Source organism: Phoca vitulina, unplaced genomic scaffold (genome assembly GCF_004348235.1).
Source record: "Phoca vitulina isolate PV1807 unplaced genomic scaffold, GSC_HSeal_1.0 scaffold18, whole genome shotgun sequence".
Lineage (NCBI taxonomy): Eukaryota > Metazoa > Chordata > Mammalia > Carnivora > Phocidae > Phoca > Phoca vitulina.
The window spans coordinates 8,002,371-8,146,549 of record NW_022589721.1 but is presented as its reverse complement, the minus strand read 5'-3'; the positions used below and the strand labels follow the sequence as shown (position 1 = coordinate 8,146,549).

At 34.1% G+C, this 144,179-nt stretch overlaps 1 pseudogene; it reads right to left on the bottom strand.

The window, feature by feature from the left end:
• Positions 1–59,051: 59,051 nt before the first annotated feature.
• LOC116639581 lies at positions 59,052–107,262 on the bottom strand (annotated as a pseudogene).
• Positions 107,263–144,179: the final 36,917 nt, after the last annotated feature.

The following is a 144,179-nucleotide window of genomic DNA, read 5'->3' as shown; positions in this document are numbered from 1 at the left end:
ATCTCTTGTATATGTTAGTTTTGTTTTCCAGCAATATTGTATGGCTCTGATAAGGCAAACCACTTTAATTATTCATTCATTCATTCATTCATTTTTCACTTTTACTGCCTCAGTTCTCTTTAACATTTAGCCTGTATTTGCACATAAAATAAATTCTTAATGAACTGATTTATACTGACTTGGTTAAATGCATAGGATACTGAAAGATACACTACTAAATCCTTAAATTTACAATATTTTAATGCTTGTGAGGTTTGCAAATCGAATTTCAAAAGTTATGTTTATCTAATTGTAGTACATGTGTACAGTTGTATATATTTTAAATTTATTGTATTGTGCTTGGGAGCTCTCAGGTATATATGTTTTATTTTACTTTATTTTTTCATTAAATTTAGTTTAATCTAATTTTACTTAGATTTAAGTTTCTATTTTAATTCCAATTAGTTAACATACAGTATTATATTAGTTTCAGGTGTATAATACAGTGATTCAATAATTCCATATATCACCTGGTGCTCATCATGACAAGTGCACTCCTTAATTCCCATCATTGAGTATATATATTTTAAATTCATTGTGTTATGTTTGGGAGCATTATCTACAGAAGAGCTGTGGATATTTACTTTTACTATAGTCTTTCTATTTAAAATCTCTTATCTATGCTTAAAATTTTTAATCTTCTTTGTAACTGTTATTCCCTTATTTTTATTTATTTTAGTACATTTGAGATTTTATGCTACTCAGTACAAAGAAGCACTAGCAAAACTTCATATTTTGAAATATGAAAAATATTTTAGGTTAATTGAATTTGTTTTTATACACTAAATGTGGTTTACTGAATCATTTTATCAAGTTACCAAGAAGCACACTATTATAAAAACCTGAAGAAAATTAAACATGATTGAATATAAAGTTTCTCTAAAAAATAATTTTAAGTTGTAAAACATTCATAAAAACATAGAAATTAGTATCAGACTTAATTTCAATTATTTTAAAATTATTTTGCCTATAGGAGTGTTCTAATTTGGGGCTCCTGGGTGGTTCAGAGGTTAAGCGTCTGCCTTCGGCTCAGGTCATGATCCCAGGGTCCTGGGATCCAGCCCCACATCAGGCTCTCTGCTCAGCGGGAAGCCTGCTTCTCCCTCTCCCACTCCCCCTGCTTATGTTCCTTCTCTCGCTGTGTCTCTCTCTGTCAAATAAATAAATAAAATCTTAAAAAAAAAAAAAGGAGTGTTCTAATTTGATTTTGGAGGTTCAGTTGGTTAAAATGTTCAGGGAGCTAAACTGTCTTTAGTTACATGTAGCATGTACTTTTCTTGCAGTTCATAATTGAGAAACTATATTCAACTATGTTAATCTTTTTTGGAAAGTACCATGATCACAATTTATAAATGTTAAATTAATAAGAAATATGTATGGCCTACTTTTCAAGCTTCTTTATATCTTTGATATTTTGACATAGATACCAAACACTTTGCAGTGCAGTACCCCATAGCAGAGTTCTGCCCAACAGCTTCCATTAATCTCTGGAAGACTTGGGATGTTTAAACAGATATCACAATAGCACGGTAGATTTTAGAATTTGGGTATTAATAGAATCCCATTTTGTGTTTTTTCTTTTTTTCTCAGTAACTAAGAGAAACAAAACAAGCTGAAGAAGAGCCAATTTTTTCTAGGTCAGAAGCCTGGGACTTCTTGTGTCGGGAATCATTCATTTTAGTAATGCAATGTCAGCATAATGCTGATGTTCAAAACGGAACTGTCACAGATGGTACACTTGAAAATAGAACCTGTGTTGAATATCAATCAGGTTTTATCTTATTGTGGAAAAAAATATAAGAGTAGATCTACTTGAGGCCAAGACTTGAATTCACACTGATAAAACATGGAGAAGGAGTGGTTCAGAGGGCATTTTAAAATGTCTTTCTTATTTATAACACTAATCTGTAGTAATAATATGCATATGCAATGCATTCTATTAATGTAAAAAATGAAAGGTAAGAAAAATATTTTTAAAATGTTTATGATTAATGAATAAAATAAACAATGAAACTTTATAAAGTTTTGTATTTAACCACAGGAAAAGAAGCAAAATGAATAAAAACAATTATATATTTTATATTCCTTTTTTGATGGTTATACCACTTCCTAGTATTTTTTTTTTTTATTCACTTAGGTCATAGAAATAGCCAAGGAAAATATCCCAAAATCCAATTAGATGCCCAAATTATAGAAACAGAGAGATAATTCTCCTTTAATCCATGGCTTATGAAGATCATAGTTCTAAACTCAGTACACCTCGTTTCCAAATCAAGTGTATTTTTTTTCCATTTTTTTTAAAAACCTATGGCAGTGTTGTTCATATTGACCTAATAGCATGTGCCTTTTAAGAAAAAGAATGAGATGTATGTGAAATACTTTTAAACATAGAGTTGAAGGAATTATATTCAAATTCCCAATGTAAACTTTATCATGATTTTGAACAAATAATTTACACTTTCTGATCTTTTATTTTTCTGTAGAATAAGAAACTACTATCTTTTAACTCAAATGATTATTTTGCAGTACAGATAAAATATGATATATAAAATTCCATTGATTAATACAATAAACCACCAAATGATTATTTGTATGATTATTATTATTATTCCTATTAGATGTTTTTCCTTCTTAACAATTCACTCAAGCTGTATATAACTACTGTATTTTGGGATACAAATTCAAGGAATGTTTATTGCCTATTGTAGCTAGTTACAGGCAGAAAAGGAAGGGGCACAAAAGAAAAAGACTTGTATTAATGAAACTGCAGGGCTTGACTCAAGAGAAAGAGCCTGGGTGGTGTGTCACAATATGTAAAAGGGGAATATCACAATCAATCATAAATTATGTCACAGTCAACTCAGAAATCATAAATTTTGATATGCTTTTTTCTATTTTACAATTAATTTGGAAATTGGAATGGATTTGGCAATATAATGAAATAAGGAATCTTATCCATCTTGCTCACTGCCATGTGCCTAGTTATAGCACAGTACTTGGTATACAAGAGGTATTCAATAAAAATATTGCCTAAATGAATAAGGGAATCAATAAGTAAGTGGCCACAAATATAAATAAATCAATAAGCCCAAATAAGAACAATTGGAAACCATTCTCAGCTCCTCTTTCTTTCTTTTCTTAAATCCATTCAGAATGCCCTGACTATTCTGCTTTATGTATCATGAATTCATTCATTCATTCCTTTCCTTTGCATTGCTATGGTCTTGCTTCAGACATAATTATTCTTTGTATAAAACTACAATGGTTTCCTAATTGATTTTATTTTTTTGCTCCCTTTTTTATTCATCCCCTCAAATGCATTCACACAGTTAATATAATATTCTTTATATAATGTTAATCATTTAGGTTATTCCTATGCCTAAAATCTCCCAATAACTCCTATAAGGAATCCCAAGCCTCTGTAAATTTCATTGAATCATTCAAACATTTTCACAAGCTTTTCCCTCAATCTCAGTGGCACCATTTTTCCATCATATTCTAAACAAATTGCTTGCAGACACATAAATGTGCCAAGCTTTTCCATCCCCTACTATCCTATTAATTCCTCTTCCCCCAATATTGTCTTCTTCTTTCCATCATACATTTTCCTTTTCCAGACTACCCTTAATCCATTCTTAAAAAAGCAGGTCAGATGCTATCCATGGATAACATTTAGATCACCCCAAAAGATTCCCTTAATTCTTTGTAAACTTAATATTTTTAAAATGACAAATGTGAGGGACGCCTGGGTGGCTCAGTCAGTTAAGCGTCTGCCTTCAGCTCAGGTCATGATCCCAGGGTCCTGTTTCTCCCTCTGCCTGCTCTGCCTACTGCTCTCCCTGCTTGTGCTCTCTCTCACTCTCTCTCTGACAAATAAATGAATAAAATCTTTAAAAAAAAATAACAAAAAAATAAAATGACAAATGTGAGTCAAATCCTGACGTACACATTTTAAACTAAAAAATACAAAATACTTGGGGCACCTGGGTGGCTCAGATGGTTGGGCATCTGCCTTCGGCTCAGGTCATGATCCCAGGGTCCTGGGATCGAGCTCTACATCGAGCTACTTGTCTGGCGGGGAGCCTGCTTCTCCCTCTCCGTCTGCCTGCTGCTCTCCCTGCTTGTGCTCTCTCTCTCTCTCTCTGCCAAATAAATAAAATCTTTTAAAAAATTTTCTTTTAAATATACAAAATACTGCCCTAGTAATTGAGCACCATTTAAACCAGATTTGAAATATCAAAGAAAGTCGTACACAATTTCTAAAATAAATTAGTCCCAATTTTTCATATACAGTCTTCAGAATGTAAATGAATAATGAAATATTTCTAATAAGTTCCAAATCTCTGTTGATAACACTTATGTCACTCTTCATAATAGATGACAGAATATTGAGATGATCTGTTACAAACACAGTTTTCAGTGATTCGAAAGTGAGAAACAAGGTCACTGTGCTAAACCCATGCTTAGTCATTGATTTTGCTATTTTAGCAGAAAAATACCTTTAGTTTCTAGTTTCTTTTCTGTCTCTTCAAGCTACCCTGATTACAGAATGACAAATTTTATTTTTGAAAATATGTGAAGAATCTATGAGTAATGGAGAATTTCAAATAATGTGAGCAAATTTTGCAGTCACCATTTTATTTATATCCATGTGATTGTTTAAAGATTTAATGATTTAACTATATAGTTTTCATCCTTATAAAGAAAACCAAAAATTCCACAATTAAGAAGGACCCCCAGGGGCGCCTGGGTGGCTCAGTCGTTAAGCGTCTGCCTTCGGCTCAGGTCACGATCCCAGAGTCCTGGGATTGAGTCCCACATCGGGCTCCCTGCTCCGCGGGAAGCCTGCTTCTCCCTCTGCCGCTCCCTGCCACTCTGCCTGCTTGTGATTCCTCTCTCTCTCTCTGTGTCAAATAAATAAATAAAATCTTTAAAAAAAAAAAAAGAAGGACCCCCAAAGACCGATTTCTGGGAAATTAAGTGGTTAAAATAGAATACAAAAGTATAGACGTATTTCGGAGAATCATGACAATTAACATGGACATATGATTAGATGTAAAATGGTTAGTGCAGATAATTATAAAATTAATGTTAATTTTTTGATGTATCATTTTCATCATAAAAGAGCAAAAGAATGGAAGAAATAAAAATAAAAAGTGGTTTATAAGCACAAATAGATGAAAAAAAATCAAGGGTTATAATTTGAAGTGCCAAATATCTAAATATCTGAAGTCAAAATTAAACTTGTTCTGTATTATTGGATTTGAGAAATCTAAAGGAGTAAAAAGGAATTTGAAAAAGGTTAAGAAAATGACATACAAACTTAAAATCAGTACACTTATAGTTCAAAACATTTTGGAATATGATAGTCAAAAATGTATTAAAAGAAAGACGACATCAAAAATGCATAGAACAGAATATTGTAAAAAGGATACATAACAGTAATAACACATTAGCAATGAGATAAGAATTACATTATATAGTCCCATGACTATTAGGATAATGGTGATTAATTTAAAGATAATTGATTTAAAAAGAGGAAAAAATTCAAGTTTCTTTAATATAGGTAAAGGATATGGTGCTTATCTGCCCAGAAAAGGCTGCAAAGAATGGACAGTATAATAAGATAATCCAGGCAGAGATGGAAGCTTGGCTAACCCTAAAATCCCCACACTGGTCAACAACTACTAATTATATGGCCTGATGGTATAAAGCATCCTCAGGTCTTATAAGAAGCTGGGATCCTTCACTCAAGGGCTCTTCTAACCTTCCTGGCATTTCCTGACTGTTTTGGAAGCCAACTATCCATAATTCTGCTTGTATGTTAGGCACAAAAAATATCTAGTATGAAAACCTTCTGTGTATTCCTAAGTGTTTACTACAAGGCTAGATGGATGAATCATGGTGTCAGGCAGAGCAGGATAAAGCCTCAAGCCTTCCTTGGGCATTTTAACTTTACCGTTAAAGTATCACTATACTACCTCTAAAGGAAATGTTCACATTCTTTCATTGCACTGTGCATTTTTTTCTTTGTTTTGTTGCCCCTACATTAAAATAATAACAATAACAATAATAATAATAATAATATTAATAATAACGTATCTTGGGAAGGATAGTTTTTTCCTGTTTGGGTAACATGGAGTTGTAAAGTGATTCCCATTTTTTTTTTTTTAAAGTGATTCCCATTTTTAAGAAACTTTCCTAATAATAACTGATTTAATAAACAAAAAGACATTTCTAACAGTACTATTTGTGGTGGCACAGTCAACATTTGTAATTGATACGTTTTTAATAACATTTTGTCAAAACCCAGGTATGAGATATAAACCATGTTTTTCTTTTTTAGGATCTTTATTTAACTTTCATTTCTGGGGTAATTTTTTGAAAGTAATTTTTACATTGCATTTCACTGTTAGGATACTTTTGAGTTTATATTTTATTAAAAAAATAAAGTATACCCTTAGTAAGTTTTTATATACTTCAAGCCATTTCTCTCTTTAAAGATGATTTAAAGTAGGAAATTACTATAGTATATATAAACCTATGAGTCTTATGTAATTGATGGCTATGCCCGAAGGTTCTTAGTTTCTCTCTTCTACTAATTTAAAGCTTTTCATTGAGGGAAATATGGCATACAGACGTCAGCCAGTAACATAGCTTGTAGGGGTCCGAAAATGTATCCAATTTATCAAAAAAGTATATTTTTGTGATTTTAACCCCTCTTTTTTTGGTTACTTCAAAAACCTGAGAATAACTGCAATATTATTGAAATTTTCCATTAGTTTTTCATATTTGAAATCTTGGAGTTCACAGATAATGCATTTTTAAGCTGTAAAGAAGTCATATGAATAGAGAGTCTTTTAAAAGTTAAGAATCTTAAAATTATATTAAATTCCCAACAAGTAAAACAAAGATATTTTGATGAAATCTGACAGACAAACAGTTGAGTCATTCTGTGTCTAGTGGGCTCGGGTAGAATGGGAGAAGTTGAGAATTAGTGACTCTGTGAGTGAGTGGGGTGTGTGTGTGTGTGTGTGAAGCTTATGAAATTATAAGCCTTTTGGTTGGGTTAAAGTTTGATATTTAGTATGGCTTTAATATATTTCTGACTTGACAACTTTTAAGCTAATTCCTTTTTTATTCTGTAATATTTAAAACACCATTTCTGAATAAAGTTCCTTCACTTACTCTGAGTCAGTCATCTGTTAATTTGTCAAGTAACCTGTTGATTTTAGGCAAATTTTATGTGTGTCGGTACATATGTATATAGACTGCCATAAAGGTAGATTGTAACATTTTAACATTGGGTCAGTTCAAATTTTGATTCCAAAGGAATTTTAATTAGTCTGTCAGTAGTAAGGATATAAAAGCATGTAACATACATTCTAAAGAAACTTGTCATTTTAATAGGGCATATATAAAACAGAATGTATAAACATGCCAAGAATATATTTTAAATGAGCCTGGAAGGAGAAAGACAAACTGTATTTTTTGGTGGAGTGAGGGTTGTATTTGTGTGTGTGCAAATGTAATGTATGGACTTGAAGGCTGGTTGATTAAGGTAAAAAAGACTTAAAATTATTCTGGCAAACATAATTATTAAAAACTAGGAAATATTAAATGTGGGATTATTAAAAACACTGCTTTATAAATTAAAATAATGTATACATGAATATTTGTGTAATAGTTGAGTAAAATAAAATGGTTAAAATTGTCATTGTACTCTTTCTAGAATTGCATGTATGTGGGATAATTGGTTACTTATGGGTGATTGAGTTTTTTGTGATTTTGAGATACTTCATATTTTCCTACTTTTTCAAAATTGCTTTAATGAACTTGTGTTACATAAAAAATTTTTCAAAACTTAGAAACCCAATTTTTAAAAATTTGGCCAATAATGTAAAGGTGTTTTTTTCTTTCCCCAAATGATAGATAACTTCCATAATATGGGATAACTAAAGTAGATAGAATTTATAAAAATATTCTGACAAACATCATCAAATACCTAGAAATATTAGGGATTGGTTAATTAGAATATTGTCTTTAATACAAAATATGATAGTTGTATGTGGTTGTCCATGAATTTGCATGAGTAAAATAGAATAAGGTGAAATGGAAAAAATGATTATATATTAAATTATATATTTATATATATGTAATTATATATAATAAATTATATATTAAATAAAAGATTTGTGTGTGTGTAGACTTACAGTATTAGTTATTTCTCAGTGGTGGAGTTGATGTGATTTTTGATGTTCTTATATACTACATTCTAAGTTTCCGAAATTGCTGCAATGAAATAGTATTTCAAGTGTTATTAGTAACATACAAGTTAAAAATTTGTGCCCAGATGATTTTAAATTTTAAGCCATCTTACAAATAACAGAAAACTCTCATACTGTGATACACTGTGACAGTTCACTGCCCCAATTTCCTTTTTCTACTCCAGAGGTCATCTGTAGACATTTCCCTTACATAGCCAGTGGCTCTGTGTCTCTCCCCCTAAGGGTTTCTGGCTAGGGAAGCTACACAGTTCATGTGTAGGACATCTGGAAGGTGCAAAGTAATTAATGTTTTTGAGGTTAGTCACTAAGTGATAGCGGTTGGTAAGTAATTTTTCTCTTCCTCACCCCTCCAGGAATAAATCTGAGCTATGTTTCAAAAGTTTCTCACAGGGTCTCCAGCATGACTGAGCCCAATTACCATAGGGGTAACCTTCTAATACTTTTTATTAGTTTGCCTCCCTTCTCTTTGCTGCTTTTTTGCTCCCTCACAGTACTTCTTGAATTTGCCTTCCAAAAGAGTTCTTGTACTCATTCTTAACTCAGGATCTGCTTTGACACACTGCAAACTAAGACACATACTACATAATATCGACCTGTTTTTGGTCTTTCACAAATATGCCCTCCAGTAGGTGAGTGGATAAACAAACTGTGGTATATCCAGACAATAAAATATTTTTTCTATGCTTAGAAAAAATTTGCTATGCATGCATGCAAAGACACGGAGGAAACTTAAATGCATATTGCTAAGTGAAAGAAACCAATCTGAAAAGGCTACGTGTTATATGATTCCAACTATAGGACATTCTGGAAAAAGGTGAAACTATGGAGACAATAAAAAGATCAGTGGTTGCCAAGGGTTGGGCGGGGTGAATAGGTGGAACATAGACAATTTTTAGGGCAGTGAAAATACTCTCTGCGTTACTATAATGATAGATCATGTGAATTAATGCTGAGCATTTTGTGGCATAGGGAAGTAAACTTTAAAAACTGCTGAAAGTAAATTGAGGGAATAATAACAAAATATCTGTAGAAGGTGCATTAAAAACGTGTAGGGTCAGAAAGGGCAAGGTCCTCTATGGAGAAAGGGAATATGGGGAAGAAAAAGATGATAAAGTAGTGAGTGGAGGATTTGCTATGTAGGAGAGAATGTGATCTCCAATTGTTATCTGATGGTAGTGCTTAGATGCATTAAAAAAACAAAGTCCAAATTTTAAATTGGTATATTTGAGGATTAAAATTCCAAGTATAGCAAGAAGTATTAGTAACGGCACAGATGCCCCTTAAAATTTAGAACATTGTGATTTTCCTTCATTACTTGTACCAGTGAATTAAAACTGATCTGTTACTCCATAAAAGGCAGAGATGGTATGATTAATAACTTCTACTAGAGTTAGTGGTAAGTTTTTGTTTTTGTTTTTTATCACAGTGGTTAAAATGCAAGCCCACTGCATTCTATACAGAATCTTATAAAATTTTGTGTAAATGTTCCTTCATTAGATGATTGCCATGATAATACACGATGGTTAAGAAGATCTTGCAATACAGTTAACTATAGATATGACTGAACAATTACTAAGCAGTAATCATTTGGATTTCTAGGCTTCCCTGACTTATTCAGCTTTTCACAACCGAGAGAACAACCAAAAGAAGGGGTTGAGAGACTACATATGTAAATACACAATGGCCATACATAATAAGCTTTGCTATCTGGGCTGATTTTACTACAGGTAGAAGACTATATTCTAAAACTAAGCTTAAATTAAACATAGATTCAATCCTACTTCCTATAGAGGTGGCTATTTAAAAAGTCAAAGCTCATGCAAAAATAAACAATATGGAAGCTAAAGGAAATGCTCTGGTAGATCATTATGCTAAAATAAATCAATCTTAATCAAGAATGTGATCCTATCTCAATCTTCAAAGGATAACTCTCTGGAGAAATCCAGAGGGGCCATTATAAAAAGCATCAATATTTAGCCCCTGATTCTGAAAAGAAAGAATGGAAATAAATCTGACTGCATCTTTTACTCAGATAGTGTCTGGCACTTTGAATTATGTATTAACTAGGTCTTGTTAGCTAGCCAAAGGCCAGAAAGTAAATATATATACAGATAGAAATTATGCTTATGGAATAGTACATGACTTTGGGATGTTTTGTACACAAATGAGTTTCATCATCTCTGTTGGAAGCCCCATCAAAAATGGACAGCAAATTTAAGGAACTAGAAGATATTGACCAAATAGTGGCCATTTGGGGATGACTGCTGCAGAGGCTGCAGTCCACAAAGGAAATATAGATGCAGTAGAGGCCCAAGGAGATCCAGGGCAGAGGGCTGAGGGAGAGGGAAAAAAAAGAAAAAGAGTTATTCATAGTATGAAGTGTGAATTATGGCAAGACATTAACCGGGTTACATATTCAGCTTTCTGTGTGTTTTTTCCAGGTGGCAAGTATTTGGCCGATTGCCCTACAAAGACTGCTGAATTTAAGCTATAACCTTTACAGTACCAAAAAAGCTGCTTAACTTCATGTTTCCAATCTGGAGCATTCTGATTTTTATATCAAGTGATCAAGATACACACTTTATGAGAGTCATTATAAATGTACAATTTTTCTTCTGTTTTCCATATAATATACTAACTTTCAAAGAAACTGAAACCCAAGTAACATATTCGCCAGTGTTACCTGGAATGATCCAGTTCCTCAATGCCAATGCATATAGTAGAGGGACATGTGTTTTCCCCAGAGTGGTGTATGAAAATAGAACACTGACTTACAACTTCTGCAGCAAACAGCCTGGAAGGTAAACCACTACCTCTGCAGCAATGAGTCAAAAGGACCAGGGTTTGTTCAGTAACTTCCAGTTTTTCTAATTTTTGATCCTGCTTCTAAGACCAATCAGAGAAAACCAAATATGCTCCCCAACCAATTACACATAATGCTCCACCTCAATTTAGTCTGTCCCCAACTTCCCTGTCATCAACCTCGAAGCAGAACATACCTGAAGTCTTTCCACTATAAAGTTTTCAAGCTCCTCTGCCTGCTATCGAGTCTCTGCTAGATAGAAGTGATGGTGGCTGACTCTCTTGCTATAGCAAAATCTGAGTAAGTAGGCTTGTTTGCCTCATTTGGGTGGTTTTTGTTTATTTCTGCAGTTTCCAACTAGTAATCATTGAGTTAAAAGAAGTCTTTTTTTTCTTCTCTTGATGAAAAACCTAATACATGTGAAGAATGTTGGAGTTATTGTCTTAACACTGTACACTAAATGCTGATATCCTTACGGCATAGTATTTCAAGACAAGTGTCAACTGTGAAATCAGAGCTTAATATATTCATTTTACAATTGATATAGAAGGTCACATCCAGGCTTGCTTTATACCAGATAATATTGGAAGAATCAGAGAATATAAGTTTATTATTGTAAAACAGCAAACACCTGTATGGTGGCAAGGTATTAAGCAATAGAGTGGAATATGAACTCTGTTGCCACATAGCAGTACAAGAGGCAATGAACCCATTACTCTGGATTCTTGGAATGAAAGTTTCTTGCTATTAAATTCTGCACTGAGGGACACCTTGGTGGCTCAGTTGGTTAAGCATCTGACTCCTGATTTTGGCTCAGGTCATGATTTCAGGATTATGACATTGAGCCCTGCGTTGGGCTCTGTGTTGTGCGTGGAGCCTACTTAAGATTTTCTCTCTCTCCCTCTACCCTCCCCCCCCCCCCCCCCCCACATGTGGGAATGCCCATGCAGCATTTATCAATGCTCTCTTGAAAAAAAACAAAACAAAACAAAAAAAACCCTGCACTGAACACAACTTTAAGGAAGGCTGAAGTGATGCTAGAGAGATTGGAATGCATAGGGAGATATATTTACTCATTTGGGATTTTATAGACATTTTTATAGTTTTCAGCAATAATGTACTACTTCCAAAGTTGAAAGCTAACTTGATCTAGATCCTAGAGTCTTCTATTCCAGAATAACTTTGTCAGTTTCCAGTGCCGGGTCAGTTCTTGTCAATCTTGACTACTTTGTGATATGGAAAACCCTAATGATGAGGTGATCCTGGCAAGGTTAAATCTGCACTAATGTTCCCAATACCCAGTGATTTCTGACTCTCAATGCAAAGCTCTTTCTAATGTGCCGTACCAGTCCAGGGAAATTTTGTTTTGGCAGAATAGAACAAGTCCCTCTGTATGATTTAAACCACAACATCAACTGAGTAAAAGAATAAGAACTATGTGTAGTTGCATTATTTGCATAAATCAAACGTTATTTTTTAAATTAAATTCAGTAGAATTTCTTTTGTTTCTATTGTATTGAGAGTTATGTTACATTTATCAGATGTAACTATTATGTATCACAAAACCTTTTCTAAAACTAAAGAAAATAATAGATTTTCCACATCCTTGAACAATACTTCACCTTGTGGAAACCAAAGATATATGTGTTTAGTGAACTTAGTCCGCTGAACAGGATCTTTCCATTTATACAGATCTTTTCATTTATACCTGAAGTATATTTTAAACTTCAGAATAAGTTACGGGGTCAGAAAAATTTGAAAATTTATTTCTTAGATGTAAGAATAAATAGGCATGTGTTTATTAATATGAAATTCAATGGAATCCAACCTTCCTTATTACTATTACATGCATTTCTAAATGAGTAAAACATTCAAATTCTTTAGAAAGTATTTGAGATTCAAGGTTGTGATTACATTTTAATATAATTGAATCTTTTAAATTAAAATATAGCAAAGATAGTAATTTTTAATACATTAACATTGATGTCATGAAGATTTCTTAAAAAGTTACTGTATTTTTTCATGATTTATGTTATCAGTTATAGCTAAGTCTTTTATCTTCATTGTAAGTAGGGACTCGATCAACAAAGCCATCTCTGGTTTTTGTTTGTTCGTTTTACTTCAAATGCTGCATGAAAAGAAATGAGAAAATTCTAGTTCCATGAACACTAACATTTGTTCTTGATTAAAATAATTATTTTCTCATGCCAGAACATTAGGACCAGAAACTACATAGTGAGGAGGAGAATAAATGCCAATTTATTAGGCTGCTGTTACCATTAATATAATTCTGATAGTTGATTACACAATTTTCAGTTCCATTCTACTTAAATTGTGTTCTTTAATTGGAATGCACGTCTAATTCAAAAATAAACCTAATCAATGCTCAGGTCAGGTATTTAACATAGAAACTTAATTCATTTCTATGTCTTAATCAGTGCTAGGATGAATTTTAAAGTGCCTGTCATTGAAGTTACTTTTTCTACTTTACCAGAAGTAAAGCTTTATCCTTTATCAAAGCTTTATATATAAGACAAAATTCACTGAGTGTAAAATGCATAATCAGAGAGGGTCTGGGAGGTGAAATAAAGTGATCATGGGGGGGGGAGCATTTGCAGAGTCAGAAGGGGCTCTGAAACCATAACACATAGTCACCAGTGCTATCTCATCATAGGCTAAATCCTGCTGGTACAATGGAAGCTATTGTGTCTGTACATCTATGTCTGGTTTCTCCCATTGTTTTACTGAGTTTCTTCAATTGACCCCAACAGTGGCTTTCTTGGCTTCATGTAAAATGTGGACGACCCAACATGCTATTATCTCCCAAGCTAAGTTATAAGAAGATGTGAACCAGTGTACCTCAAGAGCATACCAACATTTACGGTCCATCTAAATCTTCCAAATGATGACTAGAATGATCTAAACAATTCTTTTCTGGTTAACTACATTTTTTTCTTTTTTCTTTTTTCCTTTTCCTTTTCTCTTTCTTTCTTTCTTTCTTTCTTTCTTTCCTTCCTTCCTTCTTTTCTTTCCTTTCTTTCTTTCTTTTTTTTTATTATAACTGCATTGATGGCTGTGCTCTCAAATTTATGTTGGCTATAAAAGTTCTTTAAATTATAATAAAAAATGAACTAATACTAATATTAACCTTTTATTAATAGGTTTTCCAAAATCACATAGAACTGGCCAAATACTCTTTAGGACTAGCTCAGATGATGAGGCTAGGATATTTGCTATGAGGGTAAAGAACACAGTTGTGAAGTAATCCATTCATTGTTCTAGGATTGGGGTATCTTCCTTTATTTTCAAATGTGTTTTGTAAAAACAAGAAAGAATCCAGCCAATTCACAAGTTATAGCAACCAACTCAGAGTAAATTAGTACTGGTACTAGCAGATCTACTGAGAGGAATATTTTTCTGAGACACATATAATCATACTGTCTTCTATTTTAAAAAATGGAGTCATTGCTTCTACTTATGATGTAGAAACCTATGAGAAAATGACATTTCTATCATTAAATGGAGAAAAATCTAGATAATCTATAAAATCATAATTATCTGGAGGCCATCATAGAGCAGAGAGCACAAAATAACCAAGTAAACTATATTTTAAGGAGAGATAACCCCCTCCAAAGAGACAGATTTCACCACTGGAATAGGTGACTGCCACACAAATGAAAAAGACAAATTCAGCATAACTTCTAAGGAATTCTTAAAAGTCAAATGTAGGTTAGCGTCTCAGTTTGAAATGGGAAAGATCTCCGGTAACAAGGGAAGCTAGCACCCACTCACAACTTTATCACAAGGTATGAGGTTTCTTCTGATGAAATGTTCTAATAATGACTGTGATTATGGTTGCAGATATCTGTGAATGTTCTAAAAAATATTTAATTGTATATAATACCATACAATTGTGTGGTATGTGAATTATATATCAATCTGTTAAAAAAATCTATAGGGATAGAAATCAGATCAGTGGTTGACAACACCTGGGTTAGTGAATATAGATTGATTAAAAAAGGAATCTCTTTTGACATTATGGAAATATTGCAAATTGTGATTATGGTGTTAGTAATGATACTACACAAGTATGTCAAACTAGTGAACCTATATATTATAAAAGGATTCATTTTACTACCTGTAAATTATGCCTCAATAAAAATAACTTTAAAAAATGAAGATAACAAAGACAGGAGGAGCTAAAGACGAAATATAATTTATAATTTAATATGAACCAGTGGATGATTCACCTGAGAATGATAAAACACAAAATATAGAATGGTCTTTTCTTAATATATTTAAGTAGGAGACTTAGGCAAAAATATATACATACACAATTGCCCTAAAAATATGTTTGTTTGCACACACCAAGTGTATTCTAGATACATTTTCAAAGGAATTGAAAAAAAAATTAAAAAATAAAGAAACACTGAAAAACCATAATTTCAGAGACTGTACATCACTTTGGGTAGTTTGGTCATTTTAACAATATTAAGTCTTTCAATCCATTAACACAGAATATCTTACCATTTACCTGTGTCTTTTAAAATATCTTTCATCAGCATTTTATAAATTTCCATGTGCAAGGTTTTCACCAATTTGTTTAAGTTTATTCCTAAATCTTTTATTATTTTTGTTGCTATTGTGAATGATATTTTCTTTCTTAATTTCCTTTGGATAGTTCACTATTTGTGTATAGAAACATGACTGATTTTTGTTGTTAATTTTGTATCCTACATCTTTATTGAATTTATTAATTCTAACAGTATTTTGTTGAGTCTTTAGGGTTTTATGCATATATGATCATGTCATCTGCAAACAGAGATGATTTTACTTCTTCCTTTTCTATTTGGATACTTTTTAATTATTTTACTTGCCTATTTCTCTGGCTATTTCCAGTACTATGTTGAACATAAATGTTAAGAGTGTTCATCCCTACTTTGTACCAAATGTTTTACCAGAAAAAGTACAACAGAGGGAGGAGCTAAGATGGAGGAGTAGTAGGAGGACCCTAGGTTTGTCTCCTCCCTTGAACACAGCAGGATAACTATCAAATCATTCTGAACACCCAGGAAATTGATCTGAGGACTGCCAGAACAAACTGCACAACTCGAGGGAGAGAAGAGGTCCAAATCCTGGAAGGTAGGAGGTACAGGGAATTGATTTTGGGGGAGAAAAGGATCAAGGGTGCTACAGAGGAGAGGGAGCCCTGTTCATGGAGAGGTGAAAGAGAGAAAGAGAGAGAGAAGAGCACATAGGAGATCACATAAGGAAAACACTTCCCCAAAGGCATTGACTGGGAAACCAAGAGCAGCTGATTTTCATGAGTTTTTACAACCAACAGAGCTCAAAGGCTAGAGTTTTAGAGCCAATGTGGATCCCCGTGGGCACTGCAGTACTCCTGTGGAGAAGGGCAGATAGCCTGGGGGCAGACAGCATGATCTCCTTCTTGGAGCACAGCTGGGAGAGGTGGCATTTGCTTTCAGGGACAAAAGAGCCTGCGGGTGCCATTACACTCCCCTGCCCCCAGCATAGGCACAGGGATACCTGCTGAGGGCAGCTAACCTGGACACTGGCTTTTGGCTACACTTTACTCCAAATTCCAAGCTCCTGCACTTTGATGCAACTGCCCTTCTGGGACAAACCTGCACCAGCTCCAGTGTTGTGAGACCCTCCCCCAGAGGACCAGCTTAGGTCTGCACCTCGCTGGGTCCCTAAAGTTTGGAGTTTTTTTTTTTTTTTTTTTTTTAATTTTATTTATTTATTTGACAGAGAAAGACACAGCGAAAGAGGGAACACAAGCAGAGGGAGTGGGAGAGGGAGAAGCAGGCTTCCCGCGGAGCAAGGAGCCCGATGCGGGGCTCGATCCCAGGACCCTGGGATCATGACCTGAGCCGAAGGCAGACGCTTAACAACTGAGCCACTCAGACACCCCTACACTTAACATATTTTAAAATAACTACAGATTTATTTATTAGTACCCTTGAGATCCAGGATCGTGTGTATGACTTTCCATCTGCAGGGCCTAGTGCCACACATATAATAGTCATTCATGTGTTGTAATTAATAAATTGTGACAATCTCAAGAGTGACAGAGGATACGTGTGTGTTGTGGACACCTGTAGTTGTAAGGAATCATTAACATTTATGGGTTGCTTGCTGTATACACCACAATGCTCAAGAGAGTGAGATTTCTTTGGAGATAAGTAGAGTGCTCCTAAGTGGAGTGGAGTCATTGGGTTTTGTGATGGGAAAATGATATTTACAGTGTAAAACTATTGTAAATCCTAATTTTTTTTTAAGATTTATCTCCTTTATTCTTTTTTTATTTTTTTTTATTTTTTTATTGTTATGTTCATCCCCATACATTACATCATTAGTTTTAGATGTAGTGTTCCATGATTCATTGTTTGTGCATAACACCCAGTGCTCCATGCAGAACGTGCCCTCTTTAATACCCATCACTAGGCTAACCCATCCCCCCCGCCCCTCTAGAACCCTCAGTTTGTTTTTCAGAGTCCATCGTCTCTCATGGTTCTTCTACCCCTCCGATTTCCCCCCCTTCATTCTTCCCCTCCTGCTATCTTCTTCTTTTTTTTTTTCTTAACATATATTGCATTATTTGTTTCAGAGGTACAGATCTGTGTTTCAACAGTCTTGCACAATTCACAGCGCTTACCAGAGCACATACCCTCCCCAGTGTCTATCACCCAGTCAGCCCATCCCTCCCACCTCACCCCCCAATCCAGCAACCCTCAGTTTGTTTCCTGAGATTAAGAATTCCTCATATCAGTGAGGTCATATGATACATGTCTTTCTCTGATTGGCTTATTTCACTCAGCATAATACCCTCCAGTTCCATCCACGTTGTTGCAAATGGAAAGATCTCATTCCTTTTGATGGCTGCATAATATTCCATTGTATATATATACCACCTCTTCTTTATCCATTCATCTGTTGATGGACATCTTGGCTCTTTCCACAGTTTGGCTATCGTGGACATTGCTGCTATAAACATCGGGGTGCCCGTACCCTTTCTGATCCCTACTTTTGTATCTTTGGGGTAAATACCCAGTAGTGCAATTGCTGGATCGTATGGTAGCTCTATTTTCAACTTTTTGAGGAACCTCCATACTGTTTTCCAGAGTGGCTGCACCAGCTTGCATTCCCACTAACAGTGTAGGAGGGTTCCGCTTTCTCCGCATCCCCGCCAACATTTGTCTTTTGCTGACTTGTTAATTTTAGCCATTCTGACTGGTGTGAGGTGGTATCTCATTGAGGTTTTGATTTGGATTTCCCTGATGCCGAGCGATGTTGAGCACTTTTTCATGTGTCTGTTGGCCATTTGGATGTCTTCTTTGGAAAAATGTCTGTTCATGTCTTCTGCCCATTTCTTGATTGGATTATTTGTTCTTTGGGTGTTGAGTTTGATAAGTTCTTTATAGATTTTGGATACTAGCCCTTTATCTGATATGTCATTTGCAAATATCTTCTCCCATTCTGTCGGTTGTCTTTTGGTTTTGTTGACTGTTTCTTTTGCTGTGCAAAAGCTTTTTATCTTGATGAAGTCCCAATAGTTCATTTTTGCCCTTGCTTCCCTTGCCTTTGGCGATTTTTCTAGGAAGAAGTTGCTGTGGCTGAGGTCGAAGAGGTTGCTGCCTGTGTTCTCCTTTAGGATTTTGATGGACTCCTGTCTCACATTGAGGTCTTTCAACCATTTGGAGTCTATTTTTGTGTGTGGTGTAAGGAAATGGTCCAGTTTCATTCTTCTGCATGTGGCTATCCAATTTTCCCAAGACCATTTGTTGAAGAGACTGTCTTTTTTCCATTGGACATTCTTTCCTGCTTTGTCAAAGATTAGTTGACCATAGAGTTGAGGGTCCATTTCTGGGCTCTCCATTCTGTTCCATTGATCTATGTGCCTGTTTTTGTGCCAGTCCCATACTGTCTTGATGATGACAGCTTTGTAATAGAGCTGGAAGTCTGGAATTGTGATGCCACCAGCTTTGCTTTTCTTTTTCAACATTCCTCTGGCTATTCGGGGTCTTTTGTGGTTCCATACAAATTTTAGGATTATTTGTTCCATTTCTTTGAAAAAAGTGGATGGTATTTTGAAGGGGATTGCATTGAATGTGTAGATTGCTCTAGGGAGCATTGACATCTTCACAATATTTGTTCTTCCAATCCATGAGCATGGAACGTTTTTCCATTTCTTTGTGTCTTCCTCAATTTCTTTCATGAGTATTTTATAGTTTTCTGAGTACAGAGCCTTTGCCTCTTTGGTTAGATTTATTCCTAGGTATCTTATGGTTTTGGGTGCAATTGTAAATGGGATCGACACCTTAATTTCCCTTTGATTTCTTTTTGTTCTGATTGCTGTGGCTAGGACTTCTAATACTATGTTGAATAGCAGTGGTGATAGTGGACATCCCTGCCGTGTTCCTGACCTTAGGGGGAAAGCTCTCAGTTTTTCCCCATTGAGAATGATATTCGCTGTCGGTTTTTCATAGATTGCTTTTATGATATTGAGGTATGTACCCTCTATGCCTATACTCTAAAGAGTTTTGATCAAGAAAGGATGCTGTACTTTCTCAAATGCTTTTTCTGCATCTATTGAGAGGATCATATGGTTCTTGTTCTTTCTTTTGTTAATGTATTGTATCACGTTGATTGATTTGCGGATGTTGAACCAACCTTGCAGCCCAGGGATAAATCCCACTTGGTCGTGGTGAATAATCCTTTTATTGTACTGTTGGATCCTATTGCCTAGTATTTTGGTGAGAATTTTTGCATCCATGTTCATCAGGGATATTGGTCTGTAATTCTCCTTTTTTATGGGGTCTTTGTCTGGTTTGGGGATCAAGGTAATGGTGGCCTCATAAAACGAGTTTGGAAGTTTTCCTTCCATTTCTATGTTTTGGAACAGTTTCAGAAGAATAGGTATTAATTCTTCTTGAAATGTTTGGTAGAATTCCCCTGGGAAGCCATCTGGCCCTGGGCTTTTTTTGTTGGGAGATTTTTGATGACTGCTTCAATTTCCTTAGTGGTTATAGGTCTGTTCAGGTTTTCTGTTTCTTTCTGGTTCAGTTTTGGTAGTTGATACATCTCTAGGAATGCATCCATTTCTTCCAGGTTATCTCATTTGCTGGCATAGAGTTGCTCATAATATGTTCTTATAATTGTTTGTATTTCTTTGGTGTTGGTTGTGATCTCTCCTCTTTCATTCATGATTTTGTTGATTTGGGTCCTTTCTCTTTTCTTTTTGATAAGTCTGGCCGGGGGTTTATCAATCTTATTAATTCTTTCAAAGAACCAGCTCCTAGTTTCGTTGAACTGTTCTACTGTTCTTTTAGTTTCTATTTCATTGATTTCTGCTCTGATCTTTATTATTTCTCTTCTCCTGCTGGGTTTAGGCTTTATTTGCTGTTCTTTTCTCCAGCTCCTTTAGGTGTAGGGTTAGGTTGTGTATTTGAGACCTTTCTTGTTTCTTGAGAAAGGCTTGTATTGCTATATACTTTCCTCTTAGGACTGCCTTTGCTGCATCCCACAGATTTTGAACAGTTTTGTTTTCCTTTTCATTGGTTTCCATGAATTTTTTTAATTCTTCTTTAATTTCCTGGTTGACCCATTCGTTCTTTAGTAGGATGCTCTTTAGCCTCCATGTATTTGAGTTCTTTCTGACTTTCCTCTTGTGATTGAGTTCTAGTTTCAAAGCATGGTGGTCGAAAATAGGCAGGGAATGATCCCAATCTTTTGGTACCGGTTGAGACCTGATTTATGACCTAGGATGTGATCGATTCTGGAGAATGTTTCATGGGCACTAGAGAAGAATGTGTATTCCATTGCTTTGGGATGGAATGTTCTGAATATGTCTGCGAAGTCCATTTGGTCCAGTGTGTCCTTTAAAGCCTTTATTTCGGGGCGCCTGGGTGGTTCAGTTGGTTAAGCGACTGCCTTCGGCTCAGGTCATGATCCTGGAGTCCCAGGATCGAGTCCCGCATCGGGCTCCCTGCTCAGCGGGGAGTCTGCTTCTCCCTCTGACCCTCCTCCCTCTCATGCTCTCTGTCTCTCATTCTCTCTCAAATAAATAAATAAATAAATAAATCTTTAAAAAAAAATAAATTAAAAAATAAAGCCTTTATTTCCTTGTTGATCTTTTGCTTAGACAATCTGTCCATTTCAGTGAGGGGGGTGTTAAAGTCCCCCACTATTATTGTATTGTTGTCAATGTGTTTCTTTGCTTTTGTTATTAATTGCCTTATATAATTGGCTGCTCCCATGTTAGGGGCATAGATATTTACAATTGTTAGATCTTCTTGTTGGATAGACCCTTTAAGCATGATATAGTGTCCTTCCTCATCTCTTATTACAGTCTTTGGTTTAAAATCTAATTTGTCTGATATAAGGATTGCCACCCCAGCTTTCTTTTGGTGTCCATTAGCATGGTAAATGGTTTTCCACCCCCTTACTTTCAATCTGGGGGTGTCTTTGGGTCTAAAATGAGTCTCTTGCAGACAGCATATCGATGGGTCTTGTTTTTTAATCCAATCTGATAGCCTGTGTCTTTTGATTGGGGCATTTAGCCCATTTACATTCAGGGTAACTATTGAAAGATATGAATTTAGTGCCATTGTATTGCCTGTAAGGTGACTGTTACTGTCTATTGTCTGTGTTCCTTTCTGGTCTATGTTGCTTTTAGGCTCTCTCTTTGCTTAGAGGACCCCTTTCAAGATTTCTTGTAGGGCTGGTTTCGTGTTTGCAAATTCCTTTAGTTTTTGTTTGTCCTGTAAGCTTTTTATCTCTCCTTCTATTTTCAATGACAGCCTAGATGGATATAGTATTCTTGGCTGCATATTTTTCTCATTTAGTGCTCTGAATATATCCTGCCAGTCCTTTCTGGCCTGCCAGGTCTCTGTGGATAGGTCTGTTGCCAATCTAATGTTTCTACCATTGTAGGTTACATATCTCTTCTCCCGAGCTGCTTTCAGGATTTTCTCTTTATCTCTGAGACTCGTAAGTTTTACTATTAGATGTCGGGGTGTTGACCTATTTTTATTGATTTTGAGAGGGGTTCTCTGTGCTTCCTGGATTTTGATGCCTGTTTCCTTCCCCAAATTAGGGAAGTTCTCTGCTATAATTTGCTCCAGTATACCTTCTGCCCCTCTCTCTCTTTCTTCTTCTTCTGGGATCCCAATTATTCTAATGTTGTTTCGTCTTATGGTATCGCTTATCTCTCGAATTCTGCCCTCGTGATCCAGTAGTTGTTTATTTCTCTTTTTCTCAGCTTCTTTATTTTCCATCATTTGGTCTTCTATCTCACTGATTCTCTCTTCTGCCTCATTTATCCTAGCAGTTAGTGCCCCCATATTTGATTGCACCTCATTAATAGCCTTTTTGATTTCGACTGGGTTAGATTTTAGTTCTTTTACTTCTCCAGAAAGGGTTTCTCTAATAACCTCCATGTTTTTTTCTAGCCCAGCTAGTATCTTTAAAGTGATGATTCTGAACTCTAGATCCAACATTGTACTAATGTCTGCATTGAGTAGGTCCCTGGCAGTCGGTACTACCTCTTGTTCTTTTTGTTGAGGTGACTTTTTCCATCTTGTCATTTTGTCCAGAGGAGAATAGATTAATGAGAGAACAAAATGCTAACAGGGTAACAACGTCCCCAGAAAATATACTCTAAACAAATCAGAAAAGACCTGAAGCAGCGGGAAAAGAAAGAGAAAGAGAGAAAAAAGGGAAAAGAAAAAAAAAAGAAAAAGATAAAGATAAAAAGAAACAAAAACAGAACAAAACAAAAAAAAAAACAGAATATGATCAAATATGATCAGGCTGGTATATAGATCAGTGCCACACACTAGATTTTGGGTGTATTTTGGTCTGTTAGAAGAAAGTGCCTCCCAAAATTTTAAAGAAAGAAAAACTTATATATGTATGAAAATAAGGGTTGATATGATGAAGGGATGGAATATGACTGTAAAGATGGAAATTATAAAAAATTTTATAAAAGGAATTGATAAGAAGTTGTTTGAAAAAAGAAAGAAGAGGATTTAAAAAAAAAAAGAAAGAAAAAGGAGAGAATGTGATCAGGCAGGGGAGTAGAAAAAAGCCATACACTAGAGATTTAGGGTATATTTTGATCTGTTAGAAGAAACTATCTCAAAATTTTAAAGAGAGAACAACTTATATATATATGCCAAAAATATGGGTAACTACTATGAAGGGATAGAACATGACTCTAAAAATGAAAAATAAAAATGTTTTTTTAAAAAAGGGATTGATAAGATGTTGGTTGAAAAAGGGAAAAAGAAAAAATTCAAAAAAAAAAAAAAAAAAGGAGTTAAAAAAAAATTAACTTTGAAAGACTACAGAATCATAGTAAAAAAAAGCCATGGATTCTATGTGCAGTATTCCCCTAGCGCTGGAGTTCTGCGGTTCTCATTGATCGGTAAACTTGGTCTTGGCTGGCTGGTCTCACTGATCTTCTGGGGGAGGGGCCTGTTGCTGTGGTTCCCAAATGTCTTTGCCGGAGGCGGAATTGCCCCGCCCTTGCCCGGTCCGGGCTAAGTAATCTGCTTTGGTTTGCTCTCCAAAGCTTTTGTTCCCTGCAAGCTTTCCATACAGCTTTGGAGGCGGAGAGTGAAAATGGCGGCCTCCCAATCTCCACCCCAGAGGAGCCGAGAACTCGGGGCCCCGCTCCTCTGTGAGGCCCCAGAGAAAAGCCGTCAGTCACTCCCGTCTCCCCGGTCTCCGGCCTCACTCCGTGCTCACCCAGCCTGTGACTGCGTGTTTCTATCTCTGGCACCCGACCCCATGTGGTCTCCAAACCCCGCAGATCCCTGTGGTGCACTCCCGCGCCTCTCCTCCCGGGGGAAGAAAGTGGGTCTCCCCGGATCTGCCGCTTGTTGGGTCCCTGCTGGAGGAGCAGTGGCCCGACTGTGCCGCGGATCACGGTTTATGGCAACCCCGAGCTGAGAGCCTGCGCCTCGGCTCCGTCTCTGCATCCGGCTTCCCCGCTCTGATACCTGGGAGCTCTGCCGCACTCAGGCACCCCCGGTCTTTCCGTGACCCCGAGGGTCCTGAGACCACACTGTCCCACGAGGGTTCCACCCCCCGCTTAGCCACCGGAGTGACGTCCCTCAGCGGAGCCGACTTCTAAAAGTTCCGATTTTGCACTCCGTGGCTCTATCACTTGCCAGAAGCGGCCGATGGAGGCCCCTCCCCCGCCATCTAACCTCCCGAATATCGCCTCGGATTCACTTCTCCGCACGTCCTACCTTCCAGAAAGTGGTCGCTTTTCTGTTCAGAGAGTTGTTGCTATTCTTTTCTTCGATCTCCTGTTGAGTTTGTAGGTGTTCAGAAGGGTTTGATCCCTATCCAGCTGAATTCCTGAGACCAGACGAAATCCAGGTCTCCTACTCCTCCGCCATCTTGCTCCGCCTAAAGTTTGGAGTTTTAAAACTCACCTGGCCTGCCTGGGATAGAACACAGGTGCACTGTACTGCCAAGCCTGCAGACAGCCCAGATAAAGGTAGAATGAAGGCAAGGATCTGAGGGATGCCTGGGACACATGAGAGGAGATTGTACACTCTTCTGTGAGAGCCTCGTGGATAGCAGCAGGCACAAACTCCCCTCCCTGAGGATGAGGGAGAGGGCTGGCACCATTTCCCTCCCCCACCCCTCATAATAAACTAACTTCAGTAAGCAGCATAGCACCAACAGTGCTGGCCTAATCTGCTTACACCAAACCCTACCCCCTGTGCTCTGCAGGTGCTGCTTTTCTAGGGCAAGTGTGCCTGAGAACCAGAGCAGCAGGCCCCAGAAGACCAGCACCAACCCCCAGCATACACCATGTCTACTGACCATAGATTGCTGCAAAGTTTCAGCTCTAGTGGAAATAGCATCTATCTGGTCTCTTTTAACAAGCAGACCAGAGCACACTTAGTTAAAACTCACCATTCTCTGGCCAAGGTCCAAACACTTCCCAGTGCAGGCAAAGAGAAACTCTGCAGAGGAATGACCTGAGGGAAAAACAAGCCAAAACACAGCAGGGGAGTGCACAAGGCATACACTAGAAATAGTTCCTGAAGTGTCAGGAAGGGGAATCTTTGAATGGGAAAGAAAGACCAAAAGTGACAAAGACTAGAAAGGAAGAGAGAAAATCTCCAGAAAAAAAATGACTTAATAAGTAATATAATTGCACTAAATTCATATCTATTAATAATCACTCTGAATGTAAATGGACTAAATGCTCCAGTTGGAAGAACTCTTCTTCATAAAGCCATTACTCTCAGGAGCAGGAAACATAACAGGCTTTCCTAACACAGAGAAGAGGACAGAGACCAAGACAGAATGCCAAGACAGAGGAATTCATCCCAAAAGAAAGAACAAGAAAAGGACATGGCCAGGGATCTAATCAAAACAGATGTAAGTAATATGCCTGAACCAGAATTTAAAGCAACAATCATAAAGATACTAGCTGGGCTTGAGAAAAGCATAGAAGATAGTAGGGAATCCCTTAACACTAAGATAAAAGACCTAAAAACTAGTCTGGTTAAAATAAAAAAATGCTATAACCAAGATGTGAAAATGACTGGATGTAACAATCATGATGGAGGTAGGAGAGGAATGAATAAAAATTATGGAAAATAATGAAGCTGAAAAGAAGGAAATAAAAATATTGGATCATGAATGTAGACTTCAGGAACTCAAAGACTCCATAAAGCATAATATAATTCATATCATAGTAGTTCCAGAGGAAGAGAAGGAAAAAAGAGCAGAAGGTTTATTTGAGGAAATTATAGCTGAACAGTTCCCTAATCTAGGGAAGGAAACAGTCATCCAAATCCAGGAGGCACAGAGAACTTCCATCAAAATCAACAAAAGCAGACCAACACCAAGATGTATTGTAGTTAAATTTGCAAAATACAGAGATAAGGAAAAAATCCTAAAAGCAGTAAGAAAAAAGAAGTCCTTAACTTACAAAGGAAGACAAATAAAGTTAGTAGCAGATCTGTCCACAGAAATCTGACAGGCCAGAAGAGAGTGGCATGATATATTCAACACGCTGAATGGGAAAAATATGCAACCAAGAATATTCTATCCAGCAAGGCTATCATTCAGAATGGAAAGAAAGATAGAGTTTCACAAACAAAAACTAAAAGAGTTTGTGGCCACTAAACCAGCCCTACAAGAAATATTAAAGGGGACTCTTTGGGAAAGAAAGACCAAAATTGACAAAAACTTGAAAGGAACAGAAAAAATCTCCAAAAAAATTACTTAACAAGTAATGCAATAGCACTAAATTCATATCTATTAATAATCACTAAATGCTCCAATTGGAAGACATAGGGTATCAGAATGGATTAAACAAAACAAAACAAAACAAAACAAGACCTATCTATATGCTGCCTACAAGAGATTCATTTTAGACCTAAACACACCTCCAGACCTCCAGACTGAAAGTGAGGAAATGGAGAGCCATTTATCATGTTAATGGACATCAAAAGAAAGCCAGAGTAGCCATACTTATATCAAACTAGATTTTAAACCAAATTCTGTAACAAGAGATGAAGAAGGGCACTATATCATAATAAAGGGGTCTATCCAACAAGAATATCTAACAATTGTAAATATTTATGCCCCCAACATGAGAGTGCCCGAATATAAAAAACAATTGATAACAAACATTAAAAAAAAACCTCATTGATAATCATACAAGAATAGTAGGGGACTTACAGCAATGGACAGATCATCTAAGTAGAAAATCAACAAGGAAACAATGGCTTTGAATGGCACACTGGACCAGATGGACTTAACAGACATACTCAGAGCATTTCATCCTAAAGCAAAACTATACACATTCTTTTTGAGTGTACATGGGACATATTCCGAATAGATCACATCCTGGGTCACAAATCAGAGCTCAACAAGTACAAAAAGATTGAGATCATACCATGCATATTTTCTGATTACAACACTGTGAAACTTGAAGTCAACCACAAGAAAAAATTGGAAAGATGACAAATACACAGAGGTTAAAGAACATCCCACTAAAGAATGGATGGATCAACCAGGAAATTAAAGAAGAAATTTAAAAAAATACATGGAATAAATGAAAATGAAACACGGCAGTCCAAAACCTTTGGGATGCAACCAAAGCAGTCATAAGAGGGAAGTATATAGCCGTACAGGCCTACTTCAAGAAGCAAGAAAAATTTCAAACACACAACCTAACTTTACACCTAAAGGAGCTAGAAAAAGAACAACAAATGAAACCTATAGCTAGCAGAAGGGAAATAATAAAGATTAGAGCAAAAATAAATGATATAGAAACACAACAACAACAAATTTCAGTAAAACAGATCATGAAAGTAGGAGCTGGTTCTTTGAAAGAATTAATAAAATTGATAACCCCTTAACCAGACTAATCAAAAAGAAAAGATAAAGGACTGAAATAAATAAAATCATGAATGAGAGAAGAGAGATTACAACCAACACCACAGAAATACAAACAATTATAAGAGAATATTATGAACAATTATATGCCAACAAATTGGGCAATCTGGAAGAAATGCATAAATTCCTAAAACAAATAAACTACCAAAACTGAAACAGGAAGAAATAGAACATTTGAACAGACCAATAACCAGCAAAGAAATTGAATCAGTAATCAAAAAACTCACAACATATAACAGTCTAGGACTAAATGGCTTCACAGGTGCATTCTACCAAACATTTAAAGAAAAGCTAATACCTATTCTTCTCAAACTATTCCAAAAAATAGAAAAGGAAGGAAAACTTCCATATTCATTCTTTGAGGCCAGCATTACCCTGATACCAAATTCAGATAAAGATACCACTAAATAGAGAACTACAGGCCAATATCCCTGATGAACATAGAGGCAAAAATCCTCAACAAGATACTAGAAAATTGAATCTAACAGTACATTGAAAGAATCATTCACCACAATCGAGTGGAATTTATTCCTGGGCTGCAAGCATAGTTCAATACTCACAAATTAATCAATGTGATACACCACATCAATAAAAGAAAGGATAAGAACCACATGATCCTCTCAGTAGATGCAGAAAAAGCATTAGACAAAATACAGCATCCATTATTGATAAAAACCCTCAGCAAAGTAGAGATAGAGGGAACATACCTCAATATCATAAAGACAACATATGAAAGACCACTGCTAATATTATCCTCAGTGGGGAAAACCTGAGGGCTTTTCCTCTACAGTCAGGAATAAGACAGGAATGTCTCCTACCATTGTTATTTAACATAGTACTGGAAGTCCTAGCCTCCCCAGTCAAAAAACAAAAAGAAGTAAAAGGCATCCAAATTGGCAAGGAAGAAGTGAAATTTTCACTATTCGCAGATGACATGATACTCTTTGGAGAAAAGCTGAAACACTATACCCCCAAATTTCTGTAATTGATACACGAATTCAGTAAAGTTGCAGGATACAAAATCATAGTAATCTGTTGCATTTCTATCACTAATAATGAAGCAGCAAAAAGAGAAATCAAGGAATCAATCCCATTTACAATTGCACCAAAAACCATAAAATACCTAGGAATAAACCTAACTAAATAGGTAAAAGATCTGTACTCTGAAAACTCTAGGACACTGCAAAAGAAATTGAAGAAGACACAAAGAAATGGAAGAACATTACATGCTCATGGATTGGAAGAACAAATATTGTTAAAATGTCTATACTACCGAAAGCAATCTACACATCCAATGCAAACCCTATCAAAATACCACCAGCATTTTTCACAAGAAAAATTTTTAATTTTAATGAAGTCCAACTCATATTTTTTTCTTCTTTCATGGATTGTGACTTCCATATTGTATTTAAAAATTAATTGAAAAACCCAAGGTTTGGTGCCTGGGTGGCTCAGTTGGTTAAGCAACTGCCTTCGGCTTAGGTCATGATCCTGGAGTCGTGGGACTGAGTCCCCCATTGGGGTCGCTGCTCAGTGGGGAGTCTGCTTCTCCCTCTGACCCTCCCCCCTCTCATGCTCTCTCTCTTTCTCTCATTCTCTCTCTCAAGTAAATAAAATCTTTTTTAAAAAGGGGGGAGGGGCTCCTGGGTGGCTCAGTCGTTAAGCGTCTGCCTTCCGCTAGAGTCATGATCCCAGGGTCCTGGGATCGAGCCCGTATCAGGCTCCCTGCTCAGTGGGAAGGCTGATTCTCCCTCTCCCACTCCCCCTGCTTGTGCTCCTGCTCTTGCTGTCTCTCTCTCTCTAATAAATAAATAAAATCTTAAAAAAAAAAAAAGAAAAACCCAAGGTCACCTTGATTTTCTCCTCTGTTATTTTATGAAAATTGTATAGCCTTCTGTTTTACCTTTTGGTCTACAATCTACTTTGTGTTAATTTTTGTTAATTGTATAAGATCAGTTCTAGATTCTTTTTTTTTTTTCCCTTGTGGGTCCCCATTTGTTCCATATCATTTGTTGAAAAAAACACCAATTCTCTGTTGAATTGCCTTTGCTCCTTTTTCAAAGGTCATCTGACTATATCTGTGTGAGTCTATATCTGGACTTTTTATTCTGTTTCGTTGATATATTTATCTACTTTCACTAAAAACCATAAGATCTTGATTCCTGTAACTTTATTGTCAGTCTTGAAGTAGGGTAGTGCCAGTCCTCTCGTTTGTTCATCAATATTTTGTTGGTTATTCTGGTCTTTTGCCTTTCCATATAGACTATATTCAGTTTGTCAGTATCAACAAAGTAACTTGCTAGGAGCTAAATCAGATTGTATTTTCTTTCTATTTTTTAACAAGATAATTTAAATTACTACTAATCAATGTATTAAATTTCAGATAATTTTTAAATAATTTATTATAATTTTAATCCTTGACTCCTCTAACATTCTCCTCTTTAGCATTTTCCCTCAAAAGGACTAACTTATAACTGATACTTAAAATGGATTTTTATGTAAAACATGTCTAGTAAAAGAAGAAATTCTCAAAAACTATGATAGCTTCAGGAAAAGTGATATACTGGATCTTTAATTTTTTGTGATGGGAGTCCATAAATATTTGTTATTTTTGTTGTTATATTACCAGTCACTATGATACTAGAAGTCCTTTCTGGAATTTCCAGGGAACAAGCCTGGATTCTCTTCTGAAATTTTGCCTGGAAAGCAGTGTAAAATTGGACAAGTTACTTACCCTTCTTGATATAATTATTTTTTCTCTAAAATGGGTATGCTTGTAACTATATTAAAAGGTTGGTGTAAAGACTAAATAAGACAAAATGGAGGTGGTTTAACACACAGTAACTGGTTTTAAAAGTATACCTTCCTTTTACCTTCACATTTTCTCCTTATCTCAGTTTTTACTTTTACTACTGACCATGTATATACATACACTATAAAAATATCCATAGCAAATTTTAAATGGTGTATTGAATGTTTTGAAATTGTTTCTTTGTTTTTAATCAGTAACAAAAAATTGATGTACACAGACACTTGATATGAAATAAAATTGCAATGAAATCATATCATATTAAAAGATTTAGGAAACTGAGATTCAGAATTATAGTATGATCTAATTTGCATGGGTATGATGCCACTGTTTCAAGGTTTTATTGTTTCATGTAACCTCATATATTTAACAATAGTATGTTATGGGGCACCTGGGTGGCTCAGTTGGTTAAGCATGTGCCTTCAGCTCAGGTGATAATCCCAGGGTCCTGGGATCCAGCCCCGTGTTGGGCTCCTTGCTCAGGGTGGAGCCTGCTTCTCCCTCTCCCTCTGCTGTTCCCCCCGCTTGTGGTCTCTCACACATGCTCTCTCTCTCTACCAAATAAATAAATAATTTTTTTAAAAAAGAACAATAGCATGTTACTTTTTTATTCATATTGTTTTAGTAGAATATCATCCTTTCCTCTAGGTGTTATAAAGTCACCTCAATACTTACTTGTAATAATACCTCGGTAAGAATGAAATACAAATGTTCTTAATCTCTGTAATAACCCATTTTAACTGTAGTCAGTAATCCTTTGTCTTGGCGGTGCTTAGTTATCCTTAAATACCACCTAAAACCAGACTGCCAGTGGCACCAATAATTCTGAGACACTAGAATAAAATTCTCTTATAATAATATCCATTCTATACCAAAAGCCATTTCTCACAGGACTAATTTGATAGAATATTAAAGTAGTTTTGCAAGTGGCATTTCTAAATAATCTATAGTTAAATGATGCATAAAATGTTATAAAACAAATTGTGCAAAATTTCATATAAAATGAACTTTCTGCAACAGATCATATTATATTGGTCACATTTCAGGTTAAATATAGAATATCTGGGAAATTATACTGAAAATTGTACAATAAATGTATATACATTATTTTGCATAAAAACAGAAATTGGTTCATCTCCTCCTCCGATCCCCCCCTTCATTTTTCTCTTCCTACTATCTTCTTTTTTTTTAATGTATAAGGTATTTTTTGTTTCAGAGGTATAGGTCTATGATTCAACAGTCACATTATTTACCTGAGAAACACTTATTTGAAGGTTTATTGAGCATAGCAAAAAAAAGATAGATTATGCAACATAGAAAACACCAAACTTTACGTAGACTTTTTAAAAAAATTCTGTATTTTGAAATCATTATTCTCAGAAAAGTACAAAGAAATGTACAGTGACATCTGCACACTCTTCATCCAGCTGCCTCCAACCAATATTAACATCTTGCATAACCATAGTATAATAGCATAACCAAAATTTTAACATTGATACAATCCATAGAGCTTATTCAGATTTCACCAGTTATACCTGCATTCATTTGTGTGTTTATGCGCATGTATAGAGCTATATGAAATTTTATCACATATGTAGCTTTTTGTAAACCCCACCACATTCAAGGTACTGAACCATACCATCACCACAAGATTCCCTCATTCTCTCCATTTAGAGCTACATCCACCTCAGCCACTCCCTCCCTAATACCTGGCAACCACTAATCTGTTCTCCATTTCTGTATTACGTTATTTTACAGATATTATATAAATCAAATCATGCAGTATGTATCTTACTGAGTTTTTTTGTTCTCCTTGATATTCATTCAAGTTGGCTGGTGTATCATTTACTTCAATCTTTTGCAGAGAGGTATTCTATTCTATGGTATGGACATACCTGAGTTTGTTTAACCAATCACCCAATTAAGGGTACCGGGTAGTTTTCAGTTTAGGGCTATTATGAATAAAACTGTCATTGCTCAAATGTTCATTGCCTAAATCCATATGTTAAAACTGTTAGTGCCTCTGATTTTATACCTTGTTTGGAAGATGAGGAAGAGTGCTGAGACCAATTATTCAACAGCCAAGATAGAGCTTCCAGAATGCACCAGCCCTAGTTTCCCATTTGAGACATTGCTACTTCCATGAGGCTCTAAAAGAAATGGAGTTCAGGTCATAACCACTGGGAGAACTTGCAAGCTTTATTTCTTTCCCAGTCTGTGGGGGAATTTCTTTCTCACTCCTCAACTTCAGGTATAACTTCTTTTTGTCTTCCTTCATACCTAATATTATCCCTAAAAGAAAACAGGCTCTGGAAAGAAAAAAAAAAAGGTGGGGGGAGAAAAAGGTCAGAAAATTCACATTGTCTATAAGCAACCCAGATCCATGACTAGTAATAGAAAAATTCGCTAAGGTAAGAGAATTTAAACTTTAGTACATGAAAAAAGAAAAACATAGAGATAATAAAATAAAAATTAATTTCCCATAAATTGTTCTGTAGTACATAAAGAAAAAAGTCATTATTTTAAAACACATAATGGTTCTATGCCACCCTTAGTCTCATATCACCCAAAGTTATTTATATATATCTTCTTGTCATACTACCTTACACATAAGAGCTCAATAATATGTAATTTATCATTAGTATTATCCCCCAAATAATAAATATAATAACAAAATTGTCAATCTAAGTTAATGTTTTCCCTCAAAATATTATATTTATTTTGGAAAACTATAATCTCCCAGTATGATGCTACCCTTATATAAAAAAATTGACATTTAAAATTTAATTACAGGGACGCCTGGGTGGCTCAGATGGTTAAGCATCTGCCTTTGGCTCAGGTCATGATCCCAGAGTCCTGGGATCAAGCCTCACGTCAGGCTCCCTGCTCAATAGGGAGCCTGCTTCTCCCTCTCCCTCTGCTTCCCACTCCCCCTGCTTGTGTTCTCTCTCTTTCTGTCAAATGAATAAATAAAATGTTTAAAAAATTGGGTTCTAGAGGGGAGGGGGGAGGGGAATGGGTTAGCCTGGTGATGGGTATTAAAGAGGACACGTACTGAATGGAGTACTGGGTGTTATATGCAAACAATGAATCATAGAACACTACATCGAAAACTAAGATGTAATGTATGGTGATTAACATAACATAATAATTTTTTTTTAATTTTTAAAAAATAAATAAAATTTTATTATATCTAAAATATCTATAAAGGCCATATATTAAGGAAGTAATCCTCAAGCTGCGTTCTCTAAATCTATATTATATGTAATAATTCTATTTTCCATATATTATATTCAGTTGATAAAACAATTTATTTTCTATAACTATTAAGATATTATTTTTTAATTTATAAATATATTTATAGTCTATAGTTATTGGACTATTAAATTTTCATTATATTTCAGTTTGTTAATTATAATTATTCATTTTATAATGAAAAATAATTTTTGCTTCATATTTCAATTATCTTCTTGTAATTTTGTTATGATTTCAACTGCATTATTTTTTTAAAGATATTATTTATTTATTTGGCAGAGAGAGAAAGCGTACAAGCAGGGGGAGCAGCAGAGGGAGAGGGAGAAGCAGACTCCCCACTGAACAGGGAGCCCAACACAGGGCTTGATCCCAGGTCCCTGAGATCTTGACCTGAGCAGAAGGCAGACGCTTAACCTACTGAGCCACCCAGGCACCCCTCAACTGCATTATAACTGGATTTTGCGGTATATATGCTTTTCAAAAGTAAATTTTATTTACAAACCCACAAAAATGGATGAAAGTACAGTCACTGGAGGTGGTGTCATATTAGTACTTTATTTTTTTTAAGTAAGTAACAGGTATCTACACTATTGGTTTATTTGATTACTAGCAATTATTAAGTTGGAAATATTCTGAATCACTGGTATGCTGAAAAGCCAGAATTTATACAGGAAAAAAGTGAGGTGGCCTTCATTTTAGTGTTTATAAGTGTCTATGGTGAAATACTCCCAGCATAATCAATTTCAAGCAAAAAGACATTGCTAAAGGGGGATTTGTGAAGAGATGTGTACGAGTGGCTCCTGACAGCCTGTGAGTCTTCTAGTGCCTTTACACCACTACCTGGGAATCTTCTTGTGGAGTTCCCTTCAGAGTCTCTTGCAAGTAAATCAGTTTCATTGCTTTATTGTTACATCGTCTATGTGGACCATGATATCATCAGTCATACTCTTCCAGTACTAGTCAAAATCCTAGGCTATGAAGAACTTTGCGCAAAATGCAAACATCTAATCTAATTTCATAAGGTAAATATTTGCTATCATTGTGAAAATTTACAAAAATGTCATACAAACACTAAAGTTAAAGAAAACGAAATTTCAAAAATGTTACTAAAAAAACTGAGTTATTTAACTGATTAAATTTTTGTAAGATGTTATATATCAGTGAAAAGAAAAGAATTTTCCTGAAGGGTTCATAAATAGTAAATATAATGTTGACCTCTTGGAAGAATGTAAAACAAAAGTGATAACTTTAAAATTAATGACAATTCCAAGTATATAACATTCTGGAAAAGGCAAAACTATAGATACAGTAAAATGATCAGTGGTTATGAGCAGGGAGTCAGAGGTCAGGGTTGAATAGATGAAGCACGGGGATATATAACAGCAAAACTATTCTGTAATGGTGGATACATAACATTATGCATTTGTCAAAACCCATAGAAGTTTATAGCACAAAGAGCAAAACTAAATATATATGTATTTTTTAAAAAAATAAGCTATCACGATTCTCAAGAGGGAATGCAGACCATGACAAAACAATTTAACTATATTACTGATGTACAAAACAACCTCACTAAGGGAATGTGGGAGGAGGAAATGTCAAACCGAGTAAATATGGAAATGAGTGGTGTATATAAAACTAAAAATAAAAGGAACTTCACATAAGCACTATGCTCTGGTTGACAAAATTTTTTTCCGTGGGAACATGAATTATTTATGATATTGCTGTACACATATAATAGAATGGATGAAGAATAGTGAGAGTCAGGTTTCTCAATATTTCTTCCCTTAGCATTTTTCCTCTGTATTAAAAACAAATCTTTAATTAAACTGATAATTAAAATTAGATGATTATTAATCTGTTTTTAAATTCTAAATTTATATTTAGATTAATTTATATTTAGATCTAAATTTATATTTATATTCTAAATTTATATACATGTGCTAAAAACAAAAAGCAGTTCTACATGATTTTCTGTATTTTGTAGTTCAATCTTGCAATGCAATATGAACATTTCTATCTTTATGTTATAGTTTTTAATTTCTATAATTTTGCTTTTATGAAAAATCTTTTAGTTTTTCCCAATGTAAAAAAAGTTTTACATTTAATCTAATATTAATTTCTACTAATGTGATGTTATAATTCTTTAGAGAAAACTATTTGTTATTTTAAAAACATAAATTGAATTTAATGATAACATTAATACTTCAACCTAAATGGAAAACTATTGGCAGGGAAATAATTCGTGACCAATATCATAAATCTACATCAATCTTTTATTGTTAAGATAACCATTTAAATAAGGAAGAGCCCATGAAGCTGAAATACGAAGGTAGTCAAATGAACTCAGTTGCAGAAAGAGTAAAATGCTGCATTTGAAATTACACTCTTATGTTTTGCAAAGGTTAAACGAGCCATTTCTAAATGGTTCTTAGAAGATACATGAGAAGAGTTCTGATAAATAATAGGGAAGAATACTTTAAACAGTAACTGAAAATTAATTTACCAAGTGCTGTGTGATGAAGGAAAGTGGAGGGTGTCCTAATAATTTTGGCTATTAGCAATAAACTAGTGGGTTAATTTCTCATTCAATTTCAGAGTTGTCTAATTTATATCTTAATTAAATACATAATGGAATTTGATGAGGCATGATCAGGCTTTATATCAAGATATTTTTCTATGCACAATTTGAAAAATTGAGGAAGAAAGGTTCATTTGAAATATGATCTAATAAAAATATTAGACCCCTTGGGAACTTGCCATTCAATCCTGGATACACAAGCAGCCATATTTATTCTTTTCCTTGCTGTTGCTTCTTGATTATTTGAGACATTGTTCCAGTTTACAATACAGCACTTTGAGGATTTCAATGCATATATTTTCCTTGAGGAATATGGAACAGATATTTCAGAGCCAGGCCAACTCACAGTTGATTCCTGACCTACATTACCTACTGCCTGCATAAGCTTGGTCAAGGTGACCACTTCAGTGCTAGTGGCCACACTGACCTTAGAAGGCAAACTGTCTCAGTTTAAGCTTTATCCTCTATAACAGTCTCCACTTACTGACCCAGTTCAGTTATAGTATTCATCCCTGTCTGAGGTCTCTCAGACTTTATGAGATCTTTTGGAGTTTAAGCTATAGTGCATATATTGATAGAGAACACTGGATTTGAAGCAAGTAATTTTTTTTTCAGGTTGACCATAGTAACCTGAGCTATTTGAATAGTACAAATAAAGATCAAGTAGCAAATAGACATTACTGTCAAAGCTCCAGAAGAAATTTATATCTTGCCAATGCTTTTGAGATTTGAAATGCAGAAATGAGGCATAGACCTCTCTTCATCTGGAGCAGTTATGATGATATGCAATGTGCAGGAGGACTGTGGGGCAACTTTGACTATACACTTCCAGAGATTTTTTGCAGATCCCTAACCCTTGTATGGAACAGTGGTTTTCTGTCATTTGGGTAGCTACATTCAGCCACAGGATGTAACCCAAATCCCCTGACTTTTACTGTTCTAGTTCTTCAGGTTATTTTGTAGGCTTCTAATTAACTCTGTCAAATCCATATGTTTCTAAAATACCTAGTACTTTTTTTTTTTATTTTCCTTCACTGAAATATAAGTCTAAAATGAATCAAAGTGTATGAATACTTACTGTGGAGCAGATTTCCAAAAAGTAATTTTGACATATTGTTTAAATATGTTATTACAATAAAGTTAGAAGACAAAGACTTTGGAATCAAGCAAATTGGAGTTACAATTCTTGTTGCACCAATTATCGTTAGGCCTTGTACAAGTTATATAATTTTTTAAATCATCTGTTTGCTTTTAATATTCCTAGCCACATCTTTTAAAGAACAAAGAGTTTGGATTCTAATAAGGTCAATTTTTTTTTCATTGATAATGCTTTAGTGACATATCTAAAAACTCATCAACGGACCCGAGGTCACCTAAGTCTCCTATGTTTTCTTCTAAATATTCTATAGTTTTACATTTTACATGAAGGCCTGTGATCCATCTTGAGTTAGTTTTTTTAAAGGTGTAAGATCTGTGTCTAGGTTCTTTTTCTTTTAAACATATGGATGTACAGTTGTCCCAGCAACATTTGTTGGAAAGACTATCCTTTCACCATTGAATTGCCATTGGGCCTTTGTCAAAAATAAATTGATCAAATTCATGTGGTTCTGTTTCTTGGAACTCTATTTTATTCCATTGATCTTTGTGTCTATTCTCCTGCCAATACTATACCATCTTGATTATGGTAGATTTATAGTAAGTCTTGAAATTGAGTGGTCCTACAAATTTGCTTTCCTTATTTGGTATTGTGTTGGCTATTCTATATCTTTTATGTTTCCATATACACTTTATAATAATTGTGTCAGTATGTACAAAACAGCTTGCTGAGATTTTAAGCAGGTTTGTGTTGTGTCCATAACTCAATTTGGCAAGAATTTACATCTTGATAATATTAAATTTATCAATCCATGAATATAGAATAACTCATTTTTTTCATTTTAATACTTTAATGACTTTCTTGTACTTCGGTTCATAAAGGCTTGATTAATTTATTTCAGACAATAGTTTTTCTAGTATTTCTTTAAGAGCACATGGGTTTTCCTTCCCCTCATCCATTGTCTTTATTCTCTAGTTACAGTTCTCATTTGTCAGGTATTGTTACAACTGCTATTGTCTCCCAAATATTTTTTTCTCTTGTTTCATGTATTCCGTTCATTCAATTTTCCGCTCACCAAATCATTATTTAGCTATGTCTATTCAGGCTTTAAGAAATCTATTGACTTTGGGATTTCAGTTATCATATTTTATCTTTCTAGATATCTGTTTTTACTTTGCACTCATAATCAGCCAGCTCATATTTGATAGAAATAAAGCAATTTTTATCCTTCTTATACTATTAGCTGCGCTTATTTTAAATCTGTTCTGTGACCTATTACCTTTGTTTAAATATTAGAATTTTATTTGTTTATTTATTTTTAATTTTCTCTCCCTGTGTTGCTATTCATTTTATCAATGGTGATTCTAGCTTATGTGTACACATAAGTAATTGAGTTCCTTGTTTCCTTATTATGGATAATTCATCCACTGATCATAGCACCCTTCTAATAATTATGCAGAAAAGATGGTAAGTTTTGTGGGTTGGGCTTACCAGTGCTTTATCTTTTTAGGGATGCCACCCTGCTTCTCTGATACCAGGGCTTCTGACCTTCATAGACAGTAAGCAATGTCACTACTGAAACAAGTTAGTATAAATAATGAGTAGAGGTTGCACATCTATGTGATCATAATGACTTTTCTGACTGCAGAGTTTTGCCCTTTAGGGTATCTTTGCAGATTTACCACAACACCTCAAATGAATGACACCAATGGATTCTATACTAGTTTATTCTGGTCTTGCAACTTTCACAAACTGCTCATATTGTTTTCTCCAAAGGACTCTTTGGAAGTCTTCTCCATTGGTTTTGGAACTTATTTTCTCCCAATCTTTAATATAATCTCTTCTATCTTTCAGGGATTCTTCAAAATTACTATCAATGCCAATATAGTTATTTGAATTCCCAAATTTATTCCTAAAATATGTTTTTGTCCATGTAATGTGATTTAGGATTAGAATATGTTGTACTTGCTCAGTTTGCCACCTTAACTTAGGGGTATTACATATTGCCTATACGAAGAAAAATGATATGGCTTAATTACAAATAATATATTAAATAGCAGGTGAGCCTAGTTCTTAAGGAGAACAGCTGAAAGAATATTAGAATAAGAAGGGCATAAATGTATAATTGTTTAGATCAGTTCCTGAACATTAGAAACATACATCTGATAGGCAATTTAAGAGTGTTTGTTAAAAAAAAATGATAATGCTTGAGATGAGTTAAATATGGCTTCAAGATTTCAATCAACTTGAAGAAGATGATGAGTACATCATAGGGAATATACTGAATAATACTGTAATAATGTTGTATGCTGACAGATGGTGCTACACTTATTGTAGTGAGAATTGAATAATGTATAGAATTGCTGAATCACTATATTGTACACCTGAAAATAATATAGCATTGTATGCCAACTATACTTCAATTTAAAAAAAATTATTTAATAATTAGAAATAAAGTAAATGATTACTTTAAAAAGGGTTTAGGTGTGATTAATTAGAAATTGACAAAAAGAAAATAATTTTCCATACAGAAAAGCAAATTGATAATTTGAAGTTAGACACATATTACTTAGGATCAAGGAAAACCTTTAAAAATAACCCTACAGCAAAAACTGAGAAAGGGCAATCACAGAAAACATTATCTAAGGCACCTATTGTTCATTTACACATCTAAGTTAGCAAGCAACATCAAACACCGGCCATGTTTCAAGCATTTGGCTCTGAACTAGTGAAGAACAAAAATGTAAGGCCCAGCCTGTCTTTTAAAAATGTTACCATGGAGTGTTTGATACAGGCCAAGAATTCAGTAAAGGCCAGTGTGAAATTTTTCATAATAAAGTTAGGCAAAAGGAGTTACAGGATTATAAAGGTAGATCAAATAGGAGGGGCATCTAACCAACCGTGGTGCTTAGGTGAAGAATAAAAATAATGCTTAACATAAATCTGGGGAGAAAAGGAGGACTTTTACAGATACTATTAATATGTTTCTCAGGAGGAAAGAATTAGATTCTATGAAAAGAAAATAATTCTTGAACATTTCCCAGTTTATAAATGAGACTCAAAATACCACCAAAATTATCTATCTTTATTTAAAATTCAGAATACAAAGTTCAAAAAAATTACCAAACACCTAGATTTTTATAACCTAAAGACCTAAATGAGTATGGTGACTACAACTGAAGTATATCAGAAATCACTGGTCTTATCATTACATATCTTTCTCTTTTTTTAAGATTTTATTATTTTTTTAAGATTTTATTTATTTATTTGCCAGAGAGAGAGAGAGAGAGGGTGCATACAAGCAGGGGGAGTGGCAGGCAGAGGGAGAAGCAGGCTCCCCACTGAGCAGGGAGCCCAATGCGGGACTCAATCCCAGGACCCCTGGATCATGACCTGAGCCGAAGGCAGACGCTTATCCAACTGAGCCACCCAGGCATCCTTATTTATTCATCAGTGAGAGAGAGAGTGAATAAAGTCATTCTTTAAAGCAAAATTTTGTGCCATGTTGAGTCTTTTCTCTCTACATTAAAGACAAATGAGTAGTTTGATCTTTTTGCTTAGTTTTGTTTAGTTTTTCTTTTTGCCAGAATTTCATATGCCTTTCTAGTCCCATGCTTTCAAGCTGAGTAGTGACATTTTACACATCAAACTAAACATTCTTCTGATTTTATTGGAAACCTAGATATGCAATATTAAGAATTAGTATAAGATAAAATTAAATATACCATGAAGAAAGCAATGAGCACTCTTATGTAAAGCAAAGCCAACAGTTTCCATTTTCATTTCTTACTATTCTTCAGAAGTATCAGAAATTTCTGCCATGTGAAATGTCATCTTCCATCTATAAAACTATGTGGAGCCTCTTTCCTTTCAAAAGTCTTTCTACTTTTCCAATCATAGAAAGAACATAGTAGGGACATGTGTTCACTCTAAAACATAATTAGAAGTAAATAATTGCATAATTATAATGTGAGATCAGGGGAGATATATTTATAGGTATTTAAAACAGAAAATAGGGGGGCACCTGGGAGACTCAGTCAGTTAAGCATCTGCCTTCAGCTCAGGTCATGATCTCAAGGTGCTGGGATGGAGCCCCGCATAGGGCTCCTCCCTCAGCAGGGAGTATGCTTGGCCCTCTGCCCCCCCAAATAAATAAATAAAATCGTTAAAAAAAAAACAGAATTGGTGTGTCTGGATGTTATTCTTGTTGTTTTTGTTAGCTCAAACCCCAATACTCTAAAGGATTTTATCCCCCAACGTAAAAGTTTATTTTGTGATACAATTATCTGTGATGTAATGTATGAAAGTTATGGAAAGAGAATGATAAAACTGACTCTAAGAAGAGTGATAGAGTAAGTATTCACAGACTTTGAAGACAACACATATCTACATCTGAATATGAGGTCAGGTATTTTGCTAGTAGGACCAACTGCAGTAACAATATCCTATAATCATTGCTTATTCCTGACAATTCATATCTGCTGACAAAAGTGTATGTTTACCATTTTCTTCATAATTTTGCTCCTGATCCACGGCCCCCAAATTCTTTTATTTGGTAACTTAAAAAATGTAGCCATCCTTTTGATCAGAAATTTTGCAGAGCTATGTTGATACATATTATATAAAAAAGAAATACTGTTATACTGAATTTTTAGGCGTTTGATAAGTAGTATTCTCTCTTTTTCCTTAAACAACAAAGAACACAGCTTTAAAAAACTCATATGAAGAGCATACTGAAATTTATACAAGACCAAAAAATTGCTAGAACTGATATAGGAATTTAGCAAAGTTGCAGGATATAAAATCAACGCACAGAAGTCAGTTGCATTTCTATACACTAAAATTGAAACAGCAGAAAGAGAAATCAAGTAATCGATCCCATTTACAATTGCACCAAAATCCTTAAGATACCTAGGAATAAACCTAATCAAAGAAGTAAAAGATCTGTACTTTGAACACTATAAACACTTATGAAAGAATTTGAGGAAAACACAAAGAAATGGAAAAACATCCCATGCTCATGGATTAGAAGAGCAAATATTGTTAAAAAGTCTATACTAGGGGCGCCTGGGTGGCTCAGTCATTAAGCATCTGCCTTCGGCTCAGGTCCTGATCCCAAGGTCCTGGGATCGAGCCCCACATCAGGCTCCCTGCTCAGCAGAAGCCTGCTTCTCCCTCTCCCACTCCCCCTGCTTCTGTTCCCTCTCTCGCTGTGTCTCTTTCCGTCAAATAAATAAATAAAATCTTTAAAAAAAACAAAAGTCTTTACTACTCAAAGCAATCTACACGTTCAATGCAATCCTTATCAAAATACCATCAGCATTTTTCACAAAGCTGGACCAAACAATTCTAAAATTTGTATGGAACTATAAACGACCATGATTAGCCAAAGTAATGTTGAAAAAGAAAACCAAAGCTGGAGGCATCACAATTCCAGACTTCAAGGTGTATTACAAAGCTGTAATCATCAAGACAGTATGGTACTGGCACAAAAACAGATACATAGATACATGAAACAAAATAGAGAACCCAGAAATGGACCCTCAACTCTATGGTCAACTAATCTTCAACAAAGCAGGAAAGAATGTCCAATGGAAAAAAGACAGTCTCTTCAACAAATTATGTTGGGAAAATTGAGCAACCACATACAGAAGAATGAAACTGGACCACTTTCTTACACCAAACACAAAAATAAACTCAAAATGGATGAAGGACCTAAATGTGAGATAATAATCCATCAAAATCCTAGAGGAGCACACAGGCAGCAACCTCTTTGACCTTGGCTGCAGCAACTTCTTGCTGGACACATCTCTAGAGACAAGGGAAACAAAAGCAAAAATGAACTATTGGGACTTCATCAGGATAAAAAGCTTTTGCACAGCAAAGGAAAAGATCAACAAAACTAAAAGGCAACCTATGGAATGGAAGAAGATATTCACAAATGGCATATCTGATAAAGGGCTAGTATCCAAAATCAATAAAGAACTTATCAAACTCAACACCTAAAAAACAAAAAAATCCAACCAAGAAATGGGCAGAAGACATGAACAGACATTTCTCCAAAGAAGGCATACAAATAGCTAAAAGACACATGAAAAAATGCTCAACAGCGCTCAGCATCAGGGAAATACAAATCAAAACCACAACGAGATACCACCTCACCTCGTTCAGAATGGTTAAAATTAACAAGTCAGGAAACAACAGATGTTGGCGAAGATGCAGAGAAAGGGGAACCCTCTTACACTGTTGGTGGGAATACAAACCTACAGCCAATCTGGGAAACAGTATGGAGGTTCCTGAAAAAGTTAAAAATAGAACTGCCCTACCACCCAGCGATTGCACTACTAGATATTTATCCAAAGGGTACCAACATAGTGATTCAAAGAGGCATATGCACCCCAACATTTATAGCATCAAGTCCACAATAGCCAAAATGTGGAAAGAGCCTAGATGTCCATCGACAGATGAATGGATAAAGAAGAAGTAATATATATATAATGGAATATTATTCAGTCATCAAAAAGAATGAAGTCTTGTCATTTGCAGTAACATGGATGGAACTAGAGGGCATTAAGCTAAACGAAATAAGTGAGTCAGAGAAAGACAAATACCATATGATTTCACTTATATGTGGAATTTAAGAAACAAAACAGATGAACATAGGAGAAGGGAAAGAGAGGGAGGCAAATCATAAGAGACTCGTCACTATAGGAAACAAACTGAGGGCTGCTGGAGGGGTGGTTGGTGTGGGGGATGGAGTAATCGGGTGATGGGCATTAAGGAGGACACCTGATGTAATGAACACTGGGTGTTATATGCAACTAATGAATCACTAAATTCTGCCCCTGAAATTAATAATACATTATTCGTTAACTAAATTGAATTTAAATAAAAAATTTAAAAAAACAACACTGATTCATATACCCTGACTCATATATCTTAGAAGAGCTTTGCATATGATTTTGTGGTTGAGGGATAATTTATATTTTATAATTTAAGGATATTTATCAATTACTTCATTATATCATTATGAACTGTTTACTTTCCTACCTTTTCTAAAATATTTTGAGGTAGATCACTTTAATAGTTATTAATCTACCATTTTCTGGTACAGCCATTTTTTACACTTACATTGTTTCTTTCCAAGAGAATATTTCAATCTCACAAAAATAATCAAATGTTTTTGTTGATATGGACAAATACAACTCCATGAGAAATTAATTGTAATACCTGAGGATATAACATAAATTTACTAATATATATGGATTTTAGCATCTCAATAAAATAGCATTTGTTACACCATTAATCTAATATAATCAAATACATATATATGTATTTGTATAAAAAACACAGACATAGGGCGCCTGGGTGGCTCAGTCATTAAGCGTCTGTCTTTGGTTCAGGTCATGGTCCTAGGGTCCTGGGATTGAGCCCTGCATTGGGCTCCCTGTTCCGCAGGAAGCCTGCTTCTCCATCTCCCACTCCCCCTGCTTGTGTTCCCTCTCTTATTGTGTCTCTCTGTCAAATAAATAAATAAAATCTTCAACAAACAAACAAACAAACAAAAAACACAGACATACCTTTTGTTATATTTCTTGAGAACAGGAGCTAGGTACTGATTTTACAAATTTGAATAAAATTGATTCAAAAGCTAATGGTAGAAAGAGATATTTCATCAACTTAAAATTAAACTATTGTAAGAAGTATACTATAATAAAGTATAAATAAATAAATAAAGTATAATGGTAATATTTGAAAGATGAGTAGAAATAATACAAATGTTTGGTTTGTGTATACATGTGTCCATGGGAAGGATGTATGTTTAGTTTCTTAGTCCATCTCACTTTTTCTTCAATATAGGTAGGCTAAGACCTTTCCAAACATTTAAATTCTATTTACTTTTTGATTACTCATTTTGTCTTTAAGTCATTTCTCTCTTACCACATTTTACTATAAGCATTCAAGAGAGGCCAAGCTGCTTTTTCAACACTTTGCTAAGTAATTTCTTTAACCAAATATCCAATTTTATTGTTCACAATTTCAGCCTTCCACAAAACACTAGGATACAAACAATTCAGCGAAGCTCTTTGCCACTTTACAGAAAAAGTCACCTTTCCTTCAGTTTCCAATAACATGTTCCTCGTTTCCATCTGAGACCTCATCAGAATGACCTTTACCATCTATATTTCTACCAACTTTCTATTTATGACCACTTATGTATTGTCCAAGAAGATTGAGGCTTTCTCTAAAGTTCTCTTCTCCTTTTGAACCTCCATGAAAATCACCCTCAATGGTACATTCATTGGCAATGTGTTTCCTAGCATGAACCATGAAACTTTTCCCGACCCTGCCCATTACCCAGTTCCAAAGTTACTTCTACATTTTTAGCAGCACCCACTCTTGGTACCAAATTTATGCTTTAGTTTGAACTACTATAAGAAAATACCACAGGCTGGGTAACTTATCAACAACAGAAATGTATTTCTCATAGACTGGAGGCTGGAAGTCAAGATCATGGGACTGGCATGGTTGAGTGAGAGCCCTCTTCTGAGTTGCAGACTTCTCATTGTATCCTCACATGGAGGAAGAGGCTAAGAATCTTTCTGGAGCTCCTTTTACAAGAAACCGGTTCCATTAAGGAGGGCTCTGTACCCATTACTTAATCACTTCCCAAAAGTCCCACCTCCTAATATCATTATCTTTGGGCGTTATGACTTTTGGAGGGACACATTCAGACCATAACAATAAGGGTACTAAATAAAGGGATCCCAAGCTAATTTATTAGCATATTATTTTAATAATTGGTTATTTTAACTGAAGACATTTCATGTTTAGTCTTAATAAATTTGAAATGGAATAATTTGGACCATTATTTCCAAAAATATTTAACATAAAATAGTAGACAGGACTAAAGTCAGATACCTTGATTGCAAGTCATTTTACCTGATTGATTAGCAATAAGTGAATCCCTTAAACTATGTGTCTATGTTTCTTCAACAATGATTTGGTAATACCATTTCACTCAATGTGGTATTATCAATATAAACAGAGGATTCGGGGAGAAAGCATTTTGAAAAACCAGACCAAAAACACATACAAATTTCCAAAAATACTTTGTTGGAGGACAACCCTGGATTAGAAATAACCTAATGATGATGTCTCAACTAGACTATTATATGTGAAAAACTAATTTCCTTTCTTAGCTCACATGATAGGTAATCCTAGGCTGTATTATCAAGAGAGAGTAATTGGATAGTATCTTAGTCCGCTCAGGCTGCCATAACAAAATACCATAAACTAGGTGATATAAACATCAGAAATTCATTTCTCACAGTTCTGGAGGCTGGGAAGACCAAGATCAAGGTGCTGAAAAGTTTAGTTTCTGGTGAGAACTCTCTTCCTGTTTTGTAGGCTGCTGTTTTCTGATAGTATCCTCACATAAGGATGAGAAACTCTGATATCTCTTCTTATAAGGGGACTGATCTCATCATGAACGTCCCACTCTCATGAACTCATTTAAACTTACCTTCCAGGGGCAACTGGGTGGCTCAGTCATTAAGCGTCTGCCTTCAGCTCAGGTCATGATCCCAGAGTCCTGGGATAGAGCCCCACATCGGGCTCCCTTCTCCATGGGAGGCCTGCTTCTCCCTCTCCCACTCCCCCTGCTTGTGTTCCCTCTCTCGCTGTGTCTCTCTCCGTCAAATAAATAAAATCTTAAATAAATAAATAAATAAATAAATACAATTAAATTAAATAAACTTACCTCCCAAAAGTCCCAACTCCAAATACCATCACAATGTGGGGTTAGGGCTTCAACATGTTCACTTGGGGGAGGACACAATTCAGTCCTTAGCAAGTAGGTTGATCTTATTATCAATTGTGTGTGTGTGTGTGTGTGTGTGTGTGTGTGTGTATGGTTGTGTTGAGGGAGGTACCTTTTTGTTTGTATGTGTGTTTGTCTCTTGCACTTAGACTGTTTCCTAAGAAAATTCACTGAACCCAAAATCTAGTCTTCCCTGCAAGTATAATATAAAATTACTTACCTTCTTAAATTGTATCTAAAAGTTTCCTCCTCCCACTGTATCTCAGTAAAATGTAAGTTTTCTTCGTTATTTTATTTAATTGTACTCTAATATTATTTTTCTAGACAGAAGTTGACAACTCTCTAAAATACGCAATTATCACTTTAATTTTAACAAAATTTCTATGCTATTCCGGAATGATGAACAGAATTATAATTATGTAAAATAGGGATTTTTTAAAGTTAAGCACATTGATTCTATTAACTTATGTCAAAACATTTCTAACTAGTTTTAAGAGGGACTATTTCTTTTTTTTTCTTTTTAATCTCAAAGTCACAAAAATTCTATTATAATTTCAGTAGTTGTTATTAATTAAATTCCAATCAAATGTTGTTTATCTTATTCACTTGGCACTATACTCATACCCATAGAATTGCAAAGCCAGCCTTCTGCTCATAGTATACTCACACACATACACATGTATGTATATATAATAAAACAAAGTGATATAATGCAAGCAGTATAGATAGAATTGAGAATGATTGATTATTGCTTATTTGATTAACATGAAAAGATGAAATAGAGATAATTTCTAATGTAATGAAATATGAGTAATGAATCTTAATTATTTTTATAATGTATATTCCCTTCTCAATTATAGAGAGAGAGCAATTTAGATAAAAATAGAGTAGAATTTGCTTCGGATTGTTTCTTATTGAATAGTGATTCTTTTTTTAAATTTTATTTTTAAGTGATCTCTACACCCAACATAGGGCTTGAACTCACAACCCTGAGGTCAAGAGTCTCATGTTCTTACAACTGAGCCAGCCAGATACCCCTTGAATGGTGATTCTTAAACTAAAGTCAAAAGATCCTTGGTTCATTGAGAATATATTTTAAGATATTAAGCTTATTTTAATATTTGTTAAAATTTAATGAAAATTTTAAACAAGATATATAACATATTCGTATAATATGAATGGTTACCTTATAGCTGTTTTCTCACAATTTCAGCATTTGATTTATACAATCACCTTGATGTCATACAGTGCTATTTTAACTACCATTAGCAATTGAGAAAAAATAATAATAATCAAAGAAGGAACTGAACAGTGAAGGATTTACATCATGCTTGGGCTGACACAGACCTGCTTTGGAATGCACTCAGGCTCTGTCTCTCCACATTACAGTTTCCTTGAAAACAAAAGAGTTTAAGATCTTCCACTATGGGAGTGAAGGGGATGGAATTGGGCACTGTACCTCTGTTGAGGAAGCTGAGAGTTAACTTATAGACATTTGCCCTGTATGATAGTACAATATAAAAGATTGTCAGGACATTGAGAACGGGGAATTTCTTTTTTTTTTTTTTTTAAAGATTTTATTTATTTATTTGAGAGAGAGAAAGCATGAGAGGCGGGAGGGTCAGAGGGAGAAGCAGACTCCCTGCCGAGCAGGGAGCCCGATGCGGGACTCGATCCCGGGACTCCAGGCTCATGACCTGAGCTGAAGGCAGTCGCTTAACCAACTGAGCCACCCAGGCGCCCGAGAATGGGGAATTTCTGTGTCAAGGTGATCAATACACATTTGTGGCCATCTTAGTGTCTTGTGTAAATAAAGAACTTTTTAAAATTTTTTGGTTTTGTTCTGTTTTGTTTTGTTTTGTTTTAATGACTGATATCTGGGCTCCCAACATATTAAGGTAATGATATCATACTTACTATATCTTGTGCCTTCTATCTTTCTACAACACTAAGTAAATGTGCTATGATATCATTGGTATCAATTGGTGACCAGCTCAAACTTGCAACCATAGCTATGTTGCCACTTAGAAGTTTTAGGTTTTGAAGAATATAGTAATAGGGGAGAGAATGTGAAGTTCTGAGAAGGTGATGCCTAAGAGGCTGTTTTGTTGTTGTTGTTGTTGTTTTAACTCATGGTTTTACCCACAGCTTTACTGACAAAATGCTTTGTAACAAATAACCAGTGTTATATCTTACCAATGGAATATGAATGACATGGATTTCTCCACTAGAGAATGGCTGAAATGATCTAAAGCAAAATGAGGAGGCAATCAGCTGGTAAAATTATTTGATTACATCTTAAAACTTCCTTTTGTGAAACTGAAACCTCCTAGAGGAGAGGGAAATAACAGCTAATTAAACAACTGGCTCTTTTCAGGTGTTTTAAATGAAAATAGATCCAAATTCTAAACCAAAAGCCATGTTGTAGATGTGGGAAAACACTGTGCTTCATCCTGATGTTCTTCTATTTAATTGCTGGTTCATAAATGAATCACTCAGGGACAAATGTGATGGGCAGATAATTCTGGAAAGCAGAGACTGTAGTGTAAAAGAGGTCAGTCATTTTGCTGAAAAATCTTTTGGTAAAGATGCCTAGGGAATTCCTACTTTCCTGTATTTCTAGGTCAGTTGACTTAAGGCAATTAATTTATTTCTGGACACTGAAGAATGAAAAGAAATGTCTTCTATGAATATTAGTCCACAGCATTCTGTGGTGGTTGGTGTTTTTCAACTACCAATAGAGTAATAGCCATGCCTATTTAGTGAGGATTGGAGAGAGAAAATTCTATGTAAAGAAAGGAAACTTGAATTACTCTCACAGTCTGTGAAATGGAATACCTCCACAGAACCATAGAAATATCAATGGCAACAGCATCCCAGAAACCAGTTTCTTCATAAAATATGCCTCAGACCCAAACTATGGCAGATATTCAGAATAAGACATGCCTTCCATCATGTGCTCCACATATAATTCTCCTATTGAGAAGGCAGGAGAGTTGATGAAATGCCATGACAGATTTACTCTAGCATAGGTTTTACTGAAATAAAACTCCAGAGTCTCCAGAAGAAAGCAAAAAGCCAGAGGAATGAAAAGAGAGAAAGATAAGTAAAGAAACAGGGAATCAGGTACAATTATTTAAGTGGCTATTAAAAGATGAAGTTAATTTATAGGATCCCTATGAAAAGTTAAGTAGTGCACTGGCTGGGACAAAGGAAGCCTGCTTCAGTGACAGCAGCAACCTCTCCTCAGGAACCCTGTCAAATTCACTTCCTTTGTCCCAGGTTGGGTAACTATAAATCCAATCAAGTCCATAGGGAAGAGACACAAAACAGCCTGACACAGGCTACTAAGATTGTTTCAGCCGCTGGGGCGCCTGGGTGGCTCAGTTGGTTGGGCGACTGCCTTCGGCTCGGGTCATGATCCTGGAGTCCCTCATCGGGCTCCCTGCTCAGCAGGGAGTCTGCTTCTCCCTCTGACCCTCCCCCCTCTCATGTGCTCTCTCTCATTCTCTCTCTTTCAAATAAATAAATAAAATCTTTAAAAAAAAAAAAAGATTGTTTTAGCCGCTAAGGCAGTTGAAAACAAAGTCATTACATGTGTTTGTCCAACCACCAGTAGTAGGGTGTCTGAGGCTACATGCTATGGTGAAAGTTGAAGGTCCTAAGAAAAATGAACAAAATTTATGAGATTATGGAATGTCATTTCACAGTGTAGTGTAATATCCCTAGGCAGCATGAAGGGCTGAAAGTAAAGCTTGGGAGTTAGGCAAGGCCTTGGGAAATTTGCAGATAGGAAAATAACAATGTAAGAGATACTCAGTTTTGGTATCACCTTTACTTGAATGTTTAAGTGGAATAGATGGGATGCACGTGTGGGTGGTCTTACCAGTACCAGCTTATACGTAAATGGTGGGCAAGTACAACCTTCTCCAGATTTTAACTGGACAAGCTAAATGGGAGGCCTTAGAATTGCCCAAATAATATCAAATATTAAGCAATATTAGGTTCAGAGAAGACAACAGAAAAAAATCAGCCTTGATTAGAAAAGCAGAAGCTGGGGTGATAGTCTTCATGCTTCTTTCTGTAGTAGTCCAGGCTGGCTAAGGAGAGATTTAGAATGCTCTTATAGGCTGATTGTTGCCTATCACTGGCTTGAAAATATGTCCCCTCTCCCCCAAGTCAAGGAGAAAAATATCACTGTGCTTTTCAGATAAAATGCATGCATATAATATTTCTATTGTTGTAACAATTTAAACATTTTGAATACTTGATTACAGAAAAACATTTGTTGCTGATACTTCTTAATTTTTAATTAAATGATCCTATTTATACATTTTTGTGTTTTTTTGGTGTGGAATTCCAGAACTTGTGTGATCAGTTTGATTACTCAGTTACTCTTTCTGTCAGTGATGGTAATGTTCATGCCTTGAAGGTGGTTCTACATTGACCAAGCTGTGAACCACAGTGCAGGAACAGAAGACAATCTATCTGGGTTATTATGTATCTTCACCATTATGAAAAAAATCTAATAGGCGATTCTGTTACAAAGCTCATTAAGCAACTGAAGAAATTAATCTAAATCGTGATTTTCAGCTGACTTGTGTCTGTGCAAATTGCTGTGGGTCATTATCGGAAGGCTGTAACTTTTGTTCTCTAAGTCAGATTTTCAAAATGACTCATTCTAGATACTGCTTTGGTCAAAAAATTTATTCTTTCAAAAACTCATATGTCAGTGTTGCTAGTAGTTGTAGGAAAATTTATTGAGTCATGGAAACTTTAAGAAATTGGGTGAAGCTTCTGCACATTGTTTCAATCATTTCATTAAAAAAACATAGGAAGGTTAAGAAAATTACTGTGTGTAATATCATTATGCTTTATATAAAGGACTTAAGGTAGTTTTCCTCATTTACCTCTTTAGCTAACTTGCTACAGGAAAATGATTCAATAAGCAAGACAGCCCACCAAAAACCATGGCTCCAGCAGATAGTACTAAAAAGGATAAAAGAGGGGCGCCCAAGTGGCACCTGACTCTTGGTTTCAGTTCAGGGTTATGAGATGGAGCCCCCTGTCAGGTTCCATGCTTAGGAGGGAGTCTGCCTGAGATTTTCTCTCTCCCTCTCCCTCTGCTCCTCACTGCCCACCCCCCTGCTCAAGTGCTCTCTCTCTAAAATAAATAAATAAATCTTAAAAAAATAAATAAAAAGGACAAAAGCAATTATGTAAATCTATATTTTACAAAAGCAATTATGTAATTATGTAAATCTATTTATTTATATTTATTTAAGCTATATATCCTAAAATAAGAACCTGTCCACATACACCCAAACATCTTACATTGCCATTTTGTGATCGCTTTTCTTTTTAAATATGACCCCACCTTTCATTTTAGATTGATTTGATCTGTATAATGTTCCTAGTGAATACAGAAAAGGGATATGATTGAGCGAAACACACTGATACTTATTCAGGATGTGAAAACCACATCCCATGAGAGTTGATGGCTCAGGTTATATTGATTAAAATATCTTGTACATATTTCCCTAGTATCTCAAAAATGTAATCACGGGTCCAGTATGAGTAAACTAATAAATTCTTTCATGATTTCTCCTCTTCTGCATTGCATATTTTAATAACATTTAGTTGAAATGGAGGATCAGATTGTTGGTTTAAGGCTGCCAGTTTCACACAGACATTTTAGTCATCATTTTCTAGAGGGATATACCAACATGATTGATCTTTGAAATTAAAAGTAAAATTGGTTAGTATAGCACATTCACAGTTCAGGTATAAGCAGACAGTGAGGTTTGGATATTCCTGGCAAACTAAACGGACAGGTCACCAAATATGATTTATATCAAGGCTAAGAAATTTACTGAAATCCAGGTATATTGTGAATCTGAAAAAATTTTGATTGACAGAGGGAAAGAAGATGTTGAGTTCATTATGATGTTTGTCCAGACTGTAGATTGTTCCACTCCACTGGACTCATGGGTGAGGCCCTTGTGAAATGTATTCGTGGAAGGAAAAAATAGAAATAAGTAGACCAACAATGAAGAGACACAGATTTAATGCAATTTTACTCTGAGTTTGACCTATGACTAAATAGATATAAACTGTGAAATCAAAAGGAACAAAATATTTCAAATCAGAATTCATACATAAGGCATTTTAAACCTTTATAACGGCTTAAACTTTTCTAGTGTTCTTAATTATGGGTAATGTTTGCTGCTAATGTTTCTTAAGGTTTAAAAATATAATCCCCTTTATATATATTTGATATAGAACTTCCTGAAATTCTGCAGACTGGGAGCATAGAAGAAAAAAAAAAAAGAACAGAAAGTATAGAGAAATATTTCAGAAAAAATGTATAGGGAGGCACATATCATTCTTTTTTTAATAACCAAAAGGAAAATAAGAATGATCTTAATTTAATAAATAATAAATAGATAAACAAATGGAAAAAAATAGCTTTGGCATCTTGGACCCTCAGAAGCTTGTGGTTCAGCAGATGAGATGCTTATTGGATTAGGTTGTCCTTAACTCATGCCTTTTGGAGTAGCAATCAATGACTGACAGGAGAAGCCATGCTCATGAGTACATGTAAGATGACCCAGAAATATTTAGAAGGATTATTTTGAGAGACTGCAGTTCTTATATCTGAGGATATAGGAATGAGGCCGTGACATCTTGCTTAATCCTATTTTGAAAGCTTATCTCTAAACACGGGTCGAGAGGCTTGAGAAAACTAGATTGTACTTAATCATTGTGGGGGGAAAAAAAATTTCCTCTCCTGGCTCTACAGAAAATCTCACATTAAAAAGTCCTGATTTTTTTTTTTCTCAAAAAAGAAAATTTCTTCATGGTTACTTGTATCTACAAGCTGCTGGGGCAGATAATGGCTGGCCCATTCAATCCCTCATTAGTCTTCACCATCCTAATTTAACTATCCCTAAACAGATTGGTTGGGCATATTGCAAGGCATTTAGAAACCTGCTTTAGAAACAGTTTTAGAAAAGTTTTACACATACTTAGGCCTCATTAATAACAACATTTCTCCTTACAGGTTGTCAACCAGAATTAAAGAAAAACCAGAAATTAATGGAAGGGCTAACTGTAATGCAAAATAGCTGAACCTGAATCTTTTACAAAGGTAAGAATAGATTATGATTAATTTACCTGCTTTATTCTTTTTTTACCTCACGGCAGTACTTACTGTTTGTCAGAGTCTCGCTGTTCTTCTGATTTTAGAGGTGTGGGGTCTTGGTTTGTTTTTTTGGAAACCCTGGAGTACTCAGCATGCCACTGAGGCCTCAAGCTCTTATCATCACAAGCAAAACTGTCAGTTCTGAAACACTGCTGAGAAGGAGACTCTCAGGCAAAGAGAAATGCAAAACAAAAACAAGCACTTCACAGGGTTGTGGGGCAGGTACTGCTGAAAAACTTATTAATGAAGGATTACATGTATAAAAATAATGCTCTGAGTCCCTAAAGTTTACTTATCACTCAAAAATGTAGGCTTAGAAGTAATCATGTTGGTACAGTTTGAGAAATTATTGAAGAGTGTTTTGTGTTACCTCAGCTAACATTCTTACTTTGTTCTTCTTCCCCTGATTGTGTAAAAATAATGGAAGCAAATAGGATGCACATATTTTTAGTACTTTTAGGTATTTTTGCATATGTGGGCATTGTGATAAATATTTTTTGGGATAACTACTTTTTAATGTGAAGCTGAAACTTAATTCATTTGGACAGAAAATAAATAGGAAGATAACAAAAGTTATTATAGAAAATAACTTTAGAAATCTAAAATAGACTCTAACATATGATTTAATTTTTTGATGCTTTTCTCTCACTCATTTTTAATAGCAGGGCAAAAGTACAAGTTAACACTAAGGATTTTGATGACTCACGTGTGCAGAATCTTTGATGTTGAGCTTATTTTTGATGTTTCATGCTTATTTTTGTACATGAACTCATTTTTTCTAATAGCTTTAGTTATCAGCTAGTAAGGTGGAAAAACAGAAATTCAGAAACCAGAACTGAGTTTCACCATTCTTTTGTCTTTTTTGTGGAAAGGTGTCTGTTATAAAGTAGGAGGAGACAGAAAGCCCAAGGGTAAAAAAGATTTGGAACGTGACATGGCAAAACCACCTCGCCCCTTTTCCCTCACCACTGTTGGATACTTTCTCACCAGACGTGCCTGACTTGTGTGTATAGCTACTCTGGGCACTGAAGTTCTCCTAAAATTGTAATTGTCCATCCCTGAGAGTGTAGTGAACAGAGTGGTTAGCAAGAACACTCACTGGTGGCAGATCCGCTTGCATGGTTTCACCTGTTACTCATCCCATCCTAGCATCACTGTGTTGGAACCCTGGCAAATCTTATGTTCCTGGACTGGTGCTGCTATTTGTCCTTTTTGAGATGTTAGTAGGAAGGCAAACACTTTTCTATAAACTATCCCCAAAGAAGCATCCAACCCTTCTTTAATCTGGACTTGAAAGTTGTCCTCATTTAACAAACATTCTTTCATTTTCCATGGATTCTTTACATTTTTTAAATTTTGTTTGAAGGTCCACATATTTTCCTCTTGTGTGGGATATCTTGGTTTGTGTTGGGATGGAAGTAAGTATTGCTTGCTATCAATTAACCTTCTTACTGATCCATCCTTTGTATGTATGAAACGTATAAATTTAAAAGCTGTTTTTGGACATTTAAAACAATTTTATATCATGATTATTTTATATACAATTAAATATTCTGTGATAATATCATTTTAATGTCTTATAATATCCCATCTTTTCTGGTATGATTTGGCTTTGGTAATCTTTTCAAGGTCTCATGAAAATAAAAATGGAGGGAACAGCTTTGCATAAACATTACTTTGGGTCTCTCATTATTTGAATCTATATCATTTTTCAATGATACATCTCCCCTAGAAAAAGACTGAAATTAAAATTAGAAGCCTAGCTTACTTAAGGAGTACAGACACATGAGCCAAATCCAGATCTGTCCTCAGAATATTAAATTAGAATTATTTCAGCTCCTCCAGGACAGTTACTCCAAATTGCTATCATACTTGGATAGATTATCTTGATCACATTACAATGATGGTAATTTTTTTTTCCTATTACTGAATTTGCTTATCTCAAGTATAGAACAGTCTGGAGGGAAACTTTTCACAATAGTCTGTTCTCTCCTGAGTAAAGAAACCATATTTTATTAGTCTAAGTATCATCAGAGACTAGAACTCATAGGCATGTACTTTGTATTTGAAGAATGAATGAAACTGGCTTCCACATCTAACACATCATGGAAATCAAAACTGTTTATTTAAACTTGGTAGTGTCAATTTCATTACGTGAAATACTATTAAGCTTTTTTCCAAATGTGTTATATTAGGGTCTACCAGAATCATAAAGATACATTCATATGGAATTAATTTATCTAATTAAGTTATTATTAAATATTTAATTAAGTTATTATTAGTTAAATATCTAAAGATAATTTAAAGACAATATTATTTACAGAGTTGTAGAAAGGGTTAAGGGAACAAACAAAAGATATTTAGTAAACCAAAGACTAGCTATAGCCAGAAGCCATTTCCTTCCCCAGGCCCAAAGGATAAAAGGGATAATAGGAAAATGGTGTCTCTGAATCCAAGGGTAGCTGGAACCATGAGAGGGATCACAGCAAATCCATCACCAAAGCTCAAAGTGAAGAAATATCCCTATATATTCCCTGCCCCTGTCATCCAGTCTTCTGCTATTGAATCCTTTGCTAATTCAACCAGAAACTAAGGGAAGATAGTACCCACAGATGCAATCTATTAAGATCAACTTCCTGTGTTGCAGAATAATGAAGAGAAGCCAAAAATTGATTGTAAATTAAGTAGAAAAAATCATACTTGTTATGGAAGAGATAAGTCTAATATTAGTTATGAAGAATTATATTGTCATTAAAAATCTGATATAAAATTGTATGTGTGCTTGTATGCATATATATATGCATTGTATGCAAATATATATACATTGAGAAGAGATTGAAAGCAGATGCAAATAAACCAGTAGGCTTACAGCACAACAGTGTTCTTGATATTTTTTCACATTTAAAAAGTACTTTTTAGAATGATTTAAATTTATATTTATTATTGTCGCTATCATTATTATTAGGATGGCAGTGATAATAGCAGCTCTTTAATTTTAATGACTACCTTAAGTATTTACTTCTATGATTAGCAATCATCCTATATTTCTATTTTGACCACTTGTTTACAGAAACAGTACAAACTGATAATTTTAACTTTGTTGAAAATTTAAATTATTAACCTTCACTAACTTTTTCGTGTATCTTGTTATTTTTTTCCTTAAGTTTACATTACAAGGATTATACAACAAATAATCATGAGCCACCTTAAGTTTTATGTCTTTTAAATTCATGGAATAGAGTCTATTGATTTAAAATGACTTGTGTATACCTCACAAGGAAACAACAGGAAAATTATTTTTTAGTATCATTAACATAAACTGTAGAATAGACAAGACACAATGACAATGTCATGCATAGTTTACTTATATAGTCCTCAAGTCACTTTATAAAATTAACAGGATATTTCAGAAAAATGTATCAATCCTAACAATATATCACTTTGCGATATTGATTTGTTGATCTTAAAAAAGAAAAAAGCCAGTTATTTTACCAGCAAAATGAGTCCATTTTGGAATAGCAGAGGATTTGTAATTTGGATAAGCAAACTATGGTGAACCATAGGCAAATCCAGGGAACAAAGGAGAGGAGCTTACTTTTATAGGGGAAAGGAGGGAACTGGAGGGGTTTGTTTCACTGAGTTCTCGTTGACTGGACTGTTGCTTGAGCAAGGAGAAATCCTTCCTCCTGTTGGGGTGTGCAAAGTAAGCTTCTTCCTACTGGGTAATGCAAGGTATGCTTCTTAAGGCAAGTGGTAATATGTGAATGCTCCCTCTCTGGGCTTCCCAACTCCACTTTAAGTGAGATTGTCTTTATTTATTTTCACAGGTCCAACAAGTAGTAAATCCCAAAAGGTTTGTTATGAATTCATAAACCATGAGGCAATAGTAAATTTCTTAACATTTTTTTCCCCTAGAAATAGTTGGGGGTATTATTATAAGAGTCCATATTACAATTCAAATATCACATCCTCAAAAAGAAATCTTATTACCTCCCTTAAGTATTTTTGGAAGTTAAGGGTTCTCTATCATTCTTATGTTTACTCCCTGTAAACTTGATTTTTTTTTTTAAATTATACTTGTTCTACTGTAATGTAAAGAGTTATACCTTACCTTGTTTGCTCACGAACACTATCCTACAGTACAGTGCCTTCTGCATAGTAGGTACTTAATGTTTGGGATGAGTGGATAAATGAATAAATGATATAAGCTAAGCTATTGAAGTCTTGATTTAATCATAAGGTAAACTTGATCCAAGCAATTTCATGTAAAGAATTCTAAAGAGTCTAAAATGTATAGAGAAAGGCAAAGAATCTAATAACTAAGACAATTTGTTTAAACGACAAACATTCGAGGGGTGCCTGAGTGACTCAGCTGGTTAAGCGTCTGACTCTTGATTTGGGCTCAGGTCATGATTTCAGAGTCCTGAGATCAAGCCCCGCATTGAACTCGTGCTGGGCTGGAGCCTGCTTAATATTCTCTCTCTCCCTCTCTGACTTTAAATCTCATTTTCATTCATTATTTTGCAAATGTTTATTGAGCACCTACCTTACTAAACCACTACTAATCTAGGCACTGAGGATACAATTTAAAAAACAAACAAAGGAAAAAAATAGTCCACATGACAGCAGTTATATAATATATATATATATATTTATTTATTTATAATTTGTAACGACTGAAACAAAACAGAACTAAAACCACAGCTTCTGGAAGAACCATTTGTTCTTGCTGGTCTTGTACATCTTGAACTTGACTTCAGCCCCTCGTCAGGCCTTGTATTTAAGAGCAGGGTTTCTGAACACATCATTGTTGCTGACAGGTTTGTCCAAGAGGATATCCACAGGGTACCCTGTGGGCAAGAGGTGATTGTATTTACAAACTTTCACAAAACATTTGATCTTTGACCTCTTCTTGCCCATGGCAGCTGTCACTTTGCTGGGATGCTGGTCAATTCCAGACACCAAAGCATGACCGTAGGGCTGATTTGAGGTGGCAATCCTCAGTATTCTTCACAAGGACCACTTCGCCTTGGAAGTAGCTTCTTGCCAGGACCAGCACCACGGTCCCAGTTCTCACGAACTTGCTCTTTTGACACCAACCACCCGAGCCTTATAACAGACAATAAACAATATGAATATTAATTTAAATAAAGCATTATATAGTGACAAGTGCTAGGGGATAAAGTAGGGAAGCTTAGAAAATATGAATATACGATATTTAATTTGAATGGTCAAGAAAGACTTTAAAAAATTACCATTTTAGTAAAATTCTCAAATGTAATTAAAAGGTCAGTCATGTCAATATCCATAGAAAGAACATTCTAGAAAGAAAAGAAGAGAGAGGATAAAGGCCTTAGGCATGTTTTTTTGTTTGTTTTCTGGTGAGTTACAGAGATAGTAAGGAGGCCAGTGTGTCTGGAGCAGAGTAAGAAAGAGGGTGGGTGCAGATTATGAGGTCAAGGATGTAATAAAGCAGATAAGAAGGATGGATGAAAGCCTAGAAAGTCTTTAGTTTTACTTTACAGTAGAGTATTTTGAGAAGAAAAACAGTATAATCTGATTTACATTTTACAAGGTTTGTGAATGTTATTTAGTATAGACTGAAAGACTCTCTCAAACTCATCATCTCACTCCTCTAAATTATCGCCTTATTGGATACTGATCATGTGAATACATTTTGATCATGATGTCCTACAAATATCATAGAAGTAATTTTCTAAATATTATTATTCCCTGCCTTATTTTTGATTAGCCTATTTCCTACTGCTGAAGTGTTCTCTAGATATAAAGAGTTTATTCATTAGGAATCACTTTCTCATTGGAAGACATTGAAACTGAACTCAAACTGTCTTAAGAATAAAAGGGAGTGTGGCTTTACTGAACCATATAAATACAATTAGCTTCATGCTTAGATCCTATTTTTCATAAGAAGTTATCAGTGCTTTATCCCTTATCTTTTCTGTAGATTTGTTTGCCTCTGTTTGTTGACTTCACTCTCTAAGAGGTTCTCAATACCTGGGAAAAATGATACCTGTTTGCCACACCAAGAAACATTCCAATGGCTTAATGAATCAGCAGCTTAAAATATCTTATCTTTATCAGTGACTATACATCAAACACATTCAGATTTTCTCTTTGGACATACTTGGTTGATATGGCCAATCCTGAGCCCAATACTATGGCCAAGAGGATAAGTTATCTACTTAATTGACATGAATTTAGCCCCACAATCTGGGAAAGTCAGATCATTGTGATTTACTGCCACAAGTCTGAATCACATATCTTATTCCTGTGGCCTGTGAAGAGCATGCTATTGTGACTTTCAGCCACAGGGATGAAGGGATGGCAGGTAAGGAAAAAAATCAGTTCTACATAAGAAGATTGGAGCGGTAGTGTCAAAGAAACATATAGGAACGTTTAATAGGAGATTAAGACTATCAGTAACATAATCCAAAATGGGCAATGGTGGTGAGATTAAAGGGAATTTAGGAAACAATATAATGTTTTGTGTTATATAAAGCAATCTTACATATGGTTGGAGTACACTTTAAATATTCCAAAGCCTAGGGGTGCCTGGGTGGCTCAGTCGTTAAGCGTCTGCCTTCCGCTCGGGTCATGATCCGGGCAGCCTGCTTCTCCCTCTCCCACTCCCCCTGCTTGCATTCCCTCTCTCACTGTGTCTCTCTCAGTCAAATAAATAAATAAAATCTTAAAAAAAAAAATCTTCCAAAACCTAATTCACTCTGCCTTCTGATATTTCACTTCATGTAAGAAGTATGTTTGACTTCTGGTATATTAAAAAACTAAGTGTGTGTGTGTGTGTGTGTGTGTGTGTGTGTGTTCATGTATGCATAAACTAACATAAATTAATATGGTATGCATATAGGCAAAAGCACATTGGTAGAGATTATGGCTCTTTTTCTAATAGCACAGGATCTAGCACATAGAAGATAATAATTTTTCAGTGAAGCCTTATTAAATCAGCTTGTGAATAAATGTTTCATATATGACCAAGAACTGTGAAGATTGTTTCTAATGTGTTCATTCTTGTACATAATAGCTTCTAATATGCAGTAATTCTTTCTTTTTTTAAAACAAGGACTTAAATCCTAAAAGGTTATGCACTTTAAAATTCCTCTAATTCTTTCCTTCTTTATTTACTTTTAAATTTGGAATTTAAATAAAAATATCTTAAATGTTAAATTATTAATACAGGATCAAAAGCAAGATTGAAAACGTGTATTGTGGATGTTTTAATTATATTTTTTATTCTATTTCTTTTCTTTCTGTCTCCTTTACTTGTGAGAAGAGAAACTAATTCTTACTTTAACTTTTTTAAACTGCTATTCTGGGGCGCCTGAGTGGCGCACTCAGTTAAGCATCTGACTCATGGTTTGGGCTCAGGTCATGAGATCAGGGATGTGAGATTGAGTCCAATGTTGGGCTCCACGCTCAGCATGGAGTCTGCTTGGATTTTCTCTCCCTCTCGCTCTGCTTCTTCCCCCACCCCCTGCTCTCTCCCTGTCTCTCTCTCTCAAAAATAAATAAATCTTTAAAAAAGTAAAATAAAAGAAAGTGCTGTTCTACTCCCGGAAACAATATTACACTATATGTTAACTAACTAGAATTTAAATAAAAATTTGAAAAAGAAAAAAAAAAAGTGCTGTTGTATTCAGAATGAACTAAATTTGCCCTACTTCATTAAACATAATCACATTTATTCATTTTATATGAACACCTTGTGATTATTGTTTTACCTCCCTAAATTGTTTTATATAGACACAAAACACTTCTGCTTAACTTGATGATCCTATCTCTACCAAAATATTAGGCAGCTGTGACAGGATGCAATTTGTTTTTTTCTACATACTGGAGACTAAGATGGACTGATGTTACATGAACTTCCTAATGTTCCAAATTCTGATGCACACATTTTCCACAAACTGTTTCCAAACATAGGTCACTGGATATTTCTGAGCAGAAGATAATGAAATAAAATGAAAAAATGAAGACTTAGAGTTTCTCTGTAGTGGGTAGTATGAAATCACAGTAATATATTTTATATTTTTCATTGGAAGGTTCATGTGAATCAGCCCACACATTAAAATGCAAAAATTTTGGGCGCCTGGGTGGCTCAGTCGTTAAGCATCTGCCTTCGGTCAGGTCATGATCCCAGGGTCCTGGGATCCAGCCCCACATCAGGCTCCCTGCTCAGCAGGAAGCCTGCTTCTCCCTCTCCCTCTGCCCCTGCTTGTGTTCCCTCTCTCGCTGTGTCTTCCTCTGTCAAAAATAAATAAAATCTTTAAAAAATAATAAAATAAAATGCAAAAATTTTATTGTCAAAGAATGCAGCAGAAATTAAATCATTAATTTCATTGGATGAACGCATGATCTTACTACCCTGAAAGATGTCTATCTCTCTGGACTATATGCTATATTTCAAAAGGAGAATAAACAAAGAAAGCCCTTGTTTATAAAACTTGATTTCCCACGAAAACATTCTTTAGAAGCAAAATTATCATTTTGTTCATTATTTGTAAGGACCTGACATTGCAGCAAACATATTAGGTATATTTATTGTTGCAAAACAAGTATGTGACCAATTTTCTTTACGGAGAGTAGAAGAGGTCATTTCTCTATTCTGTTAACAGGTTTCACTCACTATCTTTCCCCTTCAAAATATAATATTTTGGATCTCTATGTTAGAGATAAAGATCTGTCACTAATACACATACGACAAGTGCATTGCTTCTGATGTGACCTTTTTCTAAAGAAACCATTCCCATACACTGTCAGGCGTCTTTTCTCAGCAATCTCAAGATATGAACTCACTTGGCAAAAGGCTTTATTGTAGGGAACTTTGCACATTGTTTTCATTACTTTTAAGGTATTTTAAAGCCTACACAGCTGTAAAATTGTTTTATCTCCTCTTTTCTCCCCCAATAAGGATTAGCTGAAGTCCAAGAAGTATTATAAGCCTGATAAAGCTTTCAGTGCCTTTACTCTCAACTTGAAATGAGTCCAAATATCTCTAACTCCAACATATCAAACTTAAAGTATCTCAAAAAACCCAAGTGGCTCAAAAATCCTCTACCACCTTCAGGGCTGAAGCCCTCATCCCTCCAGCTGCTGGGAGTGTAGTCTCTCAGCTGAGTCTCTCTGAAGAAATTGCACTAAGTTTTAGAGAGCCACCTCACCAAGATTATGTGTCTTTCTGAAGAGGTAGTCCATATCCAATGCCTGGCCAGAATGGGCATGGTAAGGTGGGTTGAGGGTAAGAAACTGTTAAAAGGCTCAGTCGTTTTCCCTCCAATCATAACAACCTGGAAGAGTCATCTTTGCTCTGGTGGGATTGACTGGTCTTTGCCACAATGGTATACAGTTCTAATCATCCCTCTGCTCAGTCCTGTTTGTTGTTGTTGTTTTGTTGTGTGTTTTTTTAACTCTCTCACAGATGTTATTCCTAAAAACAATAAACTTCTTGCGTACAAATCTCTGTAGGGCAGCCTATTTCCCACAGAAGCTGACTAACAACACAACTTCTTTAAAGTAAGAATATGCAATTCTCTTTCTTCACAAAACCTTGAAATTAATGAAGAAAATCTTATATCACTACCTTCAGTATGTGAAATAATAGTGGACAGAATAAAAGTATTTGGCTGCTTTTGGGTGGAATTGTCACTGGGACTAAGTATACATTTATTACCTTAATTAGCTTTTAAATTATAATTCTAAGTCTGAAGTACAAAATAAAAAACAAACTGATATTGAGGCTATTTCTTTACACTTACGTATATTCTTTCAGTATTGACTCTTTAAAAAAAAAAAAAAAACTGGTGAATTCACTTCTCTCTCTTCCCAACCCCCGTCTTTTCTGTGTGTGTGTGTGTGTGTGTTTGGAGGTGGGAGGTAAGGTTTAAAATAAATTTTAAATTATACAATATTAGATTCAATTACGACATGTATTTTTAGCATATGCCTAAATTGTGTTCCTTTGATTTTATCAGTTTTTTTATTTTACCATTTTTTAAAGTTTATTTTCAGAGTTAAAGAGTTTTAAAATATTTGGGGGCTTAGTCACTTCCTTCCCCTTGTCCAGTTGTGGACATTTCCCCCCTACATCTTTTGTGTTTCTCATTATAAATGCATCTTTCAAATATTAACAAATTGGCTTCAGGAAGGTACTAATTTGCTATCCCATCAGCAATGTAGGAAAGTGCTCACTTTACAATGTTAATTATATACCATATTATCTTTTTTTTACTTTTGTCAATATAATGGATGAAATGCAATATATTTCATTGCTTATTTTACCTTCTAAAACTAACGATTGAAATTGAAAATATTTGTACATTTGTGTCCAACAAAATGATGGCATGACCTTTGGGCCCCTGCCACCATATAAATTAATATGAAAATTGCTCCTAAGCTACACCTGGATTAGTGTCTTGTGGTTGCCCAGTGGAAAGCAAGATCAACCCAGAATCCAGAATTCAGTTCAAATATTGAGATAGATGATGCTATCCAAGTACCAAGAGGTATAAAACATTTATTACTCACATTATAAGGTTTTCTTGGGAAAGTAAGGCAGACTTACACTAAAGTATAAAAATGACTGAATAGAGCAAAGAGGAGGGACACCTAGGTGGCTTGGTAGGTTAAGTGTCTGTCTTCAGCTCCGGTCATGATCCCAGGGTCCTGGGATCCAGCCCTGCATCGGGCTCCCTGCTCAGCGGGAAGTCTGCTTCTCCCTCTCCCTCTGCTGCTCCCCATGCTTGTGCTCTCTCTCTCTCTGACAAATAAATAAATAAAATATTTTAAAAAATAGAACAAAGAGGAACAAATGGCTTGGAATTTTATAGTGATTAGAGGGTAGTTTCAGGTTTAGAGTCCCCACTCATTGTCCTGGATTTTGTGTGGTTTGAACTTTCCACCAGAACCAAGGGAAGGAGTCTGTGGACTTGTAAATGGGCTTGCTAAGGTGTGGGACAAGAGATGTACAAGGAAGTCTTGGACTTGAAATATGTCAGCAGTCAAACAACAAAACTGCAATCAGACTCTGTCTTACAGTTAAAAATAAAGTGAAATAACAAGTGCTAGAAATAGAGAAAGAACTCAAAACTACAGAGGAAAGAGCATATTGACATCCTAAGAAGAGCCCAGAGTACTGTAAACCATGGAATTTGATTGACTGAGACCATTGAATGACTTTATGTCTTCACCCATCACCCAGTGACATTCCTCAAATTTTGAAATGCTGTTACTCAACTTAAAAAGAAATTAGTAAATCAACCAACATCCTCAACCCACACCTTTAGCTAGAGGGATACCAATGGTGTTTGTCATCTACCTGTGATTTTGAGCTTTAAAAACTTACTCCTTTGAGAGAAATTGAAGACTTATATCTGAAACATATGAATTTTATAATCAGAGTTCAAAATTTACAACATACACTTAGTGCTGGAATATACAGCCAAAGAATTACTACAGAAACTGACTAAGGACTTGTGAAGTTTCTTGAACTCTGTAGGAAGCAAGCAAAGTGCAAGCAAAGTTTCTTGAACTCTGTAGGAAGCAAGTTGTAGAAACACACCTACAACTGAAAGACAAACTATAGAATCAATAAAATGATGGAGCTTATCTTGAAAGATTTAAAACAAAATCAAGAAATGAACCCAAAAAAGGCAGGAACAAAAGCCCAAAGAATTAACATCCATAGGACAATTTAGAATGCATAAAATACTAGCATATTTTTTCCTTTTCTTTTTTTTTTCTCCAAGTTTTTATTTATATTCCAGCTAGTTATTACACAGTGCATATTAGTTTCAGGTATAGAATCTAGTGATTCATCACTTACATACAACACCCAGTGCTCATCACAAGTGCCCTCTTTAACACCCATCACCCATTTAACCCATCCCCCCCCCCCCCCGCCCCTCCAGTAACCATCAGTTTGTTTTTTACAGTTAAGAGTCTGTTTCCTGGTTTGGCTCTCTCTCTGTTTTCCCCTATGTTCATTTGTTTTGCTTCTTAAATTCCACATAAGAGTGAAGTCATATGGTATTTCTCTTTCTCTGACTGACTTATTTCACTTAGCATAATACTCTCTAGCTCCATCCATGTCACTGCTTGGCAAGATTTCATTTTTTATAGAATGTTTTGGTAAGTAGAAATGTTTAATGTTATTGGCAAATTAATCTTGGTCTCCTTAAGACTGAAGAGATGGACAGTCTCTAAAAGTCTTCGTGATCTGTGTAAGTAGAAAATCTTTAAGATTTTTAACAAAAGATCATAGGAACTTTATTCCCAATTTAAGACTCAGAGTCTCTTTAATGGGGGAGAATGAGTTAATTTGAGAAATGATTCTGGTATGATTGCTGAAAATTATATTCTAAGTTCTCCTCTTGGTCTTTCCCAAATAATCATTTAACAGTGTGACTATCCATTGGGAAACATAATTATATGGGAAACAAGAGAAATCACAATTTTATGGGATTGCTGCACACTGGCTCAGAATTTGAACTAACTCCTGAAAACTCAAATGTCATTGAGTTCCACCAGTTAGAAATTTTCAGAAATCAGATTAATGTTGTTTTGGCTTAGATCTGTTTCTCAGTGGACACATTGGTGTTTATCTTCCTTGTGTCTATTTCTCCAGTTCTAGAATACAATTGGAACATATATATTTAGTCCCAAGCATATCTGCACATACTTTCCCAACCCTTAAAGTGAGGATTATTATGGTATGAAAAACGAAGTACAAGTCTCCCAATTGTCTCTATAGACCAAAACAAAATATTACCCCATTTCTGGAGAGATTAAAGAGTTTAGTCCTATCATAAATAATTTTTAAGGATGACAAGTCCTATCAAATTTTCAAGTCTTGTAATTTTAAACTTCACATATATATCTAGGAGCAATTTGAATACATTTTTATGCAGTGTGGAGTATGCATCAGTGTTAACTTTTTGCATATAGGTACCCAGTTTTTCCAACAGAATATGTTGAAAATACTATTCTTTCTCTACTGAATGCCTTTGATCTTTTTTAAAAGTCAATTTATCAAAATCAAAATAAGGCTATTTCTGGTCTCTATTTTATTAGATTGATAGATTTTAAAGAACAGTTTTAGATTTACAGAAAAATTAAGAAGTTAGTGGAGTTCACATATACTGTCTTACTCAGTTTCCTTTATTATTCATATATTGGTGTGTTTCATTTCCTTTTTCTTAAGATTTTATTTATTTATTTGAGAGAGAGAGAGGGAAAGAGAGAGAACACGCGTGCAAGCGGGGGCAGGGAGAGAGACAAAGAGATTCCATGCTTAGTGCAGAGCCTGACTCAGGGCTTGATCTCAGGACCCTGAGATCATGACCTGAGTGGAAATCAAGAGTTGAACCCTTAATAGACTGAGCCACCCAGGCGCCCCTGGTATGTTAAATTTCTTAAAATTAATGAACCAATATTGATATTGATACATTATTATTGACTCAAATCCATAGTTTATTGTAATTTTTTTGGTTTTACCTAAAGTCTTTTTCTAGTCCAAGATCCCATCCAGGATACCACATTACCTTATGTCATCATGTCTCCATAAACTCCTCTTGTTTCTCAGACTTTTCTTGTTTTTGATGACCTTTACAGTCTTGAGCAATACTGGCCTAGTATTGGGACACTTGGGAGTCTCAGTTAAGCGTCTGCCTTTGGCTCAGGTCATTATCCCAGGACAGATCCAGTCCCGCATCTCATTGGGGTCTTTGCTCAACGGGGAGCCTGCATCTCCCTCTGCCTGCTCTGTCTGCCACTTCCCCTGCTTGTGCCCTCTCTCTCTCTCTCTGACAAATAAATAAATAAAACCTTAAAAAAAATACTGGCCAAGTATTTTGCAAGATGTGCCTATATTTTTATTTATAGGGCATTTGTTTTGTGATTAGATTGGGGTTATAGATTTTTGGGAGAAAGACCACAGAGGTGAAGGGAGATTTTCAACTCATCACATCAAGGGTGCATACCATCAACATGATTTACACTGTAGATATTGATCTAGATCACCTGGCTGAAGTATTGTTTGTCAGACTTCTACACTTTAAAGTTAGGCTTTGATCACTTTTCCACACTGTACTTATGAGAAAGAAGTCAGTATGCACAACCAAGACTTAAAGAGTGGGTGTTTATTATCCCCACTTTAAGGGCAAAGTATCTACAAAAATGATTTGGAATTCTTCTGCATCAAAGATTTGTCTCTTCTCTCCCATTAATTTATTTATTCAATTATGTATGTACATCAGTATTGACTCATGGATATTCATGTTATGTTTTGAGATGTTATATCTACTTCATTTTGGTGGTCAAATTGTCCCAGCTTTGGCCATTGAGAACTCTTTCAGTTGTCTTCTGTGTTCCTTTGTTACAGAACCATCAATGTATTTTTTGGAGATCAATGTATTTTTAAGTATCTTTATCATGGGGGTATGATCTTGTCCCATTTAACATAACCACTCATTACATTTTTAATTTTGACAACCATATTTTATTTGTTTTATAATGTCTCTTTGTTTTTTTTTTTTTTCCCCATTGTTGCCTTTTTCATGACATTGTATGATTTCTTTGAGGTCCTATTTTTTTTTTTACCTTTTTTTTTTTTTGGCCCTATTTTCCATCTTTAAAAAAAAAAACATGATACTTTATCAACAATAGCCAAATTATGGAAAGAACCCAGATGTCCATTGACTGATGAGTGGAAAAAGAAATAATATATTTATATAATGGAATATTATTCAGCTATAAAAAATGAAATCTTGCCAAGCAATGACATGGATGGAGCTAGAGAGTATTATGCTAAGTGAAATAAGATTGGATGGAAGAAGAGAATAAAATAGAAATAGTAAAACATGTTAAGTAAAAGTAAACTTACATTTGGCATTATCTTCTTATCCCTCTATCATCCTATTTGGTTGGTTATACTCAGTATAACATACATTTAAGTATTTATGTTTTCTCTTATGAAACTGAAATTTCAAATATACTTCACATTCAAATTAGTGAAAAAAAGGCAAAATATAACTGTTAGATATACATTGTCCATTAAATATGCATTACACTTTTGTATGAATATTCTATTTTCTAAAATCTTGATATTTTGACTTTTTAATCTTTCTAAAAATATATGCTTTTGTATCTCTTGTTTTAAAAACTCTTGTGATTTCAAGGAATTTACTTTCTCATTTTGTTGCTTTCGTAGTTTGCTATGCAACTTAAATATATACTCAGCCCTGATTTGTTTTTTCTATTTTAACTCTTTACTGTCATTTCCTTCACATTATTAAAATTACTGTATTTATGAGAAAAAGATATACACGGTGATCTTAGTCAAAGGTAATATTACTTATCATTCATTGTATTATTAATAATTAAAATTAATCTTTGCATTATTTAGTCTATGCATATTCATTTTGGTTTTAGAATTTAAAAAAATTGAAATGTCATTACTGTAGGAATGTTATGATTTTATTATAAAATTGCAGGAATGTAACAGCTTGTAGAGTACCAAAAGTGCACATCAGACTGAAACCAAATGCATTTATTAATCATTGGTTCCTTTAGTTAGCCTCCCAGCATCTCATTTTTCTGATACACAAGCTTTAAACATATAGGTGATATTTTTAAATTAATGAAAAATTCTGTACGTTTAATTTTGTGGACTGATAATCTAAAGATAGATCAATATATCTTTTTCATGGTCAAAATATTGGTCTGGCAATTTAGGTCTGAAAGCAGTTATTACATTTTGATACAAAGAGAATTCACTGGTTCAGTTTGTACCAAGGGGAAAAAGAGGGTAGAGGCAAGGAACAGTGAAAGGAAAAAAGAGAAGAAGGAAATGAGAGAGACCAGAATGAAGATATGATTTCACAGTTTACACTAACGTGTTAGAGATTTTTGACACAAACTTACCCATGGAAATATGCTATCTAGATCAAACTTAGGTGCTAATAGTTCTAGTATTACTCAACCTTCTGTACCAGTGTCATGTAGCAGTAGAAGCTCAACTTTATTTGAAAACAATCTGAATATTGTACCAATAGATTATGAGGATAAGACAGTAGACTTTGGCAATTAATGTATTAGTGAATGGAACAATGGCTCCCTGTGGACACTAGACAGAAGGTACACATAGATACATAGCACATTTCAGCAATGACAATAAACCAATGGTCATCTGTTCATACAGCATAGAAAGAAGTAGATAATTTATAATCTCAAAAATAGGTTAAAATATATATATGTGTATCTAGGGAGGTATGTATATTTTTACTGATTTGTAAATATAGAAAAATAATCTAAAAATAATGTGAGGGTACCAATTTCTTCCTAACCTAAGTAGATTTATTTATAAATGTATCAATATTGGCCCCAAACAGACTGGTTCTCACTGTCAGCAGCTGACTTCATTAATGTGGAACTTTTTAAGAAGTAGTGAAATGCTTGCTTGTGTTATAAAAATAAAGTTTAAGAAGTTGCATTTTTCAACTATTTTTTTGTGCGAGTGCTGTTAACTGTGCTGAGACTTCCCTCTTCTTAATGGGGGGTAAAAAAGAAAAGACCAGTATGATAAATGAGTGTGTGAGGGAGAAAAATGAAATCACAAAAATTGTAGAGTATAAACTCTATCCTTTACTCTCCACAAGTTGTGCTATGCTCCAATTTGAATGAAGGCGGGGAATCTACAAATCATACTTAATTATTAATTTAGCTACCTGTCTTCCTCATAATTTAAGGACCCTTGGTTAGAAGACAATATAGATATTTCCTGAGCATTTAAAAATCGAAACTATTCATACTGAAAATGGGATTAAAATGGCCAACCTAGAGCATACATATTGCCTAAATTTAAGCTATTCAACAAGCTGTGTCAAGTTAGCTTTTCTAATTTTTTGTGGTTTCTCTTTCCCATTTTCCACCCCTTACTCCTCTCAGCTCACTTCTCATTCAGAATTCATACTGTGTTTATAATACAGATATCATAATGAAAGTAAAGGCAAAATTCAACCAAAATGCCTTGTATTAAAAAAATGAACCCTTTAGTACCCAATCTTCTCAATTAATAATTTCAAATCATTATAAAAAGAAAATATAAGAAGGAGAAAACAAATCCTTTATAAAATACTGTTAACATTTGCTACATCTACTTCCAGGTTTGTTTCTTTGTTTTCTGATTGTGTTCAAACAAGATATACTGAAGAAAACACTTTGTAGGGGGTGGTTGGCTTAAATAACCACTTTTGTCTGAAAATCACCCTCTCACAGGACTGGTAAAGACCACCATATTTGTATTACTTAGTCTGCCACACTCTCTGGCCATGATTTATGATAGGATTGGTCATCTGCTGAAAATAAGGTTAGTGACTCATGTTTTGGTGATTTGAAATTATGAGTGAGGGATTCTAGGTTCTTCTGAACATTTTTTAACTTGTAGTTATTTAAATGTGGCCTGCTGTCTTTTACCACATACTCACAATAACCAAACTGTTCAAACTGCTGAAAAATGAGTAAATCAGCTGTGGATAGGGGAGGGAAACTTTTAGATTATATCCCAAGAGAAAGAAATGAAAGAGTGGCTTTCTGAACTCAAGAACATGTTCCCATTCCTCATTTACATCTTTTGGGAGATTACAATACTTTCTTACATGTAGTTTAGTAAACTGTTCATTAGAAGTTTCATTTTCTTGCTTAGAGTGTCTCAAATTTGTTTCTTTACTTGGAACAAACAAATCTGAAATGAGATACATTTTACTTTGTAACTTGCTTTTATTCAGCTTTAAAATGTAGGTATTGTTGGTGCTAGGGAAAACTAATATCCCTGAATTGATGTGTAAACTCTATCTTTGAAAATACAAGGAAAAAAAAAATTCATAGCAGGAAACCAGTCTTTGCAAATATTTTCATATACTAATACACATAATTAAGAAAATGGGTATTAATTAAACATAAGCACACAAAATAATAATTTGCCAATAATAGATGTATGAACAGAAGTCTAACTGTAGACTTTATTAGAATTTCTGCTTAAGGACTTATTTCAATGTAAATGTATTCAGATCTTGGCTAAGCTAAACAAAACAAAGGATAATGTTTTAGCCTATTTATTCATAAAACAGGTTGATTTCATGTGTTTGTTTTAAGAGGTTAATCATGGCATTATCAAGGGGAAAATTTTCCAATTAGATAGCCAAGGTAATAATCCAGGAAGAGCAAGATCATTTGACCTCAAATTATATCTCACCTTCCTGAGATGTCTGCATGTACTTGAGATGGAGCTACCAGGAAGAAGCATTTTCCAACTGAGCTGGTGCATCTTGTGATGGCTAGTCAGAAAAGGATTTCAAATAGTTTCAGTCTGGTAACTTAACTGTTTCTTGCCCAACACTCTTTATTCAATGTATTAAAACAATATAAACAGCTGGGGGTGGGGGAGTGACAATATGCACAAGTTGAGCCATGGAAAACTATTATACACTTTCTATAAATAAGGGTATAAATACTGCCTCCTTAAGGTGACATAAAATGTTATGACTTTCTCTGAAGAAAGTTTGTACCAATTTGCTTTCAATGAATATTTTATGAAAATGGCTATGTGCATTTCATTCTATGAAACCTGCTTGAGTGCCTCAATCTATTAGGTTTCATTGTAATTCATTTTATTACAATAATGTGTTATAATGTGTTATTACTTTATCTTAGAAATTTCATTTATTACAAATGAGAATAAATGTGTTTCCATGCTTATTGCCTGAAACATACTGGAGGCCCAGTAGATATATCCTGAGTAGATGGATTGATTACTAGACCAGGACAAGACTGGACGGATGGATAATTATTTATTATTATTTTACCTCTACTTTTCAAAATCACCTGCTCAGGTACTTTTATTTCTGTACTTAGATTTTTTAATTAATTAATTTAAAAAGTACCTTAGATACAGCATGTGACTTTTAACTGCATTTACATTTATACTTTATGGAATTTTAAAATATTTTCTCATTACATCTAATCTTTTTTTAATTATTATTACTTTGTTTTTATACTTGAAATGTCCTGCCTTCACTGAGAGTGGTTATAACCTAAACTTTTTTTTTATATTTAAATCATTAACTTACCCCAATTTACATTATTAATGAATCAAGTTACTTATGACTCCATTTGGCCACAATGAAAATAATAGTTAAATAAATGAACTTCCCATAATTCATAGATTTGAATAACCACTTTAGCTAATACGTTCATCTTTTGGAGATTCCTAGCTTATTAGGAAGAATTTCTTTATTTTTCCTATTTCCTAAATAAATTTATTTTATAAGGCAATGTGTAAAAGCTTCAGAATTCCAAAGGACAGACATCAAAACATCAAACGGCATTTTTAACCAATTTCATTTTTAAAAAGAAAGTAATTTTAAAAAGTAAGTTAGACATTACTCTTCTTAATTTTTCAGGCCTATTTTGGTAAATTTTTTCTTTCAGAACCTCAAAAGTAAAGACTAATCTGTCTTAGGAGAAACAGATGGAGAAAAGCTCATCCATACACAAGCTCCCAGAACACTCTTTTTCCAGGGTGAAATGACATGGTCAGTTGCCTCAATAAGCAAGATGATTGACAACAACAGCATTCAACTCAAATTTCTTATTTGGGGTATGAGTTTCAGGCCTCCTTAGTGCTCCAGTAAAAAATTTTATTTTTGTAAAATCTATGCATAATCTCTTAAATTGTAAAGCAAGACTGAATCATCTTCAGAATGGGCCTGTAACAGCTGGAACATTAAGGAGTCTTTTATTCTGGGCCTGTGACAAACACAAACATCATAATTCCCATGACTCCAGAGTAGTTTCCATCCACATCAAATAAACACGTTTTATTTTTATTTTTTTTTTTAAATCTCCAGTTAACTTATGAGCTATTGAAGTAAAAATATACTTGGTGATTTGAAGCTGAAATTTTCCTATATACGCTCCACATTTTACATGTGTCTTTTCTGAAATTTTCAATTTATATAACCATTGCTCTTTTTACTGGAGTATTTTGATAATGACAATTAAGTGTCCTTATGTGGCAAAAGAAGGGTCGTCACCTTGTCAGCAACGTACTTCACAGCTGTGTAACTCAAATCAGGCTGCAGTCTACAGGTGGTTACTGTATAACTGCAAATACCCATAGATTCTCTTTTTAAAAAGACTGTGGTTGTGTCTTTTTCTCCACTAATGACAACAAACAACCTCCTGGGGAGTTTCTCATTGTTTTTTTCTCTCAGTAACTTTGATCTTTGTCCTTTATTTCTTTCTGAGTCATTTATGCTACTGATAGTGACATATTACCTTACCCTTGCACAATCAATAATAAGGTGGTTTAACACTGGCTCTTCATGTACAAATTAACTTTCAGCAAATTTAGCCAGGATGTAAGAGATGGAAAGACCACCTAAAATACAGAATGACCTTGAATTTTTACATTTGATGTTGCAACAGAATAATCCATTACTATAAAGAAGTTGTATTTATATTTCTTTACTAGGTAAAGAAACATATTCTCAGAGTTAATACCCAAGGTGACACAACAGATAATTATCAGGTATTACACCCAAGGTTTCCCATATAGTATGATCTTGCTTTAAAATTATGGTATCATAAGGCACAATATGGTTCTGTAATGTTTTTGCATTTTAATTTAGCTAATCTAATTCTTTTGGTTAAAGTCTCTGTAGTACTATTATTTTCCCTAGATATCTCTTTATTTTCTTCTCACTGTTTTGATATGACTGTTTTGTATTAATAAGGAACCTGAGTTCATAAATTGCTTTAAGTTCATAAGGATGTAAAGTTCTTAGTAAATTGCCTAGAAGAAGGGTCTCAGCATGGGAGCAGATCGAGCAAACTTTGAGTGATACGTTCATGGTAGCAAGCACCAGCAATTACAATTAGCAACTACTACTCTAAGTTGTACATTATGCTAACATACAGAATATGGCTAAATTTCTCCTAAAAGGAAGGTCCACAAGGAAATTTGTGCATGTGTTAGAACACTTGACTTAAGATACCTATAAAAGCAGAGCATGTGTGTGTGTGTTTAAATTAACATGCAGACAGAATCTAAACAGCCTTCCCTATGTTTACTGGCAGTAGTAAAGCCACAAAATGCACTAAAATAAAGAATAGGATTTCAGGCAACAGTAAGTTGATGTGATGCTATAAACAGTTATTTATGACAAAAGCAATTCAGAAGAATCTTTAATCTCAAGGTGAAGTCTGTATATCAACTTGTATTGCTATGGTTTAAAAAATGGTATGATATTCCAAGCCTGAATATATGCCATTATATAGTAGTTTAAAGAATTGAAGAACATTTATTGCACTAGAGTTTTTTGTTTGATTTTTCCAATGTTTTGTCAAAGATGCCTCTTAAGTTGACATATCCTATAAGTAGGAAATACCTTGCTTTTTTTTTTTCCTTAATTATCTACATGGAAGTTTTCAAGGCTGGTCTAAAAAAGTTAGTGTCACTTTTAAAGCATGTACATTAAACTAATTTCTATTATTAAGATTTCAACTTCTATTTTAAGTTACAGTAAACTTTTTAAAGTAATGTCAATCATTCATTTGAATTCATTTTCCTGTCACAAAATAGATTAAATGTCTTATCTGAAACTGTGACAAAATAGTAAGGGTTGTTGATTATTGGGATTATAAAATAGAATGGATTATGTTAGAGTTGATTCAGGCATGACGTTAAGGATTTTTGTACTAGAAGAACAAGTTGTAGGTAAGCTAATATTGGTCACATTATCTCCTGTAACTTTAAAAGAACTTCATGAAAATCTCAATAAAGTTTAGAATCAATGTACAAGTAGTGAGGACTACAGATAATTTTTACATAACTTTTCATTTGCTTTCTTAGAAATGTATTTAATGTTTACTTTTGTCTGCAGTAAATTTAATTCTACCACTTGAACTGTTACCATATTTACAGAAATATGATATTCCTATCTTGTCAGTGGGAGTTTAATACCTTTGTGTTATTATTTTATAACATTTTATGAGTTTTATTACCATTCATTATTAGTAGAGATCAATCTTGCTTTAGATTTACTGAAAATTAGTATTAAAAGCAAATGATTTTATATTTATTTATATTGCCATTATATTTTCAGATACGCATCTATAACAAAAGTAATTTTCTGCCACAAGTAATAAAAACTGTATGTATGATAACTGCAAGGTATATTATGCCACTTCCAATGAACCCTATAAATATGTACACGTATAAATGCATTGAATTACTTATACATCAATATTTCAAATATATACATATAATACATATGTATGTATAAATAATGAAGTATTTTTGATGTCCTAGAACATAAAAGTTCTTAGGGAAATCTTTTGGATTTCATAATGCTCTAAAGCCTGAATAAGGAAGCCAAAGTTGATATATTCTTTGTCTCTCAAAACAATACAACTAAATAACTTTTCCATGATTTTATAATCATTTTAATAGCTACATTTTATTTATAAATACTTCAAATTTTCAAGACTTTGGACCTTGTATATCTGACCTTCCCAAAAGCAAGTCCTGCTACTGCCTTTCTTAGTCACTACTCATGTGGTCTTTGCTTTAGAAATTTAGAAATGAGTATGTAATGGTTTGAAGAGTGAAATATGATGACTAGTTATTTAATAGGGAATTTAACTTCTTTAAGTTAAATTAAAAGTACCAGAAGTTGAAGATCAGCTATATGTTAAAATATACAATAAAGTTAATTCATAGGTATCACTGACTCCATGAAAATAGAATATTTAAGACATTATTTTAAATTCAGCTAAACTCTCTAACTGGAAACACTACATAGAGCTGAATTGTTCAGACAACTTAGGTCATCAGCTTTATTGGACTTATTAAAATAGTCAATCAAAGGTTCAATTTAAACATTTTCATATGAAATGAGACTCTTTTCAACAAACTCATCCACTTTTTTTTTTATATCTTTATGTTTGGTGATGGAACAAAGGGGGAAGAGATATGTAAAGAAAAACAATATAGTTGGTTCTGAATTGCAATTGTAACGAAAGTTACAAAACTGTAAAAATGTATTAGAAATTATAAAATTGAACATTTTCAGTGGGTCAGTTTTATACTATATAAATTATACCTCAATAAAACTGAAAAGTGATCTAGGGGGAAAAAAAAAAAAAAGAAAAACAATATCCATCCTGACAGGCAAGATTATGTTAATGTTGGACTAACCAATGGAAAGTAGTTACTGAGCAAAAGCTTTAAATTCTTTGAAATTTGGAACATTTCATTGGCTCAGTTGGTTAAGCATCTGCCTTTGGCTCAGGTCATGATCCCAGGATTCTGGGATCTAGCCCCCAGTCAGGCTCTCTGCTCAGTGGGGAACCTGCTTTTCCCTCTCCCTCTGCCATTCACCCTGCTCCTCCTCTCTGTCAAATAAATAAATAAAATATTTTTTAAAATAATAAAAATAAATAAGTAAATGAATTCTTTGAAATTCAAGGACTATAAACTAAGATCTTCTAAAGCTATTTTAATAAAAGTATTTGCATACTAACACTGGATATGCTAATTATAAATTATTGTTACCTAATTATTAAAACACTGAGACTTCAGACTTTGAGCAGGTTCTTAACTAGTAATTTACTAAAAATAATATTCTCTCAAATTTTCTTAATTTGTCCTCATACGTCCATGCTACAAAACAACACATTAGGAAAATAGAAAATACATGATAAGAATTTAGACTGATGTTCAAAAATGTCATACGTAATGACAGTTCAGATAAATGTCTACAAATTCATACACTTAAAACAGAGCTTTTGAGGGCCGCCTGAGAAGAAGAGATGGGGAAATAAAAGAGCTCCAATCAATTAGAATATCTTTTGTGACAGACCTGCTATGAATAGCTGTCCTCTACCCTCTGTGTAAAGTTACCAAAGATAATTCTTTCTGGAAGGAATACTGACTCTAACACTATGTATAGTATGTATGTATTATTTCTGTAATAACATTACTTTCTCTTATTTTTACTCAAATATAATTTCTTAAATGTGAGATAAATGGTGGCATTCATTCATTTTACCAGTTATCTCAAATAATTCTATGGCCTTTTATTTATATCTCAGCCTCTAGTGAGTAACTATAACTGATAACATTAAGACAGTCCCCTTTAACTGTACTGATTAAACTTCCTGAAAACATTTTGGATTTCTTCAAAATCCTGTAGACCCATGGAATGTGTAACACTTTAAAATTGTTGGTCATTTTAGAATGGATGCATATGCACAATTGGGATGAAAGGATGGCCAGCTTCCAATATTAAAATTCTTATTTTCTCAAAATAGTCTAGTGAAAGCAAAGAGCATTCTAACTTCTGAGTCCTGAGGTTTGAGAGTCTGATGAGCATATTTAAATCAAAGTACTCCAAAGTGTGAAATTATAAACTAAAATAAATCTCAAATTAGTGGAATTATGGATATTTGGGGGAGATAAAGGATAGTAATTTTAACAGGATGATAAGAGTCAGCTTATACATTCTTAGATCATCAAATTGCAAAATAAAAATTTCGCCAGGTCGTCCTATTGCCTCTCTTCTCCTTTTATTCTAATGCTATTTTTGTTGTTGTTGTTGTTGTTTATTAGCTTCTCTGACTTTGCCATCTTTTACCCGCGCTTCCCCTTTAATGGTAACTTTATGAATTTTAATGCCTCACTTTCCCTTTCACCTTTCCCAAGACCATCATATCATTCATATATTTCTTTTGGTTTTCGTAGTGAAAAATCATTATATTATTATGCAGTGATGTATTTTATAAATTCACTTAAGTACATATTTTCTTTTACTTTTAAATGATGTTTTCGTATTCAAGGTTTGTAAATACTCTTGCCTAAAAGCAAGAAGTAAGACACTAGCTTCCTTCCTAATCATTGCCACAGGTTTATATTAGCTGAATTTACACTGAATCACATCCAAAACAGGATCATAGAAAAAAAAAGTGCTGTATGACGCCTGCTGTTGTAATAATAGATTTTAGGCTGAGGAAAATGAAAAAAAGTATTATTTCATTGCTTTAGACAGGATTCTTTATATCGTAAGCAACTGAATAAATGTAGTCAACCATGTAGTCAACAATGATGTTTCCCTATCATAACATTGTGGGATGTGGTGTTTACCACTGAAATTGCTTCCAGTTGCCAAATTTGATAGATTTTGACTCTTTAAATATATTAATTCCTCTGGGGGGCCTGGGTGGCTCAGTCTGTTAAGCATCGGACACTTGGTTTCAGCTTAGGTCATGATCTCATGGGTTCTGAGATACAATTGCGTTGGGCTCCTTGCTCAGTGGGGAGTCTGCTTGATTCTCTCCCTCTGCCCCTCCCCCACTCGTGCTCCTGCTCTCTCTCAAATAAATAAATAAATCTTAAATATATATATATATATAAATCTCTAAACTATTTTAAAATTCTGAATCTTCATTTAAATATACGCATTCAGAACTTCCTGTTTCTGCTAGGACATACAAAGAGCTTGAAAAACATCATGTCCATCCTTCCATCCAGAGAAAAGCTGAACAAATTGAAAATCAACAACTCTGCTTAGATATGCCAGAGAATGGAGGTTACATGACAAAGTCATACCCCTGCCTACAACTAGAGGTACAAGCAAATACAGAGAATCACAGCTTACCAGGAGCAGGAGATGTAGGAACAGGAATGGAAAGAACATTTAAATGGTGGTAATTGATGAACTATTGGGAGCTTGTGTGGAGTAATTTGAGTTAAAAACTCCAGGGGACAGCCGTGGGTGTCACTGTAGTCAGATTTACCTCTAGGAGCTCTTCTAGTTTCCCAGGATAAAGATCTAAGAAACTCACCTCATGATTCCAGCAAGAGGAGGGGAAAACTGAGTCATGTGGAATATGCCCATGGAAAAATACTCATTTTGGAATATGTCCAGAACTTTTTGTTCTCTGCCTGCCGTCAAAGTAAACTTATTTGCCAGAGTTTAACACTAGAAGTAGGGAAATAACCAACGTTAGCCCCGTTTCTCAACAAGAGGTTGGGGGGAAACTGAGATGTATTTGTGAATTTCACAGACCAGAAACACAGGCTTACTTAAAAGCTGAGAACTACTTATAGGATTGTAGAAGGCTTCCCCTTTCCCCATACCTCATCTGCACATAAACAGGATTCCTTAGAATAATAGAGAATTACACCTAAAAGAACTATAAAGCACAGATTCTAAGAAGGGAGATTATAGTAGGTTTAAATTTCTAGATTACGGTATGTTTGAAAGTTATATTTCTCAAATAGGGTAAAACTGCACTATTTAGATTTGTCTAAAATGCATAGTGAAATCAGAGGAGTTTCAAAAGTTAGGAATCTTAAAATGCATTCATCATAAAACTTTAAAAAGAGATCAATATTCTTTTTCTTTTATTTTTAAAAATTTTATTTATTTTGAATTCAAGTATAATTTTTTTTTTAAAGATTTTATTTATTTATTTGTCAGAGAGAGAGAGCGCGAGTACAAGCGGGAATCGGCAGGCAGAGGGAGAGGGAGAAGCAGGCTCCCCGCTGAGCAAGGAGCCCGATGAGGGGCTCGATCCCAGGACCCTGGGATCATGACCTGAGCTGAAGGCAGACACTTAACCGACTGAGGCACCCAGGAGTCCCTCTAGTATAATTAACATACAATATTGTATTAGTTTCAGTTGTACAATATAATGACTCAACAAATCTACAGATTATTCAGGGCTCATCACAAGTATACTCTTAATCCCCTTTACCTATTTCACTTATGTCAATATGCTTTATTTTTATTAAAATTTATGGGTTTTAAATTGACATCTCTCTTAACTGGAGCTATCCACTGAACTTATCTTGTGAGAATTGTTTTTGTGTTTAATAGTTGTATGTGTCTCTAAGTAATATGGTTGAGTTTGCTCTTTTTAAACTGATACTGATACAATCTTATTGCATAGTATTTTGGGTGTTGTCTCTTTTGCTTCATATTATACTTACAAGATTCATCCCTGTTTTTACATGCATTTACACTTCTTTAATCTTCATCCTTGTTTGGAGTTTCTATGAATATAAAATATTATTTTTCAGTGTTATTCTTTTTTTTTTTTCAGTGTTATTCTTAGTGGATGTGATTTTTTTTTTTTCTGACTGAAGCTACTACAATTTGTTATGAACATTCTTATACATGAACTGTGATGTAAAACATTTTCACAAGTAGCAAAATTCATGTAGGTAAATGGCTCACTCAGAGATCTTTTAAGTTTAAATCTTGCTTATTGAATACATTTTAACACTTTAGAACTTGTTTTGTGTGAACTTACCACAGAATCGCTCAAGGGAAAATATGGCTTCTGGGCAAAAAGCTTTGGAGGACAGTTCAGTGATAATCCTACAAAAGAAAAAGTCAGGGTAAACTGATTTAAACCTCTGTACCCTTTTTTACTTCAGCTCTTCCTCTGGGGCAGCTGGATCTAAAATAGCAGTAATTGCTAATTTCCAACCAGTTTGTGGAGCTCTTGGCAAACTCATGTTAAAACTGATTTTTTTTTTTCAGTATCAGTTTTCTCTAGACATGAAGTACAACAGGGACAGAGCACAGAGCAGGAAGGCCAGGAAGTAGAGAATATAGTGGAGAGGAGGAGACATACAATGAATGTGAGAGAGCACATATTTGTGAGAAAATATAGTGTGCTCACAGTTTTGACTGTCAGAGGATGTGTAGAGGGGAACTAAGTAAGCATGATGTGACATGAGTTATTTGAACAAGGTCTAAAGTTGCTAAAGCAGACCGTGCTGGTTATTTCATAGTTTCCTTACTGTTTTCTGATTTTTACCATATCAGACATTTTTAGATTTCTTGCCAGTGAAATATGGTTATGTCCATCACAAACCTATTTTCTTAAAAAGTGAAATAGGCATCCTTGAACCATGTACTTTGTATTGCTCTTTTCTTCCTCCTTTTATTTACATTACCTGTTTTCATACTAACTGGCCATTTTTGATCCAGCAGATATTTTCCCCAAATGGCACAAAAAAGCTCACTGATTTTGCTTGTCCACCCCATTATTTTCCTAATTCTGAATCCTGTAATATCTGTGTGATATATTTACTTCTTATCTGCATTGAAAAATGTTTTTTGTACATTTACATAAGTAAATTTTTTATATTTACATAATGGGGAAATTATGTAATTATCTTTCATATGGTTAGAATTAAGTATGTAGTTGGTTAAGATATTTAGATTTTAGGATTTTAGTTTCTATTTTAAATTTACGCCAATTCTAAGGGAAGCAGAATCATGCAAGCCACTAAATTTAAAATATGCAATATTTGTGACTGTGAACTAATGCTTTTATAATAAATATTGTTTAAATATGTTTCTATAATTTTAGTTAATAAGAATATTCTCCTTGATAGCTGTACATAGTTTTGCAGAGCTTCTACAGTTTTTTGTCACTCACTTATAAAAATGGCATGCTTATGAAATGCATACAAAAATAAAATTTGGAAATGCCAACTGCATAATCAATTGGTAATGACAGAGTAATATTTCAACTACTGTAGTGATGTCCTTTTGACATGCCTAGAAATTAATTTGCTGAACAAAATCATTATAAACCAGACTATCAGTGGCCATTAAAATTAAATATGATTCAAATAATAACAGATTTATTAATTGAACACAATGCACCTAGATGAAAAGTGCTGTATTAGCTAATGTAAGATGGAAAAAAAAAATTCGCTTGGCTTTGAGCATCTAGAATGTCAATCTTACTCATAGGATTGCAATAAATTTAAACCAGTAGCAGCAAAACATGCTAAGAATTTATTTATTTGCTAACAATTTAATACATTGAAAACATAAGTGTAAAGGGCATCTTAATGAGTGTAAAAATCATTTTCAATTTATGGGTAGTCTTTATATTGTGAAATAGATATTATATTCTGCTTTTATCATTCTTTCATTAACTTATTTAATATATATTATATATTATTTTATAATATATATTATTTTATGTAACATTAAAATATCATAAAACATGTCTAAAATATAAATAAAATAGTATAGAAAGTATTTTCAATGTTTCCATTTTCTGTTTACTAATTCTAAAATCCAGGGAGTAGCTGAGTGTAAATAAAATGACAGTTACATATTTCACTAATTCAATGTAATGTCAAAAAAGAACTCATTCATCATACAATATTTCTCAGTAAAATATTAGTTGATAGACCAATTTCCAACGTAATAGGTAAATGCTTGCTCATTACTACTAGAGCATATGTGAACTAAAATTAAAGATACACATTTTAATTACCACAATTGCAAAAATGCTTTATTTTTCTAAAATTCTTTAAAAGCTCTCACATTGCTACATTTCTAGTGTAGTCTTCTGCCATTTTTGCAATTTCCATTGTTTGATCAAATTTTCTTGTTTTATTTGCCCAGAAGTTCATGACCTATATGTAATACATATACTAAAAATTATTTTCTCAATTATTTTGATAGAGTAACCTTACAGAAAATTTATTTTTGAACAAATAGCATCCCCTGGTCACCTGCTAACTAGTGTAGAGTACAGAGCCTCCTTAACCTACTTGATAAACATTTATAATTATCTCAGGGACTTCTGCTGGGCTTCAAATATTATCACTCTAAAACAACAAAAGGAACATGAATATATTTATATCATGAAAAGCAATCTTTCATAAAACAGCTTACCTTTTTCATACTGATGAATTGAGTAGAGTTTATGTGAAAAGTTTCCTTTGTTCATAAAGAGGAAAACTAATACAATGCATAAGAAAAGTAAATTGAAGTGATTACAAGCCTAGCCTATGGAGCCAGACTGCCTGGGCAGAGCCTGATTCCACCACTTGGTTGGGAACTTTGTTACGAACTTTATTTTGTCTCAGTCTCTTCACTTATAGAATGGGAATAATTCCCTTCTCAGAGATTATTTTGAGGATTTAATGTACTAGTATATATAAATTATAAAAAATTTGTGCCTGAAATAGAGTAAATACTGCCTACTTATTAACCCTTATCCTCATGAAAGGAGTATCCAAATTTTCTTATAAATCTTTCTTCATTATTGGTCACCATACATGTTCCACTTCATTTGCTAATGTTATTTTACTTGAACTTAATCTGTCTTATATTTATCTCACTTAATCTTACTATATTATATAGATGTTAACAAGTTGATTTAAATCCGAAAATGGAATAATTTGAATTTAAATAAATAAGAGATTTTCCCCTAACACTGTAGCACCACTTATTTTCATTAAAAACCTGTGTAGTTTAATAAAAGTACAAAAAAATCAATCATTTCATTACTGCTTTTCAAAGTTGTGATAACAAAAATACACACAGCATTTTTAATTATAAATTAGTATTGATATAGGATAACATTTTCCCATACTCATTCAGCTCTCAATTATTCATAAAACTGAAGGACAGAAGATGGTAAAAATACATTCTGAAAAGGTAAACAAAATTAACATTAGTATAGGATTATACTCTTTCTGTTAATATCACACTAAAATTTATTTTAGTAAATTATATATGCATGCACATGTACTTGTGTGTTTTATGGTATACCCATTGAAGTAACTGCTTTGCTTGTTATGTTTTATAATCTAAATTAAATTAAATACTTGACCATCTCATTTTAAAGAATCTTTGTGGAAACAATACTTTGTTATGTTTTATCAAAACAAATTTCAAGGACATCATGTAATCCTTAATATGCTTTGACAAATTTTCAATTTGGGATCCATTCATAAATGGGACTTAAAACCAAAATACATTTATAAAACTAATATGTTACCTATATAATACACTACTGTGATATTACAGAATGATTCTAAGATCTAGAGTTTGTCTAGCCATACTAGGCTTGGATTTTATTTTAATTCTTTCATTTCCAATCTGTTTTACTTGGATATTCTGAACCACATTCTTTTTCTACTTAAAGCAGTAATAGCAGTAACTATCTGTAGGAGATTATATGAGCATTAATTAATATAATCTACCAGAAAAATTTGCAATGCAAGGTTTTAAATATATAAGGGTGTCAATTAATAGTAACCATTGCTAACCTAAATGTTTTGCTGTACCAAATGTAACAAAATTCTATACAAAATACCAGATCAGATGCATGTTTTATGCAATGCTATTAATTAGTTTGATATATCTGTTCTTATAATTATATATATTCAGTCAATACTAGCTGCTATGCTTATTTTTGCAACCACAACCATATTTTTCTATGCTTTTTTATTCATACTTTCCAAAATACTTATACAATACTTTTTGCTCTTGACAGTGTAACAGTGACCTTGGTTTCTCTTAGAAAATCAAATTCATGAGATAAAATGTGTTCCATCTAGTATCTTGGCTACCTAGCTTTGAAAAGGACAGTAGACTGACAGCATCCATGCATTGCACTGACATGGTAGAGGTTTTGTGATTCCCAACTGAGCGTTGTTAATCTCAATATAATAATCTCAATCCTACCACATTGCATTTGCATGGTCACAGAAATGAGCTGAGTGGTTATAAAAACAGTTATCAGATCAGGAAAACTTCTTACTACAAATAATTTTGTTATATAGAACCATGAAGGGATAATGTCAGGATTATGTGACTATCACTTATTCTTCACTACAGCATTAATTGTATCAAATAGAGGTCATATATTAATTACAGGTTACTCAAGAATTATGGGGGGACACCTGGGTGGCTCAGTTGTTTAAGCGTCTGCCTTCGGCTCGGGTCATGATCCCAGGGTCCTGGGTTGGAGTCCTGCGTTGGGCTCCCTGCTCAGCAGGGAGTCTGCTTCTCCGTCTGCCTGCTCTGCCTGCCGCTCCCCCTGCTTGTGTTCCCTCTCTCTCTGACAAATAAATTTAAAAAAAAAAAGAATTATGGGTTATTTGTCAATGACAGATTTAAACAATCTTGACAAATAGTCAAGACACTTGGTTTAGCACATAGAAACTTTAGCAGGACTCTCATTTTCCCCAGATTCAGTATATGCTCCTATATATATCTCTTGAAGCAGGGCTGAGAGTGAACTATTAACCATTTCCTTCAACTTCTGAAGTACTCCTTGAGTGCCAGACATTGTGGTAGGCTCTATGGATACAATGGTGAACAAAACAAATAGAAAATCTGTCTTCATTTAACTTGTAATCTAGTGTGGAAGTGCAACAAATAATATCAGTAAGGTAAGTGGTAAATGGCCTGGAGGTGTATAGAACAAGCTATGGAAAGTGTCTTGAATGAGGAATAGACTTTATTTAGAAGAAGATGAGTAATATAAATGTTCCTAAAATCATGTGTTTATTCTCATAGTCAGTAACATTGGAGTTCTGTCCAATCCCTTCCTCCCTTTTCTTCTTTTCAAATGTTCGGTCACATTAATTAAGTTATGGAAAAAAGTACCAATGAGTTCTCATGGAAGATTTTAAAATGTGGAATAGAGATAACAAAATCAGAAAATGTAACCAACATTTAGAAAAGAAAAAAATCCCGCGTTTTAGAAATGAGAAATAAAGACAGAGCAAGAAGAAACTAATACCATGATGGCACATGGGTAATTGACCACAACGTAGTTTATCAAGCCTTAAAGCCGAAGTTTTAATGTTGAGATGCATTTAGAAAACATATCTTCAAGGTTTGCAGAAGAGGAAAATGAAAGTAAACCAATCTGCGTGAATATAGGAATGTAAAACATGGTCTCAAAGCTTTTAGCCACATGCCTTAGAAAGCAGAAAAGAATTTATAATCTGACTAGTTTAGAGAATGGAGAAAAATCACTCAAGAGAAATAAACAGCTCTATCATGGGCCATGTACAGAAAAGCAACAACAGCTTAACATAAAAGCTGCTTTCAGACCCATTAGATCTAAATCTAATATTTAAATTTGAATGTATTTCATTTAGCATAATGATGTCAAGGTCCATCCATATTGTCACAAACGGCAAATCATTTTTAGGCTGAATATATTATATATTATATTCATATATATGTGTATATACAATATATATGCATGTATATATGTATACATATACATATACTACATCTTCTTTATATATATATATATATATATATTCAGGTATATATCCATACATATACTGTATCTTCTTAATATATTATATTCATATATATTATATATACATGTATGTGTGTATATATGCACATACACTACATCTTCTTTATCCATTCATCTGTTGATGGAAACTTAGGTTGTTTCTACAGTTTGGCTGTTATCAATAATGCTGCAATGAACATGGCAATGCAGATGTCTCCTCAACTTCCTGTTTTCATTTCATTTGGATATATACCCAGAAGAGAAATTCCGGGGTCATATGATAGTTCTATTTTTAATTTTTTGAGGACTATGCATACTGTTTTCCATAGTAGCTGTACCAGTGGTGAACAAGGGTTTCTCTTTTTCCATATCCTTGTCAGTGCTTGTCATCGCTTGTCTTTTTGATGATAGCCATTCTAACAGGTGTGAGTTGATATGTCATTGTGGTTTTGATTTACATTTCCCTGATGATTAATGATGCTGAGCACTTTTTCATGTACCTGTTAACCATTTGAATATCTTCTTTGGAAGAATCTGATCAGGTTCTTTGCCCACTTTTTAATTGAATTATTCATTTTTTTGTTACTGAGTTGTATAAGTCCCTTATTACTTCTCTGTGGAATCTTACAAAAAACAAACCCATAAAAACAGAGAACAGGGGCACCTGGGTGGCTCAGTTGGTTAAGTGTCTGTCTTTGGCTCAGGTAATGATCCCAGCATCCTGGGATCTAGGACGTGGCTGGCTCCCTCCTGGGCAGGAGTATACTTCTCCCTCTCCCTTTGCCCATCCCCTTCTCTCGTGCTCTCACACACGCTCTCTCTCTAATAATAAAATCTAAGAAAATACCAAAACAAAAAAAAAAAAAAAAAAAAAAAACCAGGTAACAAATTCGTGGTTGACAGGACAGAGTGGGTGGGAGAAATGGGTGAAGGTGGTTAAGGGATACAAATTTCCAGTTGTAAGATGAATGAGTTCTGGGGAAGTAATGCACAGCATGGTGACTAGAGTTAACAATACTATTGTATATTTGAAACTGTTGAGAGTAGATTTTAAAAGTTCTCACTGCACACACACACACACACACACAAAATTATAAGTAATTGTAGCTATTCGAGGTGATGGATGTGTTAACTAATCTTATTCAGTAATTATTTATAATATATACAAACATAAAATCACTACATTGTACATATTAATATTATATGTCAGCTATATCTTAATAAAGCTGGAGAAAATAAATATATATAAATAAATAGATGTAAATCTACACATGGTTCATTTCTTTTGCCTCAAGGTGGGGATTAAGTTGTTTTATTAAAACATTATCTTTTCATGGGATTTCCATATATCTCATTATATTTGGAACATGATTTAAGATTATTTCTGTACCCTTTTTCCTTTCACAATTTTGAGAGATTGTGCCATTAAATTTTAGCTTATAAAAAAATAAGCAAGTTGCTTATTAACTATATGGCACACATTTCTCAGTGTCTCAATTATTTAACACTTAATATAATGAAACACTTTAGAAATTCCATAGTAGATTTGCCTTCTATAAACTTAACAGCAATACTTAAATGTGTCACCCTGGTTGCTGGTATTCTATGATATCAAATTTTAAGACCCAAGAAAACTGTGTATTAAATATTATTATTTCAGTGGTCCATGCCTCAAGCAATTTAAAGTAATGATAACTTTTCTTTCAAAAGTATAATTTTTCTGAACTTATGATTCTCAGTTTAAATTAGTTTCTGTAATTTTTTTTTTTTTTCTTTCTCCTCTGAAGAACCCACAATACTTCTACTTTCCGTACTAACATTGCAACATACTTCCCCAACCAGGTTATCTTTCCTTTTCTGGTACAGTTTAAAAATCAGAAATCTTCTATTTCCCTGAAAAATAATATAATAATGTCAGAAGGCTAAGGAATAGCCTGATATATTTTCTAACTCCTTGATTTTCTCATTATAATGAGAGTCCATTTTTTGCTGGTTGACTACTGTCAGCTTTTAAGTCTCAACCCTTCCTCTTTCTTTCTGTTCCACATCTGAGCAAGCACATAAAAAAGCCTGCGTGCTCCCTCCTATGATTCCAACAGAGAATTCAAGCCATCAAAGACCCTGCCTGTATATGGGAACTCTCAGCCTGGCACTAACACCTAAAGACAATAAAATACCCAAACCAGTCTCATTTTCTTGCTCTTTCATACTATTTTAAGACCAATTTGGGAGGCATGTCCTGCTCTTCCTAGAATGCCTCATTGTGTAAGTAATAAAATTTTTAATCTCTTCCAGGTGTATGTGTGGCCTCTTCAGTATTGTTATCTGAACCAAATTTGAGGTAGGAGCTCATCCAGTGACCACAGAGTGGCTTCAGTGTTAATGTTCCATCCTGCCTCCATTCTCTTTCCTAAATTAGTATCCATCTTGAAAGAGAAGAACAGCCCTGATTTTAAGGGGAAGGAATTTTTAAGGGGAAGGAATTAGAACAGGCAGAAATAAATGAGAGAAAAAGATAAGTCCATGGTATACTAGATTCTGATAGGTAGGCAGGAAGGGGGAATTCTTAGGATCTTGGATATTTATAAATAATATTTTTATAACAAATAAAAATATATCTTGCTTAAAGATAGAATCAGTTACTGGAGGATGCTGAATCAGTAGCAAGGTTTGCAGATGGTTGCTTAAAGGTAGATAGCCAGCACTCAGTCTAGAAAGCAACTACAGTGTGGCTTGGTGATAACTACACTTTAGCTGAAGGAGGAAAAGACAAATCTTCTCAATGGGCACACATAAGGGATGTGTCTTCATGGCACCATAGGAACGAGATAACAAGAATGATAGATTATGGATTTTTATAGGTTTTGGACCATACACAATGGACTGGCAATACTGTCTGGAAAACGGATCTTAAATGACTGGAAGATAAAGGAAATCCTACTATGGGACACTATATTATGGAAAACTTTGTGAACTTTGGGGGGAGGAGTGAATAAAGTTAGGACATACACATACACATCAAAAAACATTCATCCAAATTCTGAAGATGACTGGGGTCAACTAGAAATGTCCCTATTTGTTCTTTGGCGGTGGCCACTTAGGTACATGGGATGAGTAGCCATCACCACGGAGACATTTACACGATGCAACAACAAGCAGGAAAAACAAAAACAAGAACCAAAACAATAAAAACAAACAAAAAACATACCCCATTATCTCTGTCAGAAGTTTAAATTGTACCTAATATTTTTTTTTCTATAGTCAACAAGAAAATTAGAGAAAAAAGGCAGCCATGGGTGTCTACCAGGATAGTCTGGGCCACCCCATACCTTGTTTGTAGATTACATGGGCCTATTAACCATGTTTCCATGTGTTTATGGGTGGATCTTAACTGAGATAGATAATCATTCTGGTTTTGTATATGTATATCCAGCATCCGAAGCAAACATCATTAACACAAATTGAAATCTAGAACAGAAAGCATTTTATGTTGAATATTCTACTTTTATAACCTATGATCAAGAAACCCATTTATGATGCAGGAATATTGCACCAATGGGCTAAGAAGCATCATTTACCATGGATTTATATACCTTACCACTGCAAAGTGGTGATATTTGTAGTGCACTGATTGAATATTGGAATGGGCAAACTCCACATACTAAACTGAGGGAGGGGAGTGCTGATAAAAAACTGAAGGGATATCTTGGTTTGTATGTTTGAATATTCATTCATTCGTGTGGTAAATCCTAATACATGTGGTAGTAAAAGGTGACCAGCTTTGGATGAATTGTTGAGATACTGTAAGGAAAGTAGAGCAAAAAGTATGGGTAATGACACCGAAACTTTCATAAATGTATTCCTTAATTTTTTCTTGTATTGTGCCTGATCCTGTGGTGACAGGACTTGGATTGCATTTATGATTTAGAGAGAAAAGATCAATTGATACCATGACACCATGACTACATCTCTAAATAATATATTGAATTCTTGAGGGAGTGATAGGATGGGCTGTTTCTTTTTCTCAGTTTTATAAACTGAGTTAGAAGTGTCTGCTTCTGTCCCTCTATGCTGACCAGTGAATGATTATAATATAACCTTATATTCATTCAATTATGACTGGCAATGGATGAAGTGGTAGCATTGGGCAGTCTCATACTGCTGTTGGATCAATGGGTAAATCTTCTGACCGAACCTGATGGTCTTGCCCTTATGTGGAAGGTCTGAATTAAAATTATTGACACATGGCAAGGAGAAGTAATTGCAGATGGGAAGAGAGTTAGTAAATTAATAATGCAAAAATGAAAATCTAATATATATTAGTAACTCACGAGAGGTTGAGAGCAAAAGAATAATATTAATCTTAGTTATATATTGCAGATACCCTTTTATAAAGTAAATGTGACAAATGTGGCCTCCTGAATACAAACAAAAGACTTTGTTCAACAGTATGGTTGGTGGTTAAGCCAACATTGGTCAACACTCTAAAATAACCATAGGTTATTTTATTAACTAATTAATTTATTAACTAATTAACATAGGTCTAGGATTCTTAGAACAAGCTGAAATTGCCTTTTAATAAGAAGAACCATACTTACTTATTAGCCTGTACTGGCCACTTAGAAGATATGTTATTTTGGGAGGAAGGAAAAAAAATGATGAGTACCTTGGACATATAATATATAATACAGCATTAAAATGCATAAGACAAACTCAACAGATATTTAGACAGAAAACTAAGAAACAAATATGGGAAAGATAGCACACATTGATCTAAGAGGGTCTGTTAAGCATGCTTCTCAGAAGCAAGGAAAGGTGTTGTAAGGACAATGACCTGGGAATTTGGCAAAGGAAGCATAATAAATTTGTGGGTGAATAATGATCCCATAGCTTGAGGAAATTCATAAATGTATAATGTAATTTTCACAGGTGCTTTCTAAATGTCAAGGTCCAATATATAAACAAAAATACTAAGTGCACCCAATAGTGCTGTTACAAGGAACTGGTGATCTATTAAAATTGACTCAAATTATACCAATAGAAGGAAGGCAAAAATTACTTAAAGATAAGGGTCATTGGGAACGCTTACTAGTACAATTTTGTAGTGTGATACATTGCTTGGTTGGGAGAATAATGGTTCCCTAATCCTTGGAACCTGTGAATAGGTTACCTTACATGAAAAAAAAAAAAAGATATTTGGCATATATGAATAGGAGTACAGACTTTGAGATGGTGGCACTATCTTGGATTATCTGGGTGGAACCAATCTAAGTACGTAAGTCTATAAGAGCAGAAAACTATTTCTGGCTAGGTCAGAGTGAGATAAGACTGAAGAAAGAGGAGAAATATAAAGCAAGAGAGGGACACATCCTGTCACTGCTGACTCTCAAGCTGGAAGGAAAGGACAAGGAGCCAAGGAATATGGGTGGCCTCAAGAAATGGGAATGGCCATCAGCTAATAGCCAGCAAAAAACACCCCACAGGATCTCAGTCCTACAACCACAGGGAGCTGAATTCTACCAATAAATCAAATGAGCAAAGAAAAGGACTGTTACATAGAGCTTCCAGAAAGGAATACAGCGCTCCCAACAACTCAGTGGTAGCTCAGGGAGATTTATATCAGACTTCTGGAACCACAGAATTTTAAGATAGTACGTTTATATTGTTTTAAGCTACTGTGTGGTAATTTTTACTCAGAAATGTAAAACAAATACAAGATCTGGCTACATCCACAAGAGATTTACAATTCAGAATTAACTGAGACTTAGACCTTGACATAAATCAAGAGATAACATTTGTTATATGAACAGGACCACTTTCGTTGAGAAGGTCAAGAAAATATAATTGTAATTTTAGTTTAGCAAGTTTGCAATGACCATAGTCTAACTCACAATATATCTCTATTGGGTATAATGCTTGTATCATTGCTATGATTAATTTGACTGATTTTAACAAAACCTCCAATAATACTGGTATCAATGATCAAATGTCCTGGGAGACTGCATTTAAAACCTCACAAGATATTCTTCTGATGGAAGATAATTAGAGGAACTAGATTTTGTTAATAATCAGTTACTTCTTACGTTGATTCAATTTATTGATTCACTTCATAAAGTTCAACTTTTGTAGTGGAAGAAGACAAAAGAGTTGTCAGGCTCTGCAGGATTATGAATAAATTTGTGCTGGATTATATGGTAAACTCAAATATTTCTAAAAGCCATACCTAAACCATATTAAACTATGTGATTAGTATGTTTTTTTTAATTATAAATAATGCAAAATATCTAGAAAAGAGAATGATATTGAGTGATTTAGAAATGGGACAAAACTCAGGAAGGTCGCCTTTTTTAAGACAAGGTTAATTTATAGATGAACTGGGACAGGTATTTTATTCAGGAATACTTGGAAGTCTAATACTGATTCCTGGCCGAGCTAAGCTAAGATTACCTAGATAGTAATTTCTTGTGTGTTATTCAAACTTTGAAACTCCCTAGTCCCCACGGCCAGCTTGCTTACATAGTTTAGTGACCTGTAGTTTGATAGCTTACACCTGTGTTAATTGGTCGTGCAGGCCGGCGTGCTGCATGACCAGTGAAGCATAAAAGGACCCACTGTAAGTCTTCACTAAATTCTTATAAAACCAGATTCTTCTTGGTGATTGCTAATCTATAGGCACAGCACATTTTGTGGGACTTAGAAAGAATTTAATGTGTGAACCTTCACCTGGAAATCTCCTGGGACTCCGGTCTGTGCCTGTGTTTTCTTTCTGCTACTGTCCCATGTCTTTCACCTTTATTAAATCTATACAAAAATATGCTCAGTGGAGTCTGGAAAGTCCTTTCAATTATGCAATCCTGTGAAATCAGTGCAGTTCCAAGGGAAAAAAAAATCAGTACATTTAACAAAAGATATCCAAGACCTTTATGGGGAAAATATAAAAGTTTATAGAAGAATAAATACAACATACATGAATAAAGTAATCCTGTAACATAAATATTTCAATACTACTCAAATTGTTGTGTAGTCACTGCAATTACAATCAAAATCCCAATAGTCAATTCTTAAAGGAATTCAGAAAAGGACCAAGAATTGTCACTTTCCTTTATCAGCTCAGTAAACCCATCCCTCAGCTGTCATAAGTATTGGCCCCTGAAAGCACACAGCTGTGTCCTTTTCCGAAGAATTGCCCTGCCCAAATGGGAGCTTCTCTGTGAGGAAGGTTGCCTTTCTTCAAGGATTAATGCACAATTTTGGCTCCAATAGTTTCCTAACCCATTACCTTTGTTCTTTATTTTTAAATAAATCCTCCCAGAGATCATCAATTATTTGGGCAACTTTTTAATTTTATGTGACTTTGGCTTTTCTGTTCCCTTTTACTAAAATTTTAATAGAACAGTGGAAAATAATTATCCACTGCCAGGTTGATGCCAGTCCAATACAGACAGAAGTCACTTGAATTATCTCCTTCCCAGGCACACATTGTTGCAAAAAATTAGTGATGGACATTCATAACTTATGATCATTTATATGCCAAGTGATGAATCTATTCAAACATACACATATTTATTGGCCCATTTTAGCAAATACATATATGCTGAAAAGTGGCATGTTTAAAAATTTAACTAAAATATAGATTTCAAAGCCCAAAATAGTACAAAGTTATCAAAGATGTGGACTTTTGTATAGGTTGTACAAAAGACACAATGGAATGAGCTAAATAGATGGTTTCTAAATGGGAGACAATATTTGGATTCACTTTTTTATAGAAAATGACATGTAGCCTAGGATTTTTTATTTGAATTTGCAAAGATAAGAGGCAAAAAGCTTATCAATACAGTAGCTCCCCATATCATGTAGGCATTTTATGTAGACATCTCACATAATCACAAAAAGAAGGGTGTGTACGTACAGTAAGATATTTTGAGAAAGAGACCACATTCACATAGCTTTTATTACAGTATATATATCATTATAATTGCTCTATTTTGTTATTAGTTATTATTGTTAATCTCGTAGTGTGCCTAATTTATAAATTAAACTTTATCATATGTATGTTCATATAGAAAATATAGTATATACTATACCCCTTATAGAGGTATGTACTATCTGTAGTTTCAAGCACCTACTGGGGGTTTTGGAATATATCCCCCATGTATAAAGGAGGACTGCTGTACAGGAATTTAAAAAGATATTGTGAATATTTAAAGAATAGGTATAATTCAGTTTGATGTGTATTTGCAGAAAGAAGTTTGAAAAGGTTAATTGAGGTCAGACCTTGAATAATTATTAAATTATTTTTAAATATTTGGAATTTTTCTTGTAGATAATGAAAAACCATTGAAAATATTTAGTAGGATATTGCTATGCCAAATTGCTGATAGTTGCCATGGACAAGACACTCTCCTAAGCACTTTAATATAATATTTATTTAAGCATCATGGAAACAGTATGAAAAATATTAGACATCAGAACATAAGGACTCTACAACTTTTCTATGGTGACATTTCAAGAGATATGAAATAGTTTGGAACCCAGGTTTTATGGGTATGCATTTTAATTTTCTAACTTTACTCAATATGTTAATTTTATGTGCTCATAAAATAAAGTACTTTTAAAATTGTATTGATCAATTTTGTATCTTGTGATGCATATATATATATATTCACATATATATATACATGATACATTAATACCCAAATAGCCATACTTATATTAGAATAAACATTAATATGTACAAGACTGAGTGTCCTAGGTGAATTGCCATTTTGCAAATAAATTTTAGATTTTAAATTATTTGTGTAACTAAACTAAACTTATTATTTAGATAGCACTTTCTCTGGGCTCCTTAATAATATAAGGAAAGAATTGTTTTGTTGTTTCTTTTTTTTTTTAAGATTTTATTTATTTATTTGACAGAGAGAGACACAGCGAGAGAGGGAACACAAGCAGGGGGAGTGGGAGAGAGAGAAGCAGGCTTCCTGTGGAGCAGGGAGCCCAATGTGGGGCTCTATCCTAGGACCCTGGGATCATGACCTGAGCTGAAGGCAGACGCTTAATGACTGAGCCACCCAGGTGCCCATTTTGTTTCTTAAAAACAACCTGACTTAACCTTCATGTGTATGTCAATTAAACATTTCTGTTTTTGTCTTTAATCTCAAAATCACCAGGTAATCCACTATGTTTTTTGCCAAAGAATCTAGAAAAAACATGGTGTAATAGAATTATGGAAGTACAGACCTTTATGTTTGAGATCAGGACATACTCCAGGGGAAACAGAGGCAGAAACCATCTCTGTACCAATATCTGGCTACAGATCTCTGGCTTCAAGCACTATGAGGAGCATGTTGGAGGAACCAAAACTCCTTAACAATTCATTGCTACAAATAGTACTAAAATATACTTTGTATATGTTTAAACAAAGCCTACATCTACTGTGTGAAACATGAAGCATGAGTGACAGTGTCTGATCTGATTCCAAAGTTTGACAAGCTGTGTGGTGCCAACAAACACCACATCTCATTAGTAAGTAATTGTAATCATTTAAGAATGCAATAAAAATATGATTTTTTCTTCAGTTTAGATATATTTTTTTTTCAAACTGATACTAGGTCATTACAAACTATTTTAATGCTTAACATAAAAAATAATGTTCTAGTGAGGGTAAGGAGCAACTGTAATCTTCAAATGTTGCTTGTAGAAGTGCAAAATGGAATAGACAATTTGGAAAACAGCATTTTTTTTTAATTCAAAATACATTTACCATATGATCCATGGTATATGGATATATATGTATATATAAATATGTGAATATTTAAAGCAGCTATATGCATAATTGTCCCAAAAGAGGAAACAAACCAAATATTCTTCAATTAGTGAGAAAATAAAGGGGCGCCTGTGTGGCTCAGTCGTTAAGCGTCTGCCTTCGGCTCAGGTCGTGGTCCCAGGGTTCTGGGATTGAGCCCCACATCGGGCTCCCTGCTTGGCAGGAAGCCTGCTTCTCCCTCTCCGACTCCCCCTGCTTGTGTTCCCTCTCTCTCTGTGTCTCTCTCTGTCAAATAAATAAAATCTTTAAAAAAAAAAAAAAGAAAAGAAAAGAAAGAAAACTGTTTCACCTCTATACAATGGGAAAGAACTCAGCCACAAAAAAGAACAAACTATTGATAAATGCAACCACATGGATGAATTTCAAATGCATTAGGATAAGTCAAAGACGTGAATCTTAAAGAGCTTCCTATTATATAGTTCTTTTATATGACATTCTTAAAAATTGTGAAATCAAGGAACAGAAAGCAGATCAGTAAATGTGGAGGAACCACCAAGAAGCTTCAGAGTGTTGATGTCAAGATCTAGGAAGAGGTTCTGTGATGCTCCCTTCTGTTACTGATACCATGCTGACCGAAACCGTAAGATAGAGAGCGCTTACTCTCCGGGATGCCTTCCCATCTCCAACAAACAGCTCCCACTGTCAGAACTTAACTGGAGGTTAGGAAGGGCTTCTGGGAAATATACTTTTCAGGGTCCCAGCTCCCTGTCTCCAAATATAAAGTGGAGTACAAAAGGGTGAGACAAAGGAAACAGTCAAGTGAGCTATGCACAAAGTTATTTTATGTTTTCTGGGGGTTTGCAAAAAAAACATTTATCCATGGTGCATATGTGAAGAGAATAAATATTTTCTTAGTAGTCTCTTAAAAATATCTTGTCACCAATAATATTGGAGGTTATTTTTTAGAACAAAATATTTCTTGACTGTTATATTTAGAACCAAATTATGATGCCATGGATCTAAATGCCCTGGATTACTTTAGCTGTCATGGAAATTTTATGTACTGTAAATTTATGTACGGTAAATAAGACTATTCCTTAGAATGTATTTAAATCTGTTTTTCAAGAAAAGGTATATAATTGAAAGGCAAGAAGGTGTGAATGAATGTGCAGTAATTGAGTAAGTGTAGTAGTGAAAGAATTTTGTAAAAGTCATACATATTGTCACAAAAGCACTGTGTTCCTAGTGTGAAACTGTAAACTCAGATTTTCTCCTTTATGCACCTAGCATGTTTCTGGAACTCATCACTGGAAAAGAAACACTGCTTCCATTCCTAGTTTGGATTTCCTCTCCCAATCTGAATTATGAGAAGTCTCACATGAATGATTACCCAACATATAAATTAGAAGAATTTTTGTTTTTACCTCTTCAAAATCACCTTAAGATTAATCTGAGTTATGATGTTGACAAATGGTCTGTTTTTAGAAACTTCTAGTGTTGACTCACTACAATGAAGAAGAAAAATCCACAAAAGTACATTGGGTTGCCTCTGTAGAGTTTGGTAATCAGATCTGGGTTATTCCACATGCAAGCATTCTGCCTGTAATATCGGTTAGGCAAACTCTAAATTAGTTACAAAGGAAGATTTTTTTTCTTTCTACAGAGTTCCTTTCTATCTTCTATTGCCCATATATTCTGTCACTGAATCTACACTGATTTTGGTAGAAATCTATAAGTAAAACCATGTTCATCTTAAGTTAATAAAAAAGAGTCTGATTCAATTTAAAATAGTTCTGAATAAAAGTCAACATATTTTAATTCACTAAATTATTTAAAAGAAGGATTTGAGATGATTTTAATTCAGTTTAATAATTACAGATCAATGGAGGCAAAAAAAGACAAGGGCACAAATCATTTTTTAAAATGTTAAGCGTTGGGGCACCTGGGTGGCTCAGTCATTAAGCGTCTGTCTTCGGCTCAGATCATGATCCCAGGGTCCTGGGATAGAGCCCCGCATGCAGGGAGCCTGCTTCTCCCTCTCCCACTCCCCCTGCTTGTGTTCCCTCTCTCGCTGTGTCTCTGTCTGTCAAATAAATAAATAAATAATCTTTAAATAAATAAATAAATAAAATGTTAAGCGTTAGGAGTGCCTGGGTGGCTCAGTCGTTAAGTATCTCTGCCTTCGGCTCAGGTCATGATCCCAGGGTCCTGGGATAGAGCCTGGCATCGGGCTCCCTGCTCAGTGGGAAGCCTGCTTCTCCTTCTCCCACTCCTCCTGCTTGTGTTCCCTCTCTCGCTGTGTCGCTCTCTGTCAAATAAATAAATAAAATCTTTAAAAATATACAAATAAAAAAATAAAATGTTAAGCGTTAGAGTAAGAGTTGCAACTCTTCACTGAGGTAGAAAAGGATATGATGCTAGAGACAGCTCTTGAGATGAGTATGAAAGCAAGTGAATGTTCACTTCCTGGTTGTCCTCAATATTTTTATTAAACTTGTATGCCTGGCCATTGGTAAGACTAGGATCCAGAGTATGTAGCTTCATAGCAGGGGAAAGGAAAGAATGTATTGATTAGTCACCATGAAGAATGTTTCAGAATGACAGTGATAAATAAAATATTTCTGTAATCAATGACAAAATGCTTCAGGAAAGCATACATCTGTAATTGCTGGTATACAGTTTTTAAAGTTTATCTAGTCATTTTAAAATGGGAAAATAGATAGTGATACTAGGCTTTCATGCATCTACCAAGAATGTAAAGTCAGTGGTAGTGAAAAATACTAGGATAATTAGTGAGGAAGGAAACCCTATTAACAGTGTTAAAATGGAGCTAATATTCTAAATAAGGCCAGAAAGATAGATTGATAGAAAATAAAAGTACAAAAAATGAGTAAGTGCATCAAGAGTGGAGAATTGGGGAAAATATACATTCCTTAGAGACAGTAGACATTAAATTATATTAAATTTTATCTTTTTATCTATCTATATGTATATGTGACATGTATATATATTTATTGGTAGTACTATTTTTATTTTTAATTTACACTAGTATTCCACTGGTCTGCAAGTTTCTCAAAAGCAAGGATGAGGTATGCCTTTGACTCATTTAAATCTCTGCACCCAGTTTAGTTCCTGACATGTATACACTCAATGAATATTTGTAAAGTGATAAATGTAAAGCATAGGGAATCACCAATTCAATCACAAATTGAAGTTAGCATATTCCCTATTAACATAAATGAATGTTCATTAAGACAGTTACAGACCATTGCTAAAAATATGAATGAGGAAATCTGGTTTTGAAGCACTCACCATTTCATGATTTCTGTCATATGTGTGTGTGTGATGTGTATAGATGATAGATTGATAAATAGATGAGAGATAGATGATAGATGCATAGATACATCAGATAGATAGAGAGATGATAGAGAGATGATAGATAGATAGATAGATAGATAGATGATAGATGATAGATAGATAGATAGATAGATAGATAGATAGATGATAGATAGATAGATAGATGATAGATAGATAGATAGATAGATAGATGATAGATGATAGATATAGATGATAGATAGATAGATAGATAGATGACAGATAGATATCTTTATATCCTCTCTCTATATATAAATATGTGATAGGCATGTGCATATATTAACACATATACTAATACAGTGCCATATGGTGAGTGATATAAAGTGAGGTACTGGATTATATATTGACAAAGACACTGTCATCTTCTTTGATATCAGAAAAATAATGGTAGAGGATACTTACTGTGAATGAGTGATTTACTAATTTACTAAAGAGTCAGGAAAACATTAGTCTTCTACACAGAAAAAACAATTCTAGGAGACAGTAGAGGTGTCAAAGTTTTGGGTCATCAAATTCTTGTATCATTCTGTGATTTTTTTTTTTTATCTTATAAGCAAATAAGACCCACAGAGACATTTTTGATGGATGGATGACATGAATAGTTTTACATATTATCAAAATTATACTGAATTAAATATGCAAAAAAAGAGACAGAACTTCATGAGACTGAATTCAGGAAATTAAGTTAAAAGCCATTTAATATAGAACAAAAAAGAGATGATTTATTTGTTAGAGCACACTATTCTAATTTTTGATGATATAAAATATTAGCTATGACCTTTCTTACTTTCAGGAAATCGTATCTAGTTAGAGAAAAAAGATTCACACAGAAATAATTGGGAGCAATTTAAGATAGTATGTAATTAGTGTCATAGAGTGAATAATCCAGAATATTTTTAATCATTTTTAAAGTATTTACCTATTTATTTATGCAGATAATTTCAAGTAAGTTATTTGCTTAAATCAAACTAAGTACTGGAAATATATAAAAACTTGAGTGTTGGGGCGCCTGGATGGCTCAGTCATTAAGCGTCTGCCTTCGGCTCAGGTCATGATCCCAGGGTCCTGGGATCGAGCCCTGCATCTGGCTCCCTGCTCAGCGGGAAGTCTGCTTCTCCCTCTCCCACTCCCCCTGCTTGTGTTCCCTCTCTCGCTATGTCTCTCTCTGTCAAATAAATAAATAAAATCTTTAAAAAAAAAAAAAACCTTGAGTGTTAACTTTAAGACTATTGACTAAAATGTGGAATACAAAGTAGGCTATCATATTAAAAATACTAAATATTGCCAGTAATATATTATAGATGTCAAATCACTTTGCTAATAAAAATTTGTTTTTTGCTATTACATATGAAGGTATTGTCAAGATTAAAGGGAATAAACAATTGCAGTCATCTGCCATGAAATTGTGATTATTAATAAATTTGTTAAAGTGATTGTTACTCAAATGTTATTAAGAAATATTTTAGTAAGAAGGTAGGACAAATATAACAAACCCACCTAAGTAATGTTATAGAAAATAAGTGATCTACTTTGGTCATCACAAATGACAAACATACAAATTATTAAATATTTCATTTACTAACAAGTTTAGGATATTTGATGAAATTCCAGTTTATTGAATAATTATAGTTTTAATGTGAATTATGTGTGTATACAATATATGTGCATATTATATACATGTATATATGTGCATATGTATATACATATATATAAAATATGTGTATGTTTATATATACATAATGTAATAGTTTAGTTATGGAATCATCTGCCTTCATTTTGATTGTAGAACACATACTGCGCCCAAATACACTCTTAGTCACCTCTGTCTCATGTGCAACTGGTTGCTAAATGGTATACATTTGTGAAAAATATTCACATCTACTACAAAGAAATATTTATTTTGTTCTATTCTGCAGTTGTCATGAGTTAGAGATGATTACTTTTCTATTTTCTACATCACAAAATAATGATTACAATATCACACCTTCTGTCTGGGTTGTTTAAAAAGCGAGAGTCAATAAAAATGAAATGCTTTATAAATGCGAATTGATTAAACTTTTATGTCAGAAGCAATAGAAATTATCACCCAATTTATAACTATGAAACTGAGCTGGTACTTCTCATTTGATGGACCTAAATTTTACTCTGAAAAAGCTGCAGGAAATGCATCTAATTTTAAACACCAAGACTGAATGGTCCTGTGGCTAGGTACTCTCTAATTAAGAGGGCAGGCAAAGTTCCAATCTTTCTGGGAGAAAGCTGAAGGGATGGGGTTCTTTGGGGTTCTTTTGACTAATACAGTATGAATATTTCTAACAAACATTTGCATAGAACTTAAAATTATTTTGTGGACAATGTTCTAAGTAATTACTAATATTATTTTATTTTATTTCTTAAGAGTTCAATGAAACAGTTACCTATATTGACTCTATTTTACAGATGAGGAACCTGAGGCATAGAGAGAGGCATAGAGAGATAGGAAATTTGACCATGGTCACACATCTAGCACATGTCAGAGACAGGACTTTATATAGGGATTCTGGCTCCAGGGTCCAGGCTAACCATTATTCTGTGCTGCCTTTTTATATGTAATGTAATATAACATAAAATTATTGTAGTTGAAACCTCAGTGTTATCCTATAATCCTTGGAGCTCATCTCTGTTGTCACATTCCTTTGGAATAATACCCACATGATTTCTCCCCATTGCAGTTTTAAGTACAACTTAAACAAGAATGGTAGAATAATTATTTTTATATACCCAGCAACAATAGATAAAATGATAGTAATTGTATTATTTATGATTAATGCAAGACTTATATTTTCATTAATAATGGTTTCACTTCACTTAATACTTAATCTACTCATTTATCAATGTTTATGTTTGTTCACTCAGTTTCAAATTTGAATAATAATATACAAGTTTTAATCATGGGCTATTATTTGGTAAAGACAAACACAAATTTTAAAACCTCTTAGTGATGTGAAGTTAATTGGATAACAGCCTTAATTTGAGGAATGGTTTATAATAGAACATAAGCATTAGAGATTTAACTCTTGCTGCAAGTAAATATTAAGTTGTTGGCAATTCTAAATCTGATTAAATATCATAGAAAAATTTGGCATATTCTTAAACAATTAGGTTATTCTCAGGAAAGGATTAGTACACTTTAGTATGTGTGTATGTATGTATGTATGTATGTATGTATTGAGAGAGAATGTATGCAAGTGGTAGGGAGAGGGGCTGAGGGAGAGAGAGAATCTCAAACAGATTCCATGCTGAGTACAGAGCAGGATACAGGGCTGATCTCAGGACCCTGAAATAATGACCTGAGCCAAAATCAAGAATCGATGCTTAACCAACTAAGCCCCCAAGTGCACCTTATTTTAAAATATATAGGGCTTATATTTTTATACCTATTTAATCTTGTTAAGATAATCATTCTACATATACTTATTGATTGAAATTTGGAGACACAAAATATTTGATCTTTCAAAAGGAATAAGCATAAGGCAAGTAGTTACCAAAAAATGTAATATTACCTTCTTAATATCACTCATCAAGATTAATTCTGCCCATATGCAAAGCTGAAAAATTTTTGGCAGTCCAACAGTTTTAGGTGAGTGCAATCTCTGCTAACACAAAAGATATTATGACAATAACCCATAACAAAGATTTTTTCATTATTGTCTTCTTCAAAAGATTGTTTCCAAAATGAGTTAAAATATTAAATCAGTTCCTGGTATATAGAAGCAGCTTATTTCCTTTAGAAATTGTGTTATATTTTGGCTCCTGGTTGTGTTTATTTGTGAAGAATTTACCACCTCAAGAAATACAGTATTTTATTTATGAACTTCTGACATGGCAGAGAAAAATTAAGAAAGATTGCCAGTTGTCTAGTTTGTGCTGTAGGATAATGGCTTCCTGTTACCAAAGAGAACCTAAGGTAAAGAAACAAAGCAAAATTGAAGTTGATATATTTGTTTTCACATTGGGAAAAATTTATAAATTGTGAAAATTATATTATACTGATTTCATTTCTCTTATACAAATATTTATCGATGCAGATATTCCCATGTTGTCTGATCCATGCTAATGTAATAGGACAAATTGATCATTGTGCTCATACTCAGAAATTGAATTTTTATTGGCTTGAAGAAAGAGTCAGGCATTTACATATTTATATAGTTAAGATTGTCAGGACACAAAAACACTATCTTACAAATCCAGGATTGCACAACTTTGTTTTACCTTTTTGATCTGTGATCATACAACTTCACTTGTTCCCTTCGTTTCATATACACTCCTTTAGCATGAACTTACTTTGGTTTTCTACTATAAGGACTTTTTAAAATATGCTATTTCCAGAAATAACTTTAACTACAGAAAATAATTACTACCCTCCTTCCCTTGTCTTTCTAGAACATATGCCTTTAGTTAGTCCCCATCTACTTTCAAAACAAGAGAAACAAGTCATTAAGAATGCATTGTCTACTTTATATCACTCCCAGTGCATTGCTCTGCTGCTATTGTATTTTTTATTTCTTTTCTGTGTTGTTTTCCTATGTTGTCCTGTCCAAAGGCAGAAGTCAGATCTAGTTTCACAGTATTTAATACCTATCTTGCATCCAGTAAACATAGAACAAAAATTTGTAATAAACAAAATGCAATTTTTAAATAATTTTAAAAAGAATATTGATAGATGAGATTATTTACGATTTTTTCTGAGGAAAAATACCCAGGTGTCTATGTTACCATAGTTGAAGTGTGGTAAAATGATTAGACAAATGGGCTTATTTGGTAATAGATTGCAGCAACTCCAGGTACTGATTCCCTCCCTACAGTTCAAGGTGTACTTTTTGTTGTTCTTGCTTCTTCATTTGTTTTATGAATTGGTTGGGTTATTTTAGTTGTCTATTTAGTGAAGTATGGAGTCCTCAGCGTTATTCCTCAGAGGGTATAGCCTTGAGTATGTCAGTCACCCTAGGATGAGAGTGGTTTTAGCAGGGTCTTCTTTGACCCTCTCTTTCCTTCATCTCTGTTACACTGTCTGCATCCTTTGATGTTATGCCCAGCTCATTAAGCTACCCTAATTGCAAGTAGATTGTTTCCATAGTGCCTGGATGTACATTGCTCATCTGTCAGATCGAATTAAATTTGAGCACTGCTAGTTTATGAGTCCAGTCTTTGCGGTTTGTTCTGACTCCTGGAAGTTTCTTCTTAACTATCTCTTTTCCTAGTTCTTCTTGGTGAACTGGTTGGCCTATGGCTTAATCTGTACTTTATTAAGACACTCTTTCTTCTTATGAACTATGTCTCCTCCAGAAAAGTAATCTAAACAACTACTCTGGATGTTAGAGATTGGTGGGGGAGGGAGATGTGGGTGCTCTGGTGTTGTCAGTTTTCTTTTCCTGGCTGGAACCTCTGGCTTATGAGCATGCTGAGAAGAGAATGTTTGGAGCCGTCATATTTTGGGCTTGCCATGTCTGGGATAGAAGCCCTGTCCTATAGATAGAGGTTCAGTGGGGGAAGGGCGTCCCTGATCTCCCAGCTTCACAGACCATAAACTTAGCCTTTCAACTTGGAGATGGAGGGAATAAGAAATACATAATGTATGGTGATTAACATAACATAATAAAATAAAATAAAATAAAAAGAAATACGGCTTTTCACTCCTAGAGAAATATGGTTAAGTGTTGAATGGGAATGAGAGGAAAGGGAACCTCTCTTTTTTGGCCAGCTCACCAGAGTGGAGGTTTCATTCAGCTGAGCTGGTTGGAAATGGAGGGAAAGAGGGGTTTTTGTCTCAAATGCTACAAAATCTTACTGCTCTTACTGAGTTTTATTAGCTTTCTTGAAAAAATAAATGTTTATTAATTTTCTGTATGCCTTTTGGACATTTTCCAGAGGCTCTAAATGATTGGGGTTTTTGTTGTTGTTGTTTTTGTTGTTGTTGTTTGCTATTGTTTTTGTTTGTTTGTTTTGTTTTTCAGCTCTGATTTTTTCACTTGGGAGTGGGTCTGTAGAGCTCTTCATTCCTTTCACATCCTGGAAGTGGAATTTCAACCCACTGAGATTCTTATTTTGGTTATTGTATTTTAGGTATAAAATTTCCATTTTGTTATTTTTTAATATATCTGTATTTCTTTGCTGAGGGTTTCTATCTTTGAAATTTGTTTCAAACATTTTCACAGTGGCTCACTGAGGCATTTTTATCATTACTGGTCTAAAATCTTTGTCAAAATTCTAACATTGTCTTCTTGGTGTTAGCATCTATTGACTGCCTTTCTCCATTTAGTTTGGCAAACTTACCGGTTTTTGGTATGATGAGTGATTTTTAACTGAGGTGTGAATATTTTAATATTATATTCTGAGACTACGGATCTTACTAAAATTTTCAGTTTTAGCTGTATTTCTCTGACAACCCAATGGCTGAGGGTAGTTGGATATCACTTCATGACTGCCGGGTTCCCCCTTCAGCTTTCGTTGACCCAGGAGGGAATCTGCCATGACAGCGGTGGTGGAAGTGGTGCTCTGGATCCCTTCACTGTCTCCACTGACACTGTAGTGGGCTGGTGTCATTACTACTAGGGGATAAAGTCCTGCATTTCTACTGGGTCTCTTTCCACATCACCCCAGTCAGAGGAGACAGGTGCCTCATTACTGCTGGCTGGGAGGGAAAGCCCAGTCTCCCCATGTTGTCTCTACTAACACTGAGGTTGTGGGCTTTTTAGTGCCAGTGGGGATAAATTTTTTTACCTCCCTACTACCCCCTAGTAGAAGTCAGTGTTGGGGCTCCTCATTCCAGCCCCTTCAGAGTAGAAGTCTAGGTTTCCTACTCAGCCTTGCTGGTGGGGTGAGGGTGAAAACACAGCTTTTTCTGTACTGTTTGGCTGTAGTAAAACAGTTACTGTCTAAATATCTTTTATCTTGCTTGGCTGCCACAGTTTTGATCCTCTGGCTATAGATAATAGGCTTTTGTTTGAGCCTGTTTTATCTATTTCTACTGGTGTTTCTGGGTTGCCAGCTTTTTGGGTCAGAGTCAAGATAGATGAAAAAAAAAATAATAATAATAGAGAGAACTGCCAAGCATGTTGTTCTTTGAGTCCCAAGGTCTCTACCCTGTCTGCTTTTTTCTTTCTACATTTTGATATCTCCTATTATTTGTTTAATATATGATTGCCAGGATTTTTAGTTGTACTTAGCAGGAAGAATAGGAGTACGTCTACTCCCATCTTTTGAGAACTCTTCATTCATTCTTTGGAGTGGGAAATATTTCATGGCCACAATCTATTAACTAGGTAGGTTTGGGGATACTAACTGCTACTGAATCGGCTGTAAATCTCATATTTTTTATTGTTATATAATCCTCAGGAAACTTTATCATCTTGACATTTGACAAGATATCATGCTGGTCTTCATTATTTGTCACTGTTTATCAGTACCCCCTTAAAATTGTACTTTCTCTTTTTTTCTAAGTCACATTATCCTCATTTTTCTTGAGAAATACATTTTCCCCAAATGAATCATTCAGTGTTCCTCATTTATCTTTAGAAATAGAGAATATTTGAAAATGAGAGTTTAGAAATATTCTAATGAAATTTAATTATTAAATTGAGGTCCAGATGATATTCTAATTTTCTTGGATCTTTCTAACGTACTTTTACAAACTGTATTAGTGGCCCCCTTTTCCTAAGATCAACCAAAGTGTATTGTTGTTGCCTAAAATTCTATCTTCAATTTCAAAGGTACTCAAAAAGTGCTTTAATTCCAACTTTGTCCTTATATACTTTTCCATTAAGTAGTCAGGATATTCTATCTAAAGTGCAAATCTTATCATCTTATCTTTTTATGACACCCTTTCATGAATCCTCATTGATTTTATGATTCAGTCCCTGTTTCATAACATGTTATGCAATATTCCCCATAAATATATTTTGCATAATCAATTGCTTACAATCCTGGGCTCCACATTTCTGAAAATTTTTGGCAACTCTGTCTTATAATATCAACTCTTTGCCCATCTAAGTCATACCAACATTTTAAGACTGGGCATAATTCCATCTAAACAAACCTGTTAACCTCATTCCCCAAATTTGGATATATATTCCTTCTTTTTTCTCTCATGCCATCATGGTAATTTCTATATTATTACATTTAACAAATAAACTCTATCTTTTTATACTGTATATATAATTCAGTTTCTGTTGCATGGAAGGCACTCAGTATTTCTTAAATGAATGAAAACAGTATTAGAAAAAAAAATACCTATAAAATGACTTGAAAGTCAACACTCATGTTATCGATACCTAAATACCAATAGCCAGCTACTAGAAGATTGTATCGAAAATCTTATTTAGATATGAGCTGTATTTTCTTGCCACTTCTGCCAAGCAACTCCCAAACTGCCTCTCAATCGTTGTGAACAATAAATAGTTTTTGGAAAATGATACGTTAGAAATTGTTCCAAGGCAATTGTTTTATCAGTGTTGAGTAAGAGACAAAAGTCCTAAGTTCGCAACATAGGCTCACAACTGGTGGGAAATCTGAAGGGCATGATGGAAGGACTTCTGAAAGATAAAATGTTATTCAGTTTGTATGAAGCTATTGAATCTGCTTACCAAAAGGCAAAGCAATATTGCCAGTGGCAGGAGTAGCCTGGGAGTAATAGTAGAAGCTTCAAGAGTTCCTGTCAGAGATCATTTTCCACAATTTGAAAATATCATGACATTTTGGACTGAATTACAGGACTCATTTCTAGCTTACTCTTGAACATCCTGAATTTATGGATTGATGTGATATATTTCTGACCTGTAGTTTTTCTTTCTTTTTTCTTTTTTTTGGTCATACGAGTAATGCCAAACTTTTATACAATCTATTAAGCTCAGAAAAGGAACTCCAGCCTCCATTTGTTCCTGGTAAATTTTAAATTCTTAATCATTACAACATCATTTTTCCAGGATAAAATTCAAGCTTAGGACATACTGAATATCTATATAAACTGTGAAAAGAGTAACATAGATAATTAAAAATTACACATTGATAAATTTTCTGTTAAATATAGCATTATTAGAAATCATTACTTCCCACCCCAAAATATTAAAACTTTTCTATAGCTGACATAACACAATTATCTGAAACATTCTCTTCCTAGTTTATTCTACCATTAGGATGAGGAGTAATGATCTTATTGGCTACATACAAAGAGAACATGAAGAGAATCAAAGGAAACACTAAATCCATAAATATATTATTAACTTCTGCAATACAAAGAATAGATACATCTGTCTTTTTAGTGTAGAAGTGGTAATTTAGGTCAAGTCAATATGAAATTACTAAAGTATACTGCTTATTCATAATTAGACACTGCCCTTAAAGAGTTTTTGAAAGTTGTTCATTTTTTTTCAGGATAGAATCACTTAATTTTTATTGAGAAAAAAGCTATTAAATCCACTTTGGGAAATATATGTACGTTGTACTTTTGTTTTAATGCATTTAAATAGCTTGAGCTTTTACTTCAAAATAATTTTTTTTACTCTTGCTACTGTGTCTGAGAAATTCGGTATTAAAAAGGGATATTTCAGTTAGTCTAAAGGTTACTATAATTTTTTCAAATTCAATCTTTGAAGATCATAATCCAATAATCTTTAAAGATCATAATCTTGCTTTTTTGTTGCATATACTTTATGTGTCTTTATTAGCAATAGACTCATAATGAATAAGACATGTGTTGATCAACAGACTGTGTACTTGATGGTCTATAAACTCAAATTTATAACTAAGTTCTCTGATAGATTTTCAAGTAACCCCTGGCCCAATGGGAAAAAGTAAATTAAAATAATATTTTAACTATTTTTTACTACTTGCAATTGTTCAAAGAGAATTTTAAATTGGATAAACATGTCACAAAACTAAAAGTCTAAGTGACATATTTATCTAAAACCTTGAAATATGATTAAACTAATAATGATAGTTGTATACACTGACTAAAGGAAAGTATATTTGTCTATTTTGAAGTTGCTATTTGTAAGTGTATTTTTTAAGTTTTTATTTAAATTCCAGTTAGTTAACATACAGTGTACTATTAGTTTAGGTGTGCAATATAGTGATTCAACACTTCCATACAATACCTGGTCTCATCACAACAAGTGCACTCCTTAATTCCCATCACCTATTTCACCCATTTGCCCCCAACCACCTCCCCTCTGGTAACCATCAGTTTGTTCTCTATAGTTACGAGCCTGTTTATTGGTTTACCTCTCTCTCTCTTTTTTTGTCCCTGTGCTCATTTGTTCTGTTTCTTAAATTCTACATATGAGTGAAATCATATGGTATTTGTCTTTCTCTAACTTACTGTGCTTAGCATAATGCTCTCTAGCTCCATCCATGTTGTTGCAAATGGCAAGATTTCATTCTTTTTTATGGCTGAGTAATATTCCATTATATATATATATATATATATATATATATATATATATATTTATCCATTCATCAAGGAGGGCACTTGTGATGAGTGCTGGGTTCTGTATGTAAATGTTGAATCACTAAATTCTACACCTGAAACTAATATTACACTGTATGTTAATTAACTGGAATTTAAATAAAAACTTGAAAAAATGCATAGAAGATATAAATAAACATTTTTCCAAAGAAGACATACAGATGGCCAAAAGACACATGAAAAGATGTTCAACATCACTGATCATTAAGGAAATACAAATCAAATCTACAAGATATCACCACACACCTGTCAGAATGGTTTAAAATCAACAACACAGGAAACAACAGGTATTAGTGAGGATGCAGAGAAAAAGGAACCCTCTTGCAACTGTTGGTGGGAATACAAACTGGGGCAGCCACTCTGGAAGATAGATGGAGGTTTGCCATTTGTTAATATTTTAAATTTTTACTTTAGAAAGAAAAATCAGAGAAAAACAGAAATAGCAATCATTATACAGAACAGAGAAAAAAGATATTATTTATTTAGAAGATTTTAACCTTTATAAACATTTTAGTTTATTATGTATCTGCATTATTTGTAGACATTAAAATGATGGTTCTTAGTCAATGCATTATTACTATTAAAATATTCCTTAAAGATTTCTAAATCTATAAAGCATTCAGCTCATAAGTCTAGGTGATAAAATTTACTAAAAGAGGTAATTTTTCAAGTGCCATAATTCTGTTACTAAGCAAACTAAAATGAGGATTTTTTTTCATGTAAACTGTAAGAAAACTGTCTTCATGAATCTCTAGTGTTAAATTGTGTTTGTAAATTGTAAACTTGTAGAATTTGTAAGTTAAATCATAAATACGGTTTTAATTTGTACATATAATTTATTGGTAATATAAATGTGACATTATGCTCATTACAGCAGGTGAAATTCATTTTTTTCATAAGCCATATATATGTGTGTGTGTATTATATATAATTGGAATTACTAGAATTGTTTTAGATTTCATTTTCTTCATTCCTCTAGATTGATTTTGACCCTACAGTTATTGATAATTTAAATGAAGCATGGGGAATTGACTGACAATTAAAATGCTTCACATCCAAAATAGTTCTCAAGGGTGCTTGGGTGGCTCAGTCGGTTAAGCGTCTGCCTTCGGTCAGGTCATGATCCCATAGTCCTGGGATCGAGTCCCGCGTCGGCCTTCCCACTCAGCGGGGAGTCTGCTTCTCCCTCTGCCTCTGCCTGCCGCTCTGCCTACTTGTGCTCTCTCTGTCTTTCTGTCAAATAAATAAAATCTTTAAAAAAAATTGTTCTCAAGACTAGAAGACACTTGATTACTTTTAAAACATCTGTAAGATGAGAATAAAAGTACATGATACTGTGACTTCATTTTAATTTTTCATCAAATATATGCATATCACCAAACATTATGTATGTCTTTCCATAGTACAAAGAACGCTTTAAGAAAATATATTTTAGGGCGCCTGGGTGGCTCAGTTGGTTAAGCGACTGCCTTCGGCTCAGGTCATGATCCTGGAGTCCCTGAATCGAGTCCCGCATCCGGCTCCCTGCTCGGCAGGGAGTCTGCTTCTCCCTCTGACCCTCCCCGCTCTCATGTGCTCTCTCTCATTCTCTCTCTCTCAAATAAATAAATAAAATCTTTAAAAAAAAAAGAAAATATATTTTATATTTGACTTTTAGAAATTTTCATAGTTTAAATGTACATGATGAAATAAATGTTTTTTATCAGTTTAGAATTTTACACTATCTTAAGCTGCTCATATAAAATTTAAAATCAGGAGGACATTTTGATTAGTAAATGAAAATCATTACTAATTGGATCCTCATGCTTATATCATTATGATTGTATATCATTTAATCTTTACACACACCCTATAAGTAGCACAGTGGATCACAAACATTTTTACAATTTTTAAAAACTTTAAGCAGCTTAACTAAAATATATCTCTAGAGATGTGTTGTCTAGATCTGACATATTTCTGAGATAATTCACCTACAACGATAGTTATAGAAATGCTTATAAATTATTTTGAAAGTACTCTGTATTTTAAATAAACTAAATGAAAATACAACACTTTTATTGTCAAACCAGTGAAACAAAATGGGTATGGTACTTCTAGGCAATGACACTTGATTTTTCCCAAGTTGTCAATTATTAACTATGTAAATATTTCCAACCACCTCATGCATTAACAATTTGTAGACTGAAGGAATGAATGAAATAAACTGTTCAGAACTTTTACTGAAGTATATTTTAAAAAGAAAAAAAAAGCATTTTCTGTAAGGACATTATTAAATTAGCTCTGTGTGTGTGTTTGTGTGTGTGTGTGTGTGTGTGTGTGTGTGTATCCATCTTTAGTTCTTCATCTGTCAATGGAGATTTATATTGTTTCCTTATCTTGGCTGTTGTGAATAATGCTGCAGTGAACGTGGGAGTGAAGGTATCTCTTTGAGATAGTGATTTCATTTCTTTTCAATATATACCCGAAAGTGTTATTGCTGAATCACATGGTAGTTCTATTTTTAATTTTTTGAGGAAACTCCATACTCTTTTCCATAGTGGCTGAACCACTTTACATTCCCACAGCTATGCACAGGGATCCCTTTTCTCCACATTCTCCCCAAAATTTATTTTTTATTTGTTTTGTTTTTAATTTTTTTTTATAATAGCCATTCTAAGAGGTGTGAGGTGGTATCTCACTGTGGTTTTGATTTGCATTTCCCTGATATTAGTAATGTTGAGTGCCTTTTCATGTACCTGTTAGCCATTTGTATGTCTTCAAAAAAAAAAAAAAAAAAAAGGTTATTCAGATCCTCTGTTCATTTCTCGATCAGATTGTTTGGTTTTTTGCTAATGAGTTGTATAAGTTCCTTATATATTTTAGATATTAACCCATTATCAGATATATGATTTGCAAGTATTTTTTCCCATTCCGTAAGTTACCTTTCCATTTTGTTGACTGTTTCCTTTGCTGTTCAGAAGCTTTTAGTTTGATGTAGCCCCACAAGTTTATGTTTACTTTTGTTGCCTAAGCTTCTGGTGTCGTATCCAAAAATTCAGTTTAGACTTATCTTTTTTAATTTTTATATGCCTCCCTGGGATATAGGCAAAAAGAGGAGGGCAAAATAAAGTATCCTAGCTCTTCTTCATATTCAGAGTCCTACTCTCTCAAATCACCTTTTCATTCAAATAATGAATGTCCAATTTGTTTTTCATGCACTTCAATGTCATCAATAGTGTTAATGATGCAGCATTTCTTAAAATAATGTTCTACTATTCTCTCCGGGATTATCTTTGTTTTCAAGTTTGAATGTGAGCATATATACAATGAAAACTATGGTAGGTCTTGATCTACTGTCTGGGCAATAGCAATTAAAACATACATCCCCTTTTAAGAGTCATTAAATTGTCTTAGAATCAATGAGATAAGGAGTTCATGCCTTTTTTCTTTTATATGTGATGATTGAAGTTCATTTCTTCATATGTTTAACAGTGTTGTTCTGATAACATGCTGCTTGGAAATAAAAGTGCTCCAAGTAATCAAATAATGAACCCATAAATAAGCACAATTTAAAAGTCTTAATTCACTGAGAACACTTTCATCTTGTTATCTTAATAATCTTTAATGAGTGTCCTAACTCATTCAAAGACAACACTGAAAGATATTGAATGCTGTGAATGTTCATAATATCTAGAAAGACACCTGTGCTAAATAAAACTATAGTAAACAACTTTTCACTGTTAATGGCTCTTTCTATGTTCAATTTATTCTCTGCAGTAATCTACTGGTTTCCAATTATGATGAAGTGTAAAGTATACCAGCAAATTGCTTCCAGAATATTTAAAAGAGTTCATTGGTTTAGAAACATCACCTTTCTTTAAAATTTATATTTTTACATTCATTTTTCTAAAAATAACTAGTATTTGACTATTTGGCGACTGTAAGCCAGTGTTAATGGTCCATGGTATCTTTGAAAACCAAGCTTTTCAGTTTATGCTAATAGTTCTAAAAAATATTATGTAATTGTGAAATAGATATACTTTTCTATATTTAAAAGGCATAGAAATATAAAAATATTTAACTTTTTAAATAAGTAATTTATAGTGACTCCCAGGTTATAAAAATGCGTTCACTGATACGTTCATTTGATTTCAAAAGATAAATGAACTATTTTTAAATAACACATTTTTATATACAAGGTCAATGCACAAGGCTTACCCTTTATAATACCTAAGAATGCTTTATATTCCAAAATATGTTGACAAGGACAACAAAAGTTTGCCTTTGCATTTGTATAATCAGGGTAATTTTTTATTGGTGTATTTTTTTAAAAAATCTATGATTTTAACCTGGTAGCCTTACTCATTTTCAGCTATATGTTAAGCCTATTCTATCTCTGTGTTTCAAATGGAAGAAAAATGAGTTTGTGGATTCAGAACAATAGCAATTATTCCTAGATAACAAATGAATCAAAGACAGACAAAACACCAGCATCATTATGTTGATTTGTGAATATTAAGTACAATAAAAGTGGGAGGAACTAAGACTTCTAAATATATAGATCTTATTTGTTCTAGACCTACGTTTTACAACAAAAGAAATTGTCTTTATCTTTTCCAAAAAGATGATAAATCTAGAGTTTATTTGCAAACTCTGACATCATGTGAGCATGTGTGTACATTCTCCTGCCCTCATCTTTATGTCTTCCTCCCAAGTTCTCCCAATTCATTTTTGAGTGATTAAGTGCTAGGATGCACCTAAGTGTTAAAAAATAAAATCTTAGACTTCTATCCAATCTTAAAGGAAGTTCTCTGAGGATAATTATGAAATTAAATTGCCATATGAAAACTCTAGATACAAAAACAATGTGGTTAGAAAACCATGTAAAGAATGTATACATGTATACATATAATGTGAAGAATGTATCTATCTATCATCTATCTATCTATCTATCTATCTATCTATCTATCTATCTATCTATCTACCTATCTATCTATGTATGGAGAGACAGACAGAGACAGAGAGAGAGATCTGCTCTTAATTTTATATTCAATGATTAATTGCTAAATGTTTGAAAAGCACATAACGGTTCACTTACATAGTTCTTTCACTTCTCTATCAAGATTCACTCCCAGGATAACCTCATTAAGCCGCATGACTTTAAATTCCATCTTATGTTGATGCAATAATATCTCAAGCATGAACCTCTCTTTTGATCTCCAGTTTCCTACTTCTAAATATTTACTTGATCTCACCCCTAAAACTTAACCCCTCAAAATTCTTTATTTGCCACTCCCCTCAACCTGGTCTTTCTTTTAGAATTTCCCATATTAATAAGGGGCACCACCATCCTTCCAGTTGCTCATCTAAATGAAAGTCATCCTTTATACATCTTTACTATAACCTCCACAACTGGTCACTCAACAAGTCCTTTTCAAGGTCTATGTCTAAATTTTTCCATATCTTTCCTCCTCTTTATTCCAAATTAACAACTTTGCTTGAATTAGTCTTTATTTATTATTAATCCTTTATGTAATTATTTTATTTCCTTGCCTCTCTCTTTTTTTTTTTTATCACTTATAACCCCAACGCTAAAACTGGTATCTGACACATGGGTGGTACTCAATTAATATTGAATTAATTAACATTTATGAATAAAAATAACAGGATTTGTCTATTATACTATTTTATTAAAATTTGAACACAGCTTTTGCTTTCTCTTAATCATTATTTCAAAGAAAGTCATAGAATAAATCTAAACTCCACAACTAGTAGAATGCTATTTAGCACCTTTGTTATACAGAGTAGATAATTTCCAAAGTCTAAAGTACTAGATTCAAATAAATTCCATCATATGTGTGTAATTCTAAGCAAGTAATTTCACCTTAATATACAGTTTGTTAATTTGTAAAATGCTGTTCTTAACAATGTTTGTATATAGTTCAGCATAAGAAAGTTATAAGAATTAACTGAAATAATGCATTTAAAGTATTTAGTGTTGTGACTATCAATTTTAACCAGCGGTATCTAAACAGTCTATGTATTTGCATCTCTCCTTGTAACTTGTAAGTTATTACTCCTCACACTGCATCCCAGAGGGTAAGCTATAACAAAATAGCTATAGATAGTTAGGAAGAAGCTTCAAACAATTTGGAGTAAAAGTGAAATGTGATAACAAGGGTATATCAGCATTCTCAGAGACAACCGAAATAATTGGAAACCCTTGCAATTACATAGGATGGAGGTTTACTGCATATGGACATGAAAATAAAAGGTGACCAGAGGAAGATAGAAGAGTGGTGGACATTAAGGCTGCATGCATTGAAAGATACATTTAAAAAAATATAGTATATATAGTAATAAATTTGCTGATTGAACAATCTGAAAGAACTAATTGTATACCTTAGAGTTTGACATGCTTGAGACATGTACACTATGCCTGGAATGGCCAGCAATCTCTATACAGACAGAGGAAAGATGACTCCAAACTTTGCTATGAAAGAGGAGAAGGCAAGGGTGTCAATGCTCAGAGACGAAGACCCTTTGCTCTTCTTTGCTCCCGTTTTAATTGGTCCTTCAGGATAATCACAAATCCTTATCCCTGTTTTTCAAGCATGTGATGTGTGACAAGGAGTCTTACTGGAACTAGGAGGATCTGTTCACTGGAAAGATAGGATATGCTAATCTGCGTGTTCTCCAGAGTTCTAAACATAGCCTAAGGGACAATGCAAACATTTCTTAGATCACAGGGCGGCTGTTTGGGCTAAGAAAGCTTTGGGGAAGGCAACTCCCCGTGGCATTCCTATGGCAGAGTGGTCACGCAGACCTCAGCATTCCAAAGGCCTATGCCCTTCTCTGAAACCTTCCCCCGCCCCCAGCCGCCTCTGTGTTACGTTTAAGCAAGCCAGGTATTATGGATGATTTCATGCTCTACATTTACCCCAACAACACTAGAAGAGAAAAATTATATAAATATCTATTGAAATATCAGGATAATCAAGGAACATCAAAGACTCAAGCTGTAATACATTATTATAGGCAAAAAATCCTTTTTAACTGTAGGAACTAAAAGGGAGAGGAGGCAAAAATTTGGTGTCTTCAAATAAATAGTCTTCCTGCTGAGATTTAATCTCTGTATCAATACATAATGATTTTCAGAAGAGAGAAGCAAATCTAAGAGAAGTAGAATAGCTCTAAGCTAATGATATTTGAATTAACCTGATTTAATATATTACTATCTAAATAATGAATATACCAATCAGAAAAGAAAGCAGAGCTAGGTAGAGAATAGTCAGCATAAGAGTGGCAGTTCTCTTTCAAGCAATGTCCAAAGAAGAGTGTCCTCCATTCAAAAGATTTAATATCCCTGTTCAGACTATTTTTTCTTGATGCTATTAAATGTTTAATTTATTATTTGCCCATGCCCATCTCCAGTAGGTATAATTCCATGCTTTATCAAAACACATTACAGATAAAATTTGGTAGTTTGGTTTCCCATAGAACCTTGCTTGCTGAAAAAAAAAAAAAAAAAAAAAAAGCAGCCAGCCAAAGGACCTTGAGTTTCAGGTACTCTTGGAAATACCATGTCTCATCCTAGCATCAGCCAGTTGGTTGAGAACGCAACCAATGAAAGGTGAATTATTTATTTCAGTGAGCAAATTTGTAGCTTCTGAGTTTATAAGATTAAAAATAAGTTTATAGGGGCTCTTGGGTGGCTCAGTTGGTTAAGCATCCGACTCTTGATTTCAGGTCAGATCATGGTCTCAGAGTCTTGAGATGAGCCCCACTTTGTGCTCCAAACTCAGCACAGAGTCTGCTTGGGATTCTCTCTTTCCCTCTCCCCCTCCCCCTCCCCCACCTGCTCACCACACTCTCCCTCTCTCTCTCTCTCTCAAATAAATAAATAAATCTTAAAAAAAATAAAAATGTGTTTATAAAGTGATGCCATCTGCTGAAACCAGCATGTAGGCATTCACTCATAGAGAACTTGTCAATATCCTTCATCCAAAGACCACCAGATACATACCTGTAGTTAAATAAGGTGGATTTACTATTCATTTCAATGAGGGAAAATGTATAAGATGGGGAAACATGGGGTGGTGTCTTAGTAAACAAGTATTACAAATAATCTGTTAAGGATTTGGGCTTTGGTTGGGTAATTTTGGGGAGAGCCTAAGGAAGCAGGGTTTCACTCTAGCTTGTTGTCAGAAAGCTGGAGAAAGTTTATCATTGTGTATCTCAATAATTATGTATAATAGGACAAACTGGAAGAATAAAATTGTAACTGAGTTAAAAATAGCAGTTACCCATTTAGTGAGAAAAGAAGATGTTTGGTATTTTGTGGGCTACATAGTGCCCTTGTTTGAAGTAAATGCTTTGTGAGACTGTTTATCTTCAACAGGAGAATAGTAAGGCTTAGCTGTAAGCATCAAATAAATGTGTGATGACATTGAGGTCAAGATGTGAGAATTAGATCAGTTTCCAGAAGTCAGGGACTGTGTCTTTTCCTTACCTAATCCCAATAACATTTTTTAACCACTGTATTCAATTATTTTTTATATCAATCAGAAATCACTATCAGTTCTATATTTGGAACACTAGTCCCCACTCCTGGAGCTCTTGATTTAATTTTTCTTTTCTTTCTTTTTTTTTTTTTTTTAAGATTTTATTTATTTATTTGAGAGAGAGACAGAGAGCGCAAGAGAGCCTGATGTGGGGCTTGATCTCAGGACCCTCAGATCATGTCCTGAGCCAAAGGCAGTCACAACCAACTGAGCCACGCAGGTGCCCCTTGATTTAATTTTTCTGGTTAGATAGCTGAAATCAGGGGCGCTTGTGTAGCTCAGTCATTAAGCGTCTGCCTTCAGCTCAGGTCATGATCCCAGGGTCCTGGGATGGAGCCCTGCATGGGGCTGTCTGCTCAGCGGGAAGCCTGCTTCTCCTTCTCCCACTCCCCCTGCTTGTGTTCCCTCTCTTGCTCCGTCTCTCTCTGTCAAATAAATAAATAAAATACTAAAAAAAAAAGATAGCTGAAGTCAGTATTTTATTTTTTAATCTCTTTAGGTAATTCTAAAATGCAACCAAGGTTAAGAATCCCTACACTAGATTAAATGTAATGTCAGTAATTTATTAGTATGTGTCTACTAATCTGTAGATGCCAGATGTGGAGAGGAAACCAAGGAATAATATTTCTGGTGAAGCCTAGATCATTAAGCAGTCCTCATAAATTATATGTAAAAATATGCTAAGAGCTTAGAGAACAATAGGAAGGAATGTTTCAAACCAAATGTTGTAATGCAGATATTTTAGAACCTGTTTCATATAATGGGCCTTCCTTTGCCTCTTCATATAAAACACAAAGTAATGGTTCTTTGTAGGGAAAAGCCTGTAATGGGAACACGGTTGACTCTAAAAGGGTCAGACTCTAACAAGACTTACATTATACTTTAACATATCTTTGTACTCCATAAGCTCCCCCCCACACAATATTTTCACGTTTTCACCACTGTGAAACATGTTTTTGATCTTGGATTTGATCAGCTTTTGGAGATATAAGAAGGGTATAATTGCAAACTGTATTGCAACAAAATATTTTCTTTTTAGACCATAGAATCTGTGATAATTAACAACATAGATTGTCCATTTTCACACCCTCCTTTTATTTTCTCAGTTCTCAGATGAGACAAAAAAATATTCAATTCACTAAATTAATGTCATTCATTTGAGTCCAGTTGCAAGCCCCATCATGTTTTCCTACAAAATAATAATAATCTATTGAGATTAAAATCAGTTCATAATGTTATATAACCATTAACTGATGGTTTGATTTTTTTTCTCTCTCCTCCTGATTGTATTTTGGACATTAATTATTTAGTAGCGCTTCTTTCAGAGTATGAATAAACTTAAGGAACCTAAGAGAAATATAAATATAACAACTCTGCTGTTTGTTAATAAATTTACTATAAGATTTTGTTGTGAGTAAAATGGAAAGACTTGGAGGCCTCTATAACGACACTAAATTTCATTTTCTCTTCCTTTTTTTTTTTTTTTTTGTCCATAGTTTGGTTTATATAGTGGTATAAAAGCAATAGGTATGTTGAGATTGTGAGATTGCTGGAATTATAAAACATTGGAGGTTCAAAACACCTTAAATTTTATCCATTCCACCCCCTCATCTGAAAAAAAAAAAAAGAATTAGACACATCAAGACATGCTCAAATGGAAAAAGTATCTCTTCTAATGTTAAAGAGAAGCTCTAAATAGCACTTAGAGAACAGGAGCAAAAGCATGTCAGGCAGGTGTAGCCCTGTTCTTTGACTTGAGAATATTTTGGGAAAAAATACATTAAAACCAACCCATTGTCCTACTTCAGAAACAAATGCAAAACACTTTAAGGAGTTTAGTTCATGCCCCAATTAACCAAACTATTCAGCTATGGGAGAATAGTTGAGGATCAAAACTGCTTTGGGCCATAATGAATAATGAGTGAACGAATGGACTAATTAATAACGCCATGACAGTGTAAGTCACTTCACTGGAGCTTAAATTTTGGATGCCAGGAGCTGCAGAAAAATGATTAATATTCACTATATAAGGTCAATAAAATTTATTTTTAATATTAGGGAACCCAATTTTACACTTTATAAGCAGAGAAGGAAGGTAAGATTAGAGAAGGTTATAATAACAAGGAAACAAATACAATGCAATTTATAGGCTCTGATAGGAAAAATAATGGGTCTCATTACCGAAGCAAATTCAAAAGGATAATTTTTTATTTCACACATAAAATATTTAAAAATTTAAAGTGATATGGTGAAATCATATGTTCTACACAATTGTCATTAAGAATAATTTATCAAGCTCGAGACACATTTATTTATAGATTTAAATTTTATATAATGTGGATGTATATTCAAGGTTTAATTCCTTTAATAGAAATATAATACTTGAGATTAAACAAAAGTTCTGTTTATCAAGCACTTGGACAATTATTATTTTTCTTTCTCATTTTCTTTCCATATCTCCTCAATTTCTTACACTCTGTGTTCATCAAGATCAATAAGCACATAGTATAGTATTTGATCCTCACCTTCTACAATAGTTATGTTCAAGATTATGTTTAAGGAAGTTTCTCAAAGCCTCTCCTACAACTGTAGGTTCTCTTTCCGTCTTCCATTCTCTATCCATATGTGTTTCTCTATTTGTGTTTTTCTATCTTTCCCTTTCTCATAATATTATGTTAAAAAACAAAACACAAAAACAATAAAATGAATCCTAGAAAGACACATAACACTGTAGAGCTGAAAATCCAGATAAAAATCATACATTTTATTAACCAACTCTATATATTGGCATAATAAAAATTAAGTCTCATCTACTTTAGGCAACATTTCAGTTTTGCATTCTTAGGCAAACTTCACGGAATCTGTTTCTCTTTCTTAGTTACAAAGTAAAAATTATGTAGCTGCTAAGAGGCAAACAGCGGGGCCTTTCATCATCAAAGCCTAATTGACCATGAATACTTTAATTCTTAAATGATTACAGCACTCCAAAAAGAATATGCATCTATTTTCAAATGTATTTTTCTAAAAACAGAAATACTAAAAGCAGTTATGTTGGCAATTATTAAATAATAACTTGAAATGCATAGCACTTATTATTTAAATCATTCAGTAACATGCCTTGAGGGCCATGTATGTCATAGGCATTGAATATAATTTCTCAAGTTCCTTAATCTTCTTTTTATAATATCTCTGTTTTATATCTTCTTTCTTCACCTAAAATACAGAAGAATCTCGTTTCTTTTCCCAAATTAATATTTTAGCAGTGACTCTCATCTCATCACTTCTTGTTTTATGCAGGAAACTAATCTGTAAATTATTACTTCACATTTTCATTTCTAATCCTTCCTTTTCTAGTAGATACGTCCTTTGTATTCTTAAAGCTTTCCAAGGGATCCAAGCTTCACCAATCACCTAGTATTGTTGCACTTACAGAATTGAAAAAACTAATCAATAATTTAAGTGTCAAATTGTAAAGGAAATTTGCATTGGAAAGCTAGGACTTCTCATCAGTTTGGATAATGATCCGTGTTTTTTGTTTGTTTGTTTTATGATCATTGGTTTATTTTGGTGATATGTGATGGACGAAGTATAAAGACAGAACTTGAAATGGATTGGTCAATATAACTCTTTATGTTTTCAGTGGGAGTATCCTTGGAATTGTACTATTAATGTTAGAAGGCAACATGGTACCAGTAAAAATGTCCTAAATTTCCATAAATGAGATGACTTCTGTTTCTCTGATATATTCTAAACCCAATAGGCTCCTGTGTCAGAAGGAAGATCCTTTTCCTGACCACATCTTTATTTTGATAATAATAAACTATTTGTATTTTAACACTTTTTCCAGATTTATTTAGATATGTTTGACATGTAAAACTGTGTAAGTATAAGGTGTGTAATGTGATGATCTGATACAAGTATATATCATGTGTTTACCACGATAAGATTAATACATCCTTCACCTCACATGATTACCATATTGTTTTTGTTATGGTGAGAACATTTAAAATTTATTCTCATAGCAACTTTCAACACAGTACTATTAACTATAGTCACCATGCTGCACATTAGATCCCTAGAACTTACTCTTCTTATAACTTGAAGTTTATACCCTTTGACCATCATCTCCCCATTTTCCCCATGTCCTAGCTCCTGACAACCTGTTTCATTCTCAGCTTATTAGAGTCCACATATAAGTGAGATCATACTGTATTTATCTCTCTCTGTCTGACTTATTTCACTTTGTATAATGCCCTCAAGGTCAATACATGCTGATAAAAATAGAAAGATATTCTTTTTTCTCATGGATGAATAATATTCCATTGCATAGATAGATAGATAGATAGATAGATAGATAGATAGATAGATAGAGATATAGAGAGATAGGGATATAGATATAGATCACACCTTCTTAATTTATTCTTCTGTCAGTGGACACTTAAGTTATTCACATATCTTGGCTATTGTGGATAATGCTGCAATGAACATGGGATCACAGATATCTCTTTGACATTCTATTTCTCTTCCCTTCAGATATATATACAGAAGTCGCACTGCTGAATCATATGGTAGTTCTGTTTTTAATTTCCTGAAGAACATCCATGCTGTTTCTACAGTGGCTACACCAATTTACATTTCCACCAACATTGTACAAGGTTTCCTTTTTCACGCATTTGGTATTTCTTGTCTTTTTGGTAATAGCCATTCTAAACAGTGTGAGATGGTATCTCATTGTGGTTTTGATTTACATTCCCCTGATATTAGTGATGTTGAGTGCTTTTTCATATACCTGTTAGCCATTTGTATGTCTTTTTTGAATAAAAATGTCTATTTAGTCCCTTTATCCATTTTAATCAGATTTTTTTTGCTATTGAGTTGTATGAATTCCTTACTTATTTTAGATATAAATCCTTAGCAAATACATAATCTGCAAATATTTTCTCCCATTCTGAGTTTGCCTTTCCTTTGGTTAATTGTTTCTTATGCTGTTCACAGACTTTTTAGTTTGATAGAGTCCCACTTGTTGATTTTTGCTTTTGTTGCTTGTACTTTTAGTATCACATCCAAAAAATTCTTGCCAGTAGCAATGTCAAGAAGCTTTTTCCCTATTTTTAATTCTAATATTTTTATAGTTTATTTCATTTCTTACATTTAAGTCTTTAATCCATTTTGAGTTATTTTTTGTGAATGGTACAAGATAGAAGCATGATTTTATGCTTTTGCATATAAATATCCAGTTTCTGCAACACCACCTGTTGAAGAAACTATCCTTTCCACATGACTATTCCTGACTCCCTTGTCAAATATTAGTTGAACATATATATGAGGGTTTATTTCTGATGTCTATAAAAATTAGCTCAAAATGAATCATAGATTTAAGTAGAAAACAAAATAACATAAAACTTTGGTTACGGAGATAGGATAAATTCATCATGGCCCAGAATTTAGGGAAGAGTCCTTAGATGTAGGACCAAAAATATAATACATAAAATAAATTGATATATTAAATTTTATCAAAATTTAAAACCTTCATTTATTCTGAGAGACTCTGTTAAAAGGATAAAAGGCAAGCTACAGACTGGGAGAAATTATTTGCAAACCACTTATTTGTCAGAAGACTTGGATCTAGAATATATAAAGAACTCTCAAAACTTAACAGTAAAAAAGCAAACATAACAATAAGAATATGAGCAAAAGACATGAATAAACATTTCACCAAAGAAGATATACAGGTTTCTCATGCTATCCCAAAGTAGAACATTCCTATGAAATCTTCTGTAAGTCAAAATGGTGTCAAGTGAAGAAGCAATCACTATTTCATAAATGCAAAAAACCTTTTTGGGTTTTTATCAGTTAGCAGAAATAAGTACTGACGTCAGTCTTTTGGAAAAGTGAAGTGGCATAATATGAACTTCCGGATAGTGAGGGAAACCTGTACTGATATCAAGTAAACACATGAAAAGAGATTCAAAATGTAGACATTAGGGAAAGGCAAATTGAAACCATAATGAGATATCATTATATGCTTATTAGAACAGCCAAAGTTTTTTCAAAAAGTTGCAATACCAAATGCTGTGAGAATTTAGAAAAACTGTAACTCTTACACAGTGCTGGTGAGACTGTGAGAGAGTACGTCCACTCAGGAAAATAATGGGAGATGTTTTAAATGGTATTGATACACCTATGATACAACCAGCAATCATAATCTTGGACCTTTATTTTATTTTATTTTTTTTAAGATTTTATTTATTTATTTGAGAGAGAGAGAATGAGAGACAGAGAGCACGAGAGGGAAGAGGGTCGGAGGGAGAAGCAGACTCCCCGCAGAGCAGGGAGTCCAATGTGGGACTCGATCCCGGGACTCCAGGATCATGACCTGAGCCGAAGGCAGTCGCTTAACCAACTGAGCCACCCAGGCGCCCAATCTTGGACCTTTATTTCAGATAAATAAAAACATTGTAACTTTTAATATCTATATTAATTTGTAATATCCTAAAAGTAGACATAAGTATTTTAGGTCAAAGACATTTTAATCACTAAGTAACACAATAACTACTTTGTTTCCACTTTACCCAATTCTTCCATCTTCTGGGTTGATACAAAGAGAACAAGATAAATATCACCCTAAAGATCATGATGACTGCACTGTAGGTTAGGAACCCAAAAATATGAATCTGAGAATTTATGTAGAAAAGCAGTAGTCTCCCTCTCTCCAGCTTCTGAGAGAAAAAAGGAAACCATTTCTTCTAAAGCAGACAAATTCTCCCTGGGATGAAAAGGGGAAAGCTCATGGGTACTTTCCCTTTGGACTGTAAATAAATGTCTCTAGGGTGAAAATAAAACCAGAGCCATCTAGTTTACAACCTATCCAATGTATCCATGGCTCATCCTGCTTTGTATGCAAACATTTACCACGGGAGAGTTAAATCTCTTATCTATCAGTAACTTCCAAGACTTCTTTGACCCAAGTCCTAGTAAAGTCTGTTTATAAAGCCTTAACCATGCAAAAACAGAAAGATATTTTCTCTACAATACCACATGTATGTCACATGAAAACTTGTACACCTATGTTCATAACAGATTTATTTGTAATAGCCAAAACCTGGAAATGAACCAAATGCCCTTCAAGGGGCAACCAGTTAAGCAAACTGTTTGATACTACTTAGCAATAAAAAGGAGTATACTATTAACATATACAATGAGTTTGGATGGATCTCAAAAGAATTATTCTGAGTGAACAGAGCCAATGTTGAAAGATTACATACTGTATGATTCCATTTATATAACATGCTCGATGTGACAAAATTATAGAGGACAGATTCTGTTACCAGACTAAAGTTGGTCCTTTCTTTGGTGAGTCATAGACAGAGACCACACCAGGTGGAGTTGCCTCATGAAGTCATCTTTATGTGTACAAGTAAGGAGACTACGGGGAATAATTTCCAAAGCCATGACCATCCCCTCCAAACAAAGGGAAGCAAGCTCCTTTTATTAGGATTTGGGATGAATATTCAAAGTTAGATTTTGAATTATAATGAGGCTGAGGTAACAGTCAGGCACTTTTGGCACTTTCTGTTTCATCTGCACAGGCATTGTCCTCACATGCTTCTTTTTCTGTTCTACCAACTTGTTAGTTTTTGTCTCCTTTGAGATATATATAGATAAATATATCATATATAATATATCATATGTAACATATGATAGATATAAATAGATATAATTGCCTCTAATTTGCTTTTTGGATTGCAAGACCCCAAATATTTACTATCTAGCCTTTTACAATAAGAGTTCACCAACCCTTGACTAGCCCTTCCACTTGAAGATTCTGTACTGTCAGTTATTCCTTTCCAGGTTTTTTGTTTGTTTGTTTTGTTTTTTTGCCAGGGGGTTATGTGGGATGGGAGATTTTCTTCCTCCAATTTACCCATGAAGAATCTGCAATTTTTCTGTCTTAAATTATAAGCCTAGGGTTAACATACTAGTAGCCAAATATTAAAATTAGACTTCTATTTTGCCCCTGCTTTCCCTGAGTTCTAAGTTCTACCAATTATCACGAAGGAATAATTTTCTGACCTCTTGAAGGGTTGGATGGGTGGTATGGAAGGTGGAGCTCAATGAATTTGCAGCAGAGGTGGTGGAGATTTAGTGTTGAGCTGCTTCTTTTACCAACTCTCATGCAATGATTAATTTCATAACCACACTTTATCCTTACCTTTTAAGGTTTTAATGTCACTGTTGTTGAACTTTTCTGGGGTTCTAAAGAAAGAATCAACCTTCTTCTTGATATTGTCCTCTGTGGGCACTGAATTTGTAGCTTGTTTCACCTTGATAAGCAGCCAGTTATCAATTATCTATCTGCTTTCCATTTATGAAAATATATTGACCTTTGTTATCTACTCTCATTCCCTCCCCCTTTCTGTCCATGAGGAGTTATATCATTTTTATTTATTTCCATATGTTAGTGAAGTTTCATGACAGATTGGGTATATTTCTTGTGATTAATTTTCCAAGTTTAATAAGAAGTCCGTTTCCTTACATTTAAAACAGCTAAATAGGTAGGGAAGACTATTCTGGCTATTATAACTTCTTTTCTAGTGAATTAAAACATTTCATCACAGTGTTTTCAGAGAATAATCAAATATTTTCTGGTTTTGCAACTAATGTTAAACAAATGAGCCTAAAAGTAAAATGACATATAAATTTATATTGTCAGTCCTGGAGTAAAACTGAAAGCCTCACTTGAAATAATTCTGTTACTGCTATCTAAAATTCAGGAGCCTGAAAAATTCACCAGATTTTATATGTGAACTTCTGAGTCTACTTTACAAGTACAATGAGAAAATATATGGAATGTTGTAAATATTATATAATACTTATTCTACAAATAGAAGGCATCATTTCGTTATATTAGACTTTGTTGCTTTTGGATTGATTACATGCAGATATAAAAAAGGCAGAAAATGCAGAATGGGAGTGGTAACTGAAGTGGAAATTCAATGCAGACTCACAATGTTTTGTCAAATTTCCTTACATTGCTCCTATCGTGCTCAATGCCCTGGAGCTTTATGCTGTCTAAGCTACTCCGTGAAAATGCTAGTGCACGCTGAAGTGTAACTGCATGCTCAATTAGGCACAGAATTGTCAGTTTCAAGCAGCAAGTTAGACCTATCTTAGTGAAAATGAACCCTACAAAACCTATCTTCTGAGGCAGTTTTTACAGGATCCTACCTATACACTGAATATATCACTCCACTGCTGTGGAAGAATTGTGCACAGTTGTAAAAACTACCTCAAAGCACTGTTGGGGTATTAAATTTAAAGAGTAAAGAGACAATGAAGCCAAGTTAAAAAAAAAAAAATCACAGCACAGAGATTTAAAGAAATCCTTGCCCCTGGCAAGCCTTTTTGGATAGATTGTGTGGCAAGTTTTTGTACCCTAGAGCATAAATATGGAAATTTTAATCTTTACTAAAATAATATTAATCAATAATCTGATATTTTAAAATATTGAAATATCCCCACTGAATTAAGACTATTTTAAAAAGCGATTAATAAAAAGCCAAAAGTTAATGGTTGTGGAATGAATTTAAAATATCCCTATGAAAGTATTACATAGAACACAAGCTTAGAGGAATTGAGACATGGATTTAAATCTCTGCTTTACTATCTTAGACAAGGTATTTAATTTCTAAACGTTAATGAATTTATCTCTGAATTAGATATGATTTTACCTTGGAATATTATTGTGAGCATTAAATAAAGATTCTATAATTAAATTCCTAATTCAGTAGCTGGCAAATGGCTGACATTCAAAATACAATGAGTATTATTTTCCTTTCCTGAATGCTATTATGCTGGTCTTAATCCTCTCTTCGACTCTATCAAATCATCTATCCTTAAACTCTACAAAATCACCTAGTAATCAAGGCACTTAGTTTTATAGAAAGAGATCTAATTTTGAAATCTAATGTGTCAGTTCTATTTCCAGGAAAATACTTTGCAATTAGATCATCAGTCTTACTTACAATACGAAATGCTATACAGAGTTTTTCAGGACAGTGTATATGGAGGAGACACCCCAGCTCAGTAAAGATTTTTCTTGCATTCCTCAGGCAATTAATGAGTTGCCACCTCTAGTTCCCCCAAAACATAAAATAAAATGAATGTCTTTCCAGATCCTTCTGGATTAAGATTGGAATATAGAGCCAAGTACTTAATGAATTTCATAGTCTGCTCCTAACCTGTCTTTGCAGAACCGACAACACAACCTTGGGCATCAACCAAATTTAGACCCTTTTCTTTCTGGGAATATCTCAAACATTTGCTCATGACATCCCTTTGCTAAAGGACTCTTTATTTACCCATACAGTGCCAATAAAATCAAGTTCCTCTACACTGAATCATGTTATTAATTAAGTCTGTTTTTCCCTATACTTGGTCCTGGGAACTACCAATATCAAAACCACCTTTGGAATTTAATTAAACTGCAAATCCTTGATCCCCACTCAAGACCAACTGAATCAATATCTGGGCTAGCACAAGGGATCTTGTGCACACTGAAAATTGAGAACTACTAATTAATATATAGATAGATAGATGATAGATAGATGATAGATGAAAGAGAGAAAGAAAGAAGAAAGAAGAAAGAAAGAAAGAAAGAAAGAAAGAAAGAAAGAAAGAAAGAAAGAAATAAAGAAGAAAGAAGAAAGAAAGAAAGAAAGAAGAAAGAAGAAAGAAGAAAGAAAGAAAGAAAGAAAGAAAGAAAGAAAGAAAGAAAGAAAGAAAAAGAAAGAAAAGTCTGCTTTAACAACATATCACAATCTGGGGGGCTTCAAAAACATCAGAACTTTATTTTCTCACAGTTCTGCAGACTAGAAGTTTGAAATCCCAAGTGTTGACCAAGTCAGCTCCTTCTGGAGGAGAGTCTGTTCTCTGCCCCTCTCCCAGCTTCTCTCAGCTGCCAGCAATCCATAGTGGTCTTCAGCTTGCAGTTGCTTCCCTCCATTCTCTGCCTCCTTCATCACATCTGTTCTCTTTGTATGTCTGTGTATCCAGATTTTCCTCTTCTTTTAACAACATCAATCACTGAATTAAGGATCAGCCTAATCCAATATATGACCTTATTTTCACTTGATAATATCTGCATAATCATATTTTCAAGTAAGGTCACATTCATAGGTACTGGAGGTTAGGATTTCAACATACTTTTTTGAAGGGGACAAAATTAAACCCTCAACACATACATATATTCAATCATGTCATGCTGGGTTATGGGCCAGAAGAAAACAACCTCAGATTCTTATTGACTTAAAACAATAAATGTTTATTTGTTACTCTTGCTATGTTCTCCATGAGACTCATTCTGACAGAGCCTCTAGGTCTGGAGCATCATTAGTCACCATGCCAAGGGACAGCAAGTTGGCAAACCATGTACTAGCTTTTAAAGACTTTTGCTCAAAAGTGTCAAACGCTCTTCTGCTCACCTTCCATTGGCCAAAAAATCAAATTGCCCCATAAAACTTATAAAGATACCTACAAAATTTGCACTGAAGTATGATCTAGTCATATGCCTGGAAAGAGAAGTTTAACTAAAGAAAATCACAATATTCATTAGAGTTATTTGTATACATATGCACTTTAAATTATATTTTACCGGGCACCTGGGTGGCTCAGTTGGTTAAGCGACTGCCTTCGGCTCAGGTCATGATCCTGGAGTCCCTGGATCGAGTCCCACATCGGGCTCCCTGCTTGGCAGGGAGTCTGCTTCTTCCTCTGACCCTCCTCCTTCTCATGCTCTCTGTCTCTCATTCTCTCTCTCTCTCAAATAAATAAATAAAATCTTTAAAAAAATAAATAAATAAATAAATAAATAAATTATATTTTACCTTAAAAATAATTATTTTATCTTGTTTCCTTAGGATATAAGAAAATAGGATACTACTACTACCAGGGGAGGTAGTTCAGTAAGGTCTCAATATATTTATCATTAGGTCTTCAAAACAAACCTATGAGTCTGATGGTATTATAACCTGTTACAGATTTATTATTTACAGGTTTATTATTATAACCATTTTACAGATGAGGAAACCAATGCTCATAGTAACTTGCCAATGGCATATAAGTAGCAATAGGCAAAAGCAATAATTCAAACTCAGATTGCTTTCAGATTCCATCTTTTAAAAAGTAGAGCACCTTGCCATCCATTTATCTTTTTAATGGAATGAGGCTGTAGTATAAATAAATATGCAGGAATGTAAATAATTTAAACAAACAAAAAATATAATTTACCATTATTATTTCCAAAATGCCCAAAACAATTCTTTGGTAGTAAAGATCCTTAGTCTCTATGACTATCCATCCTGGTTTTCCTGGGACAGTCTCAGTAACCAGTTGTGGTCCTAGCATAAGCATTAATGGTGCCCATTTTTACATTAAAACTTAAGCTCTTGGGTTCTCTGACATCACAAACCTACTCAGTTGTCTAATTTCCCACTAAATAAACAGCTACATTTTCTACTCTCTAGTTTTTTAAAAATTATGAGCTTAAAATAAAAAAATGGTTTTGGCTCATTTGGTTGGCAGGTACAATAAAAACCATTACTGGGACAAAAATTTGAAACTTTTTTTTTCTCAAATCAAGGAATAATAAACAGTTTAGTGAAATGCCTCAAAATTTTGCACCACAAATTTGAAAGATGAATCAAAGAAATGCCTTTTTAAAACATCCAGTCTCCAGAACTTCTTTGTATATTAGGTAATATTCATTTCCTAAATTCATATTTAAAAAGAAAGATACTATATGATTATTTAGATTTCCTTTCCTGAAAAAATGTGTGCATAGTCTGGGGAGTTATGTAGAAATAAAAAAAATGACGAATTCCAAAACAGTTTTTATTATTCTAAAAAGAAAAGAATAGTTTCTTTCATTGGTATATGTGAATAAAATGATAAATTGAATATATTGTTATTTGATACATATCAAATAACAATACTCAAATAAAAAATATCGTCAAAAGGTATCAATAACAATACTCAAAAAGTAACAACTCTAATGTTTATAATAATAATGAGTTTTCATATCCAGACTTTCCCCTCCTTCACTTCAAATATTCTTCTTTCAAGTTTCTTTCCGTTGCAGTCAGGAAGTACACAGTCTCTTGAGTACATTTTTTTAATCATGTGCCTCAAGTTCAAGTGAACTCTATTCTGTGGGTTTAAATGGCTTCAGGATGATCAATAGTTGGAAGTATTTAGGCATATGTATAATTTACATGATGATAAAATTTACAGTTGGGTTAACAGATTGATTTGGTAAATTACTTCCACGGTTCTTGAGCATGCGTCTTGCATAAGTAGGAAGCTATTAGTAGGTTAGTCTCTATGTAGTAATTTAGATAATTCCTAGCTAAGGTTTTTGTTTTGAAGACTCCATTTTCCTTTCCACATAAAAGAACAAGACAGGAAGAAAAGAAGAAAAAAGGAGAAGAGAGAGAACTAAAATACTTATATTACTCCAGTAGAATTATTCAGTAGAATATTGGTGATGGCTTAATAAAATAGGTAATAAAATAGGTAAAAATAGTTCATTTTGCCCATAAACAACAACAACAAGGGATCTTTGTAATATTGCTTTCTCCACTGAGATGCATTGAAAGTTATAGTAGTTTCATGCTTCTGGGAGTTATTCTAAATGTTGGAAACAGAGCTGACAAAATTGGAAATGACTCAAATCATTTCTGTATCATAGAGGCATTTAGTTGCCATAAAAATGGTTCTGCCTCTTTGCTCTTAACAAAACTATAAAACTTCAGCAAGTAGTAGGCCCTAATGCAAGGACTGTAACTTCCATGAAAGCTTTGAATTCATATGCATATGAGTTATTCAGATGCATGAAAGAAACAATGAGTAGAATGGGAAAATATGGAACTAAAACTTACTGCTATATCATCTTTTCATACTCAAATCATAAAGCTCTTTAAAAGTGTATCATTTATATGACCACAAGATGAGACTGCTACATCATAAAAGAGAAGAGAAAAAAAGAATTTTCAGACCACATTGGAAATAATCATACTTGATATACCAGTGAGAAAATTTAGTAGAAAAACTTGCTCTGATGCTATCTATGAAATGTATTTCAATTCAACAACGGCCTATTATTTTGCAAGTAGATGTGGGTAAGAGAGGTAGTTATGGGAAGAAAAGACTGTATAAATTGTTGCAATTAGTGAAAGTGGGAGAATAAAAAGTAAGTGGGCAGAGAAGGGAATTCTCAAAAACTTTTGTAGGATGTGGTTATTGAAAGCAATATGTGTTTTTAGTTTTGGGGAACTGTTTGGCATGTCTTAATCCAGGAAGACTGGGTGGTTAATCATGAATTTCCAGTATATACAGAAAAATCGTGGGCACTGCTTTGTCCTGCTATAAGTATATGAGAGATATCAGGTACCATTTTTCAGAGATAAGTAACTTAGGTAATACTTCTCTAACTTTTCCTACTTTTCAACATTCCCTAGCTCATGATCACTAGCCCAGCTGAGAAATTTAACATGGCAGTTTTGACACTTAGGTAATAGATGTCTCATTGCTTGTCAAGAGGTTTGAATATTTCCTTCAATATTCATTTTTTCATTCAGTTGTTTATTGGATCTTCTCTATGAGATTCTTTTAGACACTAGGAATAGAGTGGCAAACAACAGTTTATACTCCTAAGAAGACTAAAATGAAAAACTAAAATGTTTAGCTATGCAAATATGAATCTTATATCTTAATGGCATTTGTCTCTGCTTCCATATATTATTAAAGAGGGTGTCATAGACTTTCTAAAGAAAATATCCCTTGCTTGTAATGTATGGTACTCCTATGGTTGTCATACACCTTAAAATTAGTATCTTTGAGACCCGGAAATGGCTATAAAATGATGCCATTGTAAGAGACCAGAAGACATTCAGCTTCAATGATAAGTAAATGGGAAATATGGATCTTGCCTTTGAAAGTGATTTAGAGAAAAGCAAGTTGGACCAGAGTTCCAGGCTGAAGAGTTCTAAAACATATTGTCGAGGTTTTTAAAAATATTAATCCAGGGAATTTCTGCGTGGTTCAGTTGGTTAAGCATCTGCCTTCAGCTCAGATCGTGATCACGGGGTCCTAGGATTGAGCCCCGTGTAGGGCTCACTGCTCAGTGGGGAATCTGCTTATCCCTCTCCCTTTGCTCCTCCCCCTGCTCCTACTCTCAACCTCTCTCAAATAAATAAAATAAAAAATAAAATCGTTTTTTAAAAAATTAAGTCAGTCTTTCTTTTGATAAAATCTAAAATATTCATCATTTCAATTAGTGCAGAATGCAAACTGATTATCTGTATTTGTCAATTTATCAACCATGTTAGAGTTGTAATGGGATTTGATTAATTAATAGACTAATAAACAGTGTCCAAACAATATGTGGAAAAATGGACATCCTGGAAAGTTGGAAAAAATGTATTTGAAGGCCAGAAGTATACTACAGTGGTAGCTAGGATAAAGGGCTGAAATCTGACCAAGAGAGCAGAGAGTACACATAGAGCAAGAATCATATTTTCTTGCATTGTTTTTGTGTTGTCACCAAGTCCAAATAATCAGACATCATAATTGTTACCCTGCACCAACCTTTACTAATGTTCAGCAAATATACAAAGCAAGATCTCTAGCATATGCAGCCACAATATTTCAGAAACCCTGAACTTGGCAGACACCAGCATCAGCCCTTAAATTGCATATTTATTTACAATAAACATTGAGGACATAAAAATAAACCCTGCAAAATCATTTCTAGATCACTACTCAAGATAGGTACTTATAAAACACTTATTTGTCTCTAAGTTCTGTCAGTGGACATTCTCAAGAGGATATTTTCAGTGTCATGCTTGTTTTGTTAACTCCTCTTCCCAATATTGAAGATTAAAAACACAATGACCTTGGTAACTCACAGTGTAATGTAATGAGAACAACACAAAATCATTTTCACATTGGGGTGATACAATGATTACACTTTATACAATGATGGGTAATAGGGTAATGGAATATTACTGGCCAAGAGACATTTTCTCACTATGCTTTCATATGCTTCAATTTTTTAAAAAATTAAGGTAATTTAATTTTTAAGAGCGCTAAGCAAGTTTACGTAAAATTATATTTCCCAAACTTATGTAATCTAAAATATAATCACACACTTCTGCTTCTATAATTAATTTTCTATTGGTAAAGGTCATTAAATAATTTCAATAAGTTGAAAACCAAACCACAAAATTAGCAAAGAATATGCCCACCATCTCATATTTTACAAGACATTTATAATTATATTTCTTTTTTGACACAATGCTTAACTGCAAGAGTTTAAAAACCAGTAACTATTATATGAATCATTATCATATTAAATGCATATCAAAACTATTTGTCTCCAGACATGACAGCACATTTTGCATTACTGCACTATTGATTTACAACCTTTCCTATGATGTAAGACACTATTGACTTGGATTTTTGCCATTGCTATATATCAGTTTATAATGCCATATCTTGGTCTTTTCCCAGAAATTCTTGAGTACATTCACAGTGAATGATTTAAAACCTTTTTAGACTGTGTCACCTGGAGGCCACAATATGTGCAAATTTTGACCTTTCAAGTTATTCTCCAATGACACATTTTTAAACTGAAGATAAAGAAATAATAGGAAAAATCACTTACTGGAACATTAAAATATCTTCAGTGTTTTGCAGTTTTTTTTCTTTTTAATAAAGTTTAATTTATGATTATTTACTTTCTCAAAGAGAATGGGAATGAGACTTAAAAAGATACTGAATCTTGCTTCTAGCAGACCACAAGAAGCAGGCATAAAAAGAAAGAGAAGACAAAATAACTCAGAAACAGTTGCCTGGACTCAGGTTTCCAATTCTCCCATTCTCTTCTGGGCCCCCTAAATCAGACTTTCTTCCCTCCCACCCCACCATGACTTTTCTTTTTTTTAAAAAAAAAAAAAGATTTTATTTATTTATTTGACAGAGAGAGACACAGCGAGAGCAGGATCACAAGCAGGGGGAGTGGGAGAGGGAGAAGCAGGCTTCCTGCCAAGCAGGAAGCCCAATGCGGGGCTCGATCCCAGGACCTGGAATCATGTCCTGAGCTGAAGGCAGACGCTTAATGACTGAGCCATCCAGGCGCCCCCACCATGACTTTTCTTATCAAGGGCTCCAGTTACTTACACATTTATTAGCTAGTGATCATCTTAATGGTCATTTTTCACTGGACCTGCCCATAGTATTTGAGAAAATTCAGCATTTTTTTTCTTAAAATGTTTCCCTTTTTTTTTTTTTTTTTTTTAATTTCAAGGTGCCATGCACATCTGATTTGCCTCCTATCTCACTGGCTACTCCTTTTTAAATTTCCTTTCCTAAATTCTTTCTCAGGTCCCCATACTCCTTTTGGAATGCTCACGACTCTTTCCTTGGACATCTCTCTTTTCAGTCAATCATTACTCCCTTAGCAATATCATCAAGCCTTATGGCTAGAAATAGGGTCACTCTCAGATTTAAATCTCTAGCCTAAACAGCTTCCCAGACTGAAGACTGCTATATGCCCATTCAACATTTCCAATTGGAAATTTCACAAAATCCTCAAATTTCACATGTCTAAAATTGAGCTCCTGATGCCCAGTTTCAAGTCTGCTACATGTGCTTCTCCCACTGTCATATTTGTTGTTTGTTTGTCCCTGCTATTTAGAATCATTTAATTTTCTTCTATTCTTTATTTAATCTCTCAAACTCTGGCAGCTCTATCTTCAAATACATAAAGATTTTGAACACTTCTTTTCCTCTTTCACTGCCACAGCTCATAGCACCATGGTGTACTTAGATAATTGCAGCAATGTTTCAACTACTATCACTAGTTGCATTCTTGAAGCACATCGGTCTGTTCTCAAAACAGCAGTAATACTATTAAAATGAAACTCTATACAAGCTGCACCCACTTAATTCTTTACCCAGAGAACTGTTCAGACATTTACATTGTTTTGTTTCCTCCCTGAGAGCTCATGCTTATTTGAGAAGTGGCAGAAGGATGAGAAGTTGAGATACATTTTAGATCAATTCAAGTGGCCAAGAAGATCCAAAATTTAATTTCAGGACCTCCTAACATAGGAAAATGATTGTAAAGTCTTTAGGTTTTAGGCATAAGGGATAAATCTCAGCTCTGAATGATCTCATTCTAGGTTAAAATAAATGAAATTGGATTGATAATATTCCCAAACTACCTGGTAGAAGCAAAATTAAATTAGGCTTGCCCTCAACGAGCAGGGGAGAGACATTCTATACTAGATATCAAAATTAAGTAAAAAAACCACAATAATTGAAATAGTGTGGCATTAGCACAAGAATAGACAAGTAGAACAATGGAAAAGAATAGAGAATTCAGAACAAATATTTGATTTAGGACAAAGGTGGCACTACATTCCAATGGAGAAATGAATAGTCTTTTCAATAAGTGGTGCTGGGTTACTGAATATTGATAAGGAGAAATACAACTTTGACTCATACCTTACACAATACATAATAATCAATTCCAGATGGACTGCAGATACAAAAATGAAAGGCAAACATTGAACTTTTCAGAAAGTGATATAGTCGGGCAATACCTTACACAGTATAAACACAAATAAGTGCTTTAAGAAGAAGGATGTAGATAACATTAAAATTTTTAAAAATGTGATATATTAAAATTATGAATTTTTCACACACAAAAAAAACATTTTCCTCAAGAGTGTGCAAATGCGAACCAAACCAGGTAAAATAGGAAAACTACTTCCTAACAAAAATCTAAGAAGTAACTCATTTAAAATATGTAAAATACTTCTTAAAATCCATGCGATAAAGAAAATACAACAGAGAAACAGAGAAATAAACAGGAACTTCACCATAAGATTGTCAACATTATTACCATATATATGAAAATACACTTAAAAATAGTCCAAGGAAATAAAACATAAATACACAAGTAGATAGCACTACACACCCTCCAAAGAGGCAAAATTAAAAAATGAAAAGAAAAAAAAGTAAAAGAAAAAAGACAATACAAAAGGTTGGCATACCGTGAAAAAAAATGGCACTCTCATACATTGTTAATGAGAGTGTAATTGTTACAACTTATTCTGAAGCATGTTTGGCATTATCTACGAAAGTTGAACATAAAAAGCCATTTTACGCCTAGGAATATGTGTATCAAAAAGGTATTTACCAAGAGACTGAATAAGTGTATATGCAACAGCACTGTTCATAATAGGTCTAACTGGACACAAACAATAGTCTATCCACAGTGAAGTAGATTTCCTAAAAAGCAATTCATGAAATGGAGTAATAAAATACAGTAAAGATAAAAAAAATTGTAAGTACAAACAACTATATGAAAGACTTTCATGAACATCATTTTAAACAAAAGCCATAAACAAAGAATTCATATTTATAATTCAATTTATAAGATGTTCAGAAACAGACAAACTTGATTTATGGTGTTAAATTTGAGGTAAACTTTAAGGAAAAAAGAAAGCATGAGGATGCTGTTATTTCTTGACTTGGGTGATATTTACATGAGTATATTCACTTTGTAATCATTACTCAAACTATAAATATTTTAATATATATACATATAAACATTTTAAAATATATAATTCAAAAATATTTTAAAAATGTAAAATCTTTATCTTATGCTACATTAATTCATCATAGGCTATCCAAAAATATTTGTAGGGGAAAAAAAAGGTTGACAAATACAGTAATAAATATTCCAGAACTGCATAATCAAGGCCTATTCTAAATTCTAAATTGAGCATGAAAGTTTCTTGGTTGTGTAATCATTTAAACAAAATTTATCAATTAAATGAATAGCATGTTTACAATATATCAGCTAGTTTAAACAGAACATAGAAAAATGAAGAAAGAATATATAAATTAAGAAAAAATCAAGACAAATAGACTAATGATTATTTGCACTCATATAGCTTAGTTTTAAAAGATTTATGTATTTATTTTAGAGAGAGAAAGAAAGAGAGAGAGAACAGGGGAGGAGCAGAGGGAGAAGGAGAAGCAGACTCTGCACTTAGCATGGAACCCGAGGTCATCAGGTCACGATCCCACGACCCTGAGATCATGACCTGAGCAGAAATCAAGAGTCGGATGTTTAACCAGCCAAGCTACCCAGGTGCCCCTCATATAGTTTAGTTTTACTAACTGTGAAAAAGTCTGAACTTTTACAAAAGTTGAAAAGAGGTTAATCTGATGTAGTAAGAGGAGAACATGGCCAGTGGTCCATATTCCAAGGAGTCTTTATGGACACATGAGTATTTTTATTCAGTGTTTATGAATAAGATATAAATCAATGAAAGGAAGACTAATAAACTATTTGTGGAAAAATAAAAACATACTAGTATCCTGAATTTACTGATATTTAATTGTTATGAATAATTGATTAAATTAGAAAAGCCCAAATTAGAAACTTTATAAACGGTAGTACATCCAAATATTAAGGAAGCCTGTAGCTGGTGAAGGCTTTTTGAAAATACACCTTGTTGGAAGATTTTAATTTAGAAACATATAAATATATTACATAAATATAAAACAAAATGAAATTTTTAAAAAAAATTTCTAAAATATCAAAAATGAAGTAAAACAAATAGAACTATCTTTTGAGATTGGAATGCTCATACAGGAGGAATTATTTCAAGCAAACCTAGATGTAGTGATTTCTGCAAGTCTAGTGGGATATGCCCTAAGGACAAAAAGAAAGTTTGGATGTGAATTGTATTTGCTGTTCACATTGCTGCTGATAGTGTTTGCATTTTTATTCTGAAACCACTGTGTATGCATTGTGTGATGAAGATAATGAGTTTTAATGTTTGTCATTGAGAACATTGTACACACACACACACACACACACGCATACGCACACACACTTCCTTGTTCCAACAATAAAAAGGTTTAGAAAAAAATGACCAAAACGGTAGAAATGTACACTCTGTTGCCCACATTACCGTTTCCAAAAACCACTTCCTGGTAAAGGAACCAGGCCTCTTTGATGTAATTTCAGCTTCCGTATCTCAGGCAAGAATTAAGATGATCTGAGAATATATTGTTGTATCAGAAAGTAAACAGTCTCAAAAAAGTCTGAAGAACTCTTTAAGTCCATTTAAGGGACCTTCCTATTGGTCAGGTTGTGGAAATTTGAGCACCATCAGGAAAAATAACACTGATAGCTCTAATAAAAAAGTGAATGCAAATTGAGAATATCTGGTATTATAATAAAAAAGAAAAATAGTTTAAGAATACTAGATCTAAATTCAATATACATGCATGAATCCTGAAATAAACTTTATTGTGTTTTACCACACATACTGATAATAATAATGTAGCCTGATAGAAATGTAGGACTAGTGTCCAGGGCTTCTTGGAAAGCAGCCATAAAACAAAATGGACTCGGAGCATAATGTGGGGACATAAGGATGATTTCAAGGATTTCTGTAAGCTAGTGCTGAGATGGGTTATACCAGAAAGTGAATAGGATATATACCCAAAAATTCGGCAAAGCAATAATAGCATGGGTGAGAATAGGGAATAGACACTGCCGTGAGAAATAAAAGGAATCTACAAAATAATCTTAAGTCTATGATAATAATAAAAAAGATAAATTAACATTAAACTCTAAGCATTGTGAAGTGGAACACTTTATTGGAATTTTCTAAAAATACTTCATGTTGATTATCACAATTTGTAAGATGAAGAATAGTAAATTTGAAACTGATTTAAGAACTGCAAGTATCTTCATTATTGTTCACCTGGTGACATAAATGTTTCATTCCTAGTAAACTAAATTATCCTTATGATAAAATAACTAATCTAATAATAATTAGGCCAGATATATCTAATGAGCTGACGCTTAGGAGAAAACAGACCTATGACAAATAACTCCCTAATTCTTTTTTTTTTTTTTAAGATTTATTTATTTATTTTAGAGAGAGAGAAAGAGAGCAAATGAGCGGGGAGGGGCAGAGGGAGAGAGAATCTTAGGAAGGCTCCACACCCAGAGAGCTGACCAGGGGCTTATCTCACAACCCTGAGATCCTGACCTGAGCCAAAATCAAGAGTCAGACGCTTAACCAACTAAGCCACCCACACACCCCAGTAACTCCCCAATTCTGATTAACAACCTTGTAGAGATGGAACAAGTCCATTTTTTTTTTTTAAAGAATTTATTTATTTGATAGAGAGAGAGACAGTGAGAGAAGGAACACAAGCAGGCGGAGTGGGAGAGGGAGAAGCAGGCTTCCTGTGGAGCAGGGAGCCTGATGTGGGACTCGATCCCAGGACCCTGAGATCATGACCTGAGCCGAAGGCAGACACTTAACGACTGAGCCACCCAGGCACCCACAAACCCAGTTTTTAATAGCTATAGTTAGAGTTCAACCATGTAAAATGACTTAGCCATGCCCATAAAGTGGTCCTATCACAGCAAAGATGTTCTCTGGTATGCAGTTAAGACCATGATGTTTATGGGAGCCTGGCTGACTCAGACAGTTAAGCGTCTGCCTTCCGCTCAGGTAATGATCCCAGGGTCCTGGGATTGAGTTCCCGGGCTCGCTACTCAGCAGGGAGTCTCCTTTTTCCTCTACCCCTCCCCCCTGCTTGTGAGCTCTCTCTCTTTCATGCTCTCTCTCTCTAATAAATAAAATCTAAAAAAAAAGACCATGATGTTTATGAGGTGCCCAATGCAACTACATCATTTTCCATGAACCAAAGTCCATCTCCAAATCGTATCTACTCCATAGGTAAATAACAGAACCATGAAACTATTTTATCTTGGTACCATTATAGATCGATTAAGGGAAGGGGTGTTCAAATAATTCTGTATTTGTTATCATCCAAAGAAAAGATCGTTTTAAAGAAATTGGTTTAGGAAATATAATTTTTCTAGCACCCCCACTGCTCCTAACCAAATACAATATAACATCTTCTCTTACCTGAATAATTGCTATGATTCTTTTTTTTAAGATTTTATTTATTTGAGAGAGGGAGAGAGAACAGGCGTGGAGGGAGTGGACAAGCAGACTGTGCTCAGCACTGAGCACAGATCTATCTCACGACCCTGAGATCATGACCCAAGCCGAAATCAAGACTGGGATGCTCAACCAACTAAGCCACCTAGGTGCCCCTGCTGTGACCTTTCAAACTGTCACCTTGCTCTCAACAATTTATTCTCAGTTTACATAAATCTGGTCATGTGAGTCATCAGAATCTTACAAAAGGCTTCATATTTTACTCAGAAGAAAAGGCATAGTCCTTAGGATTGCCTATAGGTCTTACATGGTCCAATCCCCCAATATCTGTGTGATTTAATCTCCTACAAACCTCCCTCTTGTTCACTTTACTTTAGCCACACTGTTTCTTTCTTATTCCTCTAACTCACCAGACATTATTTTGTCTCAGTGATATTGAATTTGTGATTCTTCTCACCAGAACATTCATTCCCCCAAAGCTTCTAAGATAAAGTATGCTGACTTCTTATCATGGGATGCAAGGTTTTCCATGATCAGTCTAAACATACTTTGTAACATGTCCCTATATCACAGTCTTTGGTACAGTCTGATCAAATTATTTATACTTTTCTGAAATACTATACTATCCATATTTCTTCCTCTGTAAGAAATTCCTTTCACCTCTTCTCCTAATGAGCACCTGTAAATCCTGAGAAGCCAATGTAAAACCTGTGGTTTTGTTGTAACTTATATATTATGTTAGTAAAATTTTTTTTGGTACTGTGTTTTAACTTTTGATACATTTTTATAAGTATCCATGTCAATACTGTGATATATTTGTTGGCAGGGGACTATGTCATACCATTTTTATAACTCCAGCTCCTATTGGAGCTTATTTCTTTAAATTTTTAATTAAATTAACAAATGAAATAGTATCAGAGCATTTATAGATTCACTAGAATTTTATAAATTAATTTTGAGCATAAAATCAAAATGATTATATTTCTTATTTGTTAATTTGTTTTGAAATACTGTCAATTTTCTTTTCTTTAGAATTTTTAAATGAGATTCTCACTTTTAGAGTTGACTTTTCTTTTAGAATTTCTGGATATGTCATCATACCCATATCACTGAAAATTATTTTTTGAAATACACTTTCCTTTAGACTAGGTAAGTTGTTCAACTTTTCTATGGTGAATTTAAAATGAGCCAGGTAACTTTTTATACAACTTTCCTCTTACTTCCAATTCATCATCTAGTTCTTCCTCGTTGATAAGGAGAAGTTGAGAGTAAGTTTCCCTCTTGACTCTTCATCCTAGGGAAAGCAGAAACTGTCAGTCAAGTCAAACTTTTATGAGATGCTCAGTTTTTAGCAGAATAAAAGCTCCAAAGGAAATGTAAGCC